This window comes from Onychomys torridus, chromosome 4 (assembly GCF_903995425.1).
Source record: "Onychomys torridus chromosome 4, mOncTor1.1, whole genome shotgun sequence".
Classification (NCBI taxonomy): Eukaryota; Metazoa; Chordata; class Mammalia; order Rodentia; family Cricetidae; genus Onychomys; species Onychomys torridus.
Genome location: NC_050446.1, coordinates 98,911,869 through 99,056,047, shown reverse-complemented (window position 1 = coordinate 99,056,047; position 144,179 = coordinate 98,911,869). Strand labels below are relative to the sequence as shown.

Below are 144,179 nucleotides of genomic sequence, written 5' to 3'. Positions count from 1 at the left end.
TGTAAAGCGAAAGAGGACACAGCAGAAAGCAACTTACCTTACAGCGCCGCACATTGAGCACAATTACCTTAACGCCCTCCACCAATCATTCCACTTCAGCTTAACCCCAGGAATAGTACTTTTTTTCCTGGTTTGACCTGTTTATTCATTGGCGGAAGCAATCAATTCAATAAATCCTTGCAGGCCTCTCCTGCTGTTTGTTGGTAAGGAGCTGATGACTGACAGGCTAGCCATGAGGCTCAGCAGGACCTGCATCCCCAGCTTTGCTGACTGCCACACAGCCAAGAAAATTTGAGATGATCAAAGGAGCAGTTAGCAATCTGAAGCTCCCCCAGTCATTGCAGAAGACTGGAGACTCAGCTTGAGAGAGCAGTCCTAAAATTAGATGTGTAGTCTCCTTGCAAACAGGCTGCCGGTGTGTTCCCAGGGCAAGATGGCTGCTGTGTTTTCCACTAACTGAGGCCATTCCAATCATCACTCAACAGGGAACCCCAAGTCATGGACTTCTGTGTTAGTGCTGGGTTTAAAGCAAAAACATCCCTTATTTACTGAATATGTGTCAGTATTCTTCTGGATGTTTCTAAGAATTCCCATACAGTCTCACTGTGCCTTGACATCACCCATCGGCACTCTCAATCTCTTCTAGTCTGTGAGGTCCTAGGGCCTGCAACGGGAGGTCAGCTCACCCAAAGTGGCTTTGCCACCAGGTGGATCTTAGATTTCATGGTTTGCCAAGCTCTGTTGAAGACATAGGGAGACAGACATGGACTGCATCACTTTCCGGAACTATACTAGAACAGGTTGCCTTAGTGTGGGCCACAGCAAGCATACCGCAAGGTAGGTGCCATTACACATGGAAGCCACATCCTTTCTCATGACTGTCTGATTATGATCAGTAACATGTTTTGTCTTAGTAACCATGTGCCTGACCACCTTGATTCCCTAACCAAAACTGCTTTAAATAAAAGACTAGTACAGCCATTCCTTATGTAGACACCCCTGCCCCTTTTATTGAAAAGCTGAACTGGAAATAAAACATGCTCCATTTCTTTTAACTCATTTATTATCAGTTAGAATATGTGATACCCGTGACATTTAGACTAGATGTCTGTGGAAGCATCTTAGCCTGGAACAGAGGGGTAGAAAGCAAAGGTCGCTGCTAACATTTGCTGTGTGTCATGCTTCTGACTGCCTTTTACTTCCTTGCATTGTGGACACGGAGTGCCTGTTTCTGTTCCCTGAATGTCTTCCTCAAGGCCTGTGAGATCAGTGAGGTTCCTGAGTCTGAGCCAAATGGAAAGGCAGTTTGGTCACTAATATAACTGTGCTTGGAGCCAGCTCACAATGGACACACACTTATGTTAATTGCTTTATGGCCAGCCAGTTGTTTCACACCAGCTCTCCTCTCTGATCCTATGTGAAGGTGCCTGTGGCAGAATCAGACACGTACTCCAGTCTGCTATGGTTAGCCTCACCTAATGTTTCCAGACCCTAATCTCCCAGATTAACGTTAAAATAGGCATTGCCAACTTTTTCACGTCAAACAAGGAAACGCCGAGACTTCTTGTTCTCAGCTGTAGCTCCGCTGTTCTTACTTTGCTGCTGAGGCAGCCTCCTTTTCCATGAGACTTCCAACCCATTGGTGATGCCAATTCACAGGAGCAGGGTCCCACATGGCCACATAGACTGCAAGCTCGCAGGCTGAGCCCAGGGGACAACAAACCCAGATGAGTATTTTAAAGCAGGTTTAATCAGAAGGATAGCCACTTGTCACAAGAAAACCCTGCTCTTCGGAGTGCTCTCGGGCTGTCTTTAGACAGTCTCTCTTGCCTTTGTCTTGCTGCCCTGCCTCCATATTACAGTATTTATGGAAAATTCCAGGAATCATATAGAGCCTGGGAGATTTGGAGTTTACTGCCTGGTTGTGTTTCTTCCACTGTGAGGGATTAAGAAACTAGAACTGAAAATGAAAATGTTCACCAGCAATTTCTCCATCAGTGCACCAGGGGAGACAGTCATGCTGCATCTTCCTCCTTCTTCTCTCCTTAAATAAATAGCACTAAGAATTACAGAGGCACAGCTTGGGACAACTTTAAAAGCACACCCCTAGATCCCCACTAAGATAAGCAGCCTCCACATTAAGGGGCTCCACCATCAGCTAAAAGGGATGTCTGGGGCCCACAGTAGGAAAGGAGGAGAGATGCTTTTACAAAAATAACATAATTTGGCTCCTGGAGGAAAGGGAGAGTAAAACACAGGCTGTGTTCCTCCCTGCCTCCCTTGCCTGCCTCCCCCGTGGAAACCCTATGCAGCCTAGTGTTCATGGAGGAGAGGAAGAAAAATGCTGGACTGTGAGGGTGGGCTCCTCATGCCCTTCATGAAGATTTGGGGAAGAGTGGGGCCCCTTTCTATCCTCCCCCAGAAAAGCAGGAGAACTCAGCTAATGCAGAAGATGAGGCCAACAAAATGGAAAACCATTCTGTTTTCCTTGGGGCAATTATTGAGTGCTTATTGTGTGCCCAGCACTGTGCCTGTTAGGAAAAAAAAAAAAGGCTCACCCACAGAGCTCATTTTGCTTTAAAAAAAAAAAAAAAAAAAGAGTTTCCACGAACCAAACCAAGTCTTGGTGACTGAAATGACCTAAATGCCGGCCACAGTGGAAATGCCCAGTTCTGGATGACTTCTGAGTCTCTCTACAAGCCAACCCATGGAAATCGTGCAAGACCTTTGCTGCTTTTCCACTTCCTACAACTCGTTTGAGTGCAGCACATGACATCACTTATGTGAGGCAGTAACCAGATTTCTTCCCCGTGTTTGACCTCAGTTTCTCTGTGAGAGTTGCTGTAGAATCATCTGGCCCTGAGTCATTCAGAGCCGTATGGCAGATGCTCTGTGCTGTGCTCAAAGCCATTATGTGCTTGTTTGCAGTCACGGTCCAGACATACCAGTCTGTCAGTCAGGACTCTGATTGGTATCCACATATTGGATCTCTAAAGTGCCTTACTGAGAAATTATGGAACTGCTCACCAAGTGAGTTGTCTAGCTTTCAGTTGCCATGCATCATTTTCTATTTGGTGAATGTGAAGATTGCCCAAATGTGCATCTTATGTTCAGGACAATGTAGTGTCACAAAAGGAATTCTTCCCTTTGAAAATGCAGCTGGCTAAGTGATGCTGTAAGGAGCTGAAGGTAGTTACATTAGGACTTTGTCTTTTTATAGCCTAGGGGGTGGGTGTGTGTGTGTGTGTGTGTGTGGGTGTGTGTGTGTATCTGTATGTATGTATCTCTTTGTGTGTATGTGCGTGTGCATGTGATGGGAATGGAAAATTGGTGTGGAAATGAAATTAGGCATTTTTTGCAGAAATTAAGCAATTGTAATGTATTGATAAAATGTCAATTATAAGTGATCCCTTAACAGCATCAAAAGAACATTGCTTAGAAGCTGAAAAATCACCGTTGCAGTGAGCAAACAAGGTGCATTGGTCTAGGTGACGCATCTGAGAGTTCCCTCATTTCTCCAGCTAACCAAGATTGCAGAAGCCAAGACCTCATGTGCCCACTAGTCTGAGGAAAGACTCCCAGAGCTCCCTGGAGCCCCCATGTTTGGACAGCAAAGGAAATCACTTCCATGGAAGACAATGGCTTGTTTACTTTTCATTGAATTGAAAACTGAAGGTATTTCATAACCAGCTGAAGATATCTTATCATAAGCTGGAGATATTTCACAATAGGTTCTGAAAATTCTTCCTGAATATTTCGCTGAGTTATGTTCTTCTGGCAGCTCTACAAGAAATAATGCCGAGAAAGACTAATAAATCTAGGTGAGTATGAAGAGCTTGGGGACGATATTTATAAAAAACGTGACCTGAAGTAGGACACCTTTCTCTGGGCGCTAGAATGAGAAGTTCCTTAACACTTTTGAAACTTCTCAAAGAAGTTACTGTAAAGTCTGGGCACCACTTCCTCTTTCTCTCCTTCTATTTGTCTTTGATTTTTTTTAGACTGGGTCTCGTGTAGCCCCAGCTGGCTTTGAACTCACTATGAAGCTGAGGATCACTTTGAACTTCTGATCCTCCTGCCTCCACCTCCCACATGCTGGTATTGCAGGTGTGCACCATCACACGCCTGGCAATTTGTCGTCCAGGTTTGCCTGTACTTATTCTGAATCCCAGAAGGGAGAAGTAGACCTTCTAAATCACTTTGGAGTGACAGCCAGACAAATACATCTTAATCACAGCTTTCTTTTTTCTTTCTTTCTTTCTGTCTTTCTTTCTTTCTTTCTTTCTTTCTTTCTTTCTTTCTTTCTCTCTTTCTCTCTCTCTCTCTCTCTTTCTTCCTTCCTTTCTTTTTCCTTCTTCCTTCCTTCCTTCCTTCCTTCCTTCCTTCCTTCCTTCCTTCCTTCCTTCCTTCCTTTTTTTTGTGGTCTTTTGTTGTTTAGAGAAGGGATGGGTATGAGAGAACAGTCCTGAGCTGAGTTCAGATGGTAAGTCCATTCCCAGCACCAAGCAGAGTGGAGGAGCTTTGGGTTCCTTTTCCTGTTCCTCCTCTTCAGGTATTCTGAGAGTCCTGTGAAAGTCCGTGGTAGTAAGCTGTGGCATTCGATGGAGGTGCGTCGGTGAGGACTGTAGTCTCACATCACATGTGTACCACAGTGATGCCATTCCTAATTGTCTTAGTTACCTCATGTTGGCAACCAAATCATTACCTCAGGATTCCCAGCTCAAGAAGTCAACTATATATAATAATTTCCATGGGTCAAGATTTTGAGTGCTTAGCTGAACAGCCTGGTTTTGATCACTTACGTGATTGCCATCAAGATGTCTGTAAGGGTGACAGACATGTGAAGGTCTGACTGTAAACAGACGATTACATTTCAAGATGGCACCCTCATAGCTGTGAACAGAAAGCCTCAGTTCTTTGTGGGGCATAGTCCTCTATATGTGTGGAGAGGCCTCAAGACGTGGCAGCAGGCGTCCCCAGAATGCGAGGACCTGAAGAGACTATGGGAGAAGCCACTGACTTCTATGACTTGGAATTTAAACTCACAAACTGTTGAGCTTGCCTTATTCCATTTATTAGAATCCGGTTACCAAGTCAGGCCCATATTAAAGGGGTCAGAAATCAGCCCCCATCTCTTAAGTGGGGAAATTATAGGTATATCTTATAATCATCCCAGTGGCCAAATAGAAGTTCTGATTTGTGCAAAAAGAACGGAAAGGGAAAATGCAGTCTCTTAAGTCTGTCTAGGCCCCTCTTTATCATCATGACTAAGTTGCCTTCCAAGCCCCAGGCCCAACCCTGTGCTGTTCCAATACCACACATAGCTTTAATTATCTTCTTCCTACACTGACTCACAATTGTTGATCTTCCATTAATAAATCTCAGCATCACACTCGATCCATGAATAAAAAGAATGTAACACGGATAGACTCAGATGCTCCTGAAACATGGAGTTGAAAGCTCCCATCACCCCCAAAACTCCATGAATTCTGAAGACAAAGGTGAAGTAGGCATGGGAAGAGGAGAATTCTCTCTCCACTCCCGGGATTCTCCTCTGATCTGCAGCATCCTTGAGTTCCAGGAACTGTTGCTAAGGCTTCCCAGAGGATTCCCTTGGCTCTTGGCGAGGGTGGGCAATTTATCAATGTGGGGCCAGCATGACACCTCACCCATCACACCTCTGCAGCTCCCCCGAGCTTAGTAGTAATCATGGCACTAAATCACTCCCAGCTCATTACTATCCAGACTCTGTCCACAGACAACACTCTAAGCCACCAAGAAGTGTCTGATGGGCCTTTCACTGACTCCCTTTCATGCTCACTAGCAGCTTCTGGGATTACCAGCTCACAGGGCACAGTCAGTCCTAATGGCCTTATCACTTGGCTACCTGCTTCTCCTTCCCAAAGGGAACACCCCTTAGTGTATCTGAGCCAGAAAGTCTGGCTGAACCATCCTATTACTGTTTTATATAAAGCACTTACAGAATTCCTAGAGGGGAGAGAAGTCTCCAAGGAGAACTTGTCTCATTAAGCTGCAGCCTGCTTTCCAAGCAGCCAGAGAGACTCTGAGCAGAGAGCTAAGATCTTTGGGGGCTTGGGGGTGCTAATGCACTGACCTCTGGGTACAGGGGCACCGTAATGGGGGGATGCTCTCAAAGGAGAGTGAAGAAGCTGTGCTTTTGTCCTTTGCCCCACTTAATGGGGTTGACAAGACAGAGACATCTATAGAGTGGAAAAAATGTAGCCAACATCAAAGCTCCAGGGTTCCTACACCTAAAAACTCCCCAGGCTACGTTCTTTCCTTCCTTCTTTTCTTTCTTTTTAAAAATTCTCCTCTCTCTGCTCTATAGGACTCTCAACTTAGCCATAGATAGATAAAGAAAATGGCTTCTGAACATGTGGTCTTTTAAAAACCTAGAGAAGAAAGACCAGACATTTCTTTAAAAGGCTTTCTGGCCACGATGTCTTTCAACTCTGATTTATAGGAACTAGTCAAAGAAACTCCTGGGAAATTTTTTTTTTCTCCCCTCGCTGAGAAAGCATCACAGAAAACAAGCCAACTCCCAGGTTGACAGGATGCTGTCTGCAGAGAACTTAGGGGTTGCATTTTAGAAAGGTTTGCAGAGCAACCCAGTGAATCAGGATGGGATGCGTTCTGAATGCCGACTCATCAGGGAGCTCATTCCACTGCAGGTTCTGCAGAGAAACCAGCCTTCAGCACCTTGGCAGACAACGCCAGGGCTGCTGCTCTCAGAACATCACTTTTGTTGCCAGAATGGTCCTGGAAGGTTTCTCCCTCTTCCCCTCCAGGCTGCTCAATGCAGAGAGGAGCATTTTAAGCAAGCATTTATGCCAGGTGCTTTGAGAAGGCAGCAAGAGCAAGGGAGCAAGCAAGAGAGAGGGAAGGAGGGAGAGGGAGAGGGAGAGGGGGAGAGGGGGAGAGAGGGAGAGAGAGAGAGAGAGAGAGAGAGAGAGAGAGAGAGAGAGAGAGAAGATGCTGTGATAGCACTACCATCCAATGTCCAAAGACCTCAGAGGAGCAATGTTGCATGTGGAAATGTGTTCTACCAGGACTCAGTTTGGTTCTTTGACAGTGAGGGCCATGATCATTGGAGCTAAAAGCAGGTCTTCAGACATCTCTTCCTTAGTGTCTTCAGCAGATAAACTTCTCGTCACCTTTCAAATAAGTTGTTAAGAGATCTGAGTACCTGATTCTCAAGCTCAGTAAAAGTAGGTGGGGAAAGTGGGGTTTTTCTTCCTTGTGTGAGCGTTTAGAGTTACCATAAAATTCACACTTCTTGCCAGCATGTGTGATTGGCGGTGGTCCAGATGATGTCTGCTTCCAGCATGAGGGTGACTTGGAACTGTGTTTTGCTGCTCACCTTGGATGGGTATGCAGAGCAAGTGATGAGAAAACTCTTGTTGTTGTAAGATACTGGGGAGCCATCTATTTTGTTACTGCAGCAAAGTGTATCCTGTTCAATGGATGTACGTACAGTCCTCCTCAGAAAAAGGGACTTACATTGCTATGTCCTTTCCAGAAGAGTGATTTGTGCTTACAAAAACGTGTCTCTAGATGAGGGTTTGAAAATGCCTCATGACTGATGCAAGGGCCCATATATTATCTCTGCCACAAGAAAAGAAAAGATTTTAAAAAATAGCTTTATATGAGTCTTCAGTGAAAGGGTAAGGACTTAGCCAGTTTTTTCTTTCAATTTCACTATTAAAACTTACACTTAAATTAGTCTATCTTTCTACCAACGCTTATGTGTAATGTCTGTCTTCCACAAAATGTACGTGTTTGTCATTTTCTCTCTTTGCCACAATATAGATCCTCCTTTAAGCAAGATTTTAGAAGATGACTCTTGCCCTATAGGTGATGAAATCTAGCAATATTTTGTCTGGAGCATAATTATTTTTGTAATGAACTCCTCTTACACCTGTCATCTATACAAAAGACTTAGAAACAGATCTGTTTCAGGAACCCTAGGGACAAAAGGCTATAAACAGCAAGCTACCACTACTTTCCCATCATCCAGTGGGTCCAGCAGCTAGCTAAAGTAGGCGGATCTCAAATTCTAGGCCAACCCAGACTACATAGCAAGACTCTGTTTAAAAGAAGAAAAACAAGAGATAAACCCAAATATTCAACTCGGCAATGAGAAGTGTTATATGAGAAATTGACACACTAAAGCTCGTTGTTTATGAGTCATGAGTTCCTCAATAACAGGCGAAACCCTTGATTATACATAGAATTATCAGCCAGATCCCGAGAACAGACCCAAGGTGAGGTTTGAATGCTGGTGTTTCACCAAGGTAGATCAGGGCATAGGAAGAGTGTGTCAAGAGATCTGGCAAATCAAGTGAAAGGTGGTGGCTTTGAAAAGAAAAACAGCTGGCTGTGTGCAGGGCTCTGTGGGTGCCAAGGGCCTCTTCTACCCTGCAGAGCAACCTGTCAGGGAGAAGAGGGGCCAGTTTATCTGTCTCGCTGTTTCCTTCTCTGCTCAGGTGTGTCTCACTGGTGCTAATTCCCACATACACTATTGCCAGTCGTAGCTCGGTCTTTATGGGTGTTTCATTTACTCCTTCAAATAAGGAGGACCATGGCCTTTGTGGATTCATGAAGATCTGAAGAGGACACTTGAGCTGCTACCAGTAAAAACAGGCAATTTGATGTCCAAATTTGAGCAAAATCAAGTTCTAGGACAGTTATCAGGCAAGATAGACTGATTCCAACATAAGCACTCAGTATTTACTGGTAAGAATTGTAACATCTATGTGGGGATGATGGTTGGAGTTGGAATTTTGCTATATGTGGAGAGCTACATGCGTATCATTATAGATGACTGGAGGGTTGTGGAGCTACTTAGGAGAAAGCATGAGTAACGTTTAAGACTAAGAGTGCAGTCTGTGTCAAAAGCTGGTGTACCTTGACTACCCAGACTACTGGACATTACAAAGCCCATTCGGCTTACTGGAAACTTTGCCAAGATAAGATTGGAGTGACTGCAAGTCTTTTGTGAATACATTTTTCAAAGCCAAAATGCCTAGAGATTACACACACATGGCATTGCAGCCAAGCAGGGCTAACCAGTCCTCATGTGTGTCCACAATCCAATCTCTAAACAGTTATTAGAGCACCGATTTGGTGAAATAGCTGGACTAGTAGGCTCTGTCTATCTGGTACTAGAAATCATTCAATTAGCCAAACCATGATATTCACAAATACCAGTGAGCCTGGCTACAGCAATACTTCCCAGGATGCAATGTGGTCTGGAAGTCATTGCTGTAGGGACAAGGATGTTACACACATTGCCTTGACTAGAACACTTCACAGACAAGGCTCCAAGATACATCATTTTAAAAGTATTTTAAATTTACTTTTACTTGTGCATTTGTGTGCATATGTGTAGGTATGTACATATGTGTGCAGGTGCCCACAGAGCCCAGAGGTATCAGACTCCCTCGAACTGGAGTTACAGGTGGTTGGAGTTGCCTGACAATTCCAAGGGTGCTCAATTTGGGTCTTCTGCAAGACCACGAGGTCCTCTTCACTGCTGGGCCATCTTCTCTCCAGCTCCCAAGATGCCATATTTTAAGGAACTCTACATAATCCAGTGTCTCCTGAAAGTTTTTCATCATACACCATTCCTTTTTGTGTAACAATAACCCATCATCTGAGAAACTGGTAGCATAGAAAATATGCCACCTCTAGACTGTCTTGAAGTGACATGTAACAGGCTTGTATTCTGGCAGCTTAGAACTAAGTGAGCATTGTGCTCCAGGCCTGCTTATGACATCAATTCTCTGTCACTTTAAAATCAAGTCACACACCCACACTCTGACTTAGTTTCTTCATTTTCCAAATAGAAAAAAAAAATACTATCTTACAAGACCATCAGAAAAAGCAGATCAAGGACTGGATGCAAAGACATTTTGAAGTTAAAAGGCAAGGCGAGTGAACTCCCCACTTCTCAAATGAACAATGTGGCTTGCGGTGGATTCAACAAGCGCTCTCCTTTTTACAAATGAGTTCTGCACTGATCTGAGCAGGTTTTGTCTTTCTCAGCAGACTCTCACATCAGTTTATGAATGCAGAGAGCCAAGAAGAGCGGATGTTGAGTGGTTGCCAGAGTGAAATGAGCGAGCCCTGCTGCCAGCTTCCCACCAAAAAGTAGGTGCTTGGACCATTTTATTCAAAAGCGGTTCTTTGAATTCACTATGTGCTGAATAAATACCCAGAACGCGTGTGTGGCTTCTTTGCTGTGGAGACAGGGTGGGAGTCACTGAGTTTAAGTGCTCACATCTCTCCTGTGTGCTCCTCCTGAATCAAAAGGGAAAGAGCAGAAGAATAGGTCATAAAACCCTGGAACAATAAAATAGAAAAGGGGCTTTCAGGTTTTTCTATCCCCTTTCCCTATTTGGCAGAGGTATAAACCGACTCTAGGTCTAAACTGACTTACTCCTGTTAAAGGGACTTTTGGGAGAAGAGCTAACTCAGTCTCCTGTTAGTCAAAGCCAGTGCCCCTGTTTTAGCCACTACCTCTCTTCCACCTTTTGATCTGGAAGCTGTGGCAGGCCAACCAGCCTTCCATTATTACTCAACTACAGAAGAGCACACCGGGACTGCACAAAACCCCTCTATGGCTAGAATATGAAACATCCCCCATATGTCTGAGTGCTTGGTCCTCTGCCTGGCTCTAGAACTTTTAGGAGGTGGCACATGGCTGCAGAAAATGGGTCACCTCATGGGGGGAGGTGAGTCTGAGGTTTCACAGCCTGGTCCTACTTCTGATTTGCTCTCTGCTTCCTGACCGTAGGTACAATGTGACCAGCTGTCCTACACTCCTGTGGTCCTGCCTTCCCCTGAGACTGTAAGCCACAAGAAACCCTCCTCCCTTACAGGGATTCTTGTCAGGTATCTGGGACCAGCAACCAGAAAATATCCAACTCCCCAGGGAGGCTGTGCTGACTCTCAGCCTGCACTGTGGCTAAAATGGCTTTTCTACAAAGGTAATATGGAGAATGACAGAGAAGAGATGAGACGAAGTAGGCTGTGCTTCTTAGAGTCTGACTCGGGGTAGGACAGGGGAGGATGTGACTGAGCTGTGTTTTCATTTATGGAAGGAACGTTTTAGAGCATGTGCCATACACAATAGCTCTGCCTTCTAGGCAAGGAACTTGGCTCTCATGACTCATGTCTGCCAGTCACACATTCCCAGAGAGAATTTTTTTTTTTTTCCCATCAAGATGGTTCTTGTCCTCAGAGGCAGTTGTCTGGAGAAAGGGGCAGCTATGAGATGTTGTCAGACTCTCTTGCAGCATCTGGTGTGGTTAGGATCAGAGCTAGGTCAGGGGTCTGAGCCAGGCAGCCACAGGGTGTAGCTCAAGAGCAGAGCATTGTTGGGGAGAAAGGAGAGGCAATGCCTAAGGTCACGGACTTGGAAATAGGTATTTTCTAGGATACCCCAGGGCTGGATAGGACGGGAAGCCTAGAGAACCACTTTGTATGAGTCTTTGTCCCTCTCCACTTCACATTTCCTTTAGGGTCCCTCCTAGGTTTCAGCTGCAATAATTAACAAAGCATGGAACAAGGTGTGTGTGATGATGTCCCTAGGGCCTTGGTAACCAATCCTGAGCCCCAGGTTGTCCAGATAATTAATATGTAGCTGTCTCAGTGTGTAGAGGGAGTGTCCAACTGGAATGAATGCTTCCAGAGTAAAAGTGGGGCATAGTGTTCCCACCTTGAAGCACTGGGAAGCATTTCTTTCATCCCTTTCTCAGGTCGGTATGCAAACTTCTGTTCTTGGCCACATGAGTCAGAGAAAGGAATGTTCATTTATTTTGCACAAACATATGTCAACAGTGCTTGCAAAAACAACCCACTCTTCTTATCACACCATGAAGAAAATGTTAGTTCTTTTCTTGGGAGAGGTTAGGTCCTAACAATCTGCAGCATAGCTCACATAACAGTCTGTTGTTGGGAATGAACTTAGCATACTCCCACTGAAGGAAATAGAGGTTCAGAGAAGTGTATGTGTCTTGACCAAGCGCTCTCTCTCTCTCTCTCTCTCTCTCTCTCTCTCTCTCTCTCTCTCTCTCTCTCTCTCTCCACATTGGGGATTGAACCTTATGCATACCAAGCAAGTATTTTACCATATAGCCATATCCCTAGACTTTTTCATGCAAAGTTATAGCACAAAGTCAAAGTTTGACTAAAGTTCTCCAGGCTGTCCCTGAACTCACTGTAGCCTAGGTAGGCCTTGAAACTTGTGATCTTCCTGCCTCAGCCTCCCATTTAAGTGGGATTACAGTCCTGAGCCAATAGGCCTTGCTAAGTGTCACTACTGTGTGTATACACACACGTGTGCAGGTATGCGCATGTCTAAAGGCCAGAGGCCAACATCTGGCATTTTCTTCTATCTCTGTCTACTTCATTTCTTGAGACAGACATTCAATGACTCTGAAGCTCAATGATTTTTTTAGATTGACTGGCCAGCAAGCTTTAGGGATACTCCTGCCTCTACATCCCCAGCCTCTTGTTTATAGGTGTGCGGCTCTGTGCTTGGATATTTGTATAGGTGTTGAGTGTCCAAACTCAGGTTCTTACGGTTTTGCAGCAAGTATTTTACCAATTGACCCATCTCCTTAGCCCAATGTGTGTCTCTTTTAAGTAAGCAAACAATTGGATGTCAAAATACCAAAGCTTTGGCTGAGAAACAAATATTCCTAGTTGCATCAAAGCCAGTGACTGCTCCCGGAGAAGGCACAGTGCATATGTGAGCCATCTAAGTCACACAGGAAATAGGGAAGAGGGTACACAGTGAAAAGAACATGAGACTGGCCTGAGAGAATGCGGAGACCGTCTTCCCCAAACTTAGAGAATGGGTCAAAATTTGAAATTCAGGAAAGTCGGAGAGGATGAGACAGGAAAGCACAGCTTGAAGGAACCAGAGCTGAGCACAAGAGGTGTGATCAGGGGCATGGTAGGTCCGGCAGAAGTGTAGCACACTGAGGTAGAGTCTAGAAGGGAAATGAGGGTGACCTTTGATTTGGAAACCAGGCCATGAGTGAAGAGGTTACAAAGAAGGGATGAAGATAGAGCTCCCAAAGCTAGTTGGACTTGGGAGCAATGATGTGGCGGGTCCTACCAGATGGGGTCGCATGTATCAAATTCACTTTTAAAATGTATTCTTTTTGGGTGCTGAAGATGTGTCTGGAGTAGGCACTATTAAAATACAATGGTCCTACTGAGGTCAGTGTGATCTGCTGGGTACTACCCCCAGGAAATGTGTTGAAAACTTAATGGCAGCTGGCTGAAAACAAGAAAAGGCCAGGAAGGAACACAGAGGAGGCACCTAGGGGCATGAAGCTGGGTGCCAAGAGACAAAGGAAGCTGCTGAGAAAGGCAGTCTTACAATTTGAGCTTGAGGTTGATGTGCAGGGGCCAGATACGAGGGCAAAGGGGATTGTCTGATGGGCGGTGGTGCAGGGAAGTCTTATATTTACTCTTTCCCTTCTGAAATTTCAATCAGTGTAGTCTTTGAACTGAACTACAGTACATAGACAAACAGGAAGAACGTACAGTTGTCAACATGCCTAAGTATGGGAGTCACAGAGGAAGTGTGAGACCCACAGGGAACAGGGTAGCTGGTCATTAAAGACAGATAAACGAAGGGACAGAGGTCAGGGCTGCTGGGGGTTGGACATAGGCTATGAGAGGAGGAGGGAAGGAGGTGGACAACACAAGGTTGTCTTGTGATGGAGTCAAGATCCCCAGGTGACAGCCATCTATGGTCATCTCTAATAGGGCCAGGTGTCAGACCTCTACTCAGTCTCTTCTTCCTGTGGAAACAAAATCTTTGCTAAACTGAGAGGATGTCATCAGCAAAAACTCTGTCACTACTCTACAGATGTTTACATTTCCTCTTTCAAAAGGACAGCTCTTCAGAGTTCTTCTTGCATCTGCTGAGATCTGCAGTTACAATAGCCAACTGGAAACATATCAAATAAATTTGTTTGAGGTAATATATTCCAATCCCTCTCGGTGTCTAGACCCTCAGTCCTGAAGCGGAACACACAGTATCTCCGCTGGGAAGTATCACTTCACCTGGAGCCTTGGAGAGTAGAGGGTCCAGGTTCTACACCTACCACATCTGATTAGAAGGGGGAGGAGGAGGAGGAGGAGGAGGAGGAAACTGGCTTGCAGGAGACTTCCTTCTTCTGCTGTGGGGGAACAATGGATGTTGCCTCCAAACCGGGATAGGAGCCCGCTTTTCCAGACAAGCAGTTCCCATCCACTGGTGCAGATTTTACATTAAATCAGTTTTAATCATCTTGAAGATATGCACTATGTTTACTGACATATTTGGTTGATACTGCCTGCCTTTTCTTTAAAAATTTTTTTAAAACATGTTTGTGTGAGCATATGCCATAAGGATGCAGGTACTCAAAGAGGCCAAAAGAGCTGAATCCCCTGGAGCTGGAGTTAAAGGTGGCAATGAGTCATCAGACCACCTTTTCTGATAATAAGTCATGAGTTCTATCTGCCACTAGCAGCCAGTATTCTTTAAATTTAATTAAGTTACATTTTATGTGTATGAGTGTTTTGCCTGCATGTATGTCTTGTGTACCACGTGCATTCCTGGTGCCCAAGGAGGCCAAAAGTGGTCTTCAGAGCCCCAGAAATTATTGTTACAGACGGCTTTGGTTGTCATTTGGGTGCTCAGAACTGAACTCAGGTCCTGTGCAAGTGTAACAAGCACTCTTAACCACTGAGCTATCTGTGTTGCCCCTTCTCTGACTAGTTTTTAGGATGACTGAATGAATGTTTTGTCCTTGTTAGCATCCCAGCCTACTCAGAACAGAGCTGGCAAGGGTTAAGAACACTGAACTGCAGAAATCATGGATTATGATTTCTGAACAGAGGGTTATTTCCAGCTAGTGTTCTTAGCTCATTAGTTAGGGAAAGCTAGGTACCAGGTGATAGCCCATGAAAAAGCCATTGTGGTGAGGTGATAGGTATCCTGTCCAATGCCTTGGGAGAGAATTAACACATTGTCTTTAAATCTTTGTGGAAGCGACATAGATTATTTTTTATGTACCATTGTGACAGAACTTTAGGCCACTCCCAAATTCCTGACTGTGTCAAGCCTCTGAGCTTGACAGTCATGTGTTACACAGCAGCAGCCAGCCAATGCATGGTCTAATGTAGACATTCAGACAGGGCATAAGGAAGCCCGGAAAGCTATGCATGCTCGAGACCATGAGAAAGCATCTCTATCTATCTATCTATCTATCTATCTATCTATCTATCTCTGAATGTGTCACAATCTCAGACTAGATGGGACCTAGGAATTGGGGGAGAATGCACCTATACGGAAGGATTGCTCTTAAGGTAATAGGTACATGCAAAGGGAAAGTCATTCAGGTATGTTACAGAAATGGTTAGAGATACTCCCGGTGCACAGAAAGTCTGGAGACTTCAGCTACAGTTGTTTCGCTGTGACCCACATTGACTTCTTGATTTCTCACAAGGTGTCACTGTTGAAAACAGGGGTTGATTTACACCTTAAGAAGTACGGAGGATTTAGTGAGAGAGTAGACAGAAAATCTTAATGAAAACATGGACTTGGCCAGATCACTGCTCTTGACCCTCAGCCAGGCCTCATTTAGGTGGCTTCATTCTGAGATTACTCTAAATTGTAAATAACCAGTATAGACATCGTGCACTGGTTCTCAGGGAAGGAACGTAAGCAAAGATATATGGCCAACATCTTACATCGCCTAGTAGTAGCAGTGGCCTTTTTTCTCTCCAGGGAATAACCAACTGTCACTATGTTGGGCTCTGGTGTCATTGTCAAACACATTTTCCTACGTTTCATGTCAGAAATATATGACCCTGATTTGGCCAATCAGAATAACTGTTTATCTAGACAGACTGATGGATGTGATGCAATTAAATTTGGACCAGCAGCACCTCCCTGGAACATCTTAGAGCATCAGTGCTCTAAGAATGGGTGCTCTTGCCTTAACTGGGTTACCATTCAGCTAGCTATGAGCCCCAGGTTGATAGCTAAAAGTCATGGCCACTTCGTTCAGAGTCTGAGGTAGCAGGTGAGATTCTACAGGTTTCTAAACTACATTGTTGGTGTGCTTGTCAGTCACACGAGCAAATAAATCACCTTCATGCTAAGTGTCCATCATTTGTAAACATTTCAGTACTTGTTGATTCATTATCACAGACAAGAGAAAACATTCATACAGTAGTCCCCAAGCATCAGAAAAATGAAACATGGCATGGATATTTTAGCAGAAAATTCTCAAGAGATAAAACAAATTGGAACAGCAAAGAAAAGATAACCAAAAAAGATGGAAAGTGAGCTAGCAGGGTGTAGAGAAGAAATGAGAGAGAAAGAAATCCTCCCAAGAAGAACACCACACAGAAAGAAGGGGAAAAAATGTGAGCTAACATCGCAGAGAGATGGCCAACAGCTGAAGCTAGAATCCCAATTTATAAAAGTGAGTGATAAAAGGATAAACGTAAAAGCTGAGGCATAAACATATGATATGTATTGTGTGTGTGTGTGTGTGTGTGTGTGTGTGTGTGTGTGTGTGTGTGTGTGTGGATTACAGCTAACCATGTTCACAAACAATACTTGTATAATGCTTCAGGTAGGCAAGCATCTTGTGAGGCAGCTGTCATGGTTTGAATGTGAAATGTCCCTGACAGGCTTGTGCGTTTGAGCTCGTGGTCCCTAGCTTGAGGTGTTTTGGAAGGTTGTGGAACCTTTAGGGTAGGTGGTCTGGATGGTGGAGCGGTCACTGGAGGAGGGCCTCCTCTGCTGATCTCTCTGTTTCTTGGTGGCCCCTGTGGTGGACTCGGCCATCTGACACAGCCATGAGCTACTTTGCACCGTGATGGACTCAGTAGCAGGAAGTATGAACTAGAATAAAACTTGTTTTAAGCTGTTCCCGTCAGGTGTTCTGTGACAACAAGAAAAGGAAGCAGTACAGCTTCAGTACTGGCTTAACTCTTCTCAAGAGCCCTGGGAAATAAGCTCATTTCATAAGTGAGAAAAAAGGGAAAATGAAGGGGTTTAGTAATTATCCAAGACCGCTTCCAAAGGACAGAGATGGAGTTTTAAACGTGTTCTAGTCTTGATGTTCTAAACTGATACGTTTTGCAATTTCTCATATGTGATGGAGAACAAAGGGAGTCTTAGAATGTCCAACAACACAACACAGGAAAAGCTTAATAAGGCCATGTTAGTAGTAACAATAAATCTGATATGTGTGTGTGTGTGTGTGTGTGTGTGTAAGTATATATTGCATATTACTATAGCCAGAAAAAACAAGTATAAAATTATCTTCATGACCAAAGCCATTCAGGATAAAAAAGAAGAGAGCCTTATGAGTTCTGAACAAAGAGTAAGGATAAGAAAACAGCAGGAGTAACTTCTGACTTCCTAGTGGCCTTTGGTGGCAAACTACCATTGACCAGTCATGCAATAACCCATGTGAAAAATAATTTTGATATTTTATCATTTTATCTACCTTAATTTAGATTTTTTATTTAAACATATTCATATATCATATGAGAAAACTAGATCTTCAGGAATAGGGTCTTACCATCAGGTTCCAGCAGACAAACAGAAACAACGGCAAAATCCTGTACTGTTTGGGAACTCTGGGAAATCTCCGCACAAAACTGAAGAGAAGATATCCCGTACCTGACACTGGATTGTTGTGTGTGACTTCTGGAAGGAGCATTATTCCCTTGTGTAGAATAACTCCAATTGAACTCTGTTTAAAAAAAAATGTTGTTGTTGTTTTTTTTAAATTAATTTTTTTTAATGTGTATGGCTGTTTTGCTTACATGTAAGTCTTGGTACCATATGCATGTCTGGTGCCTACAGAGGCCAAAAGAGGACTTCACCTGGCCCAAAGCTGGAGTTACAGTTGCCAGCTGCCATGTGAGCACTTGGAATTGAATCCAGGTCCTCTGGAAGAGCAGCCAGTGCTGCAACTGTTGAGCAGTCTCTGCAGCCCCAGTTAGACGATTTTATATGATGTATAATATACATATGAAGTTTACAAAGCAGGTTTCCGTATGACCTTTAAAACGCCCTAAGTGTCACTTATCTTTCTTCCCCAACCCCTCCCAGAACTACCCTCTCACCCCTCTCCTCATTTAAAGCTCTTTCCCCATTGTCCTCCCTTTCCCCTTCAGATTACTGTGCTTTATTACCTCCTCTCTGTAAGATCTATCTTCCCCTTCCCATCAATGGTCCCTTCCCAGCTTCCTGTATCTGACAGATGCTTTGGGCTAAACATTCAAATCCAAAGATTCAATACAAGGCATGAATGTACCACACATGAGTGAAAACATGGAGCTCTTGTCTTTGCTGAGTATGGGTCCTTTACTCAGTATAATGTTTATGATTTTCATTCCATTTACCTGCAAAATTTATCATTTCATTTCTCTTTACAGCTGAATCATCATCACCAAAGCAAGGAGAGATGTAAGAACTAGAACTTGGGGAGGACCAGAGCAAGACAGTGTCTTCTGGACCCAACGGAGCCATACCTGACAGTTCTCATACCTCACAGCAGCTGTGGTTGCCTGCACAAGACATGCACATAATTAAGTCAGTCCATATGCTAGTATGGATTGGGGAGGCTCTGGTGAGCCCCAGCTGAGGAGCTGCTGACAGTTGATGTCTTCTGAGGGGGAGAGAACATCATTTTCTTTTAAGAATGTGATCATGGTTCAGAGGATAGCCTCAGACCTGTGTGTGTGTGGGGGGGGGGTGGTATTTCTAGATAATGGGCCTGCACATCCTTCTTTTACTTTCTTCTTTGTATTCCATATCACTCGCAAGTTTTCCATGGGTAGCTATTACTTTTACCAAAATAGAGAAGTGAATGTGTATATGGGTATTTATAGAAAACAGAAAAAATATTAGTTTACTAGCAAATGATAATTGTTGGGCAATTTGCTTAATTGGGGTTCCTGACTCAGTGGCATCAGCCAGTGTCAGCCTGCTAGACTCTACCTGAGTTGATCTGCCTCAGTCTGTGATTTGCATAGCACCATATGCTGCCCCGACTGAATTTTTTACACAGTATGAAATAATTCCTGTTGACAGACTAACCACAATTACAGCAGGTAGGCTAAACTAAGGGAAAACAATAATCAAATTAGGAAAACAGTAAGTAGACAATTACCTGTGCCCACCACCAAATGTTGCCACTAATCGTTCAGGATGCCTGCAGAACATTTGGTTGGGAACAGCTTGAGGGCCACTTAGAATGATACTTGGGTGTGAGCATGGGCCCTCCTGAATGCACCTGTTTATGAGCTGCTTAGGACTTGTTAGTGGCATTCAGTCTTAATTTTTAACCACAGTCTGAAACAAGAAAATTTAGTCCATGCTTCAAACCCTGAAGGTAAAGACCTAACACCAAGAATGTAGCTATAAACCTGCTCCTTGCTTGGCTGGATGGCATGTACCTTAGATCCATAACTGATTTTTTTTTTTTAATTTGAGATTCAAAAGTCAATGTTTAATTATCTGACCAAAACTATAGTTGCATCGTCTACATGTCCTGATATTCTCTGCTCAGTTGCTCTCTTTTGCCATCAATGAACAAGACATCTCAGAGTGAAGTGTGAGTTTGGAGATACCCTCATAGAGCAACAGTTCCCAACCTTTGGGACATGACCCACTGGGGAGCCAGTTGAGCCCTTCACAGGGGTCTCCAAAAACCATCAGAAAACACAGAAATTTACAGTGTGATTCATAGCAGTAACAACATTACAGTTATGAAGTAGCAACGGAAGTGGTTTTACAGTTGGGGATCAGCACAACATGAAGAACTGTATTAAAGGGTCGCAGCGTTAGGAAGGCTGAGCGCCACTGGCATACAGAGCCCTGCTGAAGCCAGCTTACCACAGATCCTAGTCAACCCTTCACTTTCAGTACCTCACCTCGTCTTCATCTGTATGGACGAACTGATGCCTCTGTGCCGCCCCCACGAAAATGGCGGCTGCTTAGTCTTCCCAACACGTGCTCCTGGCCAGAGCTGGGCTCCCCAAACCTATCGAGGTCAGTGTTTCATTGGACAGTGCCTCTGAGAGAGAGCAAAACTGCTTTTTGGAAGGAGGTTGAAGGACGCCATAGACCTGAGAATGCTTTTAAAAACATTTTTTAAGATTCGTTTATTTTATTACTTTATATAGATGGTGGTTATGGCTACATGCATTTCTGTGCACCACGTACCTGCCTGGTACCCTCAGAGGTCATAAGAGGGTGTCAGATTCTCTGGGCCTGGAGTGACAGATGGTTGTGAGCTGCCATATGGGTGCTAGGAATAGAATCTAGTCCTAAATACAAGAGCAATCAGTGCTTTCACCCACTGAGCTAACTCTCCAGCCCACAAAGGCTTTTAAATGGCTCCTAAAGTTAGAAGAAAAATTCCTGAAGGGACACTGGCCCACTCGAGCATGTGGCTCTGCCAGGCCTTGCCCTTCTCCCCCATTCCCTCTGCGTTGCTAAAAGCCATTAGATAACATTTCTAATTGAACCACCAAGGTCTATTCCCTTATTTGGAAACTTCCTCCTCCTGAGGCTGATTACCAAGGTCCAGCACTCAAAAGCCCCCTTTGGTCCACCTAATTAACATGCCCCATTAAAATTAAACACCTCATCCTAACACAGGGTTTCCCCCTTTATCTTTATAAACTGCCATTTGCCTATGTGCCATGTCTATCTCCTCTCTATCCAGAGACAGTCCTCTGTCCCTCTGGGACAAATACTCCTGCCCCCTTTCCTTTGTCCCCTTCCCCTCTCCCTTGTCCCCAATCTCTACCACTGCAGCCTAGCCCCTTCTAACACAGACTTTCCCTTCTTCTCTGCTTAAAAATCACACCTGCAAGGTCACTTAGGTAGCCCTGCTGTGTGTGTGTGTGTGTGTGTGTGTGTGTGTGTGTGTGTGTGTCCTTCAATTTCTAGTGTAATCGTGTGACTTTTTTGTGGTCTAGATCTTTAAGAACAGTCAATTAAAATGTATCTGCTAGTGCCTTTTGCAAAACAAATTAGTATGTCACTTATTAAAAATGAAGAAGCCATAGTGTCTAACATGCATGTAGAAGAGCAGGGAAGTATAGCAATGGAAGCTTAGGGGCACAGTGTAAAATCACACTACACAGTTCTGATTTGAATGTATCACAAAGTTTAGGCGTCACCACCTGCAGCACATGACATTGGCATAATCAAGTTTGCTTACTTTTAGTTTATGAGTTGCAGACAGCAGTTAGGCTTGATTTGTATTGTTTCATCTAAATTATGGGCTGGAGCTTGGAAAGTAAAAAGTAGCTAAAGAAGATGCTTACAGCAGCTGGAGAGACTAAACAGTCCCCTGGTTTTCTTTTAAATAGACCACAAAACAGAACCCTGCAGCATGGAGATATTTCTCTCTAGGCTTGCCATTTAAAGTGGGTTTCTCTATCTAAGACGCCTTCCCAACTGGGTCCAAAAATGTATTTCTGTGCACCATGTACCTGCCTGGTGCCCTCAGAGGTCAAAAGAGGGTATCAGATCCCCTGGGACTGGAGTTACAGTTGGTTGTGAGCTGCCATGTAGGTCCTGGGAACTGAACCTAGGTCTTCTCTGCAAGAGCAACCAGTGCTTTTACCTGCTGAGCTAACTCTCCATCCCTGGGAACACTTTTAAATGACTGCTAAACACAACCCCACCCTATCCCCACTGCTAATCACCCCCCCCCACACACACACACCTATTTTTCTTCTGTCTTTGGTGCCAAAGTTCCTTGTCCCTAGAATGACATGAATTTCCTGAGAATACCTAATCATATTGTTTGAGTTGTGAGACTCTGGCTTAGAAACAAATAGCATACCTTGCTCTGACATGACCAAGTGTCCTACAGCCTGGCTCACCTCAAAGGACAAGGGCAGTGTCACCAGGGAGAAATGCAGGCTCTGAACTCAGCTCATCAAATCAGAGGCCATCCTTAACTAGCCCCCGTGGCTCTTCCATACATCTGTAGTTGCTAAGACACTCATATTAATACCATTACTGATGGTCTATAGACATACTTTGGTAGCCACGTCTCCTCAACAGACATATACACAGAGAGACAGGGGAGGGGGAGAAGGAGAGCAAGAACTTTGTATTTTGAGAAGTCTGCTTGTTTTTAAATGGCTTCTCTATTTTGATAACAAAGCATCTGCTTCTTTTTGGTACGTACAGACTCACTGCCTCTTCCTCTCCACCCGACCCATTTCCCCATGACCTGCCTGCCCCAGCACTCTGCTTTGCCTCCTGTTCCCACTCTTGACATTTCCGTTGTGAACAGCTGAGCCTCCGTTGCCTAGATATCAACGCAGGCAGAGAACCTGGTTTCTGATTGTTCCCTTGACCCTAGGTACAAAAAAGGACAAGCAGCTAGAGGTACTGCAAGTTTGACGTTCAAAGAGCGACTTAGCTCATCAACAGCCAGACTTAGGCGCCCTATGTCCCCATCTATTCCTCTGCTGTAAAATTCCCCCAGCTAAAAGTGAAGTTTCTCCACCCTGTGATTGTACAAGCCGAAACTCCAGGTTGGAGTTACTAGGGTCTCCCTGTTCCTCGGGCTCACAGGCAGTCCATCAGTGAGAAGGCTCCTCTGGGAATCATTCTCATGTCCTGTCTACCCCACTCACCTGCTCCATTATTCCAGGCTGCCAGTTCCCGGACAGGTTTCCCTGCTACTAGCTTTATGCCCACACAGAGGTCAGATGTTCAAAATCATTTTCTGGAGTATAACTATAAACCTCCCCATTCAGACCACCAATTGGCCTTTAGAGAACATCAAAGCAGGATATTGTGGCCATTAACCTTTGCCTCCATCTCAGCCTCTCATCTTCTCTCTACCCTTCTAGCTCATGGGCTCACTTCCTCTGTGTCCATCCCTGCTGCCTCTTCTGGCTGACTATCTGCTTCTCTTTGCCCACAGGAGCAGCATGATGACCTTTCTCTGCTCAAGCCTAAACTCAAGGTTGTGTTCGTAGTGAGGTCAAGCCCTGACACACTGTCTGAGGCCAGTTCTCATGCTAGCCCAATGCTCTCATGCCCAGTGCTCTTGTTCTTCTGTCCAGGCTTGTCACTCTAAAAGCACCTCGTTGTCCTAGTGCCTTTCCTATTGCTATGATAAGACGCCTCGACCAAGGCAACTTATATAAGAAAGAGCTTCTTTGGGGATCACGGTTTCAAAGAGTTATAGTTCATGACCGTCAACATAGCAGCCTGGCAGCAGGCAGACAGGCATGGTGTTGGAGAAATAGCTGAGAGCTTACATCTGAGATGCAACCATGAGGTAGAGAGAGCTAACTGGGAATGGCACCAGCTTTTCAAACCTCAAAGCCTACCCCAAGTAACACATTTCCTCCAATAAATCCACACCTCTGAACCTTTCAAGCAGTTCCACCAGGGGGATCAACTATTTAAACATATGAGCCCATGGAGACCATTCTCATGTAAACCACTTACTGTGGTTTTTTGTTTGTTTGTTTGTTTGTTTTCTTTTCCTAGGTGCATCACCATTGGACTATAAACTCTAGAGAGTAATTACTTTATTGATTCTTTTTTTTTTCTCTTAAACTGTGACATGAGACCTGACAAATGCTAGCCTTATTTCTGTGTTCATATATCTCCAAGTTAATCACTCTTTGTGGTAAAGAGAATGTCACAACTAGCTGAGTAGGTTGGGAACGCCAAATCAATGGACCCACACTTGAACCATGCTTGGAGCAAGCATAACTCGTTCTGTATGCCTGACACGAGTTGCTATGAGGAGCACTGTGCCTAGCACTGCGGTAAAATATTGTTTTAAGGTGTGTTACTTTTTTTTTTTTTAATGCTCTGGAACATTTATGTGTTACATTTGATTGATTAAATAAAATTAACCTGTGGTCAGGAGGCCGTCAGCAACTAGCTGACAGGAAGTGGTAGGGAGAAACCAGGTAGAGAAGGGCTTTTAAGTGGGAGCTGGGAGAAGGAGGGGGGCTTTGGAGGAGACAAGAGCAAGGAGAGGAGGTGAGCTACTTGCTGTTCAGCCTCTCTGAGGAGCAGACTTCCACCTCAACCTTTGATTCTTGAGTTCTTTAGAGGGATAGAGATTTAGATAAGTTCCCTTCATAGTTTTGAAAGAGTCAGTGCCTGAGAGAACAGAATTTCCTAAGGCTGCATGGCAGCCGAATGGCTGCTGGTAGCCTCAGAGTTGCAGTTGCTGATTAGGACAGCCATGGCTTAAAAGGCAGCCACAGTTTTAAAGAAAGACAACATAGCCCTGCACGGTAGTCGGGTGCACTCAAGGAGCACCTCCTACTGAACCCAAGGCATCAGAGTCTTGTGGAAAAGAGGGGATGGAGTTGAATCTAAAAATCTCTGACTCCCCACCCCCACCCAAAGAGGGAAACATTTTCTTCTTGGTTTCACCTTTCAGTGAAGTGTGTTTCCGCCGTGACTAGACTAATGTCCTGTTCTGGCAGATTGGACTGTTCAGCATAGAGGCAGACACCACACAGGAAGTCTACACTCCTAAGTTGGAGAACTTAATCCAAGACTATAGCATGGGTTGTCTGAACACCAAAGCATGACAAAGCAGAAAGATGGGCTGCTTCCAAGTGCACAGACTTTGCTGCTCTGAGCAGTGTTTTGCCTCTCATCTTCCCAAATTCCATCTTTGCCTCTCTCTATTCTGTCTTGCCACGACATTCTCTTCCCTCCTCACTTATGCTCATTCCTACCTATGATTCTGAGGACTTTAAAACACTGGTCTCCCTGCTTTAGACAAAAATCTCTTTCCTGAGCTTCAGACATTTATGTCCATGTGCCGTTCAGATATTAAAACTAATAGCTTTATTGAGGCAAAACAAGCATATGATGAGTTTCACATATTTGAAGAGTAAAAATGTGTTACATGTGACAGATACAAACAGCTGAAAAGCTGTCGCCAGAATCAAGGGGTGTACTTCTCCGCAGAGGTTCCCCTCTGCTGTCCTTCTCATCCTTCACATTCCCAGGAGAACTGATCTGCTTCTACTGTATGAGATTTGTCATGCGCTGGAGCTCACCTCAAGGAAGCCATTCAGTATCTGTTCTCCGACGCCTGGCTTCTTAGCATCACTCTGGTAAGGCACATTCAAGTTGCTGATTCAGTGGCTCATTTCATTTTATTGCTGAGGAACATTCTATTGAACAGTTATACTGCAGTTATTTATGCGGTCAATCACTGATGTTCTTTATAGTTTATGGGCGTTATGAACAAAACTGCTAAGAACTTGCTTTGCTTCTTCTTTTCCATAAATGCCAAGATGTGGAATTTCTATCTTAAAAGAAAGAAAGAAAGAAAGAGAGAGAGAGAGAGAGAGAGAGAGAGAGAGAGAGAGAGAGACAGAGAAAGAAAGAAAGAAAGAAAGAAAGAAAGAAAGAAAGAAAGAAAAGGAAGAAAGAAAAGGAAGAAAGAAAAGGAAGAAAGAAAGGAATTGCTTCTAAAGTGTGTAGCTTTTGCTTTGGTACCTTTTGGACAGGTCAAGTACAGAATTGTGTGCCTGTGTATAAGACTACCACTGTGAACAAACGCCACCGAGCCTATCTATATCTTTGCCAAACACCATAAGGCTGGCTGTATTACCTTCAGCCGTTACATGTAGGGAATTGCGACAGTTAACCTGAACAGTTCAGTCTCCTGCTCTCCCCTTCAATATCTCGCCCCAGTGCCATGCTTTAAGACTCTCTGACATCTTCCCACATTTCTTTTTACCCAAAGAAACTAATGCCTCCTACGAACTTGGCCACTCCCTCCCTCCTTAGTACTGCACCCAGGCCCTATAACTGATGCACCTGGCAGGTACCTTGTCCTATTTCAAGAAAGAAAAAATGAAAAGATTATGAGGAAACATGTACAGCATCACTGTGTACACTGGAATTCACCATAAGCATTAACAGCCATTTCCCCTGTTGTAAGAAACAGTGAGTTACCATCACAATCCAAGCTTGAAGTTGAAAACAACCCTTCCCTTTCAAACAGCTTTCTCATTCAATGGGTCTCCCTTCAGACAGCACCAACCGCAGTGAAATACCACATTCATATTTCTCAGAAATAAGCCAAAAGAGGGCATTAGCAAGAGTTAGTTGGCTATAAATTTTCATTCCTTTCAAATTTCATGCTTACAATTTAAAAACTTACAACCCAGGGGAGAAAGGAACTCTAAGGTTTCTCAGCTGTTACAGTTAGAACGGGGACTGTTTTGGAGATGCCCCTGGGATGGCCACAAACGCCTCCTAACTGGAGAACTCTGTGTTCCCCCTCTCCTGTGGGGCTGAAAGGAGCCCAGGGAGGAGCTGAAAAAAGAAGATGGCTTACAGTGATCCCCCCTTGTGTTCACCTTTCCCTTGCTAAACCATGCACTCCCAAAAGGTGATATTTCAACTCTTTCTTCACCTCAGTAAATAAAATCATAGCTGCTGAACAGACTTGTTGCAGACTCCAGCCAATGAGCAAGAATTTTAAATCGATTTATTGCACTTATTAACTTATTATTATTATCACCATTGTGTGTGTGTGTAAGTGTGCACGGCACAGCATACATGCAGAAGTCAGAAGACAGCTTGAGGCAATCAGTTCTCTCTCTCTCTCTCTCTCTCTCTCTCTCTCTCTCTCTCTCTCTCTCTGTGTGTGTGTGTGTGTGTGTGTGTGTGTGTGTGTGTGTGTGTGTGTGTGTGTGTGGTTTCCAGAGATCCAGTTGAAGTTGTCAGGCTTGGTGGCAAGGCCTTCTACCTGCCCAGCCATCTCATTGGCTCACAGAGAATCTTTTAATGCCCAATCTCCACGGCTTATATTTTGATGAGTTCCCCGCTCCACACTTCACAAGGTAATTGGCCTCATATCTCTTTTGCCTTTCAGTCTTGTGCTCTGTGTTTTATGGAGACCTTGCAAAGCCATCTGACATTTCTAAGGAGAGAGAACTCTGATTTTAGGATGTGGATCTTCTCTGTGTGAATGGTGCCTGAATTCTGAATGAACTGAAAACCAGCTGTTCTCAAGTCCAATAAATCATGAAAGCTGTCTGGTCCTGTTTGCTAGAAGATCTAGCCTGTGACCACTCCTGTAAGTCGGAAGAGGAGGGCGGGGCTAGGGTGGTTGAGATGAAAGGCAGGATTTCCTGTGGAAACTCAGCTTGGGCCTCTGCTGTTAGTGATCCAGCTTTTCCTCCTCACATGCTAAGTGTGAGTCTGGGTCTGTAACCTGCTGGCTATCCACTTACTCATTACAACAACAGGCGTTGCCTTCACCTGAGCAAGAGCCAAAGCCAGCTTCAGTCCTGCTTGTGGTAACATTGGAGAGGCAAAGGAGGAAATGATTTCATTTCCAACTTCAAAAGGGGGATTCCCAAGTCCTGGTGCAGGGACAGTCCTTAAGATTTCAGAGGTCTTAACTCTGATGCATGCTCATTTACTCCCTTCTCTGTTGTTAGGGTATCTGGATGTGGGCAGACCAGAGATGGTGGTAAACTTGTTGGCAGGCTTGCTATGAATATGGACTGGCTGGTGAGTGAACCACTCGGTGGTGTGGAAGTGGTCTCTGTCATGTTTGGGTCTGGCCTTCAGCAGAACTGGCTATGTCATGTAAGAAGTCCAATACTCCCCAGCTAAGAGGAAGCAGGGAAGGGAAGTAGGTGTTGCCGAGACCAGCCAGCCTTCTGGCCATCTCTGCTACTGTGGTTTAAAAGTGAAGTGTCATATGTCTTAACACTAGTCTCCAGGTAGTGATGCTAATTTGGAAGATCACGGAGCCTTTTGAGCATGGGACTTACCTGGTAGACATAGTGCCTACCTGGCAGAACTTTCGTGTTGGGGGCACCTTCCCCTCTTGTTCAAGCTGTTTTCTGACCCACTGAGGCAGTGGTTCTCAACCTTCCTAATGCTGTAGCCCTTTAATACAGTTCCTCACATGGTGACCCCCCAACTATGACATTATTTTCACTGCTACTTCATAACTGTAACTTTGCTACTGTTATGAACCATAATGTAAATATCTGTGTTTTCCAATGGTCTTAGATGACCTCTGTGAAAGGGCCATTTGACCCTCAAAGGGGTCGTGACCCACAGGGTTGAGAACCACTTCATTAACATGTGAGCAAGCCACACCACACTCCCATCATCATGGACATGTCTCTCCCACTGCCCTGAGCAGCACCATGCCATCCCATCATGACCCGAGAGCCCAGATAAGCCCCTCCTTCATTAAGCTGCTACTAGATACTTTGTCATGGGGAACATGAATGAATCTGCCAGGGCCCTAATTTTCTGTCACCTTCATTCCAGCCCAGTCACCAGCTGAGTTACCACCGAGAGGCCCCATTCAATCCACAGTCAGCTATTGACTGACAGAAAGGAAACCCAATTCTTGACCTATAGATAATGGTTGTTTCTCAGTTTGCCAAGTTTTAGGATGTTTCTTATAGAGGAGTCACCCCTGGAGCCCTGGATAAGGACAATTCCTGTAGGAGCCTCTGCATCTTATGTTGCTTTTCAAAACCTCAGCCTATTCTTTTTTATTTTTCTATAAACTTTATTATTAAAAAACCTTGCAAATATATAAAACTAAAGCTATAATAGCAGTAAGTAATACATTAAAGATAAATAAAGCTAATTACTTTTCTAATTCTAACTCTGTCATGGGCCTTCTTGTTTTGGGTGGTGAATAAGTCTATAAAATATATTTGATGCTGAAAGCATAAAAATTTAATGTGAACTTTCACAGTGTCTGTTGTGAATGCCAATTCTAATGTATAGAAGTTCACTACAGTATATAGACTTTGTGTCTGGCTAATTTGGGAGAGTGATTTTTTTTTTTTTTACTTGTTGGTCCTGTTCTTTATCAGGACACTTCCATTGGTGCCTGTCTCTTAGATTCAGACATCCAGGACCCTGGGCCTGTGCTTCCCGTGGGAGCCGCTGGGCTGCCAGAGGAGTTTCAAGCTTTGCTCCAGCAGTCATAACTATTTCATATGCAGCTGTCAACTCAAAATAATAGACCTGTCCTCTGCCCATGCAGGGCACACTGTTATACAAACTTTTCTGGTTGTCATGACTGCAATTTTAAAGTTAAAACTGGGTAGGAAGATGAGGATTCTGCTGGAGAAAACAAGTAAATCTTTATGAATTTTTTCTTATCAGACTTAGAAAGGTTGAGAAACCCAAGGGCGGTAAGAATTCAAGTTAAGGATGCCATACTTTACCCACTTTAATCTTTCTTTGCTTTTTCTCTCAATCATTCTGCTTCTCTTCCCCAGGGCTCATGTCCTCAACACCGTGCTTCTTTCAGGATACAGATTCACAGTTCCCAATCATTAATCTCCCTTCGGGCCATTTTCTCCTCATTTTCTCTTTCTTTTGCCCAGCTAAAATTAGCATGGCTAGGTGGGACCTGTAGTTAACCCAGCACACAGCTCCACTTCTGAGTGGGATGCCAAGAACACCTTTTCAGCCTGGATCCCAGGGTGTGCATGGATGTTCTGTGCTGAGGGCATCAATATGGTGCTCAGCCATGCATGGTTGTTTCTATTCTAAGGGATGCATTTGGCTGTTTATTAAGCAGCAAGAAACAGCATAATCTTCACCTGCTGACAAAATGAATGTGGGTAAGATGCTCCTAGATGCTTGGCATTGATGTTTGCGAGCAGTCAGCAGCTAAGTTTCCGTGTGCCTTACAGTAGGCAGGTGCTTGCTAGAGAAGCTGACATCCCCAAATGGCGGTTTTATTTGATCCAGGCCCCCAAAGAACTTTACTTAGCTTGGTAAAAGCAAGATGCATTTACAAACGTGATGTGTCAAAGTTACCTCTTCGCATCTATTAGGAGGTCTTATGTTTTCTGGTTCCTTCATTTCAAGTTGCAGGATATTTGCTAAAAGCCCAAGAAGAACTCGTTAAACCGAGGAAGAGCTAAACGGGTTAGTCAGGATGTGTTTCAAGTTGTAGGAAAATTAGGATGATTGTATAACCGATTCTCATAAATAAGATAGTGAGTGGGAAATGAGGCACTTGCAATAATTATATCAAGATGACAGATGTCAACCTGGAGAGTCCTAGGGACAGGGGTGTTCAAAATCTCCCAGGTCAAGGAACTGGAGAGACAGCTGTCAGCAATGTGCTTCCCAGTGCAAGTGTGATGGCCTGAGCTTGATGCCCAGAGCCCCAGGGAAACATAGTTGCAATGGCACCTGCTTCCATTCCTGGTGCTTTGGAGGCAGAGGTAAGAGGATGCCAGAGGCTTGCTGGACAGCCAGCCTAGCCTAACTGGTGAGTACAAGAGCATATGCCAAGGTGAGTACAAGTGCATGCCTTAGCATATATGCTCCTGTACTTGTGTGTGTGTGTTCATGTACCCGTGTGGGCATGCACACACACACACACAAATGAATGGATAAATGATGTAATTTTAAGAAAGGGAAGGGTTGAATATGGAATGGGTGACCAGCAAAAATGTCCACTCTATAGAAACAAACTTATATTTGATCAAGTGGCTCCTTAATGCTTTGACTGTAAATCGAGGCCTCTGGTGTCAGTTCCCAGAGTAAAATCAGGTTTCATTCTCATGTGACCTTTGGCAAGGTGTTTAAACCAGACCTTATTTGTCCAATTCAGAAACAGGGAAATCACGGTAACTGCCTTGTACAGCTGCAATGGGATTAAACAAAATACTACTATATAGTGTCTGCCGAGTAAGAAGTGCTTAATGAATGGCAGCGTCCTTGAGATGGTCCTTAGAGGACTGTTTCAAAGGTATGCGATATCATTTGTATTGGAGGGTTAGGGTTCCTGGTGTAACCCCTATTCCCCGAGGCATGCAATAGGACAGAGCTTCTCTTTTGCAAGGGAGGTCAAATTCTAATCTTGCCTCTAGTCTGCCTCTGAACTGGCCATAAAGAAATTCTGTAACCTACCCTCAACAGATAGATCTTGTGACACTGGGCAGATCTTGTGACCCTAATATTCCAGAAACTTTCTGTCCATACCCTGAGGGAAGGAATGCCACACAGGCACAGAGAAGGTAAGAGGACAGCTGGAGGCAAACAGGTTTTGCCCACTTTCCCAAGTCTCTTCATCAGCATCTGGTATGCGAGAAAGCCTCAATAAAATGCAGAAGAACAGGCTTTTCCAGCTCCCAGACAACTACTGAGTATGTGGCTTTTACAGAAAGTCCAATGAGACTCCACCACAGGGAGCTGGAGTTCCCTGAGGACATGGCTGTAGTGCCTGTGCTCGGAACCCACGTACTTCACCCTGGCTGCCTCATCATCTGCCAGCTTCATTGATATTCTTTACAGAAAGTTAAGAACTGGAAGCACAGTGTTCCCTTGAGTTCTGTGGGCCACTCCTGCAAATTCATCAAACTTGGGGCTGTGGATCCTTAATCTGTAGCTGATTGGCCAGCAGTTCCAGAGACCCAGACTTATGCCTAGGCCTGCGGTGTGGGCAGTTAGGATCTCCAAACCCTCAGTCCAGACAGAATGCAGCAGAGGGACACCCCAGCTCTGCTGCTGAAGAGTTGCTTGCTTTCTGGAAGGGAGGGATCCTCACAGCTCTTGAGGCCACAGATGACTTTTGTGTTGATTGCCGTGTGTGAGTAAAGGAGATGCTATCATATCAGCAGTACAGAAGTTCATTTACTTGGTTGAGGGAAATAAGAAAGGCAGAGGTAAGCTGACCAGGGATCCCGGTGAGTACAAAAGAGCAGTTCAAAGGAAGAGACCAACCAAGGCCAAGTCAGGGGTTGGGGGAGTTCGGAAGTTTGCTACTAAAGGTTGTATAATTACATCATTTCTCCCTTCCCTTTCCTCCTTCCAAACCCTCCCACACAACCCTGACTACTTCCCTTCAAATTCATGACCCCATATTTTACTAATTGTTATTGAATGCATACATGTATATATGTACATATTCCTAAATAGAGCCCATTCGGTCCCTAAAATATTACATGTAGGTATGTTTTCAGGGCTGCCCATTTGGCATTGTTTTTTATTTCTTTTTGTTTGTTTGTTTGTTTGGTTGGCTTTGGTTTTCAAGACAGGGTTTCTCTGTGCAGTTTTGGTGCCTGTCCTCGATCTTGATCTTAGACCAGGCTGGCCTCGAACTCACAGAGATCTACCAGACTCTGCCTCCCCTGAGTGCTGGGCCATTTGGCATTCTTAAACTCACCACAGGGTAGCTTAAAGGAGTTTCCCAGTGTTTTGTGATCAAGAGATTCTCTCAGAGTCTAGATAAATCCCCCCCATTTGTCACATCAGCCCATTGTATGTCTTCACATGGATAAAAGCATGGGGGAAGGATTTAGAGACAGGAGCTGAGATGGCGTTTTAGAGATGCCACAGCAGAAAGGCAATGAAGTTTAGTGACATCCATTTCTCCCAGACAGGGGAAAGGGAGTGTCAGATGTAGGCCTGTGACAGCAAGGATGAGAGACTAGGGAGACAATGGTATCCCTGACAAAGAGGACAAGGAGGAGGCTGGCCTCCTAGATTCGGGGTTGGATTTGTAAGTACAAGACTGGCATGACCATGGCTGTGAGAATAAAGTCAAAGCGACACCAGAATAGTGGAGAAGGCGTTTCCTCTTCCCCTCTGTCCTCCTCGGCACAAGCAGGGAGCTAAAAGTCAAGCAGAGAGAAAACTGTCACATCAATAAAGTCACTTACAAATTTGTACGTGTCCTGCCTAAGTTTACCATTAGCGTTCTATCAAAGTTAGATGCTATTTAGTCCTGCTTTGAGTGTGAGCATGAAGAAGGCAAAGTAGTGGTTTTCACTTTGCTTCCTAGGGCCTTTTGTAACAAAAGCACTATTTTTATAGAAGGCAAGATACCTTATGAATTTGTGTTATAAATAGAGATTGAACCATTAGCAACACTCATGCGTGTGCACAGTTTAGCTTTTACTGTCCTGTGTTTTGCTGGGGATTTTTAGGGTTAGATGTGGATAGGTTCTTATAGTCAAAACACACACACACACACACACACACACACACACACATACACACACACGGCATAGGAAAAATAAGCAAACTTCAATTGTCAGGCTTCATTTCACAAAAACTATCAAAAACATGGCAGACTGATAGACTCTGTTCTGAGTTTCTTTACAACGGCCTTTCCTTATCATTACCTGGGAAAACTATTTTTTCCCATCATGCATCTGCCTCTATGGCACACTCAAAGGGTAGGTAAAAAGGAATGAACCTTATTGTGTGGAAATCTGACCCATTCCTGGAATCCTTCACCCATTCTTTTCTCTATCTCATGGATAATACTCTTCTCTGTTAACGTTTGTCTATGAAGCCCAACACCCAACACTCCATTGTGCTTTAAGAAGGGCATTTGCCCCTCACATCTATGCTTTTGCCCTGTAATAAACTTCCTCCTGATCATTTACTCTACTTCCTTTATGTATCCTTTCTCTGATGTAGACGGAAAACCTGCATAAAATTTCACTTCTGTCTGTATTAAAGACTTCCTCAGCCTTCACCCATTAGATAAGCAGTTACATAGAGATAGGCAGATAGACAGATGGACAGACGGATGGATGGACAGACAGACAGAGAAACAGAAGATAGATAGATAGATAGATAGATAGATAGATGGAATTTCTTTTCTTACTGTTAGTTTCTATAAAAGACAGATTATCCAAATTCTCATTGTATATTAATATAATGCCATTAAAGGAAAATTAAAAAAAAATATTTTCATTACAAAAGGTTACCTATGATTTTTAAGCACTTAAAATTTTTCTTCCTGAACATGTAGAATCTGGCAGTCACTGTACTGAAGATATTAAAATACGCTGCTACCTCTCAAGTCTGTACTCTGATTTCAGAGGTGCAGGTGTATAGTTGTACTACTGGTCTGAATTAAAATTCAAAAGAGGACTCTGTCCTGCCAAGACTGAGTAAGGAATCTTGTTTTTCTGTTTTTGCTCTACGGGCATGCTTTGATTCTGAAACAAACTGTAGGGTTTTCTGGTATCACTATCTCATCATCATCATCAAAATGATGGTAAACTACATGTTCTGTCTGTGTAACTTGTAGTTGCTCAAGTGATGTTTACAAACAAATGAATCAATGAATCCATTGTCTTTGACAGAATCAATTCAGTGGCTCAAGTTCTTTCATGGGCAGTTTTGAATTATTCCTTGTGTCAATGTAAAGTTGTGGATACAATGAAGTAATACTTCATATTTTAAATGTATCTTTCCCTAATTTATTAACTTGTTTAAGAATTTAATTTTTGCTTACCCACTTGACCTACTGCTGTCCACTCATCTCAATTATTTAAGAGCTTAAAGAGACACTTAATAAGTATGAAAATGGAAGCACCTTAACGAAAAGCAGGTTTCTTCTAAGTGTCAATTATATGCCTCAACATTCCCTTCAATTTGAATGTGTTAGTAAGACTCCAATTACACTGGTTTACAGCTGATGGAATTACGGGAGGAGAAGATCTCTCTCCTACATACTTATTAGACCTCAGTAAGTGTTCGTTTGCAATCTGTTGCTATTCAATTATCAAGTAATAACTGTCTTAATGAATCTAATTAAAATGCTTATTTCAGACTCCTCTCATACCAGAAGAAGAGGCTTCACTTGGAGTCACTCTCCTGGATTGAGCCTGGTTTGTTACCCAGAAAGAAGTGACTTCCTGGGGCAGTCAGTCACAAGCTGAAAGCAGATGAAGAATTTTAAGGGCATCTGTGTTTCTGTGATTTGTATGCCAAGGAACTTAAGCCCTGACTTGACCTTGCTATTCCAGGCTACGTGATCAAGAACACCACTACCCCACATACATTTTCCCATTCAATCTCTACAATGCCCCCAAAATGTTTATACATTATTCCCAACTGAAAAGATTTAGAAACTAAGTATATTTTATTTTTGCAGGATAGAAAATTCAAATAGCTTATATGTTAATAAATGGCAGGGATCATGATTCAACCATAGGGTGGTGTTTCTCTCCCTCTCTGAATCTACCACAGGATATAAAATCTTCCACAAGGACAAATGTAGTGGAATATTATTTTAAGGTGTATTACTTTTGTTTATATTGCATTTGTTTAACTCTGTGAAACTGTGTTACTGTGCCTGTCTAAAACATCTGACTGGTCTAATAAAGAACTGAACAGCAAATAACAAGGCAGGACAGAGAAATAGGTGGGGCTGGCAGGCAGAGAGTATAAATAGAAGAAGAAATCTGGGAAGGGAATTGAAAAGAAGAAGGAGCCAGAGAAGGGAAGGACATCGGGGCCAGCCACCCAGCTACACAACCAGCAAGCCACAGAGTAAGAGTAAGATTTACGGAAAGAAAACAGGAAAAGCCCAGAAGCAAAAGGTAGATGGATAATTTAAGAGGAGGAAAGCTGGCTAGAAACCAAGCCAAGCTAAGTGTGGGCATTCATAAGCAAGAATAAGCCTCCATGAGTGATTTATTTGGGAGCTGGGTAGTGGGACACCCAAAAGAGCAAAAAAAAACCAACAACAGGCAAATATTTGAAATGGACATTTCTGGTTCATCAGGAAGTTGAGGCTCAAACCTACACAACCAAGTGGGGCTGATGCAAGTCTCTGAGGCCCAGGCCTGCAGTACATTATTGTGTTTTGTTTTGTCATGAGACAGTCTTGCTAGCCTCAAACTCATGTAGACCAGGTTAGCCTCAGACCCTTGATCCTCCTACATCATTCTCACCAAGAGACTGAGGCCAGCCTGGTCTACATGAGGTTGGAATTACAGGAATCAAGTGTACCTGTGCTTGCTGATCTAAGTGGGGCTAACGGCTTAAAAATAACATTTATGAAACAAAATTGCTTAAGCTAAATGTGCGCTACAGCACTCACAAATTTGTAGCTGTTGTACGATCTCCTTCCCTTTTGTAACTTTGTCTGGATCTACAATTGCATCCGTCAAATCTAGATGTCATTTAGTACATAAGAAGGTGGCTTAAAGCATCTCACTGTGCCTACTCCCTCCCTCCTTTTATTCATAAGTACTTTCCCTGTGTCTTTTATTTCCTTCTCCCCTCTGCCAGCCCTGCTTCTCCCTCACAAACCTCTTTCCCATATCATTAGTTTTGTTTGGTTAGTATTCCACACACTTTAAAAGGATGTACTGTGTGTTCCTCGATTTGGATCTAACCGTCAAAGTCTAGTAATATCACAACTAAACGTGTGGACATACAACTAAATACTATGCCTTCCCTTCTCCCAGAATCTGTTATTTGTCAAAATATCAGCAGTGAAATATAGGGCCCAGTAAAGCCCCTTTTCATCCATAGCTGACAGTTAGCGAGCCTGGCTTACATGGGCCCACTGCCTGGAGACACAGCTGTTACGCATTACCCAGTGCCATGACCTGTACTTAAAAGCTGGCATTTAGCAGCCTTCTCCCTATCTTTCAATTCTTATGTTCCTTCTGCCTCCTCTTTCAAATGTTCCTTGAACTTTAAGGGGTTGGAGTTATCATCTTTGTCAGGACGAACCCTAAGCTTTCCCTTATTCTCAGCAGCTTGTACAGCCATGGGTCTCCGCATTCACCTTTATTCAGGGATGCTTCTCTGATTAAAGCTGAAGGTATGGTTGTCTGTGGGTATAAACATAGATACTTAGGAGCAGGAGAGATATCTCAGAAGTTTAGGAGCCTCTACTGCTCTCCCAGGGGACCCAGGTTTGATTCCCAGTACCTGTAGGGTAGCCAGCTCATAACTATCTATAACTCCAATTCCAGGGGCTCCAATGCTTTCTTCTGTGAGCACCAGGCATTCACATGCTATACTGACACACATGTAGGCTAAACACTCTTCCACATACTGTAGCAGGAATCTTAAAGGTTATTAAAAATCAAACCTGGAGCCAGGTATTGGGGTGAATGCTGGAAGATCAGAGAAGCAGAACAAGCCACAGCTACCTCACCTCGCCAGTTCCTCAGCTGATCCTGTTTCCTCAGACTGGAAGCCTCTGAGTCCTTATCCAAAATGAATCTCAGCTGAACTGCTGCTCCAAAGCCTTAAAGCTTAACCAGCCAAATGCTTCTAGTTTCTGGCCTTCACACCTTATACATCTTTCCACTTTATACCATCACTCCCTGGGATTAAAGGCTCACTTCTTGGGATTAAAGGCGAGAATCACCAAGCTTGACTGTATCCTTGAACAGATCGATTTCTGCCTCTGGAATGCTAGGATTAAAGGTGCGTGCGACCACTGCCTATCCTCTTTGTTTAATATTGTGGCTGTTCTGTCTCTGACCCCAGATAAGTTTATTAGGGTGCACAATATTTGGGGGAACACAATACCACAAACAGCATACATTAAAAGACAAACACATTTAGGAAGTGGTTTGTTGCTATGTCAATTCAGCTAAGCAGCAGTATTAGGTTCCCCTCTAGGGTCCAAGACCTTTCAGTTGTGGGGTTTGGATGGGGTTATCCGTATTAAGCATGGATTACTTCTTACAGAGAAGGCCTCAAATCTAGTCAATAAGAAGTTGTTGACTCACACAAAGGTTATGCTGTTGTTGAACCAATGGGCTCATCATACCTGGCAGGTTAGCATTGCAGTGCTAGAGTTCACAGCTGGGTAAGACCAGGGATGCTGCAACCCTTCCCCCACAGCAACCTGCATAGCCCCCCCTGATGCTTTGAATGGTAGCCAGCAGCGAGGAGCTTCCATCCCAGTTATAGCTAGATTCCTCTGTAACATGCATCCAAGATGGGTGATGTCCTCAATAACAGGGTTTTATCATCCAGTCCTGGTAGATAACTAAGGGCAATGGCAGGAGGCTGAATTAATTTGGAGGCCCCTGATCCATACTTCCTGTGGAGGCATCTCTTCACTGGCACTGTAGCTTTGATCCATACTTCCTGTGGTGGCATCTCCTCCTTGGCTCTGTGGCTTTTGTTCAGTGACTCATTACTCCTGGTACCTGCATTGTCTACCTTTGTGGGCTTTGTATGAGGTAATGATGTCTTTGTAAAATGAGTTTCACAGTGTTAATTCCTGTTCTATTTTGTAGAATAATTTAAATACTATTGATGTGCTTTCTTCTTTGAAGACCTAGTAGAATTCTGCGGTGCATCTATCTACATTGTCCTGTGTTGTTGTTTGTTGGTTTGTTTGTTTGTCGTTTTCTTTCGGGACTTTGTTTTGTTTGGGGTTAGGAGAGTTTTATTACTGTTTCAGTCTCATTGGTGGTTACAGGTCCATTTAAATTATTTATGTCATCTTGGTTCAATTTTAATAGGCCATATGCACCTATACATCCAGCTATTTCCTTACATTTTTCAACCTAATAGATTGTAGATTTTTACATTTCATTGGCATCTGTTGTAATGCCTTCCTTTGCATCTAATTGCATCACTGGGGGTGCTGTCTTACTTTCTTTTGGTTAAGTTATCCAAGAGTTTACCCATTGTCCTTACCTTTTCAAAGAACCACTCTTTGTTTGCTTAGATTCTATACATTTTTACTGCTTTTGTTTCATTCAGTTCTGCCTTGATCCTAATGATCTCTCCCTGTCAATTACTCTTGAGTTCGGCTTGTTCTTGTTTTTCCGAGGAATTAAGGTACTTCTTTAAGCTGTCTCTTGGGGGTTTCTCATTTCTGTGTTTGTTTTTGATGTAGGTGTTTAGCATTACAAATTTCCTCTTATAAATGCCTTTGTTGTGGTTGATAGTTTTCATTTTCATTCAATTCTAGAATTTTTTTTTATTTCCTTCCTGCTGTCTTCAGTGACCTGGTTCTTATTCAGTAGTGTTTTGTTCGTTTGTGTACCTCTGTAGTTTCTATTGGGGCAGATATCCAACTTTACTCCATCTTGCTCAGATAGAATTCAGGATGTTACTTCAATTTGCTTGCATTTGTTAAGGGTTTATTCACATCCTAAAATATGGTCTAAAATAGAAGATTTCATTTTTTTATGTTTGGGTGAATGTTCTGTAGATATCTCTGCAGGGTGAGATATAAGAATCCAGTTTTATTATTTCTACATGTTGATACACAGGCTTTTTATTATCATTTGTTAAAGATGTTCTTTTCTCCAGTGTATATATCATTTTTGCTTCTGTGTAAAACAAACAGAAACAAAAACAAAAACGATAGCTATCATTGTATGTACTTACATCTAGCTTCTCTATGCTATGTTAAACAATCCCTTTTGGTATCTTTTAGAGTTCAGTTTTCAAGTATTTTCCTGAGAATTTATGCAACTAAATTTAATTGATTTATGAAGTCATATAATGTTTGCCTGCTTAATTTTTGTTTTGATGGTCTGGCTATTGGTGAAAGTAGGGTATGGGAGTGCCCCCCCCCAACTACTGTGTTTGGGTTAATTTGTTTTGTTATAGTTAGTAGTATTTGTTTTATAAAATTGGATACACATGTATTTGGCATATATTTATTTAATATTATATTTTCTTGATGGGTTATTTCCTTAATGTATGTGAAGTGGTGTTCTTTATCTCTTCTGACTAGTTATGGTTTGGAATCTGTTTCATCAAATATCAGAATAACAATGCCTGCTGGTTTCCTGGTTCCATTGCTTAGAATATCTTTTTCTGTCCTTGCACTCCACGGCTGTGTCTGTTTCTGATGATGAGGTGTGCTTCTTGAAGGGCAGCAAAAAGTCCTGGTTTCTACTCCAATCTGTTAGTCTGTGTTTTCTTACTGGGGAACTGAAATCATTCATATTCAGAGTTAATATTGAAAGTTGTCTATTAATTCTGGCTACTTTGATGACTGTGTGGCGTTCTCTTAGACTTCTTTTGATGAGCTATCCTGATATTGCTTATTTTTCCCTGTAACCTCTTTGGTATGTTTACCTTCAGTCTGAAGTATTTCTCCTAGGGTCTTCTGTCTTTTGTAGAACTGGATTAAGGGTCAGACATGCCTTTAATTTGTTTAAATGGTTTTAAAAAGGAAATTTCCCTTCATACATAAATGCATTTTATTCATATCAAATCCAGCCCTTACTCCCACCTCCAGTTCCATGTCTTATCTTTCTCCCCCATCCTGTTCTCTGTCTCACCATACACATACACAAGTATACACATATGAAAACATATATGACATACCGAGTCCAGTTACAGTTACCCACATACACGTAGGTACAAGGCTGTTCACTGTAGCATGAACAACCCACCAAGTTCTCCAGCCTAGAAGAACACTTACTTGCTCTCCCCTAGTTGCCATTCACTGCCGTTAGCCTCTGAGGGAAGAGCGGGGCAGTGTGAGCTCCACCACCCCTGCTAGAGCGCGGACTAGATGGATGCTCTGCAGGTCTTAGGCAGCATCGACAGCTGTGGCGAGTTCAGGAGTGTAACTGCTTATGGTGTCCAGAACAAAATATTGTGCAACTGTTCTTCCTGACCTCTGGCTCCTAACAATCTTTCCACTTCCTCCTCCAGTGTTCCCTGAGCCCTGCAGGAAGAGGAAGTGATAAAGAGGTCCTGTCAGGATGAGCACTCTGCAACTGATCCTCTGTGGTTTTCTGTATTAGTCTCAATTCACTGCCAAAGGAAGCTTCCTAATGAGGGGTGTGTGCTGGACCAATCTATGAGTCCAAGCATTTAAAAGACCGGTATGATATCATTTTGGCAAAATGATAATAGTAGGATCTCTTCTAAGGTCTCTGGCCTCTCTAGCCATGGCTTCTTGGCCTGGGTCATAATACTGTTGAGCTAGTCTTAAATCCCATCGGACCACTGTTGATTATGTCCCGAGATATTCATACCACTAGTGCACAAATGGGCATGTCTTACCAGGCAGGTTGGTAATGTGGTTCACAGCTGAGAATCAACCATCTGTGCCTTATTTCTTCTGTCAGCCTGCCTGACACCTCATGGAATATGAACAATGACCATCAGGGAGGAGATTTCTAGTTCAGTACCAGCTTGATTTCTCTGTGTCCTGTGACCATATTGTGTGGTGGTTCCGTCAATAGAGTCTTACCATCAAGTACTTGTTGGCAACCGAGTAAAAGGGTAATAGTTGGTATTATTTGCTAGGGTCTTTGGGCCACCCAATCCTACCCACAGACAATAACTTAAAAGCAGATAGCCTGTGCCTCAGACTGGGTTTTTTGTTGACTGGCCGATGGTTCCTGAGATGAGCATTCAACCCCCATGTGGAGTAAATACAATTAAACACACACACACACACACACACACACACACACACACACACTGAATATATGTTATATATGAATATGTGTAAATGAACATATATGTATATATTCAGTATTCTCTGAGTGGCTGATTTAGTGGCTATGAATTCCTTTATCTTATTTACAATATAGAACTTTTTTCTTTCTATTTCTTTCTCCTTTAAGTATAGCAGACTGTTATGCTGGATACTTAGTCTGGGCTGGCATTTCTAGTCCTTTAAGACATAAGGCACATTACTCCAAGGTCTTCTGGCTCTTGAAGTTTCCATGGCCTTTATGTGTGACATTTGACTTCTCTCTTGTCGTTTGCAGTGTGTTTTCTTTGTTCTGTATATTTAGTGTTTTAACTCTAATGTAATGTGGGGGATTTCTTTTCTGGTCCTGTCTCTTTGGTGTTCTTTATAGTTCTTTTACCTGAATGGGCATCTCCTTCCATAGTTTTGGAAATTTTTCTTCTTATATTCTATTGAAGATCTGGCCTATGCCTTTAACTAGGAATTCTTTTCCTTCTTCTCATTATTAATAGGTTTGGTCTTTTCATAGTGTCCCAAAGTTCCCTCCAATTCCTTTCATGAGTTTTTAAATTTTTTCAATTTCTTTGATTCAGTGGTCCAATTCTCTAGCCCCGATATTCTGTCTTATATGTGATCCACTCTATTATTAAAATTTCAACTGAGTTTTTTGTTTATTTGGGGGGGGGGTATTGACATTTTCACTGCTGTCTTCCATTCAGCTTGGATTTTCTTCAATACTTCAAGCTCTTTGTTGAAGTCACTTTTCATATTCTGAATTCTGTTCCTTGTTTCTTTCAGTCTTTTCTTTCTGTTCCTTGTTTCTTTCAGTCTTTTCTTTCTGTTCCTTGTTTCTTTCAGTCTTTTCTTTCTGTTTTATTGGACCTCCATCAGGGGTTTAGTAATGTCTCCATTAAGTTCATTCAGGAGTTTATTCGCTTCCTTGAACTCTTTGAATGCATTTATAACTGCTCTTTTAGACTTTGTGTCCTGAGGTTCATGTGGGCTGTTCTTGTTGAGGAATATTATTATAGAACTGATTATCTTGCGGAGGAACAGACTATCTTGGTTTTTCATATTGCTTCTGTTTTTGTGTTGGGACCTGAACATTTGGACTTAGGTTGTTGGTTGTGTATTTTATGAGTTTCTAGTCCCATTTGGGTTTAGTGGAAGTTTGGTTCTATTTTTGTTGTTGTTTGTTTGTATTTCCTGCTATCCTATCTCAGTTGATTTTATATCTGGTAGGAAATGCTTGAAGTTTAGTCTTTCAGATATGTGGTGTGGACTTGTGAGTGGGGAGGTTGGGGTGATTCCAATCTGGTGGCTACCAAAGGATCACAGCAGGGTCTATGATGTGTAGTTTGTTTTTGTTGTTGTTGTTGTTGGTGGTGGTATTTTGTTTGTTTGTTTTTTGTTTTTATCATGGGATGGTTTATTTCCTCTTCACTTATAAAAGATAGCTTAGTGAGTATAATATTCTTGTTGACAGCTGTAACCTTCCAAAGTTTAGAATTCATCTTTCCAAGCCCTCAGCTTTGAAAATTTTTATCTAGGAGTCAGTCATTATTCTAATGGGTCTGCCTTTATGTGTGACTTGGACCCTCTCTCCTGCCTATTCCAGCATCCTTTCTCTGTGGCTTTTGTCTTTTAACTCCATGCCATGAAGCACTTCTTTCCCGGTCCTGTCTATTTGGTGTTCTATAGAACAAATCTCTTTCCTGAGATTTTGAGAGTTTTCTCTTATGATTTTATTGAAAATGACTTCTATGTCTTTGTCCTCGAATTCTTCTCCTGCTTTGTTTACAATTTTCATATTCCAGTTTCCCATGGAATCGAAAAGATTTTCTGTGTTCCACTTATGCATGTAAAAACGATCATGTTCCTTGAGCATATGACCCAATTCCTCTGTCTCATCTTTTAGTCTGATCCTCTGCTTTCCACGTGGTCCATTCTTCTAGTGAAGCTACCCATTGAACATCACATATGGCTAATTGAATTTTTCTTTTTCCAGTTTTATTCAGTTTAGGCTTTCTTCAGTATTTCTCTTTCTTTATTGAATTCAATTTTCATGTGCTGAATTGACATCCTTATTTCATTCAGCTGTTTGTTTTCTCTCAACCTTCAATCAAATTATTCCGTTTCTCTCTCAGCTCATTCAGGTGTTTGTGACCTGTGAATACACTTGTCATTGATGTTTGAATTCTGTGTCTTCTCTTTCATCTAAGGCATTCTGCTTGGGTTAATGCCTTAGTGGGGATGAAGTGGCTTTGGTTTTTTCATGTTTCTTGCCTTCTTCCTATGGGATCTGGACACCTGGAGTTAGGTTCATGGCTGTGTCTTTTGCTGTGTGTTTTCAGCCCATCGAGCTGATACTTTGAGGAGGGTGACAGACTGGCCTGCCTGTGGAACAATGGTCAGGAGCAGGCTGGACAGCATGTAGAGCTCAGCCGGAATGGTCTCTCATTTAGGCCAGGAGTAGGGAGAAAGGGACTGCCTCTCTCAGTCTTTGCTGGGCTGAGCCACACATCTGGATTAATTCTCTTAAAGAAGAAATAGAAAACTTTATTGCCCTAGACAAATGAAATTGGTTCAAGGTCGGGTGAAATTTCTGTCATCTTAAGGGTTCTGAATATAGAATTTACAAGGATTTTAGATGCAAAGAAGTATCTAAGTGTAATAAAAATACTTGATACAGTTGATGGGTTGTGAAGAGTGACCTGGGGCTGGGCAGATTTTGTTTCTGACCACTGTTTCATCTCAACACTGACTGCTTCGCTCTTCTGGATAGCCCAGGGTTGTCCCCAGGCCTGTTCTTGACTTGTGTGCTATCTGAGTCTCATCTCACTCTCATATCTGTGGTCTTCCTATGTAAGTTCAAGGGCCTGAGAATTCTTGCTTATCCACCCAGTTCTTCAGGAGCAGTGAGACCTTGTTCTGCCCAATTAGCAGAGTGTAACCAAAAGGAAGGAAAAAGAAAAAAAAATGCAGAACTAGTCCACAGTTGCTTTTCTGTTTAACAAAACCACATAATAGAATCATTTACTCTTATGAGGAAATCTCAAATTCACCCAACCTGTTTCTCCCAACAGTGTTTGGGATCCATGACTGTGCCAAGTGCCTTGCTAGGTTCTTTGCCTCAAGAACTCATAGCTAAGGATGGGAAGCACTCCATTTGTGGAGAACTCTCTGGAACCACCTCACCATGATGACCTCAAGAAATTCAAATTGGGAAATAAAGAACATACAGTGGAGAAAATGAGTTTAACTTCCCCCTGTCCTTTCTAAATATGAAATGCTCAGCATAAAGGCTCATAGGATGATTTGGAAGGGAGGGTCGGGTCCATGGGGGGTAGGGGAGCTGCTGAATGCCACTGAGATGATTCAGCATATAAAGGTGCTTGTTAGGCAAAAACTGGCTGCGTTCATATACAGTACCCATGGAAAAACTGGGCATGACCCCTGTGCGCAACTGTAAGCAGTGCCATGGGGTGGGGGGCAGAGACAAGAGGATCACTGAACTTCACTAGCCACCAGCCCAGGCAAAAAGGGAGACCATGGTAGAGCAGGACATCTGATGTCCTTCTCTGGCATATATTCTCCTATACAAGTATATATTCCTACACACAGACACACAGACACACAGACACATACACACATTTACTTTTATAAAATGATTACACAAATTTTTAAATTGAAATAATTTTGTATGTATATACTGCAGTCATAAGTAGTACGTTTAGTCAAGTATATGGAATATTTTTTCTAAAAGGGAACAGTGGATTGTTTGGTTTTAAATGTTTACTAGGTACTTATTTACTGTATTATGACTATTTTTATTTTGTTGTTTCTCTAAGGTGTGGCATGTAATTGATCTCTGAAGTGTTCACATTGCCTTATGAGTTACCAGAGACTCTAGCCTTAAATTCAAAGCAGAGTTTACTCAGTAGGCTTTGCCTGCTTGTTGGGGGCAGGCTTAGTTCCTTTGCAGGGACTGCCAGTGGCTCTTCCTGCAGCCATGATCCCAAGGAGCCTCACCATCACCTCTCATCCATCCTGTCTCCCTCTTTCCCTTCTTCTCTCCCTTCCTCTCTCTCCCTCCATCTCTTATTACCTGTCCTGGTCCTTCATTTCCTCCTCCTCCTTCTTCTCAGAGGTCTCTCTTTAATCCCAGAATACCCTCTGATTCACTCCTCTCCTCCTTTAACACCCCCCACCCCCTGTACCCCTTGTGATAAGAATGGCCAATGTTAACAATTCCTATGCTTGGCAAACAGCTGATCTAGATAGAAATGAATCCACAGGCTAGGTTTAAGATCTCTTCTTGGATGGAGAAGTAGCAAGTGGGCTATTGTGAAAGATGCCACAGTGTAAAGAAAGGCACGTAAGATGGAAGACAGAGTGCCTCTTGTTATTCCTCACATGTTTCCTGATAATAAAGAGTGTTCCGGAGGATAAAGCGGTCAACAGGACAGAGCCTTTGCACAAAGCACACAATGTGGTTACAGAAGACAGGTGTATAATATACCAGCAGACAACAGTTAAGAGAATATCTGTTGGAGGTGAGTGTTAGGAAGTGACTGAGAGCTCTGGAATGTCGCTCAGTGGCAGAGAGCACTTGCCTAGCATGCAAGAGGTCCAAGGTTCAAATCCCAGCCCTGTAAAGAAAAAAAAAAAAAGAGGGAAGTGACTGAGATGGGATTGTAAGGGTTGGGTGTGAAGTATCTTTAGTGGGGACAGCCTCCTGTAAGGTGGTACCATTTGTATTGAAACTTTGCTCAATAGTTTTTATACCACTCTTGAGAATGTAACATGCAAAATCAAAATCACTCTGATAAGTGAAATGAGCAAGTCTCAAAAAGACAGGATTGTATGTTTTCTATCATATATGGAATCTAGAGAGAGAATAAAAGCATATAAATGTACAAAGGGGCTATTAAAGATGTGAAAAGTAAAAAGGGAAATGCTATATAAGAAAGAATAATAGAGGGGTGTATATGATCAAAGCATATGTTCACAGGGAAATGTCATAATGAAACTACTAGTTTGTACAGCTTATATACACTAACACAATTTGTTTAGATATTATAGTCATTGGCAAAACAATGTGTCAGTTGGGATAGGCACAAGAAACTGAGAGCACATCACCACTGTGAAAGTCTAAGTCAATTATAATAGAGAATTTATAAAACCATGTGCAAGGTATAGAGAATCAAAGTGGGGCACTCCCAACTGTGGCCTGGCAAGAGCAGAGAGCAACATCTAGTTTTAGACCCCCCAAAGGAGAAGGACGTGGCTTCAGCATGGCACATGGTGGTGGAGAAAGCCATCTGAGGGAACAGCTCACTGAGCTGATGCCTCCAGCCTCAGACTCAGAATGGTGAAGATCTACCAGCTTCAGGGACAGCTTGGCACCAGAGATGACTACACTGCTGGACCAGATGTGGGATCTGCCACCAACAGGCTTGCCATCTAGAATGGGAACTAGTAGCTACACACAGGATTGGATGAGCATGCAGCAAACAGTAAGAATTATAGGAAGCTATGAAGCATTCAGATAAAAACTGAAGAAATCTGCAGGGACTGTAGATTGCTTCCAGTCAACTGTTGTGGGGAATAAACTATCCTACCCAAAGGTATTTCTTTAGCTTGTTTCAAATTCATTATACAGAGAGTGCTACTCTCTGGGAAGACATGGGTATAACTCTAAAAAGCTATCCTTTTTGCAAAAAAGGTTACTACTATCTGCATGAGCCAGATGAATACCAGGGGCTGCAGGGACTCTCTCTGGAGTCACCATCTGCCTAGAGAAGCTCTTCTCACAGGGAGAGAAATTAGTGGTCTGCCATTTGGTCCAGCCAAAGCTTGGCTCCTGCTCTTCCAGGTGATCGGTGAGCGAGGCCTTTTGCATCCTAAGACTACCTTTGATCCTAAGCTGATTCCCACCTGAACCTTCTTGACTTTTGTCACCCTCCCTCGGCTCCTGAAGTCCCAGGCAACTGTTGCTTTTGGTAACCAAGTTATTATATGAACCAGTCTCCTGTCTCTTCCTTTGAGTCTTATGATTTTTATGTGTCTGCCCATGTATGTACAGATAACACATTCTGCTGTTAGTCTATAGCCAGTTCGTTATGGAATAAAATCATGAAAACAGAGGAAGAGAACACTGGAGTCTTCCCTTCATGATGGATGGAAACAACTGCTATAGAAGGCTGGCATTTGCCTCTGGGCTTAAGAAGAAAGGGGCAGGGTGATGACTAGGTAAGGACATGCCAGTTGAGGAAGCAAAAACGAGACAGACTGACAAGCAGACCTCTTGTGATGGGAAGGCCCTGATGTATGTGCACGCCACAGCAAGTTCAGCCTGAAGTCTTGATATCTGAAAGAGATTGAAGCACTGTTCGTTTTGAGAATCCACCCAATATGCATCCATCGGCCAGTCTCCTACATCTGTCCTATGCCTGTCTCTCCCTTCTTCTGTGACTGTCTCTTCTTTTCATTATGGCTCACCTTGTGCTCTTTTAAGAGAACATTTGGGAGAAAGATCACATGACAAGGCTGGAGTACTGTAGAACACCATGGTCAACCTATATTTCCTAGTCTCTCCCTCAGTCCTAGCCAGGGTTCATTTGACAGGTTGGGAAATAATTGGGGAAAAATAATCTTGTAGCAAAACCTATTCCCTTTACCCTATAACTCAGTTCTCTTGCTTCTTGTTCTCCTTTCCTAAGAAACAACAGCGGAAAGCATGACCTAGCAGAAGGCAGAGAGATTTGTTCTTTGTTATCATCAGACCAGACGATGAGTCTACCATTAACAGTGTGTGTGAAGAACCAACTCCTCTCCCAACTAACGTGTACAGCTTGCTTTCACCTGAAGCAAGTGTCTTCTCATTGTCTATAGGATGCAGTACTGTCTAGATGCCGTGCAGTTACTCAGCCCAGAGGCCCTTCCTCTCTAAGAGGTGGAGACAGGCACTTAGAACCTGGTTTTTCAACAAAGCGTGGACTCCTGGCTTGGACTCACAAGGTACAAAGCAAACTGAAAACCCAACATTTTTCACCTCATTCCCTGTCTGTGTCCTTTCCTTCAGTGCAAGGACATAATAAGCCATTGTCCTTGTCCTTTCCTTCAGTCACCTGGGGACCCTGCAGAAGCAGGACCTTACAGGACAGACCGCCCCTGCTCCTACAAAAGCACGTATTATACACGATGGAGACACCCCACCTAGAGTAGAATCATGATCTCCTGAGAACCAGGCTGATCCCCTTAAGCTGTGACAATAATAAAGATTGCTTGAATCACCTCGTAGAGCCAAAATGGACACAAGGAGCAGGCAAAGAACACCCCTTGACTGGGACAGCTAAATTACAACCTCTTGCTCATATGCACCCCTAGTTCTTCCTCTATTTAAAGCTAAACCTCTTGATGTTTGGTTGTGAGTCTAGGCTTTAAGTGCTGAGCCATCTCTCGAGGTCAGTGTCATGTTAATATCCTGGAAGGTGAACTTGACCTTACCGGACCCCTTATCTGTTTCTCTTCCCAATGTGGCCATTGAAGAAGCCATCTTTCTCTACTCTTCACCATCTCTGGTTTCTTTCATTGGTGCACTGGGGCAGAGTGGCTGAGCCTAGATTCTTAGGGGTTCCAGAGCCCATGCTTTTGTCAAAAAGCTCCAATTACAGGATGACCCAGCCTAAGAAAAGCTACAAAACCTGGCCTGGCTTTTGTGGCAAGTATTCATTGTTTGCTTGGTTTTTCTAGGTTGTGGGCTGGGATCCTGGCTTCACCCTTTAGGCAAGTGCTTCCCAGCCAGTTGTGCACCCAGCTGGGTGTTTGAATTTGGTTCTTTGCTCACCATTGAATCTCAGTTGAAGTGGGTAACTTAAGCTCAGTGTACTCTCACTGGCTTTGGTAGGTGTTCTCATAGGCTCAGCAGTAGATGCTCAACATAGGCCCATGTGATGAATGAACCATTTGGTTGGCAAGAGTGTCCACATTAAATGGACTCCAATTCCCAGCTTTGTGTTTCTTCTCTCCCACAGGCATAGCTCCACTACAAGGAGAAATAGTACTGTGATCATGTTTCCCCAGGCCATGCTATATTTTCATTAATGATGTAAACAACCTTCATTAATATACTAGGACAAAGAGGAGGAGAACTTGGTTCTCAGATTGGAGCTCCTGAGAGAACGCTAGGCTGGTGCAGGGTATCCAGTTTACAGTGCAGCTATGGATTATGTCCATGTGGTGAGAAACACTTTCTCTACACCATGGCTAGGGGTACAGACATGACAATGTGTTATACGTGCATCCTCTAGACACTCAGGACACTTCCTGACACTTTCCCTGATCTTCTGTATCTATGGTCAGATGGACACTCCTGCTTCTCCATGTCCTTCAACTGGGCCCTATCACAGCTGGAGATTGTCTTCATTTTCAACTTGCCTGTCATTTTCTTAAGATAATCTGTGCCATTGTGCTCTAAGCCCAGAGTCTAGGTGCTCTCACTGGGACTCCTGGTGCTCCAACTTGGGCTCTTACTGTGAGAGACTTACGTTAATCATCTTTGAATCCCCAGTTGCTAGTATACTATATATGGTCCATAAAAGGCCTCTGATACACCCTTCCTTGATGAAATGAAGGTTTTCATTAGATAAATGAGCCTGTCTTGTAAGCATGATTTACAGACATATCTGAGAGAAATTAGGTCTCTGTACTGAGGCCAGGGTGGGAAGGGCCTAGTTGCAAGACCCAGTTTTTATGATTACTCGACTAGTTTTGCTGTGGGAAGAACTGAAAGTTTTGAAGTAATTGGGGGCAGGGGATGGGGGTGGTGATTTTGTGATGAAGGCTTTTTTAAGAAGACCATTCTGATGGTTGTATAGAAGATAGATTGCTGCATTAATATATTTGATGCATGTCTGAGCTTTTGTTGTTTCTTAAATTGACAATGGAAACTTTTACTGAATAAAAGGTTTTGGAACTCAAGTCCAGGCGGCGCTATTTTAATTCTACAGCTTACTAATGGGGATAAATATACTTTATCCACCCTCCATAGGCTAATGCAGGGGTATAGTTTCAGAAGACAGCGTGTCCCCATGAGACCAGTACACAGCAGCATACTCTATTATTTATCATTTCAATAAAGAACAAAGTCACAAGAAACATCCAGATCCTTAATGGTAACCATGAAAGGGAGACACTCCGGTTTCTCTTTTTTAACATCCTTCTGGGAAACAGACTGCTCTTCAATGGTCTTCAAAGTGACATCAAAATTGTATGATTTTATAGCCGAGTAAGATTTGAAAAGTTCAGCTTGAAGAAGATTGTGGGTTTGCATTCACTTTGTGAGTAGCTGGTAGTGATTTTCACACCTTCATGTACCCTTTGGCCAAAAAAATTTAGATTTTTTTTTCCATTAGGACTACTTGTTTCTCAGAATCTTGTGAAGAGCACTTGAAATTACTAATGTCTGGGTCTGTAGTAGATATAATAATTTATTTTATTTAATTGTTCTGGGATCTAGCCCAGACACTGAGATTTTTAAAAGCTCCCCAAGTGATTTTAATATCTAACCAGGTTTGAAAAATCACTAATAAAATACAAATGACTATATAGGAAGATAGATAGCCACACAGCAGAGATGGGAGAGTTCCACCCTGTCTGTTCCCATTAGTTCATCCACTGTGAGCATTCTGTTACTTAGGGCGCTCTCAGCTGGAAGAAAGGTTTTGATAAACGATGGAATAAGAGAGACATTATTCTTTTCATCCATAGAAACTCTATATGTGAGGGTCTTCCAAGTTAGTTTAGCAATTGTATAATGCTGACAAGGGCTAGAGGGCTTTGCATGGAGAGAGCACATGTGTATGTATGTGTGTTAGGAAAAGATATTCATTAAAAAAGATATTCATTAAAAAGGAGAACTTGTCTATTTTTTTCCTTTTTGCTGCTAGTTTAAAATGTGTGTGTGTGTGTGTGTGTGTGTGTGTGTGTGTGTGTGTGTGTCCCAGAAATGTCTCTGAAGGAGGGAAAGGAGGGAGAGGAAGAGGAGGAAGAGAAAGAACAGGAAGAGGAGGAAGAAGAAGATCTTTTCATCTCTTCTTTCTAGGGAGTACTTGCAAAGTGTAGGAAATTGCCTCTCTAAAAGTGGGGGGAGGGAGAAGCCTCAGGGAATTTGGCGAAGGGGCGTGGCTCTTCTGACACCCTCAACTGGCAAGCTGAGAGGATTTAGCTGCTAATTACTTTGCATTTTCTCAAGTTCTCATTACCATAATCACCTCATTGTCTTCCAAGCTACCTGCTGTCTGTTCCTCAGCTGCCTTGAATCAGGGGAGAGGAGGAGACAAAGGGGAAGCCAGGGACTGCAATCGCTGCCCTTCCAGACAGGGAGATGGCTGAAGCCAGCACTGCTCCCCCTCCTTTGTGAAGGCTTCTTAGCCCTCTTGGGGTCCCCACAACACTTTATTTTTAGAGACAGTCTGGCTGGCCATCCTGGGACTTACTTTGTAGACAGGTGTTGAATTGCAGTCATCCTCCTGCCTCAGCCTCCCCAGGGTCCGTATTACAGGTTACAGATGGGAGCCAGTGCCCAGCTCACAAAGGCCTCGTCTGCCTTTTGGCATCTTCACGTACTCAGAGTCCCCGCATCTTCAGCTGACAGAGATGCTCTGTTTGACGCTTCAGCAATCAGATGGCATTGAACTTGAGCATCGCTCTGTCCTCTCCTTTGTTACCACATCCAATCTTTGGGGAGTTTGTTTTCAGTGGACACAGAGTTCATCCTTTCTTGAGACCAATTAACTAAGCAAAGTTAGATTTCTCCAGAATGTCTGTTTTCCTTTTATAAAGCAAAATTAGACTAAAAACTTACAGAAAATTTAAAAATGTATTTGAAAGAAGCACTTTTTAAAAAGCGTTTCCATTTTAATGATTATAATTAGTTTTAGTTTTGCATGTTTCTTCCTAGACAGATATACACACACATACAAATATATGAAGTATAAAATAAATTTGAATTCTATTGCATTCTTTGATTTTAGAATTTGCCTATCTTCATTCATTTGTGATACATACTCATCTAAGTTCAGCAAATATTGTGACCTCTTTGGAGGTGAGCTCCATAGGTAATCAGAAATAATCACTTACCAACTCCTGAAATCTGCTGGACTAATTTAAGTATAGCCTTAACCTGTACTGCTGGAAGAAGCTGCTGTCAGTTCATTTGAAGTCTTAATTGTATGGCTTATCCCAGTGCGTACTGACCAACCGAAATCCAGGTTACTGGATCCAGTGAATGACAAACAAGTCTTTCAACCTGAGATGTCATGGACTTCAGGACCTCTCTATATCCAAATGCTAGGTAATAATCAACAATTGTAAATTTGCATACATATCCCAGAAGCACCAGGTTCTCTTTCCAACTTCCTCAAGCTATCCTCAACATCTGTGGAAAGCTCCTTTGAGAGAGGCTGAAGAATACACTAATCCTCTTATTGGGGAAACTGTTTTGCAAATGCTAAGATGCTGTATGCTTTTGTCTTTTCTCTCCCCCTCTGGGGCATATGCTTCTACAATGTTTATTAGCATCAGAAGGTACAACTCTCTGGCCAGGCCTTGCCACCTAAATCAGAGTATGACTCTTGGGCTATCACCATATCTGTTTCTTGCCTCCCAGAAAGGCTAAACAGTCCACATGATCAGAAAACAACCTTGATCAACTATTAATATGCAACCTCAGCTCAGTATGGAAAACAAACAAACAGACAGACAAACACTTTCCAAATAAGAAATCAATGCCTCCCACCCTAGAGGCCCTGTCAGTTCAAGGTGGAAATCTGGCAGGATGCCCAGAATCTTACATGGGTGCAATTTCACATATTAAGTTAGCTCCTTGAAGCATCATGGTTTCCATTCTGTTGGGTTGTGTTCCACCTACCCAAAGCAAACTCAGTACATGGATTTTTTTTCCTAGCAATTGATGAGGAATGTTTATTATGGTGGCCAAGCAAGTGACTGGGATCAGTAACTGTCTCATTTCTCAGTGGCAGGCTGGCATGTAACCCTGAACACTATGACCATTCTGCCTCTGTGGCTTCTCCTCTCTGCAATGAAGTACTGGAGAAAGACCATCCTTCCAGACCCACAGCCCCTTTTCAACCTTAAACAGAAGGTGTGAGTTTGTGGACTGGGCATGAGTACATGTGGATGGGACTTGATTTGTGAATTGACTATCCTTTATACCTCCATAGCTGTCAGAGCCCCACTGAATTTAATTCCTATACTTTGGAAATGGGAATGCTAAATCTTACTCCTAAAACAATGTTGAGGATTAACTGAATAGAGCCAGGAAGCCCCAGGAAACAGTACATATATATGATGGCACTGTATTTTATATTTCCCTTCACTATCCAAACCCAGAAAAGAGAGTCTGAAAGTGTTCCAGAGATTAATCACTCCATAATCAATACCTAATTTCGAAAAGAATTATATCAAAAGACAGGGGCTAGAAATATGCCATTTTCCTTTGTGTGTGAATTCTAGTTGACTCATGGCCTAAATGTCTAGGACATTACCTACCCCCTCCCTTCATCCCTTCCATGAACCCTCCACGAGTTAGATTTATATTACTATAGGTTCATTCCTTGTTCTTTATGGTATTAAAACTATTTGATAAACATCGAAACACTGACAGAGATTTAAGTGTTTATTGTGTTCTATATGCAAAAGGAGTAAACTTCAAATATAGATCCAAGTTAAATAGCATAAAGAGCATTGTTTATCATGCCTTACTTTATTGCTGACCTCACATATATTGCTCATCTAACAGGGAAAAGGCCTCACACATCCATAAATGGCCTACAAACCAAGCTACTGAATGAGTAATATTTAAGCTCAGCATTCATAAAATAAGGAATAGAATTAGAGTTGATAGAGACCATAGAACTGTCAGAGAAATAAATGCCAAACGGTCTCTGCTCAAAAATGAGATAGCTTAAGTTGAGAGAGGTGGAGTAGCCTAGTCACTCAAGCGGTAAGAGTCAGAGTCAGACCCATAGCCCTTCAGCCACAGAGGGAGGGCTATCGGGAAAGTGTGTTCTTTGCCATAGTCTGAGGAACTAGGGAGAGAATGCAGAAGGGGAGAATGGAAAGTTGGTCTCTCTCTCTCTCTCTCTCTCTCTCTCTCTCTCTCTCTCTCTCTCCCCTGAGCTGTGTCAGCATACAGTGTTTGGTCAGCGTCCAATGCTGCCACTTCCTAGAGTAATCTAAGTCAACACACTGCTGGAACAGAGCATGGGTGTTTTGTCTTGGGTGCTTTGTTATATTTGCACCTTTACTCTGTAGCTTATCCATGCATTCTCTGAAAATCCCCAAATTCCTCTGCTATCCTGCTCTCCAGTAAGAGCTGATTATCCACCTCGAGGATTCATAGATGTGGTTTTTAGGGTGCTATAAATCCCCTGAAGAGGAAAGCAAAGTTTACTTTTCAGTTCATAGCCTGCACTAAACCACCAAGGATGCCCATGATGGAAACAGCTAGGCATGCATACCTATGAAAAGAGGAGAAAAAAAGATGCATTTTCTGAAAGAAAACCCCAATGGACCTAGAAAACCTGCTGTCCATAACATAAGAAGTAGCAGTGTCGCAGGAATGTGCAGTTGGAGGAAGTGACGCAGTGCTAGCATTAGGCCAATGACACATTCCTCTCATGTCTCCCCATCGGTCTGCCCAAAATGCAGCTACAAACTGACTTATGCTGGTCCTTCCCAGAGTACAATGCTTTCCTGACTCACTCTCAGTGCTGGACAGGGGCTTTCAGAATGCCATGCGCAGCCACAGATCTACCGACAAAAATGAATAAATATGCTTTTCACCAACTTATTTTAAAAGAATTCCTGAAAAAGAATAAAAACCAGCCTCTCCTCCCAAAATGTGTTTTTTGTTTTGTTTTGTTTTTGCTTGTTTGCTTTTTGTTTCTGGAGAGACTCACTTGGCCTAGGCTAGTCTTGACCTTAAAGATTGTCTTAAACCCTGATCATCCTCCTTAAACCTCTCAAGAACCATAGTTGCCGGCATGTAGCCACACTCGGTGGTTTATGCATTGCTGGGAATGGAAACTAAACCTCCTGCATACTAAAAGCATTTGACTGACTGAGCTACAGCCTTAGCCACGATTTCCACGATTCCTCATCTCTCTGAACTGCTGCTGCATGTTATAAAGGAAGTGAAAGGGGCTCAGACCACTGAACTGATGCTTGGATCCAGATACCTCTAACCCCTGGTTAAAGGATATCATGAAAGGGGTGAGACCCTAGATGGGATATGACAGTGTCTGCTGCTCTAAGATGCTACTGAGGTCTTCTGACAAAGGCCTCAGGGAAGCTGCAGGTAGGCTTTGGATGGGAGAAGCTGCTGGGGGTGAGGACAGCCTCACTGCATCAGAGATGGCTTTGTACCCATCCATAAGGGCCAGTATCAGCTACTCCCATGCTAGGAGTAGCTAGTCACATGCTAAGGAAAATGCCACAGAATCCTACTTTTACTTCCCACTTTAATATCTGGGGAATTCATCTCCTATTATACAATGTGTGGAGGAGGACTTCCATGCACCCAAGCGTAAGAACAGTTCACCAGTTATAATTCTGAATTAAAAGTACATTTACATTTTCATGTGATAATATAAACATGAATTCTTTGTGTGATATTTCTCTGTGATGCATATATGTATATATGTATATATGTAGGTATGTATATCTGTATGTATGTGTGTACATATCTGTGTGCAGGTGCATGCATGCCATGGTGCATGTGTGGAGATCAGAGGGCAACCATGGGTATAGTGGTATATCTTCCGCCATGCCTGGGACAGGGTCTCTTGTTCACCCCAGCTTACACTAGACTAGCCAGCCTGTTTGGAGGGCTCTCCTGTTTCTGTCTCGAATCTGTTAAGAGCATTGGTCTTAGGAAGTGCTACTATGCCAAGCTCAAAGTGCTAGGGGTTCAATCCCTGGTCCTCAAGGTTGCACATTAAGCACTCTACCCAGCTAGCCCACAGTGTATAAATTCTAAAATATTCTTTGAGCTAGATCAAGGCACAAGATCAGCAGTTGGCTGTGGATGCAGGACCCCCAGTCATGTGATTTCTCTGAACCACTTGTCTAATTTCAGACTCTAGCCTTTAAGGACAGTCTTCCAAGGAGAAAATGGGAACATAATATGACCAGGTAACAGATATTTCTGATAAGAAGAAGTTACTAGATTTTGAAATAAATACAGCATTACTGACACTAAAAAATGATGCAGTATAAACCTCTTAAATGTCAGAAGGCAGAATGTAATGACTTGGATATTTTATTTTGACTTTACATGCGGTGTTAAAAACCCAAAGTACATATTATTTACACATCCACAATACAAGTTTACAAGATATCTATACATGTTAAAGTACTCTATAAAACAGTATAGAGTCACTTCACTTTAGGGTTACTTTTTATGCCGTACCATTAAAAAAGATACAATCTGTGTTTACCTTTGCACAAATGGATAAAGCATTTAAAATTAAATTAACAGAATAGAGACTAGAATCCATGTTAGAAATTTCAACATAAATACTGACAGAACTCACAGTACACTCTAAGGCAGCACAATGTTACAAAATGTTATCAGGGTCACACAGAGTTACCGCGCTGGGATTAATATCGGTAAGGTAAATGCAAACACGTTGTTGGTGGCAGACTGCGTAGTGCTTATTGTTGGTTGGTTTAATTGATTAAACTGTATGTAATATTTTAGTTGCAAAGCTGAAGTAGTCTGAGGACAGGTGTTTCAGCTTTTGAGCTCCCAAGAAATCACAGGGAATCATTTTCTCTAGAAAAGAATGTTCTTGAAGGAAAAGACCAACTCCATCAGTATTCTACATTCTGTATAAAAATGATCTGGTGTTCTGCACCCATTCCTCCCCCACAAGTAATGCATACCATCGTCATTGTCCCAAGATATTGGTTAACTTTACCCGGCTGGGTCAGGAGCCTTTCTCAGCTGCGGTAATTTCTAGATTAGGTTGGGTAAATGACTGGGCGATGTGCATTGAGTTAACCAAAGTCATCAGTAGGCTGTATATCATCAGCCGTCAGTGGGCCCTGCCAAGCTACATAGAAATGACTTCAGACATGGTTTCCTCAGGTGCCATGTTCCCTGGGAACCCTCATCTGCCTTCACATTATCAGAAGAGCAGGGCTGGAATGTTTATCATGGCAATGGAGTATGCTGCTTCTGATTCTGGTGTGTGTGTGTGGGGGGGGGGGTCAACAACAAAGTGCTCTAGGTTGCTGTATGACTTTGTAAGAAGTCTTCAGGTGCTGGCTGAAAAACATTTACAACCGGCGCATGGGAAAGAATGCGCTATAGTGGAAACCCTCAGCATGGTGCAGAACTTCTATGACTCTCGTGAATAAGGCACAAAATGCACAGATCCAGGTAAACTCACATGTGGTATTTACAGTTGACTGTCATTGCCTGCATGACTCAGGAGAAAATCCTTGGAACTCAACACAGAGCACAGGACGGCACCACCGATGGCTTTTCAGACCCTCCCTGGCAAGCCAACTGTCATCCCTTTTCTGTCTCTTTTGTCCTTGGTTTGGGTTTTCTCTTTTTGTCTTGGGGGAGGGAAGAGTTAACAGGAGAGCATTTTTGCTATATGGAAAATAAAGTAACACAATCAAAATAAACACTTATGAGTGTGTCCGGGGTTAAGTAGCGTGCCTCAGGCTTTAATTCACAGTGGACAGGTAAATGTTACTACTGAATACTGGTAGATACATCAAGGATACCTCTTAATATCTCTAACTTCTTAAGCTGGCAAGGCTGGAATAGAAGTTTTGATGAATAGCAGCACAAAATTGTTTAGAACTCTTAAATGTTCTGACCTTGGGTACCACATAGGTTAAGTTAATCATCTGACAGTCAAAGGAGCTTCGACTTCCTTTCTCGGAGCTGAACACAATGGACTGGTGTGGGAGGAAGCTAGTTGTCTTCAATCATGCTCAGTGTAAACAACTCCATAGTACAAAAAGTTGCAATGGGCACCTAAATAAATCCTAATGGGTACAAAACTGTCTCACTTACACACACACACACACACACACACACACACACACACACACACACACACACCTCTAACACAATTTTGTTGGTGGCATCAAATAAAAAAAAACAGTGCCACACATGAAAAAAAAAAATGCTACAGTTTGGGTCAAAGATTGAATTTTTTTTTAGCAAACTGCTTGGTAATAATCTACAAGCTCATTTTGTTTTGAGACATTCCCATCTTTTCATTTTGACATTTGTGCAAGAGGCAAGGTGAATGCATACATATTAAAATGTTCACATTTAATGGGAAGACCACACAGAATGGCAGTCTAAATTGAACCCATTTTCAAGTATTTGTTCAGTCTTCTGAGTACTGTATCAGCTCTTTATACTGGTGAAGGGAGCCCTTGCAGGCTGCAAAAGCCCCTTCAGCTCCACATGAGAGAAATGGAATGACCAGTACCTCCCTTTGTCTCAGGCAAGTACACAGAAGCCTTGCTGCAGTAACTACATGTGGCAAGTTCTGCTGTTACCAAAGTTACAGAGTTTCTTTGGCTACTTGTTTCTCTTAAAATACAAGCAGGTATCTTGTCTTAAGGTACCCTCACAGCGACCTCTCAACAACAGGGACAGGATAAAGCCACACAGGAATAGCACGTTTGAGGCCTAGTAAGTGTATTTGTTCAGTGGTCTGACAGACGTGGTTTGAGGAACAAAGGAAGGCTTTGGCGGCACATCAGGTTTTAAGGAGGGTGTCCTCTTTAGTCCCGTCCTGGGGAGGGTGCCATTACTGGTGTAGCTGCTCTGTCTGGAGAGGGAAGGCTGCAGATGGACACTCACAGGTGTCCCCTGAATATAGTCCACCTTCGCCCCAGTGGGAGTGGGCATATATCCTCCACGGTTCATACTCGGCTGTCTGGATAACAAAACACCATTTGGTGAGTTTAAGTTTTTAGGCACAGCTGATATAGAGTGCCTCTGGGAGGAATTTTTATGATAACCCCTTTGTCTTTCCAGAGATGTCATTGGGACCCCAGGGGTGGTGGGGACATCTACTCTCTTGGTTGGGCTATTTCTGGGGAGTGTTGAGGGAGGGGAGTATAGAGATGCCTCCCGGTTAGGGACCTTGGGTGGGACCTCAGACATAGGTCCTACTGGGTCCAGCATGAGGGTTTGATGGGCCATATGGATTTCTCCCATGATGGCTTTGGGGTTACTGTTTGGGTCATTTAGATGCTTCAGGAGATCGTTAAGGGTGTTTCTAGAATCCACAGAACGCCGGTGCTCTCTCTTGCTGGACGACTTCGTAAGAGGGTGGTCGATGTTCTGAAGTTTCTTTTCCGCTTTGTGAGCATTAGAGTTTGAAAATGACGTATTATAGTCGTGGGTGGCGTTTGGAAGAACAATGGCACTGGGGATATGCCCGTGACTTAATGGGGAATGGGGTGGAGGACTAGAAGGAAAAAACTGGGGGTGTTCTTTCCTTGAAGCACCATGGCCGTGGGCCTTGTCAGAGTGGCTCTTCATGGCCTGCAGGGTCTTCTGGTGGAGTACAGGTGTGGACTCTGGTGTGGGAAGGGCAGCCAGCTCTGGAGGCTGGCCTCGGTGGTCCATAACCATGGACTTTGTATCCGTGTTGGGTGGCAGCTCCTTCCGACTGGTCAGCAGGTTGCTATAGAGTTTAGGAGAATCAATGTTCTGTTGGTATTCCTTGACGGGACTGTCGAAGAGACCATTCAGCTTGGCGAAGCTTCCACTGGAGTCTGTGCATGACTGGGCTGATTCCGCATCTTTGTGGATCTTTCTGTTCTTGCGAACAAACATGTCGCGGTAGCAGTATACAGCCACCCCTGCAATGAACGCGCCCAAGACGAAAGCCGCAAACACGCAGGTGATGAGGACATTCATATGGACCATCTGGTTGGAGTCTCCAGACTGGACTTCCCACCGTACACCTGCAACAGACATGTGAAGACTTTGAAGGGGGTGCTTTAAAAAAAGCATTAAATATAGAAGAGCTTACACTGAACCAATACTACCTTCAAAGGCTCCGTATGCCTAGCTTACAGGATCAAGTAGATCACAAAATTTCACATGTATTCTGGCCCCCCTCCCCGAAATCACAATACAATCTCCAGAAACATACATGCTTGCTGCAAAAGTCAACATAACTCTAATCTTCCGTTAGCATATGTTTCCCCTTCCTTCCCCCCCAATCTCTTTTAAGCAGTTGTTAGGAATTTTAAAAGTTTCTATCTAAAGAGCAGAGTTAGAATATTTCAGAAACATTTACCTTAGGATTCTCACCTAATTCCTAAATAAGGATTAAAGAGTTGCAGCTGGAGTTAAGGAAGTGTCTGAATTAGCAAACACACGCGTCACGCTAAAATAGCTATGCTAATACAGCTGTGTTAACTAGAACAAAAGCGTAACTGGTCACAAGCTAAAAAGCAGCTACTTGGTAATTGTTAAGTACAAATCTACACTTCTGTTTTGAAATTTCATCTTGGGATGAAATATTCATGAAGTATCTACTATGTAAGAAAACGGGACAGTGTAAGAAAATAATCTATATATTAGTTTAAGAATACCATTACATTATCTGGAGGCATTTGAGGAATACTTAAATTAGACCTAGGGAGTGAAGAGTGAGTTAGTTTGTAATTATTGGAAATTTTAATGCAACCACAGACATCTGAGAATTGATTAAGGAAACGTTAGATTGAGAGGTATTCACGTCCGTTATATGTTACACATGCAGCTATCGCAGAGTGACTGAGTCAGAGTGACGGGGTGGGTTCTCTGGCATTGGGATAGTAGTGAGGCTGACTGTTAGTTGGTTTTAATCAGCTGTCAAAGTTATGGAATTTAATGGCACTGTGAAAGACCAGGAAAGAAAAGAACAAAGAAATGGTATTACTGAAGAAATCAAAACAGAAATAATGATTAAAAACTGTTTGCAATGACAATACAGGAAACAAAAATCAAAAGAAGTAAATCATAAATGACAAGGCAATGCTGTAAGAACTGATTGGAAACCTGAGGCCACAGCTTATACACAAAGGGATAGACTTTTTGTTTTTTCTTGAAGTATTAAATCTAATAAGCAACTTGATCAGGCAGCGTTTAAACTTTATTATGTGCTGAAAGCAGTAATTACAGACAAGTACTATGTCATCTGCTTGTGGCATCTGAGTGACTTGTCACCCCCACATATCCTTTCCACGTTACATTTGCAGTTGAAGCTAAGTAAGGGGCAGAGAAAGTCTCCTCGATAGAATTTTGGTAACAGGATATTTGTCATCTGTGAGGTTTTTTTTTTTTAATTTTATTTTTGAGGGTGACCCTCAAAGTTCTCTGATAATACAGCAGGCTCTCAGTGTCTCCAGGCGGAAACCAGCGCAGATTAGATTGTCTGAGTGGCTGTTTCAGGAGCGATGTCCTGGGCAGGAATGAACTCAGACTTAACCACAGGACAGCAAAGTTACTGTGGCCACAGGTGCTAAGGGAAGGCACCTGCAGTTAATTCTACTGAGTTTCCCCTCTGAGAGCCATGCCAGGAGTCAGGTTTCCATGCAGTTAGAGATGAGGTGCCTGGCCAGGCCTTACCCTTTGGGATACCTGATATAGTATCAGTAAAATCAGAAGTGTATGGGTCATCTTGAACTATAAATTTCCGGGAGCTCGTCAGTTTAGGTCTCCAGGTATCAGCCACTTTAGAGGTAATTTCTGGGCTACTTGCCACAGTGGCAACAGAAGATGAAGAGACCTCCATGTCTGTGGTGGCAAACAGATGTCCATTAACATGGCTAGCGTCAGAAGAGCTTTCTGATTGCTTTGTTGCATTTTAAAGTCAAGTAAATGTTCTGAGAAATCCTGTCCTAGAATTTTGTAAAAGCACACCTGAGGGGACTAGACCAAATCCTTTCCTTGTAAGAGAAGCATGAAAACTAGAAGTTGACAATGAAGACATATTATGCAGATTTTAACAGTAAAGGTCCTCAAACATTCCTAGTGAAGCCTCCTCATGGAAATGTAACAGAAGTCCCAACTCAGGCTGCCTCTGCTTCTCTCTAGCTCCTGGGGGTCATTTCATTTATTTGTAATATGTATTGTACAGAGAACTTTGGTGAATGGTTGGGGGAGGGGGGTCTTTATACCCTTCTCTTCACTGGTGAAGCTATAATGGAATTACATTTAGAAAATACCTGGTCAAGTCCAAGTAAACAGTTGATTTGGGACCTGATAAACCAGTTCTGCCTAAGAGGCCATTCTGCTTCTCCAGAGCCTCCTGTCCATTTGCAGAGCTCTCACTGCACGGGGAGCCCCCATCCACAGTGCAGCACAAACCTTGCTCTGTTCTCTGAAATGCCTGGGGAGTTTCTTCCAAAGAGTTAGCAGTAACTCATGCACAAGCAATGGCATTTACACACTGAATAAGGATGCTGGGATACATGTAATCAGCCATCCTTTTCTCTCCCCTGAGGGATGAAACTGATGTGAACCCTAGAAGCAGCATAGACCGAAGAGCAACTGAACCTTTCTGTATCTATTACCAGCGTTAACCTAGTAGATTCCCAAGAATATATAAGCATATGCTTTTAGACGAGGTATAGACTGATCCAACAGTTACAGGTAGAGACTTCTAAACGAACACAGACAGACAGATGTGCATGGAGACCCCACTGTACATCTTTGTACAACGAATTCCAGCTTCATTCAACTGAAGCTACTTCCACACCACTGAAAACACCACATTCAGAGATTGCTGGGATCACCACAAAACATTCAAAAAAGATCTTTAAAACTTAGAAATACACATTTAACAAAAATGTGTATTGTTCATTCCTTGGTCTTATGAAAGGTGGGGAGAGAAGGGGGAAATTATGCAGTTCTGTCATCCATGGTGTACAGATGGCCAGAAGGAGCATTCACAAGGCAAAGGGCTGAGAGAGAAGGAAGCTGGGCGGCCGGCGTGCAGTTGAAATGCGGTATATGTCAACCCATTGGACTGTTCTTACGGATGTGCCTCGGTCAATGATGAATCATTAACATGCTACACATGGGTGGAGGGTTGAGTAAGAAAACATCTTCAGGACCTTCAGAGGGTTATGAGTCAAAGCAGAAAAATGAAGGGCTGCCAAACTGCGCAAAAGGAGGGGGAGGGGCTGAAAATGCCGAACTGAAGGAAAGAAAAGACTGTTAATTCAAAAAAATTAAAAAAAACTAACCAGATGTTGGACCGCCAAATATTTTGTAATCTGGTGTAGTTGAAGTAGGCAAACTTTCTAAAGGGATTAAAGGAACAAGTAATCAGTGGAAAGTAACTGAAAGAAAGCAAAAAGTTTATGAATTCCAAGTAATAGGAAAAAGTCAAAAGAAAAGACTACGAATTAAAAGTCTACTGGTTAGACTCCCTCTCTCTAGACTTTTTTTTTTTTTTTTTTTAACAAAAGTTCCAATGGTGAAGGAAAAGAAAAATTCAGAATCTTTTCTAATGGACCCCCATGACCAAACAGCTCAGCTTTTGCGAAGTTTAAGTTAAATGCTAGGTGGTATGTGTCCCAAGTCATTATAAAGACTGGTTGTAAAATAATGTGGGCGTGCAAACATAGTCAAAAGCAGCAGCCGGAGGGAAGGGAGGTGTCTGTCTTACCGTGGCAGTCCCCTAGGTGGGCCGTGTTGCCATACTCTGTGTCTTGCTCATATCCTCCAGCGCTGTGGTTATGGGAAGCAAACAAGTCTTCGGTTAACAGCCTTCATAGGGACACAAGGGACAACCAGGACAGAGCCGAGAACACAGACTGGTTAGTGACAGTAAGCAGAGAGAACACACTGACGACTCAACAGACTTGCCAAAGGGACTACTTGTTAGTTCATCTAGGACGTCTGAGGGAGTGAAACAGTCTCTCTCCAGAACCTGTTGTCCTAAGGGTTGCTGCGTCTAAATCTCGTTCCCCTTTCAAATTTTAGATTTTCTTTTTTAATAACTTTCCCCATACCAGAAAAAGTAATGAAGGAAACGAAAGGCAGTATATCTGAAAATTTAATTTCTTTTTCAGGTGTAGTTGATACTCTGAGAGAAGACAGTTAGGTGGTCCAGGGTACTTACAGCATCCCTAGGGTCACCCTCTCACAAACTCCCTGGCTTAACCAACCGCAGTACGGGTCACGTGATGCAATGCAAGACCTGTCGAAGACCAAACAAACTGTGATGTGGACTTTCTTATCAGCACGGGGTATGCCGTCACAAGAGCTGGCGTGGGAAAACAAACACAAGCTTACTTTTTACAGGACCCATAGCGCTCACAGCGACTGAGGGGGATGCGGACAACGCAGCTAGAGAAGGCCACGTACAAAGCATGGTGCTCTTTGTCCAACTGCAACGAGACGACCTTTCTGTCCTCCTCGCTCTCAGCGCTGCACCTGTTTTGTGGGTACATTATGAAGACATACATTGAAGTCAAACCGGCACCACCCATACCAGAGGTGTGATCAAGCAAGCCAAGTGCTTACTTTGAGAAATAATAATCACAGGATACAGGTCTCTGCTTTTGTCTAACTGGCTGCAAATCAAGCTGGATAAAGGGTCTTGAAAATTCTGTCCTGGTTGAATGGAATTGCAGCTGTGTAGGACGCTAGCAAATGAGAAGGATGATGATATTCTAAAGCTGGAGGCCTCTGGGTGTCTGTCTCCTGTGCTCTACTTCCGTCACTGATTTCTTATGTGTTTTAATTGTCCGAACAGTCTCAGTTCCCTGGTTAGAACAACTCTAAGTATATTCTCCATGCGCCTGCTCACTACCAACTGTGCCACATGCAGCATCCCAAAATAGATCTGCAAGGTAAGATGGTGCTAAGATGTTCTCATTTTTCACAGGTGAGAAAGAAGGGCTGACTTATTTTTAAACTCATCAGCTGTTCACCCTCCTTGCCCTAGTGGGCTTACGAAAACAAACAAGCCTGAAGGGCATCTCAGTGGGGAGATACATAATAAAACCCAAACAGAACTGCTACAGAGTGCCACTAGTTTAGAAGTCTGAAAGGAGATGGCCAGATGAGACCAGACACTTCTGAGCAGAGCTGAAGAGATTTCTCCTCAAACGTACTCACTTGGCTTGGTTGTAAGCTTCAATCTCCTCCAGCAATACGCTGTCATTCAAAGAGAAAGGGCTGGTCTTTGCCAATACTTTCAGCACCACACCAGCTTCAGAGCCGACAAAGATGACTGTGTAGTTTTGGTAGGGCCCGGCCGAATGGTCCACTTCGATGGCCGTCAACCTGTACCTGGCAGAGGAGAGAGGCAAGTCAGCCCAGGAAGCCAGTGGCGGGAGAACTGTGGGGTAGAAGCCAACTGCCTGGAGTCTCACCTGACCCGTGTCTTTGTGAACCAGGGCTCCTCAGCAATGGGTGGGACCGCAGAGTCCATCAGGGGATGGGATTTGATGAAAGACAGGGTCTCATCTGGAAAGTCGATGGAGGTTTTGTAAGCTTCTGCAAGGCCATGCTTGGCACAACAGCCAGGCCTGAAATGAGAACAGCGATCCTCAGTCAGTCTCACTCACATAACTGTATTTAAGGAGTAAGCACAGATTCTGTAGGAAAGAGGCCAAGAGAGGGAGAAGTGATGGAAAGGCCAGAGGAGCAATGTCATTTCCCAGAATTCCATGGGCCCTTCACATCCACATGCACAGGGTGTAACAGGACCACCATTTATTGGCTTTGTGGGGACTGCCTCAGAGAGACACTCTGCTGGGGAGGGAGAACGGATGGAGGGATGGTGCCAGCATTCACAACGGGTTTGTTCAATACAAAAACCTTTCGACTCTCCTTTACCTTGGTTTTGGGACTTTGTCTTCGGGAACTGCCGTCCAAACAGAGTCTGGGGTTTTCTGTTCTTTGAATCGCCCTTCGAACACCTTCTCAATGTCGTCCATGCTGAAGGCACAGACTGCAGAACCAGGAATGCTGAAAGATGAGAAAACAGTGAGGAAGAGACTGGCGCTTGGGGCTGTGCCGGGTTCCAACTCGGAGCACAGAGCTCCTCAGGGAGGACCAGGGTTCCGCTTGTCCCCACCTGTTGAGCTGCGTGGTGAAGACCCCAATCACGGTGGGGATGCCATTGATGTGGATGATGTCTGTGATGGACTGCAGGACATCAAAGTAGAAAAAGGAATCTCCGGGGACAGAGCAGTTAAGCCGAGCCTTCAGGAAGGAAGTCCAGTGCTTCTCCAGGACCCGCTGTGAACCACCCATGTCGTTTTTACAAATGCGAGCCACGCGGGAATACACAGCCTGCCGGGAGACAAAAGGCAAGGATGGATGAGGTTATGAGCCCGGAAGAGGAACACAGCAAAATGTTGCTGCTTAAGGAAGGGGCAAAAAAGAAAACAAACAAAATAGACGTCTGGCTCAGAACAAGCTGCCCCTCACTGTGCTTCCGCAGTGAGAATGCAATGCAGAGTTTTTCCCACATTGCCAAACAGGCTCCCCGAGACATGAGCCATCTATCTTCCTGGCTGAATGAAAACCATGTCCGTACTTCCGTCCCTAACTTTTTCTACTGCTTCTCATATTATTAATAAAATGTACAGTCCTTGAATGTGATCACAGAAGAAGATACCATACTCAAGCAACACAGGGGTTTTTACAGTAACACTCTAGTTTGAACAGGAGAGGTTCCTGTTCTCTGTTCTGCCTTTGACATTGGAAAGGATGAGACCATTGATGACTTTCTAGAGAATAAAAAAGAAGCCTCCACTTTCTACGTTGATAGAAATAAAAAATATGAAAGCCTGCGGAGGCAGCTGTTCCCACTCTGGGCATTGTGAGGTGTCTACCAACTGTCAGCTGTACAGTCAGCAAACCCGGTTCCCTGACTTGGCCTCATATGCACTAAAGTAAGTGCTTTGAAACAAGCCAGGAGAGCACCCATCACTCTATCCTCGTGGGTGGGATTCCACGCTGGTTATGTCCAGAGTGCACATCAGGCACATATACTTGCCTTGCCTAAGTTATTATGTTCCACAGCAATTTCTCTGAAGAAGAAATAGACATAGTTTCCATATTCTATGGCATGAAGAAAGTGTGGTTCTGAAAGAAAATTGAAAACAAACCATTCTTAAAGGATGAACCAATGAGTGTAAGACCCTGACTGCCAGGTATGTTGCATAACTACCCTTGGAGCAATGATTTCAGAGAGTCCCCATATGGGTGTGTTCGAGCTTCAGAGAGCTTATGTCTTTCAAGTCAGCTAATGGACTGTAGAAAAGGGCCTACAGGGAACTGGTCTACAGCAAAGGTCTACGTTTCAACAGATTTATTCATTAACCTATTTAACTAGGGAAGAAAACCTCATATTGAGAATTTTTTTTAAAAACCCCGATTTTCAGAATCTAAAGAACAAAATGTCTCTATAAATATTAACTCATCAGTTCTCATTATTAATGCTCCAGGATGGGTGGACGGGCATGGGAGGGTAGCACTGTGTGCATTTGGAGTTAGACAAATTGATCCGTGAAGACAAGGTCTCTCTTTAGTTGTTTGGTCTTGCTTTGGCCTCTTGGCATAACTGCCTGGATAAACTTACTCCCTGACATGGCTACTAGTCTGATTATTCCCTGTCAATGCTCCGTTCATAGGCAAAACACCACATGCTTATTCTAGATGAACAATTCAAAGTCATGCTCTGAACATGGCTGCTGCTCCCGAGTAAGCCTTCTAACCGTCCCCAATAACCCAATGGCATGGCTCCTCATAGGTACCTTTGATCCATTTGGAATCATATTTTATTGTTCTAAGGGCAGATCCGTCACCCATGCTTCTATAAATGACAGCATCACTGGCCAGGAAGTCGGCCACTGTGGCAGAATACAGTTTCCCATCTGAAACCAAAGTTATAATTTGGTAAAATAACCATAATTACCTACGGTATGTTAGCATGCTACCTTCTGCAGGTTCCACTTGTCACCATTATCTTTGCAATAAACTACACCTGTGCTCACCCTCAACCTCTGACTGGCTGTCGTATGACATTACCTAATTTTGCAGATGAGGGACCTCAGCACCAAAAATTAAGCAACGTATTCAGGGTCAGTAGCTTAGTTAATGGCAGAGCCACGTGTGAAAATACTTGTCCCAGTCACTGAGATCCTCATTTTTTTTCACATATTCTTCCTAACAATTTGTTCATTGGCTTTAAACTTTGAAATACTTATGTAAAGTATAATCTTTTTTCTCCCTTTAAATTCTTTTGTACCTCCAATGTCATTAATCATTGATATTCAATACACCACAGCTTCTTACCAGCAAAGAGGGCAACATTGGTTTGTCTGGCATCAAATGGGCATCGTGCCAGGCCGCTAATTTCTTCCCCATCATACTCTAAGGTATTCAACTGCAAGAGAGAGAAAAAAAAAATAGCTAGTGTCACATCTGTTCAATGTACTTGTTTGAAGGCAACATTGCTTTATTTATATTGAAATTTTATTTGAGGGATTCTGTTTTGTATTCTCTTATAACATTAGAGATAAAACAAATCACTGGGTTATAGCAGAGAAGATTCATCTCTAATAGCAAACCAGTGAAAGAATATATCGTTGAAGGGGAAAACATCATATACAACATACTTACCCTATAGTATCTACACATCGGGTTGAAAGCATTGGTACCACAAACAAAAACCATCTCATCGTTTCTTGGGACAAATACTTTGATGAAGTTGTGGCACTCATCCTAAAGGAAAAATAATGACGTGGCGATCAGACATCTCCTATGCTGACATTATGGCGGCAGGTCCACAGAGGGAGCGGAGCAGGCACCCATCCACTGTACTCACTTTATGCTTGCCTTTCATAGCACAGTTTTCTCGATCCTGCTGCCTGGACCTCCACGTCAGCTTCTGGATGAATCAAGTAAAATCAAAGCTCAGTTTTAAAAGGATGCGCTTTTGGAGGGGGCGTTACTGAAGCTCAGAGGGAGTGTGAATATATTTGCCCTCTGTAGCTGATGGCTCACCTTGCTTGGTATGACCTCTGTTTTGGGGATTTCATTTAAGTTCACTGTATAGACTTGATCTCTGTTGGAAACAAGGCAGTGTGAGTCATATTATGTGAATGCATAAACGCTAAGCTGTCTCTTATTTCATCTTTACAGATCCTGCCATCCCTGTTCTTTGAAGATCATCAGGCTTTTCCGTGACTTGCACACAGTTAGTTAGCAAGGAGTGCTTTTTCGTTAGTGAGATGCTTCCATGAATCACTGCAGTCAAGGAGCAAAGGAGGCATTTCCCTCCAGGCGTGGGGCAAACTGGGCATTAGCATGGGCATGTTTCTGATATCTGCTTGAATAATTCTTAGTTAGAAAAGAATGAAGAATGTTTTTTTTCTCCCCTGTTCATTTAGGACAAAAGAATGATGTGTGATTTCTGGATGTGTCACAGAGGTCTGTAGTTCTGTATTCTGTAATTGGTTTCGTTTTGTTTTGTTTTTTGTGGAGCTGAGGGTTGAACCCAGGGCCTTGCGCTTGCTAGGCAAGTACTCTACCACTGAGCTAAATCCTCAACCCCTGTATTCTGTAATTGATACCCAACATGCTCTTCATGGAGAGTATTTTTGGCTACTTGCAATTCTTGATCACAATCACATATTAGTTTTTCATGAACTAGACACATTAATGCAAGCACCACAAGAGAAAAGAATTTTAATCTAATAAACCAACGAAAGGAAAATTACCTGCCAGCAATGTAAAGTGTGTCTCGAATTTTCAGCATCAGCTGAAAGTCCAGCCTATGCTGCGATTCGTTGCCTGAAGGGCGTCCTCTAAAAACCGGATATTGCCTTGAATCTGCAAGTAAAAATGGGCTAAACCATCAGTCAGGATTACAGAGCTGAAGAATCAATAGCCAGCATTGATTAGCTGTATATAGTACTTGTAGGAAGGGTTTTAACTAAATTCCTCTCTTAAGGTCTTGAATATAAATTAGTAAAAGATGGAGAATGTCAGCAAGTGGTCTTTTTCTTTTTTACTGAAAATATATAATTTCTATGTACAGGCTGCTGCAGGACAGCGCCCAGCAGAACTGGCTCAGTTTCTGCACAGCCGAGGAAAAGAATCAGATGATTTAATGGGCAAAACATTGCACAGACATATTAAAATCTGTCTCTGGCGCTGAAAATGAATCTACATAGAACGAGGCAAACATGAGGCTTCCTTTGAAAAGGACGACAGGGCTTTGGGTGACTTACAGTGATAATCAACAGTGTTAAGGGGCTCGTCGTCTTCCGGGAAGCTGACTGCCCGTAACCTGGAGACCAGCAGGCACAGCACGTGGAAGCAAAGCAGAAAGAACCTCATGGCTGGCCAAGAAGAGATCTGAGCGACCCCTCCTCAGAAATGCCACCTAGCTACCTGGAAGACAAAAGCGTTATGGGAAGACCTTTACGCTGTGCTGAAATTACTTTCTCATTCATAGACGATCCCACTTTTTTGCCCACCTCTTTCCATAGCTCCCTATCAACCAAGACACCTGGCAGTGGCAGACAGGTATCCCCAAGAACAGACAGAAGGCAGCACCAAGCCAGGTCCAGCTAAAGCACCTGGTGAGCATACTGATGCTTCGGGTTCATTTGCCAGCATTTTGGAGGCAACTCTGTGTCATTGCAGCAAAATCACCAGAACCACAAACAGAAGTGTTGGCTGCTGACTTGGCAAGGAAGTGGGCAAAGTAGGAATCAGAATTTTAATTAAACTCCAATCTGTATCCCTTCCCCCAGTCCTGAAACACATGATACAACATGTCTCTTCCTCCCACAAAAGGCCCAAACGGCCTTGAAAAGCCAGAGCTGATGACCTTGCCCTCAGCCACCGGCTTTTTGCATAAGTGCTGCCGAGCATTGAGCATTGAGCACCGCTGAGCCACAGTCCTACATTCTCAAACAGGTGTTTTGAAGACCAACTTGCAAAAAGGGATCAGTGACCTTGCATTAGGGTGAAAGGGACTAAAAAGAAATAAAGATGATTTCGTGAAAACCAATCCGTAAAGCAGGAAGTGACAGAGTAGGCCAGCTGGGACCCAGCCTCTAGGGACATCTGTGTTCTAACATAAAACCATCCAGACACAAACCACTGTCCTAAGTACACCATCTTCTTCACTTTATTAGGATTTGAGCTGTAGGGGACCTTAGTCCGAACACCCTCCTTTGTTAGGTGGGAAAACCAAAGGCTGACAAAAAACAAACAAAAAAAAAACCCCAAAAAACAACAAAAAAAATTCACTCTGACTTTCATGGTGCCTCCAGGGCAAGGCTGGAGTCCAGAGCAGTCAGCTGAGTCCCTGACCAGACTCCGCTCCAAACTAGACAGAGGAAATAAATGGGTGTTTTTTCCTTCAAACAGATGGCATTACAAAGAGACTTTTAAGAGGAATGGCTATATTCATCATTTTTATTGAAGTTATGTTTCACAGATATTAAATCACACATTAAATATGTACAGTTACTGTAGATCAATACCCCAATAAAACCATGAAAACAGAACAGAGTTAAAAGATCTGTAAATGTTAGCAACTCATTGATGAAATGAACTGGGTTTTCTGGGCCAAAGGGAGTGGGACCTCTGTGAGATTCCAGGGGTGTTGCTTTTCAGTAATGCCATCTTTTCACAACCAAAGCTGGCACTTCCAGTGACCAAAAATGGCCTCCCTCTGTATACCTAAGAACCATGGGACAAATTACAAGTAGCTATCTCAAATTCTGGAGAATACAATAATTCAGTAATCAAAAAATGTGAATATGTACAGCACACACTATAATTTGAACAAAAGTGTAAGCCAAATACATATGAGTAAAACTGTAATTTTAAAAACAAGCCTAGTTTTATATAGAGAGAATGTTTCGATACAATCTGTTAAAAGACAATGCATCCAGCAATGAGTTGATAAATAAAAATGCTTCACAAAATATGAGGGCAAATGGAAATCTGTACTCAAGCTTGCGCCTGGATGGAACTCTATCATTGCTGGCTAACTGACCCCAGAGAATGGGCCCTCAATCTCTAGGAGAACTGGTCTCCTTATTTATGAAATATGGAAATAGCATCTCTTCTCTTCATCATAAAAAGGAATAACTGCCTCCTGGACAGTAGAGTCTGAGCATAGTTCGCACTGTGTACAGCCAGGTTCACCTCAAGAGTCTGAACAAGGTCTGGTGAAAGGCTGTGCTAAAAAGTGATGGCAATTCGTCCAATTTCTCTTACAAATAAAAAGGCTACTTAACATAAAAGACTGTGTTTAGAATACATTTTGCAGCTGATACCTACTTATGAAATCTTCTCTTGAGAATTTTACCAACCCAAACCCACAATGGTATTAACTGTCCTCATACTGCTGTCTCACATGTTTTCAGTTGTAACAACATAACCTTACTCCCTTTGCCACAACTTCTGAAGCAGCCTGGCCTGGCTTGTTCCTAATGCTTTCTGTTTGTCAAGACTCCAGACAATTCCAGCAGCCTAGAAAGACTAATGATGCTCTGAGCACCAAGTTTGGCTGTGGCTCCAGTCCCAAACTGCATCTTCCGGATGGAAAGTCACTTGGCTCTTTCTGCCCAGAATCATGAAAAAGGATCTCAAACACTCACTGCTTTTAAAGAAATACAGAAAGTTCTGTGAGGCTCTCTTCCATGCCTCACATCAGCCAGGCAGCATCTGTGTTTCCCAGCACCGGAAGAGGCCCCTATCCACAGGAACTTAAGCCAGGTCATGCTGACTCACAGCTAGCCCCTAGCTATGGCTGAGTTGTCACATCCTTTAGTATCTCATCTGACACACACACAGCTCTTCTTCCCAAACCCTGCCCGAAGTCAACCCAGTCCTTCAAAAGTCAAGCCCACCATCAATGGTTTTCTGCCCATGTGTGTGCAGAAAGAATCTGGAAGTCCATTCGAGAACTGTACCAAATAAAGGGATGATCTGCATAGAAATCCTCCAAGTTATTAAGGTTTCTGAGACATGGTGTCACTATGTATCTATCCTAGGCTAGCTTTGAGCTCACTAGGTTGTCCAGGCTGGATAGCATCACAGCTCAGCCTCCTAAGTGCTGGAATTAGAGATGTGCTACACCATGTCTGGGATTCTAGGGCTCAAATCAGGACACTAGTTAGGTGATGCAGGCAAGTCGAGAGTCAGACAAAACGCAGGAAAGGATGTAGACTGGAGGCTAGAAAAAGCTAAAATTTACCTGTGACATTTACTCCGTGTGTCTGGATTTGACTCAGTTTATCAAATATAACACAAGAGCAAATGTCTTTAACATCTCATTGGCCCTTCTGGGGATTAGATGAAATGATCCATAGAAGACATCTACCACTACCTGACTGACAGCAAAATTCCAGTTGCTTTTTAGTAAATATTATGATTCACTGTTTCATCTCATTAGGCAACAAAGATGTGAAGAAAACCCCTCTTCTCCTGTCAGGTAGAACCACTTGCAAATCTTCCTATGTTGCCATCACCACAATGATGGGGTTTTCCTGCACAAGGTCCAGTCCACAAATACAGACGCCTCCACTGAGGAGGAGGGACCACTTCCCCAGAGTAAGCTTATATAGAAAGCATCCTCGGTGAGGCTACTCTGTCTAGTCCAAGAGCAGTGACACAAGGCTGAGCATATTTTGTCAAAAAAACAAAGCAAGCTCTTCAAGGGAGCTCCAAGCTGCCAGAACACCCAGTGCCTGAGCGGCAGTATCCACATGAGGAGATAGGTTCAAGGACTGAGCTCCACAGTCACACCTCATTTTACCCTACGGGATAGCTAATTTTTAAGGTCTCCACAAATGAGAATACAACTAGAAAGAAAAGCAGTATTTTTGGCAGTCGGAAGGGTAATATATATCAAAGATTGCAACCAGTAACTACCAAAAAGCCATCATTTATAGCCCGGAAAAGCGGCATCATAAGAAAGGAGAGAAACAAGAAACCAACACCTCAATCCATCTCACCCAGCCTTCAGCAACCTAACCTCCAGACCGACGACTGTAGAGCTCTTCCATCCTACCTGTTTTCAAGAAAAGAGAAGGTGATCCTGCTAGTCTCCTTGAGATTCCACCATTCCACCCCGCAGGGGAACTCCTTAAGCAGGGGGTGAACAGTAACAAAATAGCTTCCAGAAGTCCCTGAAACTGGCCAGAGTCACTCGCCCGCTCTGGCCGGAGGACTGAGGTGGGAAGAGGCACGGGAGGCTCTGACAGGAATGGCTGCCTGCAAGAGATTTCCATCAACCCAGCTGCCTGGGAAAGACCCTCTCCAACCAGTAAAGCAGCCTGCAGGCTGTGAGGTGTGCTCCAGGTTCCTGGCTTTCTGAGGCTGTTATCCATGCTGGGGTGGGCTCTGCTGATGCAGCTGTCTGAGTCATTTATGTTCCTGTAAGTAACCAACCCCCCACCCACATTCCTGGAGGTAAGCACAATAAAATTCACTGGTTCACCAATTTGGACTTTGGCGGTAACTGTACTTTGGTCTATTGGGGGTTCCCGATCTGGGGTGAGAAGAGAAATAAACATATTTCATCTCCCCAGGAAAAAAATTGTCACACAACAGATAATATCACTCCCGAGAAAAGTAACATCACCCAGCCACCCAGAGATAACTTCTTACACAGTGTCCAGTATCAAACACCCATTACTGGACATTCCAATCCTTCGTGGAGACAAAATAACAGAACTAGGTCTACAGATAAACTATACATTAGAGTTATCAAGCATATGTTCAAAAAACAATGGTGTATATGGGTGTGATGGTGCACCTCTTTAATCCCACTGCTTGAGAGACAGAGACAGGTGGATCTCTATGATCTGAGGCTAGCCTGGTCTACTTAGAGAGTTACAAGCTAGCCAGAGAAACATGTGAGAGCCTATCTCAAAACAAACAAACAAACCAAACCTGCCCAGATTTTATCTAAAGGATAAAGATGACAGAGAGAATTTCACCAAAGAACCAGAATACATAAGACAGAATTAAGTGGAAATCTTACAGCAAAATCCACATGCACCTAAAACTTAATAACTGTCTTCAGTAAAGGGTTGGTTGTCACTGAAGAGAATATTAGTGAACTGGAAAGTTAAAAATGCTATCAGACAGAAACATGGAGAGTGAAAACACTGAAAAATAAAAACAAATAAGAAAGTAAAGACAAAAACAAAAAACCCCACAAACCACATTATGGTTATTTAGAGGGAAAAATAACAAAAGGAATATTTAACAAAGTAATGTCAGTATGTTTCCAAAATTGACAAAAGATTATAAGTTACCCATTAATAAGAACTCTAAGAACATCTAAATAGAAAGGAAAATCATACTTAGACATATTATACTGTAGATACTGAAAACAAAGAAAACTTAAAAAGAAAACATTAAAAGCTAAAAAAGACGTATAGCCTTTAAAGAACAAGAATGGTCGTGACTGAGGACTTATCAATAGAAATGATGGAAGGCATCAGACCATAGAATGATTTTTAAAACTGTTGAAAGAAAAGAAATTCCCAGCATAGAATTCTGTGAGCAGTGATGGTAGTTTTGTTTCTTTTTTTAAAAAAACACACACACAAAAATGTTTTATACAAACAAAATCTTAAGAAATTTACTGTTAGCAGACCCAAACTAAAAGGGAGGTTTTAGGCATAAGAGTTTACCCAGGAGTCAAAGCAATCCCTTTTTACATTTCTAGTATGATGGTCAGATTTGAAATCTAGGACTCTCAGATAAAGATGCTAGCACCTAGTCTCTGGCCTCTGAAAACCCCTTGACATCCAAGACAGAAAGAAAGCAGCAACCACCCAGGCCTTCCCCACTGGTTTCCAGTACCTTCCCTTCCTGTGTCCCACAGCCATGGCTCAAAGAGGTGCACTTCAGCACCTAGGAGTCTTCCCACCCAGGATCTAGAAGCTACACTGCTTTCTTCTGGCTTCCTAATGACTGTTCTGGCCCTTGAGCCTTGGCTTGCTTACCAAGGTTCACCTCCTCCTTCCCTTCCATTTTTGTTTGATAACACCTTAATTTCTAGAGCTTTCCAAAGATTTTAGTGGTTCCCTCACTCATGAGTCTGCCCTGCGATTCCTGCTCGGAAACTTTTAGGTCAAAAGTCAAGCTTGGTTCAGTGGGATCCTAATCCTCTGCCTTCCCAGCCTGCTTGCTTCCCTAATTTCATTCTCGCTGCTCATTCTTCTTATGGGAACCTTTAGCACACTAACTGTTCTTCTGTCTCCAATCTCAGCATTCCTCAGACACCATAATTAAAGGTCATGCATTTCTTGAATATGTCTATAGATGCTCTAGACTCTCCTGCCTGCAAGAACCTTCTTGCAAGGGCCCTATCCTAGACAAAATAACCATTAATCTCCGTATCTACCCTACAGCATGGAACGTTTGGGTTGACTCAGCCACAATGAACAGAGCTCTTGGCCACCGACTACAGATGGCAGTTTGAGACCTCAAAGAGATCCTGGTTTGTTTTCGAAACTTGACTATTCTCTAACAAATTCAAACTTTCTGACCTGCCTCAAGTAAGCGTCATGCTTTCTAGTAACAACTGATAGCCTACATGACTCTCCTTTCTACCTTCAGCAAAATAACCAAGCCTGACAAGGACACATCTTCAGTACCTTGCCTCATACCAAGATACACTGACTCTTCCCTGTGTTCTTTAATCAGCTTCTGAAGTCTTTTCATCACATGATGTGTGGGTGGGTGCGTGGGTACGCATGTGAGAGTTCACATGCACACATGGTATGTGTTCATCTGGGCATGGATGTATGAGTGGAGTGTGCCAATCTGCATGAGGCCAGAGGCTAGTATTGTGTTTTCCTTGTTCTCCAGGTTTCTCTTACTGCAGTCCCCCCCCCCCCCCCCCCAGGCCACCTCAGTACCCAGGGGTTAGAGATGTATGTTGTCATGCCCAGCTTTTACCCAGGTGCTGGGGATCTGAACTCAGGTCTGTGTAGTTAGCAGTTCATTCACTGAGTTTTTGAGTTTTCTCCTCTGACCCTTCACCTTTAGTCTTTTCCTAAACAGAAAGACCAGTCTCCCACATCCTCCCTCTCCCTGTCTCTCATTAATGTGACTTTTCATTTATAACTGACTGAATAGCACTGGGTGTTCATATGTGTCCCAACCCTCATCTCACTAAAAGAACAAAAAAGTCTCATACTGCGGGTCCTGTACCTGTGGCCTCCTCTTCTTCCCTTTCCTTCACAGAGCTTCATGTTGTCGATTCTCACTGTCGTCATTTTCACAGCTCCCCCTCAGCCGTCCACATCCTGAGCTCTTTCTAACTGAGGCCTCTCTGGGAAGACACTGAATACAACAGACATTTACAGCCCTGGCTCACACTCTGCCCAAGGTCCTTTAGTCACATCTGTCTGTTACAGAAGTCCCCACTCCAACTGAGACAAGGTCTTACACTCTAGCCCAGGTTGTTCTGGAAGTTCAAGCCCAGACTGGCCTTGGACTCTCCGATTCTTCTTGTGCAGCCTCCTCGTGCTGTGACTCCAGATGTGAAGCACCACACTCGGCTCCCACGGCACTTGAAAACACTACCTCGCTGTGCTCTGTCTTTGTTGCATTCTTCTGACATTTATCCACCCTCTCATCTGTCTGCTTTTTAATTTTTTCCTCTTCAGAGTCTCACCGAGTTGGTTTCAAACTTGAGAGTTCCCCTGCTTCCTCCTCTGCAGCCCTAGGATTCCAGGCATGTGCCACCATGCCTGGCTCTTCCATTCATTGCTAGCTGCAAGAATTACCTATCCAAGATATACCTCTTGGCATGAGACTGCACAGCCCTCCAAAAGCTTCCTATTAAAACCTCAGTGCTTTGAACGTGGCCCTCTGGACTGTTCTCATCCTGAGTTCTTTCCTCTTCAGCTGCGTGTTAAGAAGCCTCTATCCCTCCTAACTGAAGTTTCTGCCACCTTGGCATGGTGTTGGGACACTGGAATATGGTATAAGCCACTGGCACCAACAAGGAGAATTCTCCTACTTATCTTCTGTTGGGACCTTCTCCCTTCCTCTTTGTCCCATTACCTATTCCTCTTCATTTTTTTTTTTTCTTTTTTAGAGAGTCTTGCTATGTATCCCAGGCTGGCCTCGAACCCACTATGCAGCCTATGCTAGGAACTTCCATCACCCCTCCTGCCTGTGCTTGCTGAGTGTTGGGATTACACATACACACCACCATGACCAACTTGGATACAGGTTCTTGACTTCTGTTCTTGGCCGACTCGATCGCAAGATTTTAGAGCCCCCCCCCCAAAAAAAAAGCTTCTCCTGTCCTGGAGGGATGTCTGGCTAGGTTATCAATGCTGGAGGTAAGTTCCAAGGAACTGTGGATAAAGGGATAAATAAAAGGACTAATCAAGAGTCCTGAATTGCCACAGCCCTGCAGACTCTAGGCAACGGGAGCTTTTTGGACTCCGATTTAATTTAGATTTATATCAAACTATTAAACAGCCCCAGAAGGTAGCAGACTGCAAGAGGACAGGTATCTGGGGCTCCACTTTCAAGGAGCATTGACTTCACGCACCGAGAATGCTGTGGATTACAGGGGAGGGGAAGACACGGAAGTAAAGAATGCCATCCACTGTGAGTGTGCAGTTGCTAAGAGTGATGGCCCCCAGAGTTACAGAGATAATAGGTCTAGCGCCTGACTACCTTGCTTGATGGGACAGATAAGGAACAGTGGGTTTGGGAAAACTGAAAGAAAGCAAAGAGAAGCAAGTTAATTGCGATTTCTTGGGGCCTAACACAATATGGGACAGAATCTGAAGGTCAGTCATAGGAGAGGGGTTTCAGATTTATTCTGCATTCACTTATCTAGATTCTATAGAGAAGTGTGTTCTATGGAGGACCTTGTGCTTTCATCAGTAATTTAATCAAAATGTATGTAATCAACATGGTGGATGGCATGACTTTTGATTCACAAGCAAGTAGTAAGCTCACTACTATGTGTGATGACTTAGCAGGACCATAAGCCACCAGTATATGTGTGCAGATTCCAGAGAGACCCTTAAGTAATGTTGGGAGAGGGTCATCTGGGTCCTACAGTGTGGGTGTCTCTTCACATTTAGGCTCCCAAGGATTTTGTCTTGGAGGAGAGCTCTTCTTTCATTGAAGACATCTCTCCTGTGAGCCTATTCTGCACATAGGCTTTTTGACAGGTTCCAGGTAGGAATGAATGCATACTCTTATCTTATGACTAGAAAAGGAGACAGCTGAAAGGCCTTGACTCTGAGACCCTTTATCCCTCTGGAGATATAGACAGTTAGGAGGAAGAGGTGTCCAGCACGATCATGCTATTGACAGGCTATAATTAACCCCCTGAGACTTTGTTCTATACTGAGGAAATTACAAGGCAGCTGTCTGATTCAACTTCCATATGGTGTAGCCCTATGGATGCAGGAGAATCTGGGAGGATATGCCTGCTCAGTACCATGAGGAAGATGTCAAGAAGTCTCCTCCCACTGTCAGTGACATCAAGCAAAAAATAGAGTCTGGGTCACCGCAGACCTGGGGCTACAAATTGCTATGTGTCATACATAAGTTGTTCTACTCCTCTGGCTGGAGTTTCTTCATGTGTTATATCAAAGTGATAGCACATGAACCTTTATTTCTTGGAGGATCCATGATTTTCTTCTGAGGGTCAGAGGTAAGGCTCTGAATTTCCTTTCAGCTACCGTCTTGGATCAATATTAACCTGGTGCAACCTCAACCCCCCACCGGACTCCTCTCCCTCATCATGAAAATATCCCAAGCAGGTCTGATCGTAAACAAGCTCTCCCTGACTCAGGGGCTGTTTGTAGCATCTCCCCCTTCCCAACCCCTTTCCTAGCTAGGCTTCTTTGATGAGCAACCTGAACCCATATATGTCTCTACTTTATCACTTTTAACCTACTTTGGTCTAACTTAGCTTCTGCCCATCAATAATCAAGTCCAAGGCAATTCTCATTTTAAGGCCTGCTCTATCAGGGCACGTATTCATGCTGCACACAGTCTTACTGGTCACTCCTGTGGTTCTTGGATGGGCTGATGCAGAACTCTCTGGCTGTTGCAGATCAGCATCCTCCCCCAGCTCGTCTCAACATGCCAGTTCCTTTGACAGGGCTCTTCAGGTCTCAACCAGAGTCTCTAGAGCGTCACTCATAACTGTTTTCTTCACTGTTGCTGGCTCCTCGAAATTCAGATCTTCATGCTCAGCACAGATCATGTTCCTACTCCAGACCCAGCTGCCCAGTTCTCGGCTAAAAGCAATTTAGTTTTCTACAGGCCAAAACTGAACCCAAGACTGCTCACTTGGACTTCATCTCTGAACAACCCCTACAGGCACAGGCTCACTGCTTACGATGCCTGGATTCAAATCCACTTAGCATTATTTTCTGGTCATATCACTCTGGACATGTCCCTTCATCATGACACCATGAAAACTCTTCTACAGAACTCTTCACTGTAACTGTCTCTATTAAATTTGGAAGGTAACATTTCATTCTGCAACCAAGAGAGATGGGATGGCTGAATGCCATATCATTCTCTCTCACCCCAGCATCAGACACAGAGCCTAGCCTCCTCAAGGAGGTTGCCTGTAAATACTTAATAGTTAAGGAAAAAATGAGTCCACCAGGAAGGTAGCACATGCCTGGCTTATGTGTTAAGATGAATTCTGACAGAGTGGATACATGCTCTGTCATAGCTTGTATATACAATCTATGTGTGCCCTCAGGCCATGAGCCTCAAGCTGTGAAACCAAATGTCTACAAATGGCAACAGATGCTGATTTTCACATCTGCGCATCTCTAGAAAACTAGTCCTTGGTTCAAGAGGAACCCAGGACAAAGAACTAAGTGATTCCATTTCCCACTCATCCCCACCATATATCCCATTTCTGTTCACTTGGTAGCTTTCCTGAAACAGAGGAGAGCTGAGTGATTCTTGAGAGAGGCACTCTAGATGCACGAGTCTGTCAAAGAAGCCTTCTTGATTTGATTCCATTACCCAGCAAATGTCATAGAAAATCATCCTGTCTACCAGCTGGCTTAGGCCTGGGATTCGGCACTGGGAAGCTCTTTGCTATGGTAGGTGGCCATTTTCCTGTTCTAAAGTAAGTTGTGCTAAAGCACAATGTAGGTTAAATCAGCATGAACACACTCATAATTTCTTTTCTTAGGGCTAGATTCTGACAGAAGAGAAAAAGGAGGCAGTGGGTACCACACCAGGGAGAGAAGGCAGGAGCCGAGGCACACAGCCTGTTTGGTCCATTATTAATGGCTTGCTTTAAAAATCTATGTTTCCTAAAACTTGAGCCAATTCGTATTATTTTCAGCTTATTTTATGTGCATGAGAAAAGCTGGCAAGCTCAAGAAGCTTTGTGAAGAGCAACAGGTTTTCATTATGTGTCCGGATGTCCCTAAATCAATGAACACGGCTATCGGAATCGGTAATGCTTCGGTAATTCTATTAATAATTCGAAGAGGAATTGAAGTGAAAACAAATTGAGCAGGAAGGGACAGAAAACAGGATCTAACCCGTCTTTGCCAAACTCTAGTAAACCTGAATAGGATTGCACAATGTGTCCTGTAATCAGAACCATTGCTCTGGGGCAGATAATTCCAGTCAAAACTTGCCTTCGAGTTTTGGCCTGTCAACCTCAACTCAGAGAGGATAACACTTTTTTAAGCTAAATTGTTCTAGCAACAATCATCATTTAAGGTGAAAATAACACAAGAAACTGAAGAGAAGATAAAGCCTGGATCTCAGTAGAGAGAATGTTCTACCTGGGCCAATGACAAACTGTCTTAAGGGATCATGAGGACCAGCTTTTTGGGAATATAAACAGGAACTTTTTGCAATCAAAAAAGAAAAAAAATACATAGCAGGAGACTACTGTGGCAGGAATGAACAACAGAATCTTCCTTTTTTATTGTGATTTTTACCCAGAGGACACAATGTTTTCCAAGGCTAACTAGTTAGCAGGGACGTTAAAAACAAGGTCTTCCGTCATTATCTGTTCTTCACCCCAGATCCCAGACAGGCTGCTCCCTTTCTTTGGCCTCTAGAAAAAGTAACTGCTCTAGACAGAAGAAGGACCCAGGCTCCTGGGAAGACTCCATGCCAAAGGCCTCAGCTTGTCTTTGAAACACCAGCTTACTCCACCAGATGACCTGCTGTGGCTGCCATCTGGCCTGTGTGTGACATTCTGCTTGGGATAATGGGGCCTGGGTGTGTGCCTGGTTCTGCCTACAGGGTTGGGATGACAGGAGTATAGAATGTGTGTTCCTGTTCTGCTGACATGTCAGGTCAGACGCGACCACTCTGTCGCCTCAGCTTTTTAATATTATGCAAGGTGCCTTTTCGGAGAACATGCATAATACCCAGGCAAGGGGAGGCGAAGGAGGGTGACTGCTGGCACCTGTCTGGCAAGGACAGAGCATAAGCCAGGAAATGAAGGGAGTTAGGATGCAAGACTGCAGAAGCTGGTACACAGCAGCAGCATTGCAGGAGTCCAGTGATCTCTGGTTATTACCGAGAGAGCAATGCCCCTCAGTCTGCTTTGAGGAGCTCCTGTCTTCAGGCACAGGGCTCAGTGAACCACTTACAGAGGTCTTCAGATGGTGTCCTGTTTTGAAACTGTTGACAGGTTTACAGAAGGGTTAAAATTCTAACCATCCAGAGAAAGAAAAGTAGTATTTAAGATCAAATGAAAGAGCATTTAAATCCAAGAACCCTAAGCCTCTCCTCCAGTGTTCAGACACCTTGTATCTGCCTTCTGTATGCACACATGGAGACATGGATGTATGTGTAATAGCAAGTTAATATGACAGAGAGGGACTTCTACCCTGACAGACCTCCATGATCATTAGAATGTCCACATCAGCATCATCAGCTGTCCACAAGGTTCCGATTTGTTTGACAAGTAGAGGGATATGGGGCAGGACTCTACCTACTACTGTTGCAACTTCCAGGGAGTTCCAACTTGGCTTGTGTGTTTCCCCAGAGCAATGACTTTTTAACAGATGTATTTTTGTGGTGTGGATGGAATTCCTAGAGAGTTAGGCCCAGCACACTGGTCTAGTACCAAAAGTGAAGCTGCAATCAGGGAAGAGGACCAGGTGGGTTTCCTGGCCGAGCAGAATTCCCAGGAGGGCCCACATAGGTATGGACTACAGTTCAACCGCAACATTCTGAGGATGCACTTTGGAAAGCGTGGGGGCCACAGAGGCAGAACTGGAGTCTAGGTAAATCCGCACAAATACTCAGGCTCCCAGCTGCTAATTTTTACTAAGTAAACACAGGACAAAGGTGTTAGCGGAATTTGACACTTGGACTGTCATCTACTCACTGCACCCACTACTGAACAGTGGAACACAGGCTAATGAATAGGGTTCTGGAGGGCTGAGCAGCAGGCTAGCTCTGCCAATTACCTAGCTATCTGACCTTGGACAAGCTAATTAACCCCTTTGTACTTCGGGTACCCTGTAAATGGGGAGTAGCTGCCTCACAGGATTACGATGAGGATGGCATCAGTCCTCTAAAGAGCTTATCCAGTTCCTGGCACAGGGGAGCACCCTAATTGTTATTATTCTGGGTGAGTATCAGGAAGCCCGTTCAAGGCTAAAGCTACAACCTTGAGGACGGGTATGGAGCTCCAAGACTGGAGATAATTGTGCTTCAAACACTTTACTGCCCTTATCTACATTTATTCTTCCTCCTTTATATGAACACCCCCCCGGGGGGGGCAGGTGTTAATCTTACCTTCATTGTCAAACACACCTGGAGGTAAAGAGAGGTTAGGAAAAAAAAAATCTGGATTTCCTCTCAACTCCTTGAAGGCCTTTAAGGAGCACAGAGGCCACAGGAAAGCGAAGGCCCTCCTCCAGCTTCAGTTTCCTCGTCTATACAATCAGAGCTGGAGCCAGAATACAGACAATAGGGAGGAGGACTGCTAACTCATCAGATTTTTATGTTTGTGAATTTGGTGCCTGGGTTGAAAAGGGCTCTTTAACCAAACGATTTCCAATTCATACTTCTAAATTTCTGCTATAGCCTCAGCGTTGCCTAGGATACAAAGTGCACGGGCCTGCTCTCAACCCAGAGACAGCGGGGTTCTGCTCTGCAATCTCTGCCCATGATCTTCCAAGCCAAACCAAATGGAATTTGCAGGGCAAATGGGTCTCCACTGGGACTCAAGAATGTAGACCAGACACTCTGATGGGGTCCCAGATGGACAGCAAAGGACACATTTGTTCCCCTACAACCAGGTGGCCATGGGACACATGGACTTTAGATATATCCTGGCCCCAGGGGTGAGGAGCGGCAGGCCTCTCACAGGGCACCATTTTCTTTTGCAGTTAAGGAAAATGCATGGTGGAAAACTCAGTCCGCATACACTCAGGAGCTCCACGCAGGCTTCGATGCCCCTCCCTGTACCCAACTTCACAACTGATGGAGTTGATAAACCATCCATTTCTGGCCTGAAGGAGGGGGGCAGCAAGCCCAACTCTCCAGTGGTATCCAGCCTAGCCCAGAGAATAAGCAATGTGCTCCCCCCCCCACACTTTCAGAGCCTCCTATACTTTTCAAAGGAAGTATTCCTTACCTAGTTCCCTCTTAGAAGTCTTAAAGGTGCAGACACACACTGTCTCTGGTGAACTTGGTGCCAGTGGCATGGGGAGAGAAGTCCTATCTGTGCTAGTCTCTGCTTTATCTTTAGAACCCACAATTGTGTCTGGTTCCTGGTATCTGTTTCTGTGACTTCTTGCTGAACTAGGAATGTGTCTCCACAGGCCAGGCCAGGAGTTAAAGAATCACTTGAGGGTGTCCAGCTTAGCTTCTAAGAGGCTTCTGGACATCATCTGTCCTCGGGCCCACTGTTCTCCCTGTCACCTCAACAGCTAATCTCAGAGAGCTTCAGAATAGACTTGTGTAGACACAAATAAACAGTTCCCACAATGTCATCCACAAAGACCTCACAATTATGGTGCCCAAGAAGGAACAGAGAGGAGCAGTGGATGAGGCGTCTCTCAAAACCTGGTCTCTTGGAGAAGGGAAGACTCAATTCTGATAGCAAACATGACCTTCAACCTTTCTGCCCTTGTCTATGCCCTTCTCACCGCCTGGAGCCCTTTCCTAGAAATGAAGACACCTACGCCATGCTTCTTTCCCTTTCTTGTGGTGCAGCAGGGCTGTGAGTTGAATGCTGTGGGTTTTGTCATTTGTGTCTATACACAAAGTCCTGAAAGAATGCCTGGCACACGGGACTTAATAGTTGGTTAAATGAACTGTGGTCAACCTCGCACCTTATCAAGAAAAGAAAAAGTTGACAAGCTTTCAAACAGCACTCTTCCCCTCATGATGATGAGATAGTTGATCTTGGGTTGTCAACTTGACTGGACCTAGAAGCAAGTGAGATTTGAGAAGCTGTTCAGCACAGCTGTAAAGTATTTTCTTGATTGGGTGATGTAAAGTGGGAAAGCCCATGGAAAATGCCAGCACCACCTTCCACTGTTAGCTCACACAAAAGGAGGTTTAAAGGAAACGCTTTATCACCTTCACTGACTGTACACATCACTGGTGAATTCATCTACCCTATTGTCTCTGCTGTTACATTCCTTCATCACGACTAGAATCCAGAGTTGTGGGGCTTCCAACAATGAATGAAGACCAGTGGCCTTCAGCAACTGCTCAGGTATCCGCTTCCTAAGTGGAAAAGCTACTGGGTTCCCAGTCTCTCCAGAATCAAGACAGCCATTAGTGGACTACCCAGATTGTGCCATGTATGCCAATCTATTAAGTGCCCTTCAGTGGCAGTTCTTTTCTCCTAGAGAACAACAGGTAAGTGGTAACATTACTGATAGTTACCAGCTATGAACAGAAACACAACAACACATTAAATCATGTCCCACCACGTGAAAGCCATCCTTTCTTATGGTATGGGTTTGACCACAGTAAGGCTTGGGCTGCCCCCTGACTCTGCAATTCCGGGAAGAGACACATATGCTTACAATGTTGCAGTGGCAGACCCTGGCTTATTCCCTATACAGCTTAAAGCCTAAAGCTTCAAATACTATCCCAGTCACTGGAAATGTCCCAGGGGGTAGGTGGGTGGTGGGGGTGTGTGAGAATACAATGTGGCTATAGACCATGCAAAGAGTCGGAACAATAGTAAAATCATTGAGAGGAAATTAGCCTAATTACCTTAGTAGGGAAAAGTGGATTGCTTTCCTTTACACCTCCTACCCTTGCAGATTTACAGCTCTTTGATGAAAAGAAAGGATTACAAAGCCAGGGAGGCAAGAGTGTGGGACCCTTTATCTAAGAGTTCACAGGGACAAAATGAGGTTGCAGCAGGCTGAAGAGTTCTAAGCAGGACCTGGGATGGGGTGGGGAGACAAGAGGGCCTTGAGCTGGGGTGAGTGGCTTCCTGTGGCCTTGCCAAAATGGGTGAAAGGCAGGGCTGCTTCCTCTGATTGGTCATGCTGAAGGCCCCAGCCAGCCTTCAGGTGAGGGGACACTAAAAGCAGAGGCCATGTGTTACACAGGTAGGGGTGCCCTCCGGGGATTCTAACAGTAACTCTCACTCTCTCCATGGCACCTCAGTGCATCTGTGACACCCTCTTAGAGTGTGCTGTCTTTCTACAGCATTCATGCTGCCCCAGAGAGAAACAGGGTGTCCCTGAACAGAGACAACTCCATGCAATGAGGAACTTCCTGCACAAGTGGGGCTTCCGGGAGGGGGGGGACCCCAGCTTCCAGTCTTACCTTCTCTGAGGTGGCAAGAGGATGTACCTCTACTGACTACCTCACTAAGACTTCAGAATGGGCAAGTGAGAAAATAGGAGTAAAAATACTTTCTAAGTTGTGAAGGTGCTATCCAAGTGGGGAAGCGGCTGTGTTATCACGGGGACTTTATTTAGCCACATTTTGCATAGGCTGGTATGGCTTCTGTCTGTGCCCAGGAAAAGCCCCCTTACCAACAGAGCAGGTACTTTGCAAGTCCCCAGGCCAGCTGGAGCTCCCAGCATTCTTCTCCATTCTTGGGAGCAGGAAAGTTCTTCTGCATCCTGGTCATCCGTTGAGACTCAAACCTTGGCAATATTTCCCTTTGATCTTCACGGAACTCTATGCATTTCTACAATGCATTTGCTATGGAGCGTTCTCAACAGCTACTTGCCTGACTTTCTCGTTGGATGGACTGTGAGTTCCCAGGATCTACCACATAGAAGAGAATTGGGATATTCCCTCTAGCTGCCCCACTGCAAAAGGAGAGTTCCCCAAGATGTTCTTGGTACGCTCCAGGTGACACATCCTGGGATTCTGTATAATATGCAGATGCTGGCAATTGGGAAATAATGATTGATCACCATAAGCCAGGGTTGACTTCAAACAAAGCTCGGGGCCCTGTGTTAAGTAAGCACTTATTTTTCAAATTTACCAATGAAGAACCAAAGAGGTAACTTGTCTTCAGTAACAATACAAGATAGCAGGCCTGAAGTCTTTCAGACTCCATTGTCTGAGGACTTGGTTTGTATACCAGAAAAAGTTAACACTGATTAAAGGGAAAAGACAGTGGGAAGGCATTTCAAGTTTTTAAAGAAGTATTTTTCCTATTTTTAGCACGATTTTATTATTTTAAGACAGGAACATTGCCCACATTTCTTCCTCTAGTCAGATGACTTGACAGGTAGCTACCAGAAAAGTAAATAAATCAAAGCTATGAAAAACTAAGGGAAGACTCCTGCCGGAACCCAGCCCCATGCCACTGATGCCCCGGCTGTCAAAGCCTGGAGAGCGCCAGTCCCACCTACTTCTCCTACCTTCACCTTCGAAGCCAAGGGTCAGCCCCGGGCACAGGACTCCACCTGGCCACCACCACCCAACACCTACGCCTTTCGGTTGTTTCCAGGGTTAAGAAGGCTGGAGTCACCCATCAGCTTGAGGGAGATGGTGTTCTGAACACTCCCTGCTCAGTTGCTCCAGCCTCCTTGGAGACAAATCGAGTGTCAAAAGATTAGCCCCCCTCCTCCCAGGCTCTTCAAATTAAGAGGTTTCCTTAGCAACTTCTTTTAAGCGCTTGGCTGACTTGGCAGAGGGAGCAGGCTGGGAAGCACATAGTGTGTCTTCGCTATTCTGCAAGGCCTGTCTAACTTCTGGGACTTTCTATTTCCCACAATAAAGCACAGTGAGACAGGCGTTCCCATCCCTATTCCTAGTCAGCAGAGTTTTAAAAAGTGTCAACATGGAAGAACCTCCTGGATGATGGCCCAGCTTCTGCCACATCCAAGAAATAGCATTCCCATAAATCCCAGAGAAGAAACAGGCTTCACTTTTAAAATAATTCAGGGCTGACAATGTAGCTCAGTAGTAGAGTGTGTGTGTGTACAAGGCTGTGGGTTCTGTCCCCAGCACCTCAAAAACCAAAAACAATCAATTAACCAATAAATAAAATAAAACGCTTTAGTTTTACCTCATATTATCTGTGACATCTGATAATGGTAAAACCAGCTGGACCTACAATAAACAGCTGTTTTAAAGGCCACAGACTTTCTGTAGGAAAAACCTTTCAAATAATGCAGATAAATGTAAGGGGAGCGAGCAGTGTTTGCAGATACTGCCACCAGCAGCATGGCACCTGGTCTTTGGTCGTCTCCTGCCCTACTCAGAAGACATCCTGGTGACATCACGCTGTCTTCTATGCTCCAGGTTCTCGCCCGAGAATGTTCTAGAAGATGGGCTCAGGAAACTATAGATCAAATAATTTCCTCATGGAAGTGTCTTAGTTAGGGTTTCTGTTACTGTGGCAAAACACCATGATCACAAACAAGCTGGGGAGGAGAGGGTTGATTTGGCTTACACTTCCATGTCACTGCTCATCATCAAAGGAAGTCAGGACAGGAACTCAAGTAAGGCAGGAGCCTGGAGGCAGAGGCCACGGAGAAGCGCTGCTTACTGGCTTGCTCACCTTGCCTCCTTATAGAACCAAAGACCACCAGCCTAGGGTGACCCTACCTGCAGTGGGCTGAGCCCTCCTCCATCAATCCCTGATTAAGAAAATGGCCCACAGATTTGTCTACAGTCCCCTATTATGGAGGCATTTTCTTAATGGAGGTTTTCGCCTCTCAGACGACTCCAGCTTTTGTCAAGGTGACATAAAATTAGCTGATATAACTAGTAATAGAGACATTGATATCAACCATTCAGCAGGTGGGTGAGGTTCTCTAAATGCAGCTGCTAGCACATTCAAAAGGTAAGAATTTTAGCAGGATAACAGCACCACATACACTGGAAGCTTTTATTCTTTTTGAGATACACCACACACTTGGCTCCACTCCCTCAATCTGTCTTAACAGAAACAGGCAATGGTATAGATTACCAGAAGCCGCACAGCCTGGTTTCTTATGGTGCGTTGCAGATTGAGTGGTAGAACTGGTGGAACTCTTCACAGGGCACCAATCAGCTCAGGAGAGGCTGAGCTGGAATCCTTGCAGTAGAGAAGATTGTTTAGATGCACAGAAAACCTCCTTGATTCTCTAAGAAGCAGTGGTACAGAGGCGAGTACACAATCCCTCCTAGCCACAGGTGTTCCACTGCCCAGATTTTCAGCTTCCCAAGGGGCTAGAAACAATATATGACAGCTTAGGCACATTATCGCCAAATGTATTCAAATTCTCCACCTTTGAAAGTGGGTGAGTCCTCTTTGTGAATCTGCTATGTAATAAAATATGGCTGAAGGGATGCTAGTGCCAGCTCTGGTCCAAGACTTAATAATGGGGTAGCATCCACTTCTTATGTTTGTCATGGGAACCTAGCCACCTTAGTGAAAGGAAGCCCAAATTGCTGTGGAGAAGCCTGCATTGCCAGATTCACTGTAGAGAAAGACAGACCTTGGCTCTCAGCTGTAAGGAAGCACCCTGCTGATGGGTGCCACCCAGTCGTGTCATCTCAAAACTGGATTCTCCAGCCTCAGCTGTGCTACCTCAGAAACGAGTTGGAGCAGAGCTGAGTCTCTCCTGAGCTGTCTAAACCCAGAAAGTCGACAAGCATGAGAGTTCCAAACAGTAGGATTTGGAATGGGCTCTCATGCAGTTAGGTCAGGGACACCCTCCACTGTGTGTGTGTGTGTGTGTGTGTGTGTGTGTGTGTGTGTGTGTAAATCCTTTCCTAGACTGTCTCAGTAATATTCTGTCCTGAAATACCATTTCCTTTGTTCTCTCCTCTCAGTTCAGCAGAGTAGTGAAATTAGCTGTCAGAGCTGGGCACACTGCGGCCGCAGTGACTTTGGTCAGAGCACAGATGATCTGACAATTGTCTAGCAGCAGCCTTCAGACTATTCTACATCTCACACACAATGGAGTTTGTCCTTAAAATGTCTTGTTCCAGTCTCTTAAAAAAAATCAGGCTCCTTGTTAGCAATCATAGAAGTAAATATTAGTTTAAGAAGTATGATTTCACACAGGTCAAGTAGCTTTGTTTGGAGGAACAGCAGGTATGTATGAACGTGGGTGTGTATGGGTGGATACATTAGTATGTGCATATGTGGATGCCAGTTTTACATTGAGTGCTTTTATTACTCTCCATGTTATTTTTTGAGATGGGGTCTCTTATGGAAACTGGAGTTCACTGACTTGCTGGACTGGATAGCTAGTGAGCTCTCTGGATTCTCCCATTTCTACCTCTCACTGCTGGAATTAGAGCTGTGTATTTGTCATGTCTGCCTTTCTCTGGATGCTGGGGATACAAACTCAGGTCCTCAAGCTTGTGCAGCAAGCATTTGACTCACTGAAACATGTACTCAAGACCCTACTAGTCACTATTTTTAAAGGATAATATGGATGAAATGAATACATTGCACATGGCAGGGTAGTGCACAAACACTTTAGAAAATAATTTGTTGAGGTGTAACACACACTGGAAAAAAAACAGCATCTTCAACAAATGGTGCTGGTCAAACTGGATGGCTGCATGTAGAAGAACGCAAATAGATCCATCCTTATCACCCTGCATAAAACTCAACTCCTAATGGATCAAAGACCTCAACATGAACCAGGTACACTTAACCTGAGAGAAGAGAAAGTGGGGAAACAGTGTTGAACTAATTGGCACAGAAGATGGGTTTCTGTACAGAACTCCATTAGCATAGGCACTAAAAGCAACAATTAATGAATAGACTCTCATGAAACTAAGAAGCTTTCTGCACGGCAAAGGACATGGTCATTCAGACAAAGCACAGCCTATGGAATTGAAAAAGATTTTTACCAACTACACATCTGATAGGAGGCTAATATCCAAAATATATAAAGAACTCAAGAAACCAGATATCAAGGAAACAAACAAACCAGTAAAAAAAATGGGGTACAGATCTAAATAAAGAATTCTTAATAGAAGAAACTCAAATGGCTGAGAAACACTTAAAAATGTTCAACAGCCACAGCCATCAGGAAAATGTTAATGAAAACTACTTTGAAATTTCATCTTACACCTTTTAGAATGGCTAGAATCAATAAAATAAGTGACAGCTCATGTTGGTGAGGATTTGGAGTAAGGGGAACATTCATCCATTGTTGGTAGGAGTGTAAACTTGTACATCAGTGTAGTGATTCCTCAGGAAGATGGGAATCAATCTGCCCCAAGATCCAGCTCTACCACTCTTAGACATATACCTGAAAGACATGACATCCTACCACAGAAACATATGCTCAACCATGTCCACTGCTGCTCTGCTTATAACAGCCAGAAATAAAAAAAAACAACTTATATGTGGATCAACAGAAAAACGGATAAAGAAAATGTGGTGTCATTTCTACAACAGAATATTCTCAGTTGATAAAAAAAATAAAATCATAAAATTCACAGGCAAATGGATGATGTAGAAAAAAAATCACCCAGAGTGAGGTATCCCAGACCCAGAAAGACAAATATAATATGTATTCACTTGTATGTGGATGTTAGCTGTTAAGTCACTATTCAAGCTACAATCCATAGAACCACAAAGATTAGGAACAGAATAGAGAACCAGGGGTCCAGATCTTGTTAGGAAAGGCAAATGGAATAGAGTTATGGATGGATGGATGGATGGATGGATGGATGGATGGATGGATGGATGGGTGGATGGATGGATGGATGGGGGGCTGGAACAGGAAGATCTAGTGGGGAGGGGACGAGAGGGGAATATGGGTAGAGACAGTTAAAATTAAGAGCCATGTGAGGGGTAGTATAGAATGCTAGTACAGTAGAAAAGTCTTAAAATATATACATATATGAAGATGATTTAAATGAAATTGCCAAAAAAACCGGGGGAGACAGAGCCCCAACTGGCCATCTCGTCATCAGATGAAGCTTCCAGTCCTGGAATTGGGTTACATCTAATTTAGTTAGTGGCCAGAGGGGTCCCATGGGAACTCCCAAACAACTCAGGCTGTTGCCAAGACTATAAGTTGCTCTCCACAAACTGGCATCAAGGTTCTGTTGCTGAAGACAACACCTGTACAACTCATTGAACATAGATAGGTCAAGCTGGTGCCTACCTAGAGTACCCCTATGCTCTAGCGTCTTTGGTACAGGAAGGTACTCTGCAGGCCACCAAAAGAGAAATGTAAACACCAACCCAGCTACAAACCCTGTGATCTACAATGGTGTCCTACCTCTAAGATATGCTAGGGTAATGGTGGCACAATGAAAAGAAGAAGATGAAGAAGAGGAGGAGGGGAGGAGGAGGAAGAGGAGAAAAAAATCAAACAAAGCAAAAAAGAAAAATAATTTGTTGAGGTGTGACATGGCCCTCCAATTCCCACATGTGTGCACAGCATAACTGCCAGTCTTTAAACTCAGTTTTACCTCTGACAATTTATCTCAGCAAATAATCTAAAGTAGAAAGGAAAAAATATAAGAAGATACTCATTGACAACAAAAATAAAGAGATAATAGCATATCTAAACATACAAAGTTTAGATAAAAGTCTATTTCATCAGACTCATGGAGTAAAAAATAATGATGATTAAAAATCCTCAATTTATGATGTAATGCTAAATGAGAAAAAAATCAAAATATAAAATTATATGCTTACATATTTTGATCACAACTATACAGAAACAGATACATAGTAGAAGGAAATAGAAAACCAAAAAAAAAAGTTATTTTTGAGTTATTTCCCCTTAAAATAATATTTTGTAATTTCTTAACATTAAAAGGCAGAGAGAAGTCAGGTGTGGCGGTTCATGCTTGTAATCTTAGCATTCAAAGGCTGAGGCAGGGGGTTGCTGCAGGGGCAGACTAAATGTGGACTACACAATAAGTTCCAGAAAAATCTGAGCTACAAAATGAGACCCTGTCTCCAAAGAACCAAAATAAATAAATATGAAAAATCAAAAAGGTGGGAAGGAAATGCACCACTAAGTAAATAAAGTTACCGTCCATTCACACAAGCTGAATATTTCTTCATGAAGACAGTTGTCAACTGCCTGTTGAGGAACATGAATCAGTACTCGAATCCTCTAGGATAGTTTTTCCTAGGATGTATAATTTGTTTTAGATGGGACTGTGCTGGAGAACAGGTCTTCCATTGTTTTCCATGTCCTATTTATCCCAGAGCGGGTAGTAGGAAAAATGGAGGTCCTTGGCGAGTTCATCTGAGTTGGCATACTGTAATGTCATCTGTTGTCCTCTACCCCTGCTTCTCCTTCTTGCTGTCACTATTCTATATTTCAAGGCTCTACACATCAATATTTAAAGTAAAGCTAGAAACAATACCACCCCCTATACTTTTTTTTTTGACAATGTTTGTTTTTTTACCCCTGCACCTTGACCTTTAGCTTTGGATGACGTAGAATCAATCTATCAATCTATCTATCAATCTATCTATCTATCTATCTATCTATCTATCTATCTATCTGTTTTTATGTGTGTGTATGTATGTACGTATCTATCTATCTATCTATCTATCTATCTATCTATCTATCTATCTACCTACCTACCTATCTATATCTATTCATTTGTTTTTATGTATGTGTGTATGTGCCTGCCTGCCTGTCTGTCTGTCTGTCTATCTATCTATCTATCTATCTATCCATTTGTTTTCATTATGTGTATGAGTGTTTTGCCCGCATGCATATATGTACAAATATACGACTGGAGCCTTTGGAAGCCAGAAGAAGGTATCAGATTCCCTGTATCTGGAGTTATAGGCTGTTGTGAGCCCACATGGGTGCTAGAAAATAAACCTGGGTTCTCTGCAAGGGCAGTAAGAGCTCTTCACTACTAAGGCATCTCTCCAGGCTGCAGTTCCCATTTTTAATATAAGCCTTAATCAGACTGTCATAAACATCCATGGCAATTAAAAAAAAAATCATTGTTTTTCTGTTGGCACCAGGATTATAGGAACTTTTACATCAAAATTAAGAATTATAGTCACATAGAAGAAAAGCTGTTACAGATACCTCAGTTGTCAGATCTATACCACTAAAATCAATTTTAAAACCCACTGCAACTAAGCACCTGAATCGTGAAAGCCAAAATCACTGGTAGAACAGTTGCTCAAATAGTAAGATGTTCTTCCTGCCCTCTAAGATCACACAGGGGAAAGTAGCCAAGGAAAATCGGGCACTTCCAAATCCCAAGACTCCTGGTGAAGTCCTGACTATGATACCTGGACACAAGGATGTTCTGACAGCTCCTTTCTCTTCACTGGAATCATCACCTTACATCACCCTACATTTTATTAGAATGTGTACTAATCATTAACTGCCTGTTTTCAGAAACAAATTTATATGGCTGGGTTGTTTCAGTTCGCTCTAAAGATGACGGCAGTTGGAACTCTGAGTCTACTGCAGAACCTGGTCGGCTGAACCACTCTTCTCAGCCATAAGATAAATATTAGAGCAGAGGAGACTGGTCTGGGCTCCTGCCTTTATTTGTTAGCAGAACAAATCAGACTGCAGCCATCTCTGCAGGCCACTGTCCGATCACCCCATTCAATGCTAAGATACTTGTGGATGTATCTCTTAGACCATAACTCCTCAAAGTGTGGGTCCTGACCCCATTTGGGGTCATGTAAGTAGATGTGGTGGTGCCAATAAAAGGCTTCTGAATGTTCAATAATTAACTGAAAATCTAGCCTGCCATGAGTCTGAGGTATTTCTGGTAGCAGCTGCTGTGTTGTGTTACGGGACCTCACCACAACCTTTGTTCTTAATGCATCATACTGGCTCTTGCTGCATGACATCAGGCCGCCTAGCATTGCCTAAAGCTGTCTGAAGTACACTGGTGCATCTTTAGAAATCTCTGCTATACAATTCTGTGACTGTACTTACATGGTTTCCTGCTCTTATGGAACTCTCAGAGTTTACGGAAAGCAGCAGCTTTTTAGCATTTCCCTGCTATAATCCCTCAGCATTTAAATAACAAAGTAGCCTAACTTTAGACTGCATTGCTTTAGACTCTAAAAACATTAGACTTGAAAAACTGCTGTTCAAGTTGTTAGCTTGAGTTTCATTTAAAGAAAATTAAATTCTTACATGAATTTTGGCTTGAGACAAGGAGAGAATTTGCAACAGTTTCTGAAATGGCCCTGAGCATAAGTTTCCCATTTTGGACTATATATTTGTGCATTAACTACTATAAAATCAAAGTATTAACTCTGAAAAGTGTTGAGGCCATATACCCAAAGTGTAAACTCATACACCCAGAGGCCTGTAAAAGCTTCTCAGGAAAGAGGGGTTGTGAATGGAACCAAGTTTTTTAAAGCCCTGTCTCAGAAAACCGTTAATGGTTCAACTGGACATGGTGGCTCACAGCTGTCATCCCAGAACTTGTAAGGCAGAGGCAAGAGGATCAGCGCAAGTTCGAGGCCAGCCCAATCTACAGAGTGAGTTTCAGGGTACCGGTGAAGGCTACACAGCAATAACATGTTTCAAAATACCAAACCAAATAAAACAAACCAGTGCTGGGAAAATGGCTCATGGTTAAAACACTTGCCAGGCCAAGCATGAGGACTGGACTGAGGCCAGATACCAGATCCTTAGCACCCATGCAAGTGTCAGATGGAAATGAAAACCTGCCTGTAATTCTAGAACTTGGAAGACAGCAGATAGAGACCCGACCTCCATGCCCCACAAGAGTAAGCTAGCCAGGTAGACTGGCCATACCGATGAGCTTTGGGTTCAACTGAAAAACCACGACTTAGGAGTAAGTAGAGAGTGACTGAAGGAAAGTCCCAATTCAGCCTCAGGCCTGCATCTGCATTTGCTCACGTGTGTAGGCATACTCACACACACATTCAAACACGCATACACTCACACATACATCACACATACATACACAAGCAAAATGAGAAATAAAATAAACGGTAAATTAAAACTCCCAAACCCAAAGTGAAAAGCGAACACACAAAACCCAATCCATGAAGGGTTGACGAAATATCTTGGGAAAGGAGATGTAAATTTTCATTCTGTTCTAAGCCTTCCCAGCTAAGCACCTCCTTCCTGGACACCGAAAGAGGCAGATGTCAAGACATTCCCTACTAATGTAAAATTAAATTAAGTATGGTTAAATTAAGAGATAAACAAGCAGCACACCTGACGCTGAGGCAGGAAGACCGAGACCGCAGGTCAGCCTCAGCCATACAATGAAGACTGTCTAAAAAACACAATGTTTACAAGGGCCAATGATATGGTGCATAGTGGCCTGCTTCTGTCTCCATCTACATCCTCTAGGTGCTTAAAATAATCTACATTAAAACCTATGTATTGGCTGGGCAGTGGTGGCACATGCCTTTAATCCCAGCACTTGAGAGGCAGAGCCAGGCGTATCTCCGTGAGTTCGAGGCCAGCCTAGTCTACAGACCGAGATCCAGGAAAGACGAAAAGCTACACAGAGAAACCCTGTCTTGAAAAACAAAACAAAAAAAATGAAAAAAATAAACAAACAAACAAAACAAAAACAAAACAAAACAAAAACCCTATGAACTGGAGTCAAAATAAAAACCACTTCACAATAAAACACTTAATACTAAGTGTCATTACTTTGCTATCAGGTCCCTGACACCATGACTTGAGTTGTCCCAGCTTCTGCTATACACACGGCAGAAGGCTGCCCATCCCTCTGTTGAAACAAGGCAGCCATCTGCTTGCTGAGCAGAGAGGCAGGCTTCAGGTGCCAGTGTTTAGGTGGGTGACCAGAGATGCTCGGAACGTTGTATTCTTTTTCCCATCTAAAAATCCACTCAAGGGGCTGGAGACTCAGCTGTTAAGAGCACTGAAGGACCCAGGTTCAATTCCCAGCCTCCATATCTGGCAGCTCACAACTGCCTGTAACTCGGACACTAGGAGATCTGATGTCATCTTGTGGTGTCTGTAAGTTCCTGAACATTCATGGCATGCAGTCATGTACACACACCCATACAAATAAATAAATTAAATTAAAAAAAACTTAAATAAAATAAAGTTTGCTCACGTTAAGGTGATTGCAAGTAGCACCGATGGTGTATTTAAAAGTGCTTTTGGAACCTCAGCTAAGTTAGCAGGTTTTCTTTGGGCTTTTAATGCTGAAGTTTCCTGGGAACCTCACCTGATGAGAAGTCTGTGCCTGCTATTAAACATCTATTGGTTTTTTAACATGTAGCGGTGCCCACAGAGCTCTTCCAGGATGAATGAGCCAGTCAGATCTAACATATCAGAGGTAGAACTTCTCTCTTGGACCTTAGACATAGATTCTGAAGAACTTGCTTGGCCCATGGGCTACACTCATATCTTTCCTGGAGGTTAACGGAATTGTAAGACTATAGGGAACACCCAGAGCTGGCATTCCTGTGGTACTGCGTGATGAGCACAGTGCTGCTTCGCTCTGTTAGCACTCATGGCAGAGTTCTGGCATGGAGCTAGACAATTCTGAAGGATGCCAATACTTATATGTGAGAGTTTTAAAGTCTGGGATATAGATTATTTTTTAAAGTATGGCCAAAGTAAAGTACAGGAGTGAGTTAAGTCTCCTTGGGGAAATTAGCATAAAATCTATAGAGAAGAAAGGACAGATCCAAGGGAAATGTGCAGAATGTGGCCAGTGCCCATCAATCTGACGGCATGTTGTAAAGCCACCTGCAGCGTGGAGGTCTCTGCTAGAAATCAAAGGTGTCAGCTGACAGCTCAACTTTCTCAAGACCAGTCCTAATTTCAATTATTCTTTCGGTCCCATAATTCCTATGTCCTGATTTCTAGTTCAGAAAGTATGGTATTGCTACAGACAAAACCCAAACTCTGGCCTGACAGCATATCACCTATATCTTACTCTCCTAAGGTGTGAAGGTTATGTCTTCACTTACAAAATCCAAATTAGGGCGCTTCCAGGATGGCTGACACAGTGGGACCTCATATCCAGGGTTAGGGAGTCCTTCTAGCTTATGCCAATACTGAGCCTCATGGCCAGTCGGGCGATTGGCCGGGCCCAAGCCCAGTGGAAAAGGGGGTCTGTTAGAAATGTCAAGATGGTAACAACAGAGTATTCTTAGCAAGGAAGGACCAAGTGCCATGCACAGGTCACATGCCCACAGAGCTGACCCTGTTAGCAATTATTCCAGCAGAATACACTACACTTTGGTTCTTTTGAGGCAAAAGGAAGACAGGCTTTGAAGACAGAAAATGAAATTAAAAAAAAAAAAAATCACTGCATGGACAAATAAATAAATAAGCCAGAGTGCGAAGGGTCTTAGAAGCATCTGGAACATCACTAAGATCCAAGGCTAGGTTGAGCTGATACTGGAACTCATTATAAGTACCTGGTCCATTACTTCTGTCATAATCATAAAATATCGTGCAGCATAGGAAATGTTGGCATGGCCAGAAACTGCATGCAACAGGTGAGTGACAATGTATGTGTGGTAGACTGGCCTTGAAGAGCTTCAGTGACGTCACGTTCTGATCAGACCTGGTCCTGTCTTCTCCTTCTCTATGAGCTTCTAAGCAGCCATCCAAAAACGGGTTGCTTGTAGCCAACCCATATACAGAGATCTGGTAGCCTTAGCTACGTGAATAGTCCATGCATTGCCCAACATTTTTGATTTGAAAACAACGTTACTAGTAAAGCTGCTACAACTGGTTGGACTCCATGCCAAGTGCTTTCCATCAGTTACACTGGGAACAGTTCGGCAGAAATACTCTTCTAATTTATCAGAGGTGAAGACGAGGCTTCCGAGAGGGTCAGTAGCAGAGTCCGACTCTGAGCTTAGGAGCATTTGGGGTCATCGGTTGCAAGAGATGGGGAAGAAACTGTGAAAGGTTGTACAGACAAAGGAGTGGAGTCAGAGCCATGGTCTTCCTTTATGAAGCAGTACTTACTTGACAAAGTCTGAGTGATGTTTCACCTTGGTGGGCAAAAATGCAACCATAAAACACTGAAACTAGAAATCTCGGATATTGAAAATCTAGGCAGTTAATTTTTATAGCTCCGTGCAAAGGCAGATCAGCTGTAGAAAGACAGTAGAGGAGGGGCCTCCTCGCCCAGGTTTTATGGTGCCTTAGACCTGATTTATTGTTTAACTGTACCAGGAAAAAGGAGGCTAAAAATGGACAAAGGTTAAGCAAGCTCATTCAGGAGAACTACAGTCAGGATGGACTCCATTCTGTGACAAAGAAACCTAAGGGGCAGTAACTTTCCTTGTAGATACAGGACTGATCACATGTATTAGAAACACAGTAAACTTGAACTCTGGGGCTTCAAGGGTTAATGGCTTTTTTTTTTCTTCTTTAAATAGGAGCAGGAGAAAACTGAATTTATGATCATGAAATGCCTTAGCGTTTCAGAAAACCCAGTTAGCGTTTCCGACTCTCAACAGATGAAAGTGCCTTTATAATTATGACTATATTTACTGTGATGTTTCCAAGTTAATCTGGCAGGGGGTCCTTGTTTCTCATCTTAAACAAGCTTCAGGGAAAAGAGGGAAGGCTGGAGAAAGCAAACGGATGCTTCATACTGAGCCCACATTTGGTAGCATTTTTCCTCCAATGTCAAACACCTTCTATATTTTTAACTAGCTAATCAAGTGTAATTTCTATTTCAGGTGTGTAAAACTTTTAAATAATGGAGAAAAATATTCCTTGCCATCCATGAAACTTGTAGTTTGGATGCAAATACACTGTTGTGATGTACACAGTAGAAACATAACATATATATCTGACAAGCTATAAGTGCTCAGTAAACCAAATGCTGCTTTTATGCACACTGCCAGGAGTATGCCAATCTCTGCACCCTAGGACACTCACAACACCCCCATTCCCCTGTCTAAGACTGGTTTCAACTCCAGATTCAAAAGGCTGCACAATTCTATCCAATGAGACCCAGGAGAAGTCAGTCACTCATTAAGGCAATCTAGCAAGCATTTGCTTAGCTAAAGAATGAACCAGCTCAAAGCCAGCACATCTTAGGACTCCTTAGAACATGACATAAGGCCCTGGTCATTTAAACATCTTTGAACTGGGATTTTTGTTTTCTATCTTAAAGCATTCTCAACAGTCTGGAGCAGTATGGAGTTCTAACAATGCCAAGGCTGGCTCCCATGCAGTATGCTCATTGGTTTTACATCTCTTTAAGAACACTTTCTCCATTTTATAAAATGGGAAACCAAGATTTGGAGAGACTAGTGATATATTCAATTTCTAATATCCACCAAACACAGGCCAGGGTTTCAATCTCTGTCTCTCTTGACTTTTGTGTCGAGTAGACTGTGAATGTGTGGTAGCACTGGATCTTTTTATGACTCTAGACTGACGTACACCAGTATAAAGGATGTCTCTATAATAGTGTAATTACTTTTCATAATCTTGAGTTTGAAAAAATCATGAAGATAGTGAGAACAGTTGAGGGAAAAATGAAACCAAGCCTCAAGTTCCAATGGTAGGAACTGAGCAGTGACCATCAGCAAGCTTGGACCTGGGCTGGACTTCCTCATCTTCCTTTCTGTGAGCTGGACAGTTCAGGGAGCTAAAACTGTAGGCGACATCTGGATTAAAGGCTAGCATGCTTTTTAAAGAGACACATATTTTTAAAGGAAATACAGCAATCCTCTCTTATTCTGTGGTTTCAAGCACCTATGGCCAAGTGTGGTCTGAGAATATTAACCAGAAAATTCCAGGAACAAATGACCCATCAGTTTTATGTCAAGTACCCTTGAGTCATGTGAGGAAACCTCAGCTATCTCACTCAGTCTTGCCCTATATGTGATAACAATCTGGACGTGCCTGGGAAGGGAGTTTTTATAAGGGACTGTCTGCATAAGGTTAGCCTTTGGGCACCTCTGTGGGAGATTATTTGATCGTGTTAATTGAGGTAGGAAATCCTGCTCACTGTTGGTGACATCATTTCCTGGAAATGGGATCCTGGATTGTCTAAGAGTGGAAAAATCAAGCTGAGCACTGTATGCAAGCATCCACTTGCTGCTTTCACTCAGGATAGAATGTGACTAGGTGCACTGAGTTCCTAGCTCCTTGACCTTCCCATAATCTGGAATTGAGACCCAAACAACCCCTTGTGTATCACTTAACTTTCTTTTTTCAGGGTATTTTATCACAGCAACAGGAAATGAAACCATCCTGGCTGGTACAAGAATCACCCCTCTATCCAGGGATACCACACTATGTCTAAAGTCACCCACTTACTGGCCAGTGAGCAGCTGTCTCCATGATCAGCTGGATGGCTGCTGTTATTAACAATGCTGAGCCCAAGAAACCCTATCTCTGACTCGGTAATGGCTTCAGAGTCTAGCAGCGATCTGGAGAGCTGTGATGTGCCAGAGAGAAGCCACGAAGTTGCTGCTTTTAAGGAAAAAGCAAACATACAGTAAGATGTTTTGAAAGATACTGTATTAACACAGCGTTTATTAGTGTGTGTTGTGTGTGTGTGTGTGTGTGTGTGTGTGTGTGTGCTATTGCAATGCTTCCATTTTGTTATTAGCAGCTGTTGTTAATCTCTTAATGTGCTTAATTTACACATTACACTTTATTACAGGTATTTATTTCTATATGGGGGTAGGCATGATACACACAGCATTCAAGGTGCTGAGGTTTCAGGTACCCACTGGAGGAGGTTCTGGAATAAATTCCCCATGGATGATGGGGACCACTGTATTCAATCAAAGATGACAAATTAGTTTTGGAGGGGCTACCACCTTTCTTTTTCATAAAAGGTTTTGCTAATCAATAAAGACATTCTCTCCCTGACTTTGGATGTCAGCCTACAATTTTCTGCAATACAATCTAAACTAGGCACAGCCCATAAGTCAGGTCCGGCTCTGTACTTTCAAACTCTCTGCCTCTCCCTGCTACATGTTTGGGGGGGGAGAGAATGGCTCTTCAGGGAAGAAAGTGAAAATTACAGAGAGAAAAATCATGCTGCAGCATCATATCACCTCCCAAGAGCTGAATGAGGTGTAGTTATTGCTAACTGAAAATATTATCTATGTATTTCTGAAAATTGAGTCTAAAAACTATATTAACAGCAATGAAGTATAAGTGATCCCCAAAGAAAAAGGCAGAGTGCTGTAAAATGTAAATGACAATAATAAATTTGAAAAGTCAAGCTATCTGTTGTCTGTCTCTGTACGCACACCACTGTATGGTACTCACACTGTGGACTCAGAGTTTTTAAATCACCACTGCGTTCGCTCTTACAACTGGGGAAGATACTACGTGAAGATAAATGGAGCATTTTAGGACCTTGAAAGTTCTAGGCACTATTTTGCCCTCAAATTCACTTTGTTCTAAAAAGAAAACAATGGCCATTAGGCTGGGATCTGCCCCAGGCCTCAGGCTGGTGGCCAAGCAAGGATAGCTATCAGACTCCTAGCTCTGTGCTTTTAATCCATTTCAAATATAGTTTTGACTTTAAACATAACTGAATTTGTACACAAGAGAGAAGAAGAGGCCCTGACAACTTATGACTGTTCAAAACACAGGCTCCTAATTGAATGACTGGCCTTCGGGGATGTCCAGCTTCTTACAAGCCAGAGACAGTTGTGGTCATCAGGGATGGGGTGCAACAGTCTTGCTTGAGAAACTCCATCCCAAGAGACAGTAGCCAAACCAGCAAGGGACAAGACAGTTGCTCCCGTCACTCTTTCCATTTACCCTTGCTGAGTGGACAGTTCCTTTGAAATACTTTCCCACAGATTTCAAACCTCAAAATGGTCCAGGTCCCCAAACTGTCCCTGCTTGATTCAGCCAGTTTTGTCAGAAAAAGACAAATGGGCTCGTGAACCCCTTCCATTCAGTTAGTAAATACCTACTCTCAGGAAGACAAACAAAACCACAAATGTGTTGCACACTTAGTACAGAGCAGGCCATGAAGGTCAGTATAGGTAATGACTGAGTTGTTACCAACTACCATGGTTGTATTTAAAAGCTCCCAATTGATTATTCTAAGAGCAACACAGCATTTCTCACCGCTCACGTCCCAGGGTTTTACTGTTTTCTCCACCAGTTAGTTAAATTAAAGTGGCTTCTGGCAAGTGGTTGAGATCACAGGCTTCAAAGTCAGAACTGGGCAGAGGTTCCGAGTCTGCTACTTCAAGGTCCTCACAGGGACCAAACTATGCTAGGCCAAGTGATGTCCCCACCCTTGAGAAGTGGCGACACTTGAGTTCCCACAATCTGTAAATAACGCTAACTTTCTTGGCAAGAGGGAGAGTAAGTTAAGGACCTTAAAACTGGGAACTCATCCGGAATCACCTACTGGGGCCACAGAAATTGTAACAGTCCTTAAACAAGTAGAAGGGGGGGCCGGCACGCCAGACCTGCAGTTCTGGAAGTAGAAGGCACTTGGTAACTGCAAAACTGGAGGAGACAGGCGAGGCCTAAACATGGCCTAGGAGGTGGCCACAACACGCAAGGGCAGAGGTCTGCTCCCGGCACCTATGTGCCTTGCTTTGAGCCCACTGATACACACCTCAGACTTCTGACTCCTCCTGACTATAAAGTTATAGATCTCAGCTGTCTTAGGTTACTGGTTTGCGGCCATCTATGGCAGGGGGCATTCCTGGAGATTTAGTGCTGCTTTCTACAAAGTGGGAATGAAACAAGTAGGTGTCCTAAAGGACTTCTAACACAGGTCTCTGACAGAGTGTACATAAAACCCTTCAGTGTTCCACATAGATTAAGAAGTCAGTGTCAGAGCCGGGCAGTGGTGGCGCACGCCCTTAATCCCAGCACTCAGGAGCCAGAGCCAGGATCTCTGTGAGTTCGAGGCCAGCCTGGTCTACAGAGTGAGTTCCAGGACAAGCACCAAAACTACACAGAGAAACCCTGTCTCGAAAAACCAAAACAACAAAAAAACAAAACAAAACAAAACCCCTCAATGTCAGTCATCATGCCCATGATAGTATTATTCCAGCATAAACATACAGACTGTTGTTTACAATGAACAGTGATGTCATTATGCTGGGATGGCACCTTCAATTCCATGAATTACTTTATCTGACATTCATTATAATTTCACGGGGCACCAGAGCAAGATCAGATGAGGGAACTGGATTTGCTGAGCATGGATGGAGTGCAAGGCAACCTCTTCTGAGTGCAGGGTGCTCCTGACCTCAACTTGTGCCTTCTAGCCATCAATAGATGCACCAGGCACACAGAATGAGGACAAGCAATAACGAGGAGGAAGCCAAACGGTGATTCGGCTGCATGCTCCAGACACACCATTTCCCATGTGGGACCAGCCACAGGAGTTTTCAGCCAGGCCTCCACCCCCCCATCCCCCTACTCCCCCACCCCCTGCTGACCCCCACTCCCCCAAGTGTGGCAAAAAAACTCTGTCTAATGTGTCTAGTCAATTGTGCAAAGCACTAGGGGAAGAATTCCATCTTGACCACAGCAGGCAATCACCTGATGCCTTGAAGCATGAAGTTTGATTACCCTTATCTCAGTTTATCACTGAATCAAGAACTGTTGATAGCAATACTGGCCTGGAGCCCCGCTTATGAAATGATACAGGCCAGTCAGCAGAAATAAGCCAGGCCCTTTTTCTTTCCTGATTTCTGCTCACTGTGGAAATCTTTTACAAACTAGAGTTTTCTTCTTCTTTTTTTAAAAATAAGCCTCTTTAGCTTGGAGTGTATTTTATGGCTTTCTCTTCCCTTTCATAAGCTAACTGAGATGCCTTGGGCTGGCTGGAAGAAGTCACACCTACCTAGTGGCTTGTCCACACCAGCCTTGCTGTCCAGTAATATGTTGACACGGGAACCTGCATTTGCCCCAGATGCTAGGCAGGCACACGACTGTCAGGGATACTCTGGCTACACTGGAGGCTCTTTTCTCAAAGGGTTGTCAACAGACAATAAGCATTACTTACCTGGTCTGCCTGGAGGAGGGTTAGAATTCTGGGAATCTGCATCTTAAGCTGTGTGATGCTGATCAATTTTAAAGTCTTAGGATTTCGGTTACGGGCCAGAGACCTGGATTCACTCAGGAGTGTGCCGGAGTGTTTATGGCAAGTTTCATCAAGCCAGGAGCCACCAGCACAGACAACACACCAATCACCAGCATCTGTCCTTCCACAGCACCAGCCCTGGACTCCAGATTCTGACACCATGACTGTCAAACAGTAGATACCTGGGTTGGAGCGGCTGAGGTCAGACTCCACACTGCCCGAAGTGATCCTCTTCCTAGCCTAACCTGGCTGAACCTGTGACCAGTGTCTGGAGGGTGCTGTGGAGCTGAAGTCAGCCCATACACTCGTGGAGGAGCAGTGACAGAGTCACACCTGTCAAGAAGCACAGGATGAGGACTAGGAGCACAAGCTCTGGAGCCAGACTACATTTATTTTTACCTGACAGACAGTGGTATATTTAAAACGCCACTGCATGCCAAACACTATTATAAGTGCTCTTCAAATATTAATTCATTTGTGTCTCACAACACTCATCAGGCAGAGGCACAGTCTTCTTTTTAGAAGACAGTAAGTAACGTGTTCAAGATCACAGTTTATCTGTGCAATTACACCCCCCTCTCCCAGACCCTAACTCCCTCCTTTCGCCGTTGGCTTTAACTCTAGGACATACTTAACCTCCCATGCCTCAGTTTCTCCCTCTGTAACAATGAGTAGATTATTCATAGCAGCCATCTTAAAAGGTGCTGACCCAGTGATTTAGCGTGTTTACTTGGGTGTCAGGCACATGGTGAGGACTCACATATGCCAGTGCCTTGCTCCCAGCCTTACATTCTCGGGGGCGGCAAGAGGATTAAACGAGACGACATATTTAAAGCGCCAGGCACAATGCCACGGCACACGGCAAACACACAGCGAGTGCTGTTATTATTAGCCCAGCTGAGCCAGGCCGGCTTATTTTAGTCAGGTCTAGAGGCAACTGTGCTGGGCACAGGCAAGCAGTGTGCCCTTCACTTCAAGCCACTGTGCAGGCGGCAGATCAACCACTAGACTTAACGGGTTCTCTGTTTTAAATCACCGGAATATTCCTGAAAAGTTCCCCAGATTGGATTTGCTTGGGATTAAGCCCTCTTGCTACTCATCTATTTTGTAATTTCTGCTTGATGGTTGATTGGCAGCAATTCTTCGCTGAGACTGTCATGTAAAGAAAGCATTAACTTGTGAGAGGGTTAAATATACCTTAGAAAACCAAACCTGGGGGTAGGCGCAAGGCTTGGCAAAGCAGCTGACTTGACCATTCCTAATGCGCCCGGTTCATCTTATCCCTCTTCATTCTAATAAGCATACTTACATTACAGAACTTCTGGTCTTTCCTCCCCTCAAGTATATTACATCCACCATTAAACTTAACTGTGTGTTGATTCTAATTTAGGTTAACCAATGGGTTAACAATGGCTGAGAAACACCCATGGTCCTACTTAGCTTGGAGGAAAGTGACAGTGTTAGGGAGGAAATAGCACAGGGAGCCACTGGTGGCAAAAGAGTTTGTCCTGGGAGCTCAGAACCACAGAAGAACGTTCACTCTCTAGAGGATGTAGTCATAATTTCCCAGGCAATCTTCCTCTATTAGGAATAAGCTGACCCAGCCTCCAACCACTCCTTGCAATCCATCCGCCATGGAAGACTCTATCTGCTGTGTGATAAAACCCCACCAATACACTGACTACAGCATTTGCTGAACGTATGTGTCTCTTCCTCTGCTGACTTTAACCAGGCCACAGCCTCGGGGAGCTTCCATCTAAGTGGGACTTACACTCCAGTCCATATCATTATCAGGGTTCAATGTTTTCATTCTCATCTCTTCTTCTTCTCTCCCTCCAAAATGCTAATCTACACACGTGCACTTTTTTTTTTTTAAATGAAAGAGTCTATGTTTAAAGTCTTTTTCTGTTAAAAAGAAAAGATAAGGCAGACAAGTCAGCAACCTAGTTTGCATCTGCTCAATATCCCAGTGAGGAGAGGTCTTGCTGGGTCCTCATTACTGAGTCTGCGTATACATGATCCACCTGCAGCTGACATGGGGTGTTTGCTACTCATCACGGAGTATCTGAGTCGTCACAGATTGACCCCATGCGTTCTGATGGCATACTCTGTGGGGCCAGCAGCCCAGGGATACTCACTACAGCTTTGTGAGTTGCATAGCTAACTGCCACTGTGTACCTGAAATACAGCTCTCCAGTAGGTAAGGACTCACATGAAGACAACTGACCTTGACCCCAATGCCACTTCACCCCTGGGCCTTTGCTTAAGCTGCACTCTATGCCTGGAATGCCTTCTCTTTCAACGTCTCCCCCACCGCCTCTCACTGTCCACCTGTCCAAATCCTACCTAGTTCAAGGACCAGCTCAAATATCAGTGGCTCCACAAAACCCTCCCTGACCACCCTCGCCAGAAATAACCTCCCTCTTCTCAGCTTCCATGGGGCTGGGTCTATCTTCTCTGGCACTTAAAACACACCCCATTCTATTGTAGCTGTTTACCTAGAGTTCTGAAATCATGCCATGCTCTCTTTGAACGCATGCAAAGCAGACCTTTGGTCCAAGCTGAAGGAACGCGTCCTGGACAGCAATGACAAGAACAGAAAGTTCAGAACACGTCGCTACTTCTGTGGCCGCTGTTTCTTTTGTCTGTTGCTTTCAAAACCATCTTTCCTCGATCTGGCAATTTACCCAAGGGAGGTTTGGGATCTTCCGAACACTCCTGTGCTAACAAGTGAGGTGCTAGACAAGGGAGAGAGCCCAGCTTCCTGGTTTGCTGATGGTCCACTGAGGAACAGAAGAAATGTTTTCTGGGTGAGCTTCCTCGGCTCCAGTTCTTCTGTGCCAGGACAAACTCTTGTCTCTACTGCTAAATACAGACTCCAATAACAGGTTAAGTGTTGCAGATCCTTCTGAGGCCTTATTATACATGTACTGACACACTGAACTCTTACTCTTAAAACCTGTATTTCCTTCTCTTAAATATATGCTGAAAACCTTAAATTTCAGTATCATGTGTAATGGCAATGCTACCTGGTTTTATGTTTTTCTCCCATAGGAATTCTGACCAAAAAAAAGAAAAAAAGCACAATATCAAGGAAGTTCCTGCATGGGAGATAACCTCTCAGCAGTGTGTTTGATCGCTCAGGTCAAAGAACTCCACGGAAGCACAATGACGAACAGTGTGTATGCTGGAATCCAGTCAGGCTTCAGACACCTTCAACCCTGAGATGTGGCCCATAAAAACCTCTTGGAAGTTGGACAGTGGTACATAATAGATCGTCACCCGACAGGATCGGGAAACAGATGGCAAGTGTACCCAGACAGAATACTGCCATATGATCCTACTCAAGAAAACCCAACATGGAGAGCAATGTTGGGTGAGGGGCTGTTCTGAGCCCGCTGAAGACGTCCCGTGTATCTGACCAACAGGAATACATGTGGTAAAAGAACCCTATGACTTAGGTTAGCAAGAAAGACATGACTCAAGAACATACCCACATGGGTAAGTCGTTCAATAAAAATATTTTCCCCAAATGTAACTTCTTGATTAAGAAGGGTCAGAAATATCAAAGCAATCAAGTACTGGGACGAGAACATGTGGGCTGGGATGTTTAGAGGTTGGAATTCCCTACTGGGCACCTCAGTTTCCTTGATCATCAAGTAGGGATAATGGAGCCTACCTCCTGTAAGTGTAATCTTGCACACAATCAAGATATCAGAGTGTCTAGAATTTAATCACCACACTACATTCATTGCTGGGCATTGTGATTTCTGTTCCCTCTTTTTCTCTCTTCCTACAACATCACCCTCCTTCTCCCCGCTATTTTGTGGTAGAGCTCACTCACACCAAAGCACAAAATGACCCCACCCTTTCTGCACATCAAATTCCCTAAGAAGGATTCTCAATCAGAAAAGTTCAAGTCAGCAAATGAAAAGCTTGACAAGACCTCCTAAGAAATTCACCCACCTAACAAGTTATTCTTTCCCTAACAAGCAATGGCTACCCTTAGCGATACAAAGAGCGTGGGGGGTGGGGGATGACAACAAAATATGATCAAAAGTATGTGTACTATGTACCACAGGCCTATGTTTAGGTCCATCATACGTTTTGTGAAAAGGGATGAAGTCAGGGCGTGTGGAGGTCACTGAAGAGCTAGACCGGTCTTTTTCTGTCTCTAGTGGTTCTGGATCATAGGCTAAATGCTACTCTTACGCCTTCCTTCACTTTTCAGATAGACTAAGTTCTGAATGTGGAGGAGGAGCAGGGTCTGAATGCAGCTTTCTCATTCTACAATTCTGTGGCTAAACTGCATCAGGCCTAAAGTGCCACTGCTGCGGCCACATGGCACTTATGGCTGGAACAAGCTCCCTTGTACATGAAAGACAAGCCAGTGAGCCTTAAGGCAGGTGGAGTTCCAACACTGGATGAGGGGCCTGGCACAGGTTAGGGAACAATGGGCACTTCCCGTTCTCGGTGTTAACTTTAGTTACCACAGCCAGACAATGCTGCCAGTGGTGTGGAAGAAAAAATGGCTGTAGCCAGCTGTGATATTCACAGTTGGATGGATTCTGTGTACCTCCAAATGGTGATAGAGCCAGCAGCCTGTTGTAGCCAAGGACAGGATGATGGATGGTCTACATACTGTGTCCAAGTGGAGAGAATGGCAGAAGTTCACTTCAGGGTTGTTAAAATGCTAATCTGGGTGAGTTAACAAAGCTTGAGAGAAAAGAAAAGTTTGAGAAATACGAACACCTCATGTGGATTCTGCACCCCACTGATCTGAAGGCCCTTAGTTGCACTCTGCTTGATGTTCTTTCTTTTAAGTAAAAAGTTTTAGTAGTTTTCCTGTTGGGGAAAAACGAAAACCACATCAGTGGTCAGCTACACTGCCCCTGTCATCAAGGTCTGCTAGGAAAACAGCCTGACAACAACCACCCACCGCAACTGAAAAGTGTCCTGGCATGCTTAATGGACTCACAGGGTCTAGTGTTTCCATATGGCTCAGGAATACATCAAAACACTTTTCCTCCCAACTGGAGTGGTCAGCTGTTCTCAACAGTATCCTAAGACGCTGGATTGGGTAGATTTTTGATGCTACATCTCTATTCATGTAAGTCTCAAAAGAATGCCATCTCCCACTGCTCTGACAGACCAAAGGACACTGACAGCCCATTCATTAATGCTCAGGGCAGGAAGGACTGCATTTGGAACATTAGGTGCAGACTATCTTGTTGTAAAGTTTTATGATAAAGCAGTTTGCACAAAAAGGAGACATACTTCTATTTCTTGTCCACAGATCTGGTTTTCTAGTCCACAGTGTTGCTTAAGGTGAATATACAAAAACTTATCTGGCCACAGGGTGTTGGCTCATGGTTACAGCTCCTTGCAAATGACAGGTACTCAATGAACATAGATGGGTTGGCATACCTCAACTGCCTCTTGCTTCCTCTAGAAATAAACCAAGGCTATACAGGCTTAAAGACCCTTAATAAAAATAAAAGAAAATAGTTTGTCCTGCAGTGTTTGAGTAGGAGTTTGCCTCTTATGGATGCACTAATACCGGTCAGGCATTCAGCCAAGCTCTTAGCTCTGAATAAAACGCATCGGAAGAGTGAAAAATGACCCCATTTCAGATGCATTTTTCACTCTTTGTATCTTAGTGAAACTCACATGCAAGAACAATGACTAAGCTAATTACCGTGGCTCATTACAATGGAGTAGCAAGGAGAGATCCCTCAGACTCAGTAAGTCCTCAACAATCATGGCTATCTTTCTGAATCAAAGTTCTGAATCCGAGCTACTTGCCCGTGGCCTTTCAAGGAACAGACACCACCAGACAGGATGCAGAGGCCCACTTACCCAAATCAGTTACTGGACAGTCTTCCTGTGCAGCAAGTCAGTGAACTGAAGTCCTCTGGATTTTTAAGTTGCCCTCACTCTAAAGACTAAGGCTGACGTCACTGCTGTCTTTCAAATCCATCAAACCAGGGGAGGCATGACCAGATGGTTCTGGTGCTATTAGAGGGCATCAAAATGGGGGAAGGGAGCGGCAAAATGCCCACAGATCTAAATCAAACTCAAGTTAACCAGATGTCTGGTGATGGAGACATCACAGTATTCCTGGCACATTCTCATGCATCACAGAAGGGCTCCTCAGAAAGGGAACCTATGTAGCATCCTTAGGAGAAATGAGATGGGTACCAATATTCTACAGGATTTAATAAGAAATGCTAGTGGGTTGTTGATCTTCCTAAGAGTGTCAGCAGAGAAATCTTAGGATCTTGTGTTTAACTGTCTTCTGGGTGTACGTCTCAGAGACCTAACAAAAGCACCGGCAGACTGCAAAGCAAGTCTCAGTTACGGGTGAGCTGTAGTTTATCTGCAGATATTTAGGCTCCTGGCGATACAGACCCCATCTCAGAGCTTATCCGTTATTTTTATGTGTCTATGCCAGGATAAACGTTTGTGTGAAATACGTGCTAGCTTGAGAGAATGTGCCTGTCACTCACTACATTAAACGCTACTAAAGACAAGTTAATTTCCTAGATACTTAACATCATGAATAAACACAGCACCAGAATCTATTGTTTTACATCACCAAAAAGAGAGTAAAACACTTCCTCCAGCTGTCTAAGACTTCACAATACAAGGAAGAAAAAAGCCTTGAAGATTTTCTCCAAACGGGAGTATTTCTCCTATTCAAGGAGCAGAGACTGTACCAATTGAATAAAAACACATTATCTCTTTCCCTGGGACCTCAGCATTGAAATAAACAAAAGAATCTACTCTATTGCATCAAGTATCAAGAAAAGGGAGAAGGAAAAGCACTAATCTTTTGGTACTGTAGACTTACAATTTGTATAGTAGCTAGAAGTTTTGAGAGGAAGAAGCCCTCGACATTTCCCTTAAGTAACCAGAAGCTGTTGATTTAAGGGAAAGATGCCTGAGTGTTCGACAAGGAGTCCAGTGACTGTACACAAAGTTGGGGGGGGGGCATCTATAATAATGATGTGCTGTCCCACTCTGAGGATACTGGAATTGGTTACTGACCGCTCCAATTCCTCTGGCGCTCTAACTCATACCCTACTGCAATGCATACCCTCCCACCACCACCACCACCGTGGCATTAAAACAAAACAAAACAACCAAGAACTAGATTTAAACAGTCCTCTGTCAATAATGATCCTGCTAGCCAATTAATGAGAAAAATTCTAAACTCGGTTTGCATCCACACCTCCAAGTCCTTTCTGGCCTTTATTTTGGAACCTAAGAGTTAGACATGCCACTGGGAGCTGAAAGCGCTCCCAAATCTCCCAGGGCGGCTACTGCCTCAGTTTCTACAGACGGTCATTGCAGCCGGATCTGGAAGTTCCCCTACCTGGATGTTGAGCTCGCCTTCCCCGCCGCTGCTCCCGGCTACAGGACGCCTCTGGCCACGGAAGAAAGCGGTTCATACAAAATTGACTCTTCCTTATTTGTTTCCATCCATAATTGATGGGAAGCTGAGAGCGTAACACGTCTCCGGGCCGAGCCCTAGCCGACTGGCTACGACCCTGTCCAAGGCGCTTCGGCGAATCATTTCCAGCCGGTGAACAAAGCACGCAAAGTTGCGGGGGAGAGTGGCTGGGAGCCTGGCGGGTGGGTGCCCACGGTCCCCGCGTGGACAGCCTGTGGCTCCGCGCTCCCGGGCTGTCCCTGCGTCCTCGGGGCCGAGGCTGGCCGGGCGGCCTGGGTTGCGCTGCCGCTTCCAAGCCCCGCAGTGGGGAAGGCAGGCTAACACTGACGGTGTGCGGGGCAGCGACGAGCCGGCCCTGCCTGGAAGAAACTTTTCCTTGCGGCCCCGGGTGTCTTTCTTCCCTCAGGGGTGCGCCCGGGAGGAGGGGTGCGCCTAGGAGGAGGAGGGCCGAGCCGCCCGCCCCGCCCCCAAGGCCGCCCACCAGCCAGCTGGGACCGGTCAACCAGACCCCCTCCCAGGCGCCTCGTGCACCGCTGGAGACCCAGCGCCTAGGGAAAGCAATGAACTCCGTGGAGATACGACACGACGCCCACGCAAACACACGCGCCCGCACACAGCTGCGCTGCGGGCTCGGGGGTCCCACCCCCATCACGCACCCAGAGCGTCAGCGGAGCTTCGGAGACCGTCTTACCTCTCATGGGGAAGCCCGCTTTAAAAGACAGACAAATAAAGCTTGTCACGATCAAACGGGAAAGCCGATCAAGATAGCGTGCAGAAAGAGCAATCCCTCGGTCTCGGGTCTCGCCTTGCGATCTATCCCGAAACTCGCCAGCAGCAGCCCTGACGGCGGCCGCGGCGGCGGCGGGACCCAGCGCAAGCAAAACAAACCGCTGCCCTGCAAATGGTGTAATTCGATCCATCTCCGAGTCGCTCCCCGAGAGCCCGGCTCCCTCGCCGCTCTGCAGCTCCCACCGCGGCCAGCGCCGCCCAGAGCCCCCACGCGCGCCGCGGCCTCGACCCTGGTGGCCGCCGCGTCCCTGCTCGCGCTCGGCCGCGCGCCCAGGCTCTCCCACCTTAGCGGAGCGGCTCCTCCCGCGCCTCCTGGAGCCGGGTCGCCCAGCTGGCGCCGCCTCTGTAGCCTGCAAAGCCGCCTCTCCCTTCCCTCCCTCTCTCTTCCTCCAGGCGCCCTCACTACTCTCCCAGCCGCCCCCAGACGTCCCGAGGACAAATCGCTGCAGCCCAGTGTTGCCGTGGGCACAGTTGTACCCCGAACTTCAGTCTTAGTTTTCTAGTCTTAAGATTTATTTTTGAGCTCATTCTTGCACTCCCCCTCCCCCATTTATCTTTATAACCACTAAGCAAAACAGCTGGGAAGAAGCAATCAAACATAGCTGTATCTTTAGAAAATACAGAAATTGCCTACTAAAAATCTTATTTCCACTGTGAATGAAAGCCATTCAGTACAGTATAATTTTGCAGGCTAATGAGCCGGTTTTACAGGCAAGTGTTTCGTTTAATACGTTGTGGGAGAAATGAAAATGTCCTTGAAGCGACACCATTTAAGATGGGCTGTCATAAATGAAATAAAAGAATCATATATTCCCAAACAAGAGGATTTTAATTCAAAGTTTATTTCCAAGAACGGGCTATGTTTATTAGTTTGCAATCGAATCATGTATCACTTAAGGATTCTAACTGGCTGGAATCAACCATGGTGCCCCTCTTGAAGAGAGAGAGAGAGCATTTCCGCCAAACTTTTGGTTTTCGCTTGAGTGTAGTTAATTACCGTGGAAAGAGAGTCGGGCCACGCAGGAAGCATATTCTTGTCCGCAGTTCCCCCTGCTTCTCTGCCGCACACAGATATATGTTTACATTTAAGAAGAATGTGCCCTGGTGTTGAAAAGGAACTCCAAAAAGACACCCCGTTAACACTTGGTAGCCAAAAGCAAGCCCAGAGAGAATGGGCAGCCTTTTAAAAAATGCAAGCTTTTCCCGCTGTCCCTCCTGTAACAAAAAAGGGGTAGGGGGTGGAAAGAGCAGCCTCGGAGACTCGCTCCGTAGTGTCTCTGCTAAGTCTTTTGTTGCCTGGTTGGCTGGTGTTTTCTGATTGTGCTGGGCTCTGACATCACTGTGAGTTCCTTGGCAGTCAGGGCCCTCCCCTAGCCAACTTCTGACCCAGAAAGCTGTGGTTGTTTCCTGGCCAGCGGTCATTTCTTGTTTTCTGCCCTGCAGGCAGAGGGTACTGGGCACTGCATGAAGATGAAAAGAGCGGGGGGCGGGGGAAGGTCTACTTGGTTGGTGAGCAAACCAGTCAGCAGCCACCTCAAAACAGGTTTGTGAGTTGCCCCATGTCTGCAGTAGCAGCAAAGGTTCATTTCTCCAGATTTCCTGATTAACTCTGCCCCACCCCCACGTCATTTTGTAGCTCAGGCTGGCCTGGAACTCACTGTTTCTCAAATTTGAGGCAATCCTCCTGCTTTCCCCTCGGGGAGTGTTGAGATTACTAAGGGTGAGTCACCTGGCTTAGATTGGGTTCCTAAACATGTGAGCAGTTTTACAAGGACAAATACCAGAGAGGACAGTTTTACCCCAGACCGAGTCCTTAAATTCAGGAATAACAAGGAATAATGGCCTGCTGGGTGCCGAAGAATATTCTGATGGGCCCTTGGGAACTATGAATTACATGTTTTCACTCTAAATATCAGTCTGGGTCTCGGGATCATCCTTGTATTTACTCTGCTGCAGGCCAAGAAGCCAGAGCATGGCATGGGAAGAAAGGTCAAAATCTACTCTTGGGTTTGTCATGTCCCTGTTGGGGAATGAAGAGAGGAAAATGACACTCTTTTTTTGGTCTGTCGTGGAAAGAGACCCAAGCAAACCACTCAGGTGATTGCCGCTGCTGTGGTTATCTGATTCCCATCCTTCCTGCTGACTTTAAACCATTCAACTCTTTCTCCGTGTAGACTTCTGACAATTCTCCCCCCCCCCACCCCCACCCCCACCCTATGTTCCAGGCACTGACACTGGCTGGATGCTCACAGTGCCCCATAGAGCACACTAAGCTTAGTTGGTGCCCGGTTTCTTGATAGAGCTACAATTGTTTAGGTGTCAAATTTCCCCAGACCTGTGAACCCTTTGTGTGGATCTGAGTGACTGTCTTCTGTGCTCCAAAATGTTCTTCGTGTTTGTTCTGTGTAGGATATCTCCTAACTGAACAGGTCGTAATGGAGCAGGGTTCTGGCCTTCCGTACCTGTACAGGCCTGGTGCCTCGCACAAGGATACTCAGTCAATACTTGTTGAGCAAGTATGACACTGGAGCCGGCAACATGCTCATACTCTCTCTTCTGGGCCAGGTAAGAGAGGATTGTCATTGCTGTATTATGGAACCCTCCATAGTAACGGCTTCTTTACTCCGTGTCCCAAGATCTCACAGTGCCACTGAGAATATTTGTTAAATGTTTGTCAATAAGTGAATACAGGAACTTGGCTCTTTTTTACATTCTACCTGGTTAGCAAATACACTTCAGTATTTTCTGCCTGGTTTTCCCATCAGTGGTAAGTAATAACTCATTTCCAATTGAATTGTAAGTACAATAGCTATCTAGAATCTACAGAAAAATCTCTGTATATGATTCTTAGTTAAGTATATCAATCGTCAGAAAGTGCAGTTCCTTAACCATTACAGCTATTAAACAAATACCATGCTTAACAAATGCCAAGCTGTTCTAAGCACTTAAAAAATGTTAGTGTGCAGCAATTCTATGAGGCAAGTACTGTTATTAACACCATTTTAAAGGTGAGGAGGCTGAAAAAGAGAAATTTTAGTGATTTGGTTAATCTGACACTTGTAACTAAGGTTTGATGTTCCCTCATACTTAATGAGGTCTGAATAGTCAGTGCCAAGAATGAAGTTTTGGGAGTTTATACAGTTTGCATTTAAATTCAGATACGGATCTGTGATTTGGATAATTTATTTAATCACAGCGGGCTTCAGTCTCCTTATTTGCAAAACAAGGATGATAATAAAACTTTAAGTGGCTTCTGTGGTAGACTGGACATTATGACATGTGTGATGTGTTTAGCCTCTTGCCAGGAGCACAACAGGTACTGAGTAAATACCAGCAATGCTTTTCCAGATGCAATGAAGGCAGTGAAATCTTGGGGTGCTACAGAATTGGACTAGAATCCCCTTCCAAGCTTACAGTCAATGTGAGACTCAGGACTCAATGGGTTTGTTACAAATTATTGTTCACTTCCACCCCACCCCTCTATCCATGTGATATGTCTTTCAATTCAGGTGTACATACTATTATCCAATCGATAGGAACAACATTTTGCTCGAATTTTCATGAATCACATAGTGTAGGATGTAGAATCCCAGGTTTCAAAATATAAAGAGGAAGGTACTGGAATTTCACAGAGAGAGACATGTTCTCCGATGACTTCAGTTTGGGGTGCACATACCCTATTCCTTGCATTCACACATTATAGAATGTGCTTTTGTGGCAAGGAATTGCTTTCAGAACTAATCTAAGCTCTCCATGACATGATAAATCATTAATAATATAGACCCACATTTCTGCATCTGCATAGACACAGCTGGCCTCCTTGTGTCAAGAGTTTGCATATGAAAGTGACTCTGCCAAGATATTTCATTTTAATGAAAAATATTTATCATGCTAAATCTTAAGCTTCAAGATTTAACTGGCATAATTCATTTCTATTGCTATGTTCTATGCTAGTGGAGCACATGGCCATACCCATATTTGGATTAATAAAAATGTGCTTTTTAAACTTATTTTGATTCTTGCTCTACCTTAGCATGAATAGTCTCCACCATTCGCTCCGTGTATTTTTGGAAATAATCATCAGTTACTTATCAGCTTTTACTAATGCCTTCACAGGAGGCACTGTATGGACATTGGTGTGTTCGAGCCAAAGAAAAAGATGCAGGTTTTCCAAAACCATTGTTTATGCACCAGACACATGCACAGCCCTCAGCTTTTAATACTATTAGGTCCTTTGCAGATGAAAGATGAGCACATGCATCATTATATCTGAACATTATATGTATCCTATTATCCATACAACTGCTCTGAGCCATTTGTGAGCTATAAGGAAAAAGACTTATTTAACCCCATGCAAATCTATAATGAAATAAACCTCGCCGTTTTTTAAGATACAAGTATCTGCATTAATAATTAGCATCACAGGATTGTGTTTCTCCAGAGCTCTTCAACATTGCCGAATTCTCCCTGTATAGAAAAAAGTGGCTGGCCATTAGAGATACAAAAAGTGATTCGTTGCCAGAAGCCACTAGAGCCACCTACTGGCTAAAAGTACAAAACAAAACAAATAAACAAAACAGAATAGGATTCTGGGTAATTTATCTCTTTCCAAATAAAGATTCTCCAAATGCATGCTTTGCTTTTTTTGTTTTGCTTTTCAGTCAGGGTGTACAATAGATAGTTTACAAACATCAAATATATGGAGTTATTATAAATTACACTGCTAAAATGTGAGGGAGGCAAGGCATTCCATGTGGGGGACAGGAAGAAATTGATACTCTGCTATAAAAATCAATAGTAAGCCTTATTAGTGTTCAGCTGTAATAATAGGCTTGTTCAAAATTCCCAAAGCCCAGTTAAATGCGGATGTAGCAGCAAGGTCGATCAGCTCACTGGCTACCAGACATTTAGACCTGTGACTTGGATACTTGTGGCATTGAGCCCGAAGTGATGCAAATGAGAGCTGGCTGGCACTCTCTGCACTGGTCAGTTACAGGAATCTTCAGGCATGGCTGTAAAGAGTCTGTAGAAGAGACACAGTGTGTCTAATCTTTGATGCCATAAAGTAATTTGCCCACAGTTTCCTTGACCCTCCCCACCCCCCAGATACCTATGGCCTTTGAACCTACAGTTAGGTACTAATCAACAAACAAAACCACGGCAGACCTGTAAATTTTTATGACAGACTTTCTCACCAGGTTGATCCCAGCAATCAAGCTCCATTTAAACGTTAGTGATTCATTTCACTATTGTGTTGGCAAGCTCTGCGGCAGCTGTCTGAACTTACATCTTTAAGAAAAGCCTAAAAGGGGGACTTAAAGAAAAATCCCCATGGACATTCTGTTCTGTTACAAAACAAAACAAACAAGCTGGCTGAAAGGCTTTTGGAAAGTTCTTAACAGAATCCTCCAAGCCCTGACTTTGACTGCTGACCTGCTACAGCTACACCGGTAGTTCACTTTTCAAGTCTTATCTCATAAGGGATGTGTTTCCAACAAGTGTGTGCACATTTGTGCATTTTCCTCTGTATTCCCATTTAAAAGCTTTATGACTTCTTTTACTATATTAAAATCTTTGGAATTATGCTTATAAACTACTCCAATATGCTCTGAATTTCTGGGTCATAATTACAAAATAAACAGATTCATTTCTCATCACAAGTTTTAATTAAGGATTCTAGTTACATGATTATTTTCTAATGAATAATACCTACTCAGTACCCAGGCACACTAGTAAATATATTGACTCAAAAGCATATTTTCTAAAGACAGTTCCCATGGATCTGTTTCTCATTTGTGAGCCATCAACCTTAGTGGCTGTCATATTAAGACAAAAGGCTAAGCCTTATTTTCTACATCAATATTGGTAGGAGATTCGAGAGGCAAGGGTAATTTATGATTGCTGGAAGTAAATTAATTTGGCAGGAAGTGTTAATCAGCCATGATTTCATCTTGTTATGACTATCTGACTGGCGTATTCTGTGTTTTAGCTTTGGCTAGACCATTTGCCTAGTCTATCCTTTCATCAAGTATCAGCTGGGCCTTTACTTACCCTTCACTTACTTAATTTGTGAAACTCTTTGAAAACATGGCCCCAGTCTGGCTCCTATTTCTTAAAGATATCTGCCTTCCAACCTAGTAAGGAAACAGTTTGGTTTTGATTTGTTTGCCAGCTTTTATGCTGAAGAGTAAAAAAAATATAGATAAGAAAGTAATGTGTTTTTGATAACAGGTAAATGTGCAGACTGTGGAGGAAAGATGTGGTATCTTTAGAAACTACAGAGAGACTTGAACCCCTTCATATGAAACCACCAGGAGTACAAAAATGCCCAGAGTCAGAGTTCTAGGTCTTGTGTGACAAAACATTTCCTGGGGAGACGCAACACATGTCTACTCACCCCAGATAGGGAGCCCACCACAGACCAAAGCACAGATACCATCCAAAGTCCAACTTGATGATCCCATGAGTTTTATTAGGGTTATGTACAAGAATATGGGTGAGGAGTTACTTGCAGGTGCAGAAATGACTCAAAGAGAGCTGTATCACCAAGTTCACCCCTGCATGGGTAACAGTTCACAAAGCTGGGGACCTGGGTTATACTGCATATCTTGCATGCAGCTCTACACATTGGAGAGTGTCCTTTCCATGTGCCTCAGGTAGTCTAAATCTCTTCCAGTCAGCAGCTGCTGGTTTCTGCTTCTTCCAGGCAGCTGGTCTGTTCTGAGAGTCTTTTTTACAATTTTTATTGCTTTCTCCGTAAGGGAGGGCCCTTGTGAATCTGGTCGGTTTCAGGGACCTCTGGAAGCTATTTTGAGTTGTTCACCTTGCTGTTTAAACTGTTACACAACACTAGGGGAACAGGGACCCTAGCAGATGAAACCACAATCTTTGCAAAATCTAAGGGCTCCAGAATGACTGGAAAGAAAGAGAATCACTCATTCATTCTTGCATGCATTCATTTCCCCGTTTGTTATTAATAGCAGCAGTCTGCTTTGTGTAAAGAGCTGTGCCGAGATAAATGAGAAAGAGCTCACATTCAGACAGCAACTGAAAATTTGAAAAGCAGTTTTATCATTCAGAATCCTGGCAGGGAACAGATGGCATACTTGACTTGGGTAATTCGAGGAGCTGTTTGTGAAGGTGAGAGTGGGGTGCTGGGAGAACACAGGGGCCAGTTACCCTGGGGCTGTTCTATCCTCAGTGTCTAAGGAGCCAGAGAAGGAAGCAGTGAGCAGAACCTGCAGCCACAGAGGTAAACAGGACCCCTACAAGAAGCACCGACCTTCAGCCAAAGGACTCTGCCAGCCTGAGGTAACCTGTGCTGTGGGGAAGAAAATAAGAATCACGGGTCACCCTCTCTGATCCCCCAGGGTGCTTTTCATTGGTTCAGCCTCACTGGAAGCCAGAAAGCGAGGAAGTCACTGATACCTTCCTTAAACTCAGTCTCCTTCTCCAGAGAAGCAAAGTCAAGGGAAAGAGATTGAGAGTGGATCTGGTGAAGCAAATAGAAAGCCATTTTGTTTTGGTCTTTGTAGAAAACTTTGCAAAGGAGAACACTTCAGCTGGGAGCTTGCTTACTGTAAGCAGTTTACATAGCACAGTCACATCTGGAAACTGGAACTGCGTTCTGAGCTTATCAAGGTTCCTGGACTCTCTGCTCTTTGAACTTCCTGATGACACTTATATCGCCACACAACCTTATTAACATATTTTATCACTGGCCTTTGTGGGAGAAGGAACAAGCCCTTTCGCTATTACTGTCTAGAATGCTGGCTGGGACAGGGGCTCTGGAACTTTTGATAGATGGGATAATGAGTGAGAGAGTGAGCACCCTAGCTGGGCAGGAAATGGACCACATGGGATGAGGCTATGAATAATCAGCCCAATGGTAGAGGATAAATGCAGTGGATGTATACAAGGAGCAATGAATAATGGTGAAGGTTATAAAAGACTTCAGGACAGGGAGGGCTCCTGTGGGTGAGTGAGTGAAGTCTATTGAAGACAGACATCAGGGCTGCAGTTCACAGCAAAGGAATTACCGTAGAGGACAATGCAGGCAGGGGAGAGTGAAAGGGCATGGCAGACTTGGGGCCTGGGCATGGTCCTGGAGGCAAGTAGCATGAGCTGTGGCAGAGAAAACCAGAGTGCACACGGAGGGTCTGAAGTGCCATGTGCTGGCCTTTGAAACTTTTCTTGGTTACTTAGAAGACAGATGTAATTTTGAGGGCACACATGGTCAGAATGTTCTTGGGATGTTAGAGCATTGAAGAAAGCATCACCCAAATGCTTCTCACATAGAACTCAAGCCAAAGGGAAGGACTTTGAGAGGTCACAGTGCAGGAGGAAGGACATGGGTTGTCCTTCAGTGGAAGGGGAGCCTGAGAAAATAGGAGTGTCAAATAGAAGCCACACCAAGTCATGGAATGCCGGGTTGAACGTCAGGGAGGGAGGCACAGGGGCTTCCCCAAGGTTCCTAACCATGCTTGATCTAAGCAAAGCTGAATTATTCCCTTTTTTTTTTTTTTTCCTGAGACAGAGTTTCTTTCTGTAGCTTTGGAGCCTGTCCTGGATCTCACTCTGTAGACCAGGCTGACCTCGAACTCACAGAGATCCACCTGCCTCTGTCTCCCGAGTGCTAGGATCAAAGGTGTGGGCCACTGCTGCTTGACAAAAAAGTTGAATTATTATGAGAGAAAGAGACACAGAAAGTGGAACATATTTGCAGAGGAGGGAAACCCAGTTTTGTCTGAAGTAGCCCTTAAAGTACTAGCATAGCTGCTGTGAGCCAGCAAGACACTGGAAATAACAACAACGGCGATGATGATGATGATGATGATGATGATGATGATGACGACAACATTGATAACAATACTGATAATAATAACAGCTATTATTATCATTATTATTACAACTAGTAGATCAGGGAAATTCTACCTTCCATGGGAATAATAAAATCTCAATAGGCCAAATACAGATAGGAAGTCCAGACACTGAGTTTTTATCCAATCATAAAGGTGAGACAATCTGACTTCTGTTTCTCAGGTGCTTAGGATGCTCAAAGGGCCTGGACATACAGCTTGTCCTCTGCCACACACCTGCTCTGTCACCCACATGCAAGCCCTATGAGGAGAGCTGTGGCCTCCTTCCCACTCTCACTCACGGCTTACACACAGGAAAAGCAGGCCGGGTGGCTCACTGCATTTTCTCTAATATCTTTTTGAGCTGACAGCTCAGTGACGTGCTTTCTGCTTAACAGAGAGAATGCTGTTGGAAACTTCTAAAACTTTTTGTGAAACTGTCCAAATCCATTAGTCTAGAAAGGCTTCGGGGACTCTGGTCGCCTAATATGGTATAATTGAGGAAAATGTGGCTACAATTAATTTGCTTAACCATTATCACTCATGTAGAATTAAGAAACCTTAGGCCATGATCATTAGCACTTGCTTCGAAGACCTCAGGGAATTTGGAAAAAAATACAGCTCAGTGGCTTCTCTGACTTTTCTTGGGCAATATGCAGATCTCTATTTTACTTGATTGAAAGGTTAGGATGAAACAGTAGAGAATGGCTCCCTGGAGGATGGCAAATATCATGAGCACTGGGGTATTACTTACTGGCCAGGGTGAGCTTGGAAGCAGTAGTGATTTAAGGCAACTTTTGATACAATAGTTGAGAGAATCATAAGAATAACATTGCAATTTATTTTTGCTTTTTGAGACAGGATCATGTTATATAGTCTGGGCTTGTTCTCAGGTACTCCCCTGCCTCAGCGTTATGAGTGGCTGAGACTGCAGGTATGTCAGCAGGCCTGACTTTCTTCTTCCTCTGTATCCTGTGGTCATTTCCCAATCACTTCCATAGTGTTCTCCTTAGGTGGGGTGTGGGGTAGAGAAGCAGAGTACGTAGAAAGGATGGCAAATGAGAAATCTAATCAAAGTTACTGGTGCTTTTCCAAGTGGCGGGGGAAGATGAGTCTTTAGCAACATCGGTAGTTTCAATTTCTGACTTGGAGATGCTGACATTGCCAGGAACTTATGCCCTCCCCTTTTTGCTTTACTACTTGGCATTAATGGGAGGAGAAATAAAATAGATATAAGTACTTGTTAATTTCGTAGAAACCGCTTCAAATCACACAGAATGTCATAGAATGTATGCTTAATTATGTAAGCAACCTTTGCATTAGAAACCTCAGTTTATTACCCCCCCATAAACATTTTATGAATCCGTTTAGTTTATGGTGGAGTTAAGAGGAACTGAGAGGCAGGGATAAACTACAGAGATCTTCCCTTTTACTTTAAACTTATTCCATTAGAACTATAATTTAGTTCCATGTATAAGTGAGCGATTCAAAAGCAGAGACAGGACAAATCTATACTTTCATTATTTAGTCAAATGTTGGGAAAGCAGCGTTTGGCTTTTAATGAATATTTAATATGTCAGGGAGCTTTAGCATTCACGAGAGCAGTGAGATCTGGGTGATTGCAGCAGGGACTGAATTGGCATATGGCCTCCTGAGTACATTCTCCGCTTTTCTTCCTTTGATATTCCTTAAGTGGCAAGCAGAACCCCACAGCAGCCTTTCCTCAGGAAATCCCCCACCCCCGTACCCTCTACCCGCAGTGTTCAGGAATTGAAGGTTAGGGAGAGGACTCCCAGACTCCACTGGTCCCCACTGTAGAGGAGCAGTGCCTTTGGTCATCAACCTCAGAGTGTACCTCTTCTGTAACGGCTTCTGAGGCCCAGTGGCCCCCACAAGCTGCTGGGAGAACTGGGTGGAGAGCCATTTTTGTAACAGCAGCACAGGCTTTGGTCCTGACTCAAGCACCTCCTCACATCTCTCCTGGTCAGCTCAAGTCTTGTGGGAAGGAGTACCAGAACTGCCAGGTAGGCTGGTCCAAGGTCAGACTGCAGAGCAGAGGGAGTCCAGATTAATAGGTCTGTCTGGTGCATGGGGGAAATGGGAAGCATAAAGCAACACACCCAGGAAGATACGAATTTTAGACCCTGTCAAGTAAGTCATGATGTGTTAAAACAATCATTCATATGTTATTTAATTTTTTTTTTATTAAGGTAAGTATCAAGAGTACAGGATTTGAATATTCACTTGTTGTGTCTTTGGGATCTAACAATGACATGTTTCAGTTTGTCAGGACTACTTCACTCAGTCATTGTGATTAGAAATAAAGTAAATGTTTGTGAAAACATCTAAGTTTCAAGACAGGAAACTCTAGAACTCTATATAAAGGTGACTGATGGATGAGTAAAGACCAATGTTCAATCTGTGGCCATGCCAGAGGTCTTGGAGTGTTTTGTTAAACTGTATACACCCTGCTAGCCACCCTTCTTCCCCATATACTAAGGTCTCACAGCCCATCCTTCTGTTGTGTTTCTGAACTACTACTACTTTTCAATCCTTTCTCATGTTGTCTCCCATAGGTTCCTCACAGTCTTCAGTAGTGAGTGCTGGTCAACACTGGGCCTCAGAACCTTGCCCACGTACCCTGCTACTGAGTTGTGGCTTGAGTGGTAATGAAGATTATCAAGAATGTGAATGTACTTCTACTAACACAGTACCTTTAAATGCATCTTGGTTCTTTCTATGAAACAAAACTAGAGTAGGATTTGCCACATAGAACTTTTTCACCACAGAATTGAACAGAACAGCTCCTGTTAAATAGAAAACAAAACTGTAGCTATTAGAAATCAGTTGCTACTATTATTTAATATGATTTTGAGGTGCTAGCTAATGTAATAGGAAAAGAAAGCAAAACACTATGAAGATTAGCAAACATTGTAATGATTTGAAAGGTCAAGCGGGTCTAGCATTGTTAGCAGTTCATAACATAATATGAAATTTGTTGTCTTTCTTTCCTATAAATGTTTTATTTTTCCTTACATGTATTTGTGTGCGTCTCTCTGTGTGTGTACATGTGAGTGAATACAGGTGCCCAAGGAGACCAGGAGAGGACGTCAAAATCCCTAGAGCCAGAGTTATAGGGAGTGAACTGCCTGATATGGGTTCTGGGGACTAATCTCTGCAAGAGCAGTCCATGCTCTTAGCCACTGAGCCATCTCTCCAGCCCTGAAAACTGCTATCTTTTCTACACATCTAATAAACCTACAAGTATTGTAGTAACATATAATGGACAAAATAACCCCCTTTTAAGAGTAAATCAAGTATAAAGTATGTGAAGATAAATGTGGAAAGAATTATGAGCATCTATATGACAACTATGATGGTCTATATGAAGACTACTATGATCTATATGAAGACTATGATGATCTATATGAAGACTATGATGATCTATATGAAGATTGTGATGGCCTATATGAAGACTATGATGGTCTATATGAAGATTATGATGGTCTTCAGAAGAAAAAAAAGCAGAGTTGACTACATGGAGGCCTTGATTTTTTTTTCTGTGTGTAAAGCATCAGTGCAATAAAACTTTTCATCACTTCCAGGTCTCTAATTACACTACAATGCACTTTTGTGAAGATATAAAAGGCCGCTTTGAAAAATTTCAGACTGCACTACAGCACTAGTTTGAAAAATTCTGGAGGAGAAAGTAATTCTTGGCTCTTCATGTAATTATATATGTTTTCAAGCTACCAAGATTAACACAGCACTACAGTGATGGGGGAGGAGCATCGAAAGCAGGCAACAGAATAGAATGCACAGATAGATACATGTGGTGCTGTTAAATAACATAGGGTATGAGTTAAAACTATGATAATAGCATTTCAAGCAACAAGGAAAATTAATTATTGAATAGGCAGTTTGATAAACGGTTTATCAGCTTGGTGTGTGTGTGTGTGTGTGTGTGTGTGTGTGTGTGTGTGTGAACATGCTTATATCCTATTTCACACTTCATCATTCAAAAAAATTCTAGCAACACAACCAGCTAAAATTTAAAAAGATACTATAAGAAAATGAAAGTTAATGTTTTCACAGGCCTAGAGTAGCAAAGGCTCTTCTAAATAGGCCATAAAACCAAATATCATAGTGAAAAAGGTGAATACTTTTTACTATAATAATATAAAAATTTAGTCAGGTATTGGTGGCACACATCTTTAGTCTTTAGCACTTGAGAGGCAATTCAGGCAGATTTTTGAGTTTAGGGCCAGCCTGGTCTACAGAGAAAGTTCTAGGACAACCAGAATTACACAGAGAAACCTGTCTTGAACTGCCCTCCAATAAAATTGTATGTACAATTGAAAACAAATGTTAACATGGCAGCTAGAAACGGCTTGAAGTAAGAACCAAAGGTCCAAAGCACTGTTTACGACAGTAGCTGTACTGAGCAACAATTCACTTATCAAAAAGTTTGTGCCTTACTGTTTTCTAGTGCTGGGGATGAACTCAGGGCTTTACCCACACAAAGCCAGTTTCCTGTCAAGGAACACTACCTCCAGCCTCAAATTCACCCCTTTAAACCATACTAGTCAATGCTACTTTGTATATTTGAGTTGGATGTCTGTCATCACAACCTAACTTCAGTATGGTTTCATCATCACAAACTGAAAGTCAGTGTGCATAACCACCAGTTCTTGCTCATCTTCCCCTTTGCTACTACAAACAACCAATCTAATCTCTGTTTCATAGCTTTGTCTTGTTGGACTATTTCAAAGACATTAAACCATATAATATGTGGCCTCTCTATGACTGATTCTTTTCACTTAGCATAGTGTTTTCAAATTTCATCTGTATTGTAGCATGTGTCAGGACTTCATTTTTCAATGTTTAAATAAAACTGCTTTGAATGGACATACTATGTTTAATTCACATTGCCATTCACAAAGTGTTGCACATTTGGGTAATTTCTATTTATTTTTTGTCTATAAGAATTAATGTTCCTATAAATGCTTGCAAGGATAGATGTTTTTTACATTTTCTTGGCTACATACTTATGAGTGGAGTGTGTGTGTGTGTGTGTGTGTGTGTGTGTGTGTGTGTGTGTGTGTAGGCCCAAGACTGTTGTAGACCACCTTTCTCTATTTCTCTCCACCTTATTTTTTAAGACAAGTTTTCTCATGGAATTGGAAATTGATGTTTTGGTGAGGCTGGTTGGCCAGTAAATTGCCAGGATTGCCTGTCTCACCCTGACCCCAGCACTGCAGTTACAGGTATATGCTTCCATGACTGGTTATTAATGGGCATGTGTAGCTGGAGAGCTTTTCTCCAGGTCCTACTAAGCCCCAGCAGTCCGGTAGCCCACTTATAAAATGAACACACAGATGCTTATATTATTTAAACTGCTTGTCCATTAGCTCAGGCCTGCCATTGTCTAGCTCTTATATTTAGCCCATTTCTATTGATCTATACTTTGCCATGTGGCTTGTGGCTTACCTGTACCTTACATCTTGCTTGTCATGGTGGCGACTGGCAGTGTCTTTCCACCTCAGCCTACCACTTCCCAGAATTCTCTTCTCTGCTTGTCCCGCCTATACTTTCTGCCTGGCTACTGGCCAATCAGCATTTTATTTAGACAGAGCGATATCCACAGCAAGCATGCTGGATCAGAACTCAGGTCCTCATGCTTGGGAAGCAAGTACTTCTCCATCTCCCCAGGCCACATTAATGTAACCCTATGATAATATTTATGTTTAGGTTTTTTAAGAACTCTCAAATACATGAATACCCTTATTGTGCCACAACCTCACCAACACTTTCTCTTGTCTAATTAAAACATCATATTGTGTGTAAAATGATACTGCATTTTTCATCTTTAAGTGCTTATTGATTTTTGGATATCTTCTTTGAAAACATGCCTATTTTAGTACCTATTTTATGACTAGGGTATTTTGTTTTGTTGTTGAGTCTTTTGAGCTCTTTATATATTATGGATGAATGTTCCTCACCTTTGCAAGATTTGCAAAAGTCTTTTCCAATTATTTGGGTTTCTTTTCACCACTTCCTCCATTTCCCTTCCTTCTCTGTTCCTTTACTCCATCTCTTTCTCCTTTTCTTCTTTCTTTCCTTTTCTTTTGAAGTATTTTCATTTTTCTTTATTCAGAAACCAAATATACAGAACATTTCATAACTCATGTTCATTGTTTTACACAATTAAGGGAGACAAGAATAAAAATATGCGTTTATATTTATTTGTAAAGGTATTAAGAGATGTTGTATGGACTAATTTGGGGGAGGCATGGCAAGAAATGGGAGTCATGTTTTTAGTGTGTCTTTCCTTATAGTATCTTGAGTTTTTGAACTGTGCATCTATAATTATTTTTCAAAAATTATTAATAAATTAAAAGCTCTCTGTGTAATATGATTTTAAGTTTTAAATTTATATAAATGAAATGATTATTCCATTATAAGTAAAAGCAAACTGTTTACCTGCTCCGTCTGTTCTGTCTGATTCCTCACAGCCATAGCAAGCCTTCACATCATTACTAGGAAAGGGCACAGACCTGCCCTGCAGCACAATGCCTGGGATGCGGGCAAGCCAGGATCTGAAGTCCATTCTCTATTTGATCTCCATCCAGATCTTTGTACAATGGAAGCAATTCTTTGTATTTTCTTGATGATGCCTTTGAAGGTTCAAACTCTTGAACAACTTGTTTGAAGTTGTTTATCTAGTTTGTAGGTTCTACACTTTTTTGTTACTATACTTTTTAGACAGGATTTTATATACCCTAGGCTGGCCGCAGTCTTGCTATAATACTGAGTTGCTTAAATTCCTGGCCCTCCTGCCTCTACCTCCCAAATGCTGAGATTACAGGGTGCAGCCCCATCCCTGGCTTGATGGCAGTACTTCTGAGGTCATATCTAAGAAGCCATCACCTGATACAAAGTCATGAAGCTTTACTCCTATGTTTCCAATTAGAGCCCATGGCTCTTACATGTTGGTCTGCAGTCCATTTTAATTTAAGTGTTATGTGAGGTAGTGGCTTGAGTTTATGTGAAAGGATTTATATTGTTAATGTATTCAGAGCACTTTAATAAGAGAAGTACAGCATGCCAATGATAAAATGGACAAATGGTGTTGAAAAGGCAATTTCAACTAACTGACCTGTGAAGAGATATTAACTATAGTAATAATAAAAATGCAAATTAAAATAATGAATTATCATTTACAGTCAATGAAGTTAGGAAAATTCACCACTTACAGAGATAACACGTATTTTTAGACCTTTAAAATAATTTTGTATGCTAATTTTGTGTGTATGGAAAAATATACTCTATACTAAATAAAAACAAGCTATAGAGAGATGATATTGTTCTATACATAGTCATTTTTCAAAATCAATGTCAACCAAGAATGCATGTGTGTATATGTTATGTTCATGTGTATGTGTGTGTACAATATGTGTGTATGTATGTGCATATGAGTGTATGATACATGCACCTGCATATGTATGTATATGATGTGTCTATGCATGTGTATGATGTGTGTGCATGTGTATGTATATCTGTGTATGGTGTATGTGCATGTATGTATGTGTATGCATATGTGTGTATGATGTGTGTACATGTGTATGCATGTGTGTGTATAATGTGTATGTTTGTGCTTGTATGTATATGATGTGTGTGTGTAAGATGTATATGTGTGCATGTGTATGCCTGCGTGTGTGTATGTGTGTGTGTGTGTGTGTGTGTGTGTGTGTGTGTGTATGATGTATGTAAGGAGGTAAGTCTGTGCTTCCTCATGACCTGTGATTTTTCTTCTTTCATTGAGCAGCAATTAATTCTATTTTCAGGAAAACTTATGAAACTTTCTAAAGTTTTCTGAAATAATCCTCATATTTGATTCAAATGCACAGACACACATATACACTCACATGTATGTATATAATATGCATATGCACATACATAAAAACTTCCTATTTCTCCTTGCCTTGAAAAGATAAAGGAACAGACCATAATTTAGAATGTTATTTTAATCTCCACTGTTGACTTGGAGTTGAGTGTGGTGTGCTTGTATGTGTCAACATTCATCTGTGGGCTCTTTGGTAAGAATTATCTAGGTAATTCTATTGATTTGCTAATTTCCTCTATGTCAGAACAAATTCAAAGGGAAGAAACCATCCCTCACGTACATTATTTTTCTCTGCATGACTTTCTGGAAACTGTCACAAAATGGATTACTGTATAATGGTATCTTTTCTCATTTCCTACCAGAATACTGACATACACAGAAGTCCGTATATCTGACCAAAATGTGTTCTGTTACCAATATATGCTATACATAACAGTTATAGTCTGTCATAAAGTCAAATAAATAAATGTAATCTGTTGTATTTAAGTAAAAAAATTACATTTAGTGTCCTATAAATATTTTTATTGATTATACAGAGCACCTCCAAAGTATTATAAAATGAATGTATAGCCTATAAGGATTCAATTCTACCATGTCATAAATTGCAGTTATCTGGAAATAATGAGTTGACTACAGTAAACTTAAACACTGGATTAATAATTTGCTTTAGAATGTAGAAATGCCTGAGCTCAGGAGATGACTCAATTGGTAAGAGCATTCTGCACATGTGACAACCTGAGTTCAAATGCTTAGCATGCATGTAAACAGCCAGGTGAGGCCGCTTCCACACTTGTTACCTAGAGCTCTGGAGAGGCAGGAAAACAGGAGGATCAGTGGAGCTTCCTGGCCACTGATCTAGCTAGATTCAGGGTCAGTGAGAGATCCTGACTCAAAGGGATAAGGTGGAGAGTAATAGAACAGACAACCTGCGGCATCCTCTGGCCTCTGTGCACCTGTGGGTGCACACTCACACACACTCACACACACACACACACACACACACACTATCTACACACTCTATGGCATACTCACACACACACTCTACACTACACTAACACACACACACACTACAGCAAGTCACACACTATGTCATATTCACACTATAGCACAAATACTACAGCACACTCATACAGCCCATATTACACTACCCCCCAACTACATATACAAGTATTATAGCATAGTCATATATAACACATACACACATTTATGTTGTACTCAGATATACCACACATACACACATAGTACAGAACACTCACACACATTGACATTATAGCACACACACTATTATACACTCATATACACTAACACACAATCACACACATTCACACATGCATGCACATATAACTTCAAAATTCCTTTTGAGTACTTCAATAGGATGTATATTTTTAAAACACATGAAAACTTGAAATAAGAATATTTTTGCTCTTACTATTATTATTAATAATGATGAGACTTCATTTAAAATATCAAGTTAAAATTGTTTAAATTTAAAAATGCTCTGTTCTTTGTAATAAATTAACTCACACTGAAACCGTGTTCAAACTCTCTCTGTTTATCCCATTCTTGAAACAGGCACATGATTGCACTCACTCTGATGTGATAAAATATTAAACAGAACAGTCTTAAAGCCCCCAATACCTCAATGCTTCATGTAGTAATGCTACTCATTCTCCAATGCAGGCATTGAAAACCAGGATTTCCCGCCCCTCCCCCACACTGTCTTCACAGTTTTTCCTTTTACAAAAATGATTATAGGTGGAATCATCAAGTGCGTGGCCTTCCAGATTGTCTGCTTCGCTAATTTCACACATTAAGTTTCTTTTCATGTTTTTCCATTCACTTACTAGAGAACATTTTAGTTGGTTCCAAGTATTGGTAATTGGGGACAAAGCTGTAAAAATTTTCATGTCCAGTTTTTGTATATGTGAGTTTTCACCTTTGGATGAATACCAAGGAGTTTAAGTGCAGGATGATATGGTAAGAACAAGGTTAGTTTTCTAAAAACAGCACTAATGATTCTTTTTTTTTTTTTTTTTTTTTTTAACTTGATGACCTAGAGTCACCTGGGAAGAGGTCTAATAGGAAGAACACCAGACAGGCCTCTCCAGGTGTGTTCAGGTAACCAGATACAGGCTTCGGCAGGTTTGTCTATGTGACCAGACACAGACATTGGCAGGTGTGTCCATGTGCCATGCTTCTCTGTTTCATTTTGGGGACTTGCTACATCAAGTAGAAAAGACTGCAGCCAAGCAGACAGTAATGGGCAATGTCCAAACAGAACTGGAGTCAACAAAGTAAATACTCAAACCCTAATCCTGTCATAGCTGATTGAGGAATTTCATTTGATGGGTTTTGATTTCTTCATGTATTGAACAGAGAAGATATTAGGCTTTAAGATTGTTAAAGCCTTAAATGAGATGGCATAAGCTGAACACTTGGCACAGTATTTGGCACATAGTAGAACTGCAATAACTATGAGTCTTTTCCCTAAATCCTATTATTTGAAGAGGGTTAGTTTTTGAGGTGAAATATTGGTGCTCATTGAACAATGTTGAATGGAAGGAAATGGTGAATAAAAATACTTTGAAAAGCCAATAAAGATATTTTCCTCTCATAGTCACTGGGCCAGGTACGCAGGCAGATAATTAGGACAACAAATGTAACTTAGTGATTGCTGTACTTCACGTTCTACCTCGTCTATGCTAGGTCTCTTCCCTTATACCAGCTTTCCTCTCACAGCCATTTTAAATGAAAGTTTACTGCCTGATACAGAAGACAATGTTACAGCTGCTACTTAGAGGGTGGTGATTAGTTTTGATGTTGTCTAGAAAACCATACATCTAGGGGTGATGCTAGTTCATGGGAGCCTGAGTCAACATGTGTTGTGAAAGCTTTGATCGTAGCTCTGTGAGATGTTGCATTGACAGAATGGCCGTGGCCACAGGAAGGCTTCTGTGGGAAGAGCAGCATGCTCGGCTCTTTACGTCGGCCATGGGTACAGCAAGAGTGAGATACCTGTGTGCTATGCCTTTCTATGTGAATTAGCCATACCAAAGGAAAATAAATGGAATAAAGGAAGAAGCAGCAGGTGAGATCCAGACTGGATTGGGGTCCCAAGTTAACACAGGTTTATAATTTAGCAGACTCACATGTTTTTTTTTTTTTTTTTTTTTTTTTTTTTTTTTTTTTTTTTTTTTTTAGGGCCCATTTATATAAGAAAACTTTTCGTTTCCCTCCCAAGAAGTTTCCTTGGTTGGGAGGTTTTAGTAGCCATGCCTTGAAGAAGTCTTAAGGGAATTTTGTTTTTATTACTAGAGGTTTTGCAGCAGTAGTAAAGAGCATTAATAAGACTTTGTCACTTTGTCCCTTACTAACGGCTAAGCTCACACCAGCTGCCTCTCATTTTCTGACCTCTTCCAGAGCACAAGAAATTTCTAAAACTGTTTACCTGCTGTGGTGATATATTGTACACCTCAATAAAGCTTATCTGGGGAGCAAGGGACAGAGCCAGCTACTAGATTAGACATCGAGGCCAGACAGTGATGGCACACACCTTTAATCCTATCACTGGGAGACAGAGGACTGGATCTCTGAGAGTTCAAGGCCACACTGGAAACAGAGCCAGGCATGGTGGCACACACCTTTAATTCCAACACTTGCGAGCTCATGCCTTTGCTTGGGAAGCACACACACACACTTTTAATCCCAGGAAGTAATATGGCAGGGCAGAAAAAGGTATATAAGGTATGAGGAAACAGGAACTCACTCTCTTGAGGCTGAAGATTTCGTAGAGGTAAGAATGTGGCTGACTTGTTCTGTTTCTTTGATCTTTCAGCTTTCATTCCAATGTCTGGCTCTGGGGTTATTTTTTTTTTTTTTTTTATTAACAAGACCTTTTAAGATTTGTGTTACAACCTTCTACTGTTTCTGACCATTCCCCCTTCATGAGGACAATTGTTCAAATATTAAATTTTCAGACTATAAAAATATAATCCTAATGGGATTTCAATACTTCAAAATTTTAATAATAAAAAAAAATAGTCATTTTGAGGAAAATGAAAACATGGATGGTTTCCAGTAAGCATGTACTAAATACCCAATGATTTTTGAGAGAACAGACAATATTGAAGGAGTCTAAAGATCATCTACAGACAGATCTTCTGTTTTATTGATGTAACCACTGAGAGCCAGAGAGTTAATGATCCTCTGGGCTTAGTGAATTAGGTAAGCACTTCATGAGACTGGGATCTAAGACTTTGGGCATAAGAATATTCCCCAGAGAAAGCTGGTCCTGGGTTCAAAAGAATGGGAGAGCTGATCCTGACCCTCACTGGCTGCAGCACTCAAGAGAGTGGTGGCCCTGCACCTTGCCTGGGTAGCATAATAGAGCCAACCTTGTCGATAAGGGCACAGATGATCTGGCCCTGCGAATGCCCCGGAGAGATCTGGCCCCAGCCCACATCTGCTATGTGGTGGAGTGGGTGAAGGAGAGATGTCCCACACCCCCTGCTCCTTTGCTGCCTGTGGCGGGTGGTAGGGGGTACAGGTGAGTCAGCCTTGAGGGAGAGAGGGCAGAAGAACTGACCCTCTCTCATCTGCCATGTGGAGGCATGGGTGAGCGAAAGATGCCTCCCATACCCCTTGCCACCTGCAGCAGGCGGGAGAGTGGACCCTCAACCTTGCCTGGACAAAACAATAGAGCTGGCCCTGGAGATATGAGTGCAGGTGAGCCAGCATGGAAGGCATGAGAACAGGAGAACTGGCCCTGCTCCTTTCTGCTTGCTGCAGTGGGTGAGCTAGCCAGGGCAATGATGGAGAGCTTGCCCTGTTGGTGCCCATGAGGGAAAGCTGGCTATCACCCAAGTCCAGAACCAGGGCTATGAGTCGGCTCACCCCAACACCCACCTCATCTATGAACTACTGGAGCCTGTGAAGGGGCCAGACCTACAGATCCAAAGCTGCAGGATCTCCATGACACAGGGCAACAACTGGATATCCAAGAGGAGTCCCAGGGAGGGGCCAGTATTAAGAGTATAGCAGAAGCCAGAGATCTGGAACCAGACCAGTGACTCATTGCAATGAACACTTACAAGTAAACATGTGTGGACTGACAGGTATATACTGTGTGACTCACTTTGTCACATGGCACCTTCCAAGGTGAGACTTTTTTTTTTTTTTTTTTTTTTCCGGTATGTTAGTTAGTTTGGTTGTCTTTGTCTTTTTTGTTTTTCTTTGGAATTTTGTTTGTTGGGAGGCATTGCAGGGGCAAAGGGTGGAGATGAAGGGGATATTCCCCAGAAAATGTGACAGTATCTCAGCTAGGCCATAAATGGGATGATGTTTTATGCTTTGATGGGCTATCTCAATTGTCAACTTGATGAGGTAGGTTTGGTATCACCTAGGTGACAAGCTTCTAGGCATAATTCAAGGGGTTGCTTAGTGAAGCTAGCTTTTAGACAGGCCTGTGAGGTGTGGTGATATATTGTGTACCGTAATAAAATTTACCTGAAAATCAGAGGACAGAACAAGCCACTAGATTAAACACAGAGGCCAGACAGTGGTGGCACACACCTTCAATCCTAGCACTTGGGAGGCAGAGATCTGTCTTGATCTCTGTGAGTTCAAAGCCACCCTAACTACATGAGATTGATTCAGTCTAGGAGAGAAACAGAGCCAGACAGTGGTGGCACACACCTTTAATTCCAGTGCTTGGGAGTCACACACCTTTAATCCCAGCACTAGGAAGGAAGTGATATGGCTGGGTGGAGAAAGGTCTATAAGGCAGGAGACAGGAACTAAAGCTTTTTCCGGCTGGAGGCCTTTTAGGCTGAAGGCTTTTCCACTGAAGTCTTTTCATTAGAAGCCGCCCCTTTCGGCTGAAGCCATTTTGGATGAAGAGCCTTTTCAGTTGGATCCTTTTGGCTGAGGACTCAGAGGATTTCAGTCAGAGAATTCATGGAGTCCTAGAGGTGAGACGTGGCAGTGACTTGTTCCTTGGTCTCTCTGATCTTTCAGCATTTACCCTAATATCTGGCTCTGGGACTTTTTATTAAAAGACCAATTAGCAATTTGTGTTAGAGTTTGGGATTATTATTATTATTATTATTATTATTATTATTATTTTGGTTTTTCAAAACAGGGTTTCTCTGTGTAGCTTTTTATATTGATTAAATTAACTGAGGTAAGAAAACCTCATTGTGGATGGCACCATTCCCTGGGGGGTGGGGGTGGGTTGGTATCATGGACCACATAAAAAGGAGGAAGCTTGCTGAGCAGTAGAATCCATTGCTTTCCTTTCCTGACAGTGGATGCTATGTGACCAGGTGCTCTAACCTCCCTGCCACCTGACTTCTCTGGAAGGATGGGCTGTGTGCAAAATTATGTCTTTTTCTCTATTAAATCATTTTTGTTAGAGTATTTTATCACAGCAACAGAGAAGTAACTAAGACATGTGTTGAGCTCACTGTAAGGTTCACCTAACTTAAAAAGGCGAGATTGAGATGAAACATTCTGAAGGTTTGATCAGTGAAGAATTTAGATTAATTAGACTTTACTTCAAATAACCAGAGTGTCTTTGTTATAGCAAGAGACAGTTTGAAAGAGGTGAAAGGACAGCTGAAAAAAATCAAGTAGTTGGGATTAAGGAAGTACAGAGACATAAATTCTGTTAAATATAGGTCATTGGATTATTGCATGAAAGTAATTAGAGATAAACTAAAAATAAGGTAAAGCATGGCATTCAATGAATAATGAATCAATGAGGAGAGTATTTCCACAATCTTTCATAGTGGGAGCATAAAATAAGTTAGTGAGTGAGTAAAAGCCATGGCCACCAGTAGAGGGTTTCCAGGTTTCCCCAGAAGTTTCTGTGGGAGTTCAGAGAGAAACCAAGGCAGGGCTTGGGGGTGTTAGAAGAGTTGGATGATGGCTGAGCATAGTGCATGTCAGAACCACTCTGGGAACAGAAGCGGTTCCCTTGTGGCTCTTTGCTTTCCTAAGGAGGAAAGAAACTCAGGTCCCTGTGTCCTGGTCCCTTGGTACTTGCAAGTTTAAAGATCTGTGTTCCTTTTGCACTTTCTGGACAAGAGAAATGCAGTTGACACATCCTATAATGGTCTTTAAAACCCAGCACCAGCCTAGAAGGACAGTAAGAAGGGCAGGAACTACATCATATATATATAGATATGAGGTAGATCACTGAATCTACTCTAAGAAAAAAGATAAAGAAATAATAGGGTAAATGGGTAGATCATTGAATCTACACTAAAAAGAAAAAGGGAAAGATATAAAAATGACAAAAGGTAGATTATTGAAACTTTTATGAAAAGAAAAAAGAGAGAATATGAATATGATAAGAAAAAAAGATCAATTTTTGAATCTACTTTTAAAAAGGAACTACTTGTTTTAAATAGGATAAGTAATGAAAATTTTTGGTCTGGGTTTATCAAATGTTACTGGATTGGACATTGTTATATATAATGGAGTTTTTTGTCTGAATCTGTCAAATTTTAATGGACTAGACATTAATGTAATCATGACTGTGTATATTGTATATACTTATTGGATATGATTTTTCTTGTATTAGTTATAAGCTTTTTAAAATTTTAGACAAAAACAGGGGAAATGTGGTGGTATTATGTTCCCCAAAATATTGTGCAGGCTAATAAACTTATCTGGGGTCAGAGAACAGGATGGCCACAATATTAAACATGAGGATAGGCAGTGGTAGCACAAGCCTTTAATCCTAGCATTCCAGAGGCCGAAATATCTCTGGATCTCTGAGTTCAAGGCCACATTAGAAACAGCCAGGCATGGTGACACAGGCCTTTAATCCCAGGGAGTGATGGCAGAGAACAGAAAGATATATAAGGCATGAAAACCAGGCACCAGAGCTAGTTAAGCATTTGGCTGGTTCAGCATTTGGCTGGTTAAGCTTTCAGGCTTTGGAGCAACACAGTTCAGCTGGGACCCATTCTGGATGAGGACACAGAAGCTTGCAGTCTGAGGAAACAAGACCAGCTGAGGAACTGGCGAGGTGAGGAAACTGTGGCTTGATCTGCTTCTCTGATCTTCCAGCATTCACCCCAATAACTTGCCTCAGATTTGTTCTTATTAATAAGACCTGTTAAGATTCATGCTACAATCATGTCCCTATTTCGTCATTCAATAAGAGCTTACTAAAAGATGGCAGGGATCATATGGGGAGGACATGCAAGATGATGGTGACACTTATGAGGATGAAAACAATGCCTATGAACATAGCCCTTTCCATATATTATGCCCCCGCTGATTCCAACCCTAAGTTCAGCACTTAATAATAAACCTCTGAGGCAGATGTTGTCACAAGCACTGTGTCTGTGATATGCATCCAGTCCACAGAACAGAGGTTCAAACACCAGTTCTGTCACTATCTATGTGACCCATTGAGAGAACATGAACTCCAGCAAAGCAACCTCAGTTTCTTGTCTACAAAATGGGAATGATCCACAGGGCAGTGCTGTTGCAGAAGGATCCTTCACAGTGCTTGGCTTCCAAGAAGCTCACAACAGATTTTAGGTCCTCACTACCTCCTCAGTTCACCTGATACTTTTGCCAAGTAGAGACACCATGACAGAGAACTGTCCCCCCAATTGTCCTAATATTTATCTGAGAAAATGCTTGTGAGACCTGTAACCATAGAGAGAAAATCCCATACCATGATGCTCAGGCATATTATTCCATGGGAAATCCCTGAAACTCACACCCTGGAGAGAGTGAGCAAGATGTCCTGCTCAGGAGTCTTGCAGAGTTTCCCAAGGACAACTTTGGGATGGAGAGAGGCTGCAGAACTTCAAACCATTGTGTGCACCAAACAATGTGACTTTGTGTATTTGAAGCCTCAGATACCTAAAGAAAGGTAGGATTTAAAACAAGGTTTGAAATCCCTAAATAAAATAAATAAAACAAAACAAGATAACCAGGGAAAGAGGAATTAAAAAAAATGTCAAGACTGGGGCTATTGAGGTGAATGAGGAAACATCTTTTGTGCATATTCAGCAGCGTGAACAGACGTGCATGCTTGTAGATGTGTGTATGATCCCTTTGCAACAGCTGTTTGCGCATATCACCAGAACCTGTTCTTACTGGATACACTGATGGTATATTAGTTACAAGTGTCAGAGTTATCATGAATCGATAACTCATTACATGTCCAGAATATACAAAAATCCAATATGAATCAGCTTGCTGTCACATCTAAGTATTCAAATCTCACACCAATATGGACTTTCAGTCATGTGACTCCTCATTTTTCTTTTCTAGACTAGCATTGGAGGTTGAAATATATTTAGTATTTTTTTAAAATAGCTTTTTTGTTTTTATATCATTTGGAAGTTTTGACAAAGGGGAAAGTATCAAATGATGATAGGTCTTGAGATTTTCATAAAACATACATATGTCTCTGTGTATGTACATGTGCATGCCTGTGTACAGCACTCACCTCTTTTGTAGGTAAAAGTCATCAGAGGTTCTAGTAAGTTGACACAGCATAGCTTAATCAAGAACAACAAACCTCTCCCAGCTGGTTTTAGCTAAGGCCACCCTTGGCACATTGGGAGGGATTTGAAGATGCCCAGACTCTTGCTACATTGTTCGCTCCTTAGCCTGTTGGAGCCTGAGACACAGCTTGACTGAGAAGACTGCATATTACTATTCTAGCAGGAATCATAAAGGCAAATAAAAACATACTACCATTTCTTTTTCCCTGTGCATTTGAAGAATGCAAACTTCAGCTTGGGCATTGATATTATAAACCAGCTTAAGTCTACAGAACTTTGATCCACACTGGACACAGCCAAGGAACGTCATTGAGGATGCCCACCAAACAAACACTGACCTCCGTGTACCTCAGCAGTCTGCCTGTCTGTGTTTCTTAGGTCTTAAGCCCAGGAGGCACATGCCAGATGTGAGGCTGTCAGTCAATGAATAAATCATCTTTATCAATATTCCCTTTAGTTTTGCTTAGAGCAATGCCTTCTCAAAAGTCAGCATTGTTTTGGGCTCAGGATTCTGACCCTGGTATCAATCAGCATACATTGCTTCTATCTCAATAAAGGGCAAGAAATATTCTAATTGACACAGATGTGTTTTAATTACAAATCTTCCTTGCCTTGGCATCTCTCCTTTGTCATTTTCATATAAGATGCTTCTGATTTGAGAAAAGCTGTTGTGTTCTTCATGTACCCTACTGGAAGAAAAAAAAAAGCTTGTATTTACAGACACATGTTGATCTTTTCACAGCTGGTCTGTTTGTATTCATGTGAGTCTAGGAAAAATATTGCCATTTGTATCAGGTGAGTGAGCACATAGTTCAGCCACAGGCCTGTAAACCTGACAGCTACAGGCAGGAGACATGAGCACCACCCAGGCTGTCCCGCAATGGTTAGACAGGTAGGAAGGAACCATAGGGAAGTTTATTACATAGTTAAGGAGAGGTGAGGTTTTTTTCTTTTCTTTTATCTTTTTAAAAGTAAAGTTTGGGAATTTGGAGCTGGAATAGCAAAAGTTTCTTTTGTTTTTGCTTTGGGCTTTCTAGGCATTGTCTCACTTTGCAGCCCTGGAGTCTGGAACTCACAATGTATTCCAGGTTGGCCCTGAAGTAATTCTCTAGCCTCAGCCTCTCCAGTGTTAGGGTGACAGGAATGAACCATCACAGCTGGCTTTCAAGTTCTTTTTAAAATTAAAAAAGTATTTTTAGTGATGCCTTAAACCCCTGTTTATGGACGTATATATGATATTTGAATGTGCATACAGGATAATGTTCAGAAAAGTATAAACACATCTATATCTTTAAATATCTACCATTTCTTCCTGGTGAAAACATTTGCCGTCCTTGCAGCATTGGAAACACACATGTCGTTATCTGTGGCACTTCGGAACTCTTGTTCCTGTCTACACATGACTAGCAGCTTTTGATCAGCCTCTGCCCTCCCTCCCTCCACATGGCTCTCCTAGCCTCTGAAAACCACCATTCTCTTCCATGAGACTGACTTTTCAATATACTAGACAGGGGTGAGATCATGTGATACTTGTCTTTCAGTGCCTGACCTGGTTCACCAAGCATAAAGATCTCCAGGTCCAGCCACAATGCCACGGGCGACAGGACTCCATCCCTTTTCACGTGGGTGGGGGCATTATGTAGTGTATATGGCTCCGCACAGCCTTTATCTGTTCAGTTGGTGCTTCCATATCTCGGCCACAGTGAATAGTGCTGCAGTCATATGCAAGTGTAGATGTGTGTTCCACATACTGATTTCATTTCCTTTGGACACACACTCGGTAGAGAGATTGCTAGATCATATGGGAGTTTTATTTTTAACTTCCATGGGGTTTCCATGCTGCTTCCCACATTGTTTGGCTTTCCTGCCAGCTGTGTGCTGAGCTCCCTTTTCTTCCCATCTCTGCCAGCACCTCTTTTCTTTTGCCTTTGAAATAGCCATTGCTAGGTACTTGAGTTTCCAGCTTCACTTCCCGGATGATTAGTGATGCAGAGAATTTTTCTTTTCTGTTCTTGTTAGTCATTTGGACATCTTCTCTTGAGAAATGTCTACCCGAGTCTATCACCCATTTTCTCTTTGTGGGGATTTTTTTGGTCTGTTTTTGCTTCTGATTCATCTATTATTTATTTTGCTATTGCGTCCCAAGTTCTTTATAACCATGGACCAGACTGACGTAGGCTTTGCACTTTCTAATGTTACATGCACACTTTTGTAGAGAAACACTCTCTGGTGGAAAGGGGTCATAGCTTTATTGCTTCTACTGAGGCCATCGTGCATAAAACATCAGTGCCTTCCATGAACTTTTCTCAAATGTGGAACATATCATATACCTGTTTGAACATTAGTTCTTAGATTGCTGTTTAAGATTGTTTGATTAGGCAATTTTTGCATGGAGCCCAAGAATGTGACTTTCTAACAAGGTTCCAGGAGACTCTCCCATAGCTAATCTTAGGGCCCTGAATCGAGGATCATGGCAGTAAATGGTTGTAAGAGTTTCCAAACCCCTCTACACATAAGAATTCTTTGGAAAGCTTTAGAAAATTCTACATCCCAACCATGTCTTTAATTATTTTTATTTTATTTTAATTCCAGGTGATTCTAAGGATGGATAAGAAGAATTGAGAACCACCACTTTAGAGGTTACAGGATTTTATGGTGAGTGTAAGGTATGGAGGTGTTGAATTGGGGTAGGAGACGCCTTTCCCTTTTTACTGTTTGGGTTTGGTGGCGGATATTTCTGTCTATCTCAAGTCATACATGTTGTGTTAAGGCTGACATAGCAAAGAGTAAGTGTCTTATATATCAACAATTATGTCTCTCAATAACAGAGGCCAGCAGTCCAAGACCGAAATATCTGGAAGGTGGCTTCCTTCTGATGCCTCTCAGGGAAGAGTCTACCTTCTTTCCCCTTGGCTTGTGGATGTTTGCTCTCTCTAGTTTGAATATAATTGGACCTATAATCTAATAGGGAGTGGGACTATTAGGAGGTGTAACTTTGTTGGAATAGGTGTGGCTTTGGAGGAATTATGTCACTGTGGAGGTGGGCTTTGAGGTCTTTTGCTTAAGCTTCATTCAGTGTCATAATTTCCTTCCTGTGGTCTGCAAGATGTAGGTGCTGCCAGCACCATGTGCCTGCATGCCACCACACTCCCTTTCATGACGATAATGGACTGAAACTGTAAGCAAGCCACCCCAATTAAATTTTTCCTTATAATAGTTGCCATGGTCGTGGTGTCTTTTCAGAAAATAGAAACAGTAACAAAGACAGTTGGGGTGGAAGTTTCTGTGTTTAAACTTCTTTCTTTGGTACAACAACAGCCATATCAGATTAGAGCCTACTCTGATATTCTCAACTTGGCTTGATTATGCCATTTGTGTGTATGTATGAGCGGGCACAGGGGTGGAAGGGTGGACTTGGGAGGAATGTGAAATGAGTGTGATCGGGGTGCATTGTACAAAATTCCCAAATAATTAATAAAATATTATGTTGGGGAGAAGTTTTATCTTCAAATAAAGTCATATTCTGAGGAATTGGAGATAAGACTTCAATAAGTGAATTTTGTTTTTATTGTGGAAGGAGAGCAGAGGGATATCAATCTCCTACACAGATGTTCTTTCTAAAATTGAGACTATTGGAGGTTGGGGGAGGGGTGAGGGAGGGGTGAGCCGTACTCTATTCCCATTTCAAACCAAGGCTTATTCTAATCATAGAAAATCAATCCTTTGTAACAGTCCTTTTCAACCTATGGCACAGGCTCTCAACTTTCCACAGTAATTTTGAGGCAAAGGAGTGGCATGCCAAAATGAGCTCTCATGTCATTGCCGTCCAA

The 144,179-nt window shown here is 43.1% G+C and overlaps 1 protein-coding gene across 18 annotated transcripts; it reads right to left on the bottom strand.

Annotated features, from left to right (window-relative positions):
* Positions 1 to 56,590: 56,590 nt before the first annotated feature.
* On the bottom strand, positions 56,591 to 114,400 carry Sema6d (semaphorin 6D). Of its 18 annotated transcripts, none has more exons than XM_036183950.1 (21): positions 114,334 to 114,400; positions 113,952 to 114,155; positions 113,183 to 113,619; positions 70,614 to 70,776; positions 70,101 to 70,212; positions 69,385 to 69,445; positions 69,206 to 69,268; positions 69,001 to 69,102; positions 68,674 to 68,764; positions 68,133 to 68,252; positions 67,373 to 67,461; positions 66,446 to 66,663; positions 66,205 to 66,336; positions 65,739 to 65,894; positions 65,482 to 65,655; positions 64,654 to 64,794; positions 64,481 to 64,558; positions 64,025 to 64,125; positions 63,600 to 63,656; positions 61,978 to 62,145; positions 58,505 to 60,323 (listed from the first exon to the last, which is right to left on the bottom strand). In XM_036183950.1, the coding sequence occupies exons 4-21, from the start codon at positions 70,720 to 70,722 to the stop codon at positions 59,035 to 59,037; spliced, it is 3,261 nt and encodes a 1,086-aa protein (XP_036039843.1). In that variant the 5' UTR covers positions 70,723 to 70,776; positions 113,183 to 113,619; positions 113,952 to 114,155; positions 114,334 to 114,400; the 3' UTR covers positions 58,505 to 59,034. The 18 variants fall into 18 exon arrangements, with proteins under 18 accessions (XP_036039848.1, XP_036039853.1, XP_036039852.1 ...); XM_036183951.1 differs by lacking the exon at positions 114,334 to 114,400 and adding an exon at positions 105,987 to 106,137 and having other exon boundaries at positions 113,952 to 114,327; XM_036183955.1 differs by lacking the exon at positions 114,334 to 114,400 and having other exon boundaries at positions 56,591 to 60,323; positions 64,025 to 64,086; positions 113,952 to 114,327.
* Between the last annotated feature and the right edge of the window lie 29,779 nt (positions 114,401 to 144,179).

Bases quoted from the DNA above. Each gene is read 5' to 3' on its own strand.
- Sema6d (XM_036183950.1), bottom strand. From the start codon at position 70,722: ATGAGGTTCTTTCTGCTTTGCTTCCACGTGCTGTGCCTGCTGGTCTCC. The intron at 66,337-66,445 runs GTGGGGACAAGC...CTCATCTTTCAG, and splicing joins TTCACCACGCAGCTCAACAG to CATTCCTGGTTCTGCAGTCT. The intron at 63,657-64,024 runs GTAAGACAGACA...TAATCCCTTTAG, and splicing joins CCACCTAGGGGACTGCCACG to AAAGTTTGCCTACTTCAACT.